Genomic DNA, 144,179 nt, shown 5'->3' with positions numbered 1-144,179 from the left:
TTCCTATCGCTGGTTTTCTTTAGAAATTTTTGCAAAATTTTGCCGTTATCACATGTTTTCTGTTTAATTGCCTTCGGTGTAGTTTTTGGAGACTCAGTTTGCACAGTAAAAGGATTTCCTGTGTCCTTTCAATTGGTGAAACAACAGATTTTGAGGTATTGGTCCGTTAATCTGTCAAACTCTGAAACAAGAAGGCTAATTTTTTGGGAGAATTGATTATCATCTTCACTTGGGTTCTTTCTTGTTAAAAGTGCAAAAAACCAAAAAAAAATAGAAATGGGATAATCAATAGGAAAACATTGGCCACTAATTTGTAAAAAAAAGTTAAAAAACCTGTTTTAGTGATCCATCGGAAAACTCAGTGGAGACTTGTTTTGAAGTCTACAAACAATAGAACAGTTTCTATGGCAAAAAGGTTCCACTCCGTACACTGATACACATTCACTGTTGCCGAAACTATGTGGCCTGTTTTGTGTTTATATTGTGCATTTTATAATTACCATGAATTATCATAATACAATGTACATGGATGATGATGATCTATTAAGATTTAAAAAGAAAATGTTTTATTTCTTTTTTTACTCTTCTGTTTGCATCAAACCAAAAGATCTGAAAGAAAAAACAATATCATTTCGTTTCAAATACTATTTCTACAAAAAAATCACTAATAAATTTAAGCGAGCAATGTCTACTTAAAATATCAATGATTTTCGAAAACTCAGCGTAATTTTTACCGTGACAAATCCACAAAGCGCCGGTTAGTTAAAAGCGATATATAGTGCATTTGAATTTCATCAATTTTTGCATCTTGATATTTTTTGGGGTGATTTTGTCACAAAAAAATGTTTGTGTGCAGATTCTGTTGTTGCAGGCACTATTCAACTGACTCAGTATTTATTTCCAAAATTGTTCGATGATATGTGAAAAGGCTTAAATCATAAAAGGGACTATTAAAACAGGAAAACAAATAAATTATTGCTTTCACGATGGAGCAGTTGGTCCCTTCTAAGTTTGATAGGTTTTCAGATATTGAATTTCATAATTAACTGAAGAGTTTTGACTCTATTTGATGGCATTCAGACGCAAAATTTGCAGTTCTGGTCCAGGTTTCGTTTACAAAACAAAAGAAAAAAGCAAACTAAATTTTGAGTTTTTGGAAAACAATCTGGAGAACGTTCTAACATTGCTTCAGCTTTTTTCTATTTTTCTATCTTGTAGACCAAGTTCTTTCTTTGTGCTAAAATTTTCTTAATTTCGAATAGAGGTTGACCATCATCTTAAAAAACTCCTATCGCTGGTTTTTTTGATGTGTTGCAAAATTTTACCGTTTTCATCTGTATTTTGTTTAATTGCCTTCGATGTAGTTTTTCGAGACTCAGGTTGTTCAGTTAAAGGAACTTTCAACTGATCGAATATCAGATTCTGTGGAATTGGTCCACTAATCATTTATATTTTGAAAAAAGGACGCGTTTTTGGGAGAATTGATGATCATCATCGCTTCGTTTGTTCCTTTTTATCAGCTTTATTGCAAAAAAACCACAAATTTCATATGTTTTTGTCGAGACCCTACCTTTTTTTTTACTTTCTGAGATATCAATACTTAACGTAATCACAGAATTCAATGTGTTTCTTGAAGGCTTCAATTTTTTTGTTTGAATGCACTCAGCTGAAACACCGCTTGTTATAAATGAAGAAAAAACCCTTGAAAAATATTACTGCGAAAGAGCAACATCTTACAATACAATGGATTTGCAATGTACGCTCACAATGCAATGGATTTTGTAACAAAAAATACAAGTTTGTCCTTGGTACACCGCATTTTTTAAGACAAGAGTCGGAACACTTTCTACGACTACGACTTGAAAAAGATTAGTTTTATAAGGAAATTAAAAAGGATTGTGGAGAGACCTCCAAAAGATTGAGGCCATCTAGAAAGTTTCCAAAATTGATAGTCCTATTCTGAAATAAATGACACCGAAAACAAGCAGAATAAATTCCTCCAACAGACCGCTACTACAATGGCGTTTTGATCGAAATAAGATCTCAACTGTTCGGACAACCAACTGACACCACCGTGCATCCCGATGTCTTGCTCCAAAAAGAAAGATACCTATCAATAATTCTCACTCTGATTCAGAGAAAAACTTGAGAACTCGGATGAAAAATTACACTGAAAAACAGAACAGGTTTTTGGAATTTAGTCAGGTTTACGAACACACTCACAAAAATTCCAAGAACACAATTTTTACACTTTCTTTTGAAAAACTTCTAATGTAAAAAACTGTGAAGAATAAAGAAAAAAATTAATTTTTTTGAGCGCATCATAAAAGTAGTAATGGGCACAGTGCTTAGTCACCTTTAAAAGGGCACAATTTAAAATAGAATAGATGTAAAAATGGAATGTATATCCTCTATCATAAAACCAAAATATGAGCTCAGTTGGAAAAAAACCTCAAACTTTAAAAATATTCTGAAGGCGCTTAATAGAAAATCTTATGAAAAGTTGGAGTTGAAACTAAAACATTCGGCCACAGTTGAATTGAAGTCAATATTTTTCTTTTCAAGAAAAGTGTTAAAAAACCTCACAGTGAAAAAATGCGTGAGAGACAATACGTTTCGTGTTATTTTTAAAATACATCGGTTCAACAGAAAGAAAATCTGAAACCATGTTCTTTTACATTTTATTAAAATATGACACATTTGCACCAAAACAACTCCAGATCTGCAATGCCCCTAACTTTTGGCGTGACCAGCCAAAAACAGCACTGAAAAGAAAACATTTTGACAACTTCATGAAATATGTAGATCCATGGTCCAAAAGATCTGAAAAAACAAATTTTGAGTTCGGCGAATTCGACAACAAGGCATAACCGCCGTTTTGGATCCTTTTTTTAAAACTATTTTGTTAATATGTTTCTGAAGTTTTGGAGCCCTAACTCTTTCATTTAAAACTACAAAACAAAAATGTGGAAAAAAATGAATTTGAAAGTTTACTTCATCTGTTCTCCCACATTTTATTGCAGTCCTAAACCTTAAGCACCACGTATCCCGAGCAAGTCTTCCAAAGAGAAAGTTTTCGTTTTTTTAAAGTAAAAAAGCAAGTATATCTAATAAACCCCACAAAAACTGAACTAATGTAAGAATGAGGTTTTCTATCTTAGCAAGTACAAAAACATAATATCGTTGGATTCTGGCAGACACAACACAAGAGGGAACAGGGTTTCTAGTTTTGTGATTTTATTGAGGTCATGAATATCCTGTCCTTAGTGAGGCCCAACAGAAGGTAGTATTTCTTTTTTTCCCGAATACGAGCATCAATACCCGCCCCTCCACATTTTTTATTGTATAGTGTGGCCTCATGGTATATTACCGTTATCTTTTTGATTGTTTGTTCTCTTGCTTTGTTGAAATTGGAACTGAAAGTAGACTTGAAAACTGTGGCTCGATAGCGGAAATTGAAAAATGAGCATGGGTGGTCTGTCGGTCGGAAGCTACGAATCTATGTTTATTACCCATGTTTAACAACTATAACCATATCAAAAGTTAAATTGAAACATAAAGATTGGTTCCAACCAGACTTGATACAGAAAAGAATTACCGCCGCCTTTCATTCTGTGTACCCAGCTGTTTGAAGACAAGTTTTGGCAAACCTTCTACGACTACGATTTGAAAAAATTAACTATATACGGTAGTCAACAAAGATTTTTGAGAGACCACGAAAAGATCAATGACTTCTTGAAAATTCCCAAAATTGATGGACAAAATCTGAAATAAACGATACTGAAAACAAGCAGAATAAATTCTTCCAGCAGACCTCTAGTACCACAGCGTTTTGATGAAAACATGACCTCACCTGTTTGGAAAACCAAGTGACACCACCATGCTCCCGTTTTCTTCCTCCAAAAAGAAAGGAAACCTTTCAGTAATTCTCATTCTTGATTCAGAGAAAAACTCGAGTAAAAACTCGAGTAAAAAGTTGTACTGAAAAAAAAGTACTAAGTTTTGGAGTTCAATCAGTATGAACTCAATAACCCGATGAAAATCCGAGAACAAAAATTTTTCACTTTCTTTTAAAAACATTTATTGTAATATTCTCTGAAGAATAGACGATAAACGAAATTTCTTGAATGCAACATAAAAGTAGTACTGGGCACAGTACTTAGTTACCTCTGAGAGGGCACAATATCAAACAGAAAACATATAGACATAGAAAATCTATATTATATCATAAAACCAACATGGGAGCTCGGTTCAAAAAATTAAAACTTCGAAATTTTTCTGGAAACCTGGAGCAGAAAATCTTGTGTTGTGTTGGCGGGTGAATGTAAATCATATGACAACTACTGTTGCTCGCTGTTGAAAAGAGATCAACATTTTGTTTTTTAAAAAATTGTTTAGAAATCTCACAGTGAAAAAATGCATGAGAGACAATGCGTTTCGTTTTATTATAAAAAGCATCAGTTCAACAGGAAAAATGCGTAAAACCATGTCTTTTAGATATTACTCATATATGACAAATTTTTACCAAAACAACTCCATATCTGCAATGCATTTACCTTTTGGAGTAACTAACCAAAAAGAGAGCACTGAAAAGAAAAAATTTCAAGAAATATGTAAATCCAGGGTCCAAAAGAGCTAAAAATACAATTTCTGATTTCGGCAGAGTCAAAAACAAGGCGTAATCAAATGAATATTCTGTTCTTAATAAAGTTCCACGAGGCAGTAATGCTCCTTTCCCCCAATTACGACAATCATTATTGGACCCTTCACTTTTTTCTTAGTGTAAAGGTTGGCCTCATTGTATATTATTGTTATCTTTTTGATTATTTTATTTCAGTTTGTTGAAATTGGGATTGAAAGTAGATTTGAAAACTGTTGCTTGTGAGCGGAATTTGGAGAGTGAGCTTGCGGGTTGGAATCTGCGGGTTGGAATCTACTAATCTATGTTCATTACCAATATTTAACACCTATAACCAAATTATAGATAAAAAATAAAACATAAGAAAAGGTTCCAGCTTGATTTGATACAGAAAAACTGTTGCTAACGCTGCTTTTGATTCATTGGAACATCAATGGTGTGGTAAGCGGAGTCTCGGGGTATGTGATCTCGTAGAACATGAGTTGTTGGTAGACTTGGTGAAAGCAATATTTGGCAAAAGAGTTAGCATCTGGAAGTGGAAACCTTTAAACTGAAAATTGACTTTGACGGAGGTGTGTCTGAGCTGCTGTTGCCTTGAGCGCCGAATCAACTACAAAACCTTCGAATTAGGTCCAAGAGACATCACAATTAGCTGAACACAGTCGGTAGCCAAATTATAAGGTTAAAATCAGGGAAAGCAAAAAAAATATGTAGAAAATAAGGTGTGACTGAAGTATACGTAAATTTTTCTCACACTACAAGACCATTCGGACTCAGCGAAACTAATTTAATTGATCATTCTGCTTGGTACTGTTAATCTTCTTGGAAGTCATTTACAAAATTTGTTTTCAAACGGAAAATCAACATCGACAAGTGTTGGCTTAGTGGAGCTTTTTGCTGAAAACGCTTTTTTAAAATTATTTTTCCCAATAGGCACTTTTTTTTTAAAAAAAAAGCATTCTTGTTTTTCTACGGTCCAAAAACAGAGCAATTTCTTTTTTTTGTTTTAGACTTAACGAGAAGAAAAATTTGAGACGATATCAGGTTTCCAAGAGGGGACGAACAATATGTGGTTGGCCTTCTGCTTCTAAGCAACAAGATATTTTTCCACCTCGTCTTGATCACTCAGTAGGTAAACTTGATACAGAAAGTTCATTTGAATACAATCCGCTCAAGATCTCAATATTGTCTAAATTGTTCCTATGTACATAGCAGCAACAAAAAAACGGACGGACACAAAAAGTTTTCGGCAACTATGAAGCATTAAAGTTCCACTGTAAATTTTAGAAATTCATACCAGGTTTTTTGCCCAAATTGATCTAAAGTCTTTTCTACTACCAGTTTAAAGTTATCTTTTGATCTAAAGTCTTTTCTATTACCAGTGTACACAGCTTTCAATAGCGCGAAAAATTCTGGTAACAACATTGAAAAGCAGGTTCCGTCGGGCTATTGTAAAACTGCAATTTAACAATCGTCACAAAAACAGCTAAACTTCAAATTGGTTAGCTGAACAATTGGTCTCTATATCTGATTTGTCATAATAATACAATCTGTAGCATACTGTTTTCACAACAGAAAACAACAATTTAACGTCGTTACTGTTCATCTCGTTAAAACTACAAGCAAGGTGAAAAGGTGCTTGGTCCTTTGTTTGGACTGAAATGCACTTCAGGTCAAAGTATTCGACTATTTTCACAATTCGTTAGAATTCCTGGGATGGGAATAAAACACAGGCAACTTGAATAAAACGTCTCTCAACGTCAACCAGGTGATTGCTTACAACTTTTCAAATTATGACTTGCATCATACATGACAAGCCATTCATTTTTGTACTTCAAATAGTAAACTGCGAGTTTTCTTGTAAACATATGAAATGTATATATGTCTAATAATCAGAATGAAAGTTTGCGAGTAGAACACCAGAAAAACAGAAATGGTTGAATTCTTCCAAAATATCCGCCTTTTTGAATCTTTCCGTTCCATGGGTATGACAATTGAGAAGTTGGTGTGCTTGCTGCCTAAAAAAGGATTTCAAATTACTATTAACTGCTTTGAAGACAAAAACATACAAAACAAAAAACTGATAAAAACGGTCGCATCAGAGAACTTTTAACCAATACGGTTATCTTGCAAGCTTAGAAAAATTCATTGAAAATTGTTTCTTTCACCAAAACATTGGGAAAAATGCGTTAGCTTGCGGTGAAATTTCATTATCCAACAAAAACCAGACGCATGCTTAAAATATTTTCTGTATTTTCAAATGCAAAGCATTTGGAGATTACCACAGTTTAACTCTGACAGTAAAGACACTGCTTCCAGCTTGTTTGTTTGAAAACCTTTTGTCATGTTTGCTATGAAACTTATGGCCTTGATCACACTCAGTAGTTCTCTAAAGCAAACCCAGCGGATGATGCCTATCTCAAAGTCTGTCACAGAACCTCAGGGTGCTTGAAGGTAGAAAGCGTTGTGAGATGACAGAAAATCTTTTGCGATGTGGCATGTCCTCAGTATATTCGAGTAGAATTTTCGTAGCTAAAAACTTTTGCAAGATTTTGATACTTCCGCAGAGATTTCCTCTGGCATCACAATCAATGTGGTGGAATTATTTTATGGGATAAAGCAAAATTGTTGTCTGCCAATTGGTGAATCCGAAAAGGTTGAGATGACACTGAGTGAGCGTTTGTAAACCCCAAAAGATTCACCATACATCTTTATTGTGGAAGCGGATCTCGACTGCTTCCAAAAACGACACGACACCAATTGTGATTAACCGTTCGTTGCAACCAGATAATCTGTTCAAATTATCTGTTGGAGTCAATAAGGAAAATCTGAGATAAAAATGAATGTACGGGTAGCTATAAAGAGCAAAACAATACTGCATTTTATATTTTCCGAGCCCTGCTTCACCTTACACCATTCGATGTTCCCTCGGTATGTGGAACTTGCCCTGAAAGTGACCAAATATCACCAAGCGCTCACAGTTTTACATTGACGTTGGTAAGCTTCATATACTGAGTTAATTAGTAAGAAGAGGCAGCAGACTACAGACAAAATGGGCCAGAACATCTTCAAATTAATGATCAATAGTGTTCACGGGAAAAAGTTTGATAAGCCATGAGACCGTAATAATGTGATATCAGTATTATCCGAGAAAGAGCTAATGGAATAAAGCGCATTTGTTAAATTTAAGTGGTTCAAAATGTTTAACTCAAACCTGGTTGCATCAACTCTTCGTCTCACTGATTTCATTGATCCGAGTCGTCGATCATTGGAGCCACAATACTGGATCTCTCCAAGATAAATGTGTCCACGAAAAAAACAATTAATTCAGACTTTGCTTGCAAACTTTTGTACAATGTTACAAACTGCCTAACTTATGACATTTAAAACAATCCTTTTCTCTCTAACTTTTCGAACTAACCAAAAGAATCCAGTTTCTACTACCCGACCAACAAAAAAATCCGCAAAATGCAAAGACGAATGCGCGGGATCAGTAATGTCAGAAATTGTTGGAAGCAAATCCAGGATGTACAACCTCACAACAAGGATGATTTTCCAATCGTTTTACATCTTCATAGATAAAAAGAATTCAAAAATATTTTCTTTATGTTTCCGAATGTTTTATTGATATTTAGTTCCAGCAAATCAAATTTTTTTAACAGACCGCTATTATGTATACAAAACTTCGGGAGGGAAAAAATATTTTTTCTCATTTAGATACAAAAAAAAGTGCTTGAAAGGAATATCCCTCTCCACACAACGCTTTTTTATTCACCAGTCGTTAAAAAGTCCTCGATCTACAATCAGCTGAAATGGCATCGAACTAACGCTTAGCGGCTGAAAAAAATCACATTTTTGCAGGACACACGATCAAAGGTTTCTGTCCGCCGATGATTATTGCTTTATGTTGGACAACAATACAGCAACCTTACCTTGCCTTTCGATCATTACAAATTTTTATAAGAAGTCTTGATGCGTGAAATTCTGGATTACTGGGACATAAAGGGACAAGAGACGAACAGCCGGAAATAGAAACTTTGAATTCAAGAACGCTGGGTATTAGGCCAGACAACAGTTTCAAGGATGCACTTTGGTGTTTCCTACAAAGATGGTAAAATAGTTGGAAGTAAATAGTTGTGAGGGGAGCGAGGATCAATGAACACCGAGCCACAGTTAATTCATTTTTTTGAGGCTGAAGAAAGCCACGAGGAAACTCCAGGTTTTCCACAAGAGCAAGCAGGCGTGCAATTTTTTTTTTATCTGAAACTGGTAATGAATTTAATTAGCAACGATCACAATTTTGCTCTCAAATTTTGCGTGTTGATAATTTAGTAAAAATAAAACAAAATTAATTTCACAAACTTTTTGAATGCCTGCTAATAATTTGGCGGGCAAAATTATTCCGAATGTCGTTTAATCCCAACTTTAATTCAATCGATGAAATATATTAGACTAGCGCACTGAGCTTTAATAATTACACCTATACATTTATCTTTAATAAGCGGAGAAAATCAAGCAGGACAAGAAAACAGAATTGTTCTTGCGAATACGAACTTTCCTGGTTAGAAAGGAGAAAGCAATATTAGCCTCATAGCGTGAAAGTGCGTGGCAGTAAATTAAGTTCAATTAAAATAGGTTCCGCTGTGATTTAAACTAAATTCTAAAAGGGCACCCAAGAAGGCCTTGTCAACATGGTCGCCGGGGTTCGCTACTAAAATGCTGGCAAGTTTACCTTGAAATGCTGGCAAGTATATGTTAAAATGCTAGCAAGTTTACTACTACTAAAACAGTTTCTGCCATTACTCTTACAAATGTTCTTTCACACTTTAGGCACATTTTTGTTTGGAAGTGGTAAACTGATATTGGGTAATTTTAAAACAGATTTTTTGAGCGGTTGACGAAAAACGAAGACTAGCCTCGGCAGAAAAACGAATAACGTAGAATTGAAAGGTTTAAGTCACCACGCTTAAGTGATAACTTTTATATCCTTTAAAAAATTTGTTTGAAAAGAAGAAGAAATATTTATATGTCTGGATACCAATTTTTCCACAGATCAAGGAATAAGTATCCATCAGCTCTGCTAGCATAATAATGCCAGCTAGGAAAGTGTATTTCCCTTACAGTTTGCATTCTCTTCAGATTTAAGTTTGACCGGAACCAAAAAAGGAAAGTCAGTGACATTTGAAAAGGCCAGTGCGTCAATCTTTGCCTTCAGTGAGTTAAAAGCACAATATTTCTGAAGTAGACTGCAGACACAATGCAGTGACTCTAATATGAAAAGTCCAAATTACATTTGTGAGTTTATAAGCAGTCTTCCCTGATTTCTCTCTGCTTGGACCTCTGTCACTTAATGCTGAATTTATGTGAAATTCCCCAATCCCCACATTGCGCTTTTTGCGTTCTCGCAACGTCTCTGGCATTTTGTGAACCACAAAAAATGTATTGAGAGTCTCTGTCCTGTTTTCACGCTACTGGAAATGATCCTCTTTTACTTAACAAAGAAGTAAGTAAAAAGAATTATATGTTCCATTCTGTTCACTTGTGTTAATATTTATGCCAACTTTATGTACCCGGGACTAACGCAAAATCAATTTCAAAACCTGGCAAGTCTAATTACAAGTCTGATTTCATTACTGATTCAGATCTATGATCATGTCACTTTTTCCACATGGCAAGTCTAAATCGAAGTCTGATATAAGACTTGGCAAGTCTAAATCCAAGGCTGATCTACGACTTAGCAAATTAAAAATAGGTTCACAATAAGGTCAAAATAGCCAAAAAATAGTCGAAAATAGGTCCAGAAATTGTCCAAAAATAGTCGGATAATTGTCAAAAAAAAGCTGGGAAATCGTTCAAAAACAGTGGCAAAATCGTCAAAAAAAGCCGGGAAGTTGTCCAAAAATAGTGAGAAAATTATCAAAAAAGGCGGGAAATTGTCCAAAAATGGTCTGAAAATCGTCAACAAAAAAGCCGGGATGTCTGCTTCTATTTTGTTTGCTTCGACATTAAAAGACTCAACTAAAACTAACCGAGGGTCGAATGAACTCCTGTACTAGTTGATCGGATGGCACCACCGTTGGCGAACTGTGCCCGTTTTAATCGCGACTCGTGATTCATTCCGGGGCTAATTCCGATTATAACCTGCCAATGGATCAACATTTTGATTTATGGGGCCCAGGACAGCATGGGTAACCTTACAGCGGTTTTCTTTACAATTTCTCCCCGATTAGAAATTCCAGACATAATCACAAGATCTAAAATATGCTTCAAATTAAATCCATTTTTGAGAAATTTGGCCTAAAAACGGGCTCAAACGGCTGACAAATGGCTGAAAACGGGTCATAGCTACCTGAAATGACCCATTGGGACCTCTCGGGTACTGTTTGGTATAATTTTTACCCTACAGTACTGTTTGGTATCATTTCGTACCAGTTTGGTATCAATTTTCAGGACCCCAGGAAAGTGGTTGAACACAAATCTGGAAATCGTGGCACGTTACAAAATTTTTCAAAATTTGCAACATTCACTCGGAAAATTTGGTTTTGAGTTGGGAATCACTTTCCAAGTGTTATCCAAGTCTGGGCTAAGAATTGACAGAGTTGTAAGACTTGTATTTAGACTTGCCCAATACTGGGAAACGAAATAAGACATGGATTTAGACTTTAACAGTACTGATATAGAATTGATATTTGATCCGAAGTGTTTGGTAGGATTTCTGTTAGACTTGTAGATTTTCGGTTAGAAATTTGTTGATATTTAAACCTAAAACGTCAAATTGGCTCATGATAGTTTCAATATAAAAGCCGTTTATTTCTGATTCGCTTGGGGAGCTGAAAATTTTAAAACTTAGGAATGATGTGCTTGACCCTGCGGTCTTTGAATTTAGTAAAGAGAGCCCTAAGAACACGAAATAATTACAAAAAACAGTGAAAAATTAAAAATGTTTACGTGTAATTTAACTTTACTAAAACCATTGAATTATGGAAACGTAGCTCAGTGGTTTTCTGAGATTAAAATCACATTTATGTAATTACGAAAGAACAGATCATAGTGTTTTCCCTATGTTCATGACTGCTTGGTTGATTAGAAAAAATAAAGTTCCTTCAACAACAAAATGAAAGACACCGCATCAATTTTGTATTCAACTATTTCAAAGAAATTTGCACAGGGGATATTTGACCAATCTTAAGAAGCGCAACAAATATTTAGTCTGTTGTTTTGTCCTCTAAAGACGCTTTTTCGTTATTTTCCCACGTAAATCATTGTAAACCAAAGTTGAAAAAACTAAGTTTATTTTTCTCCATAAAATTTTCTGCTTAAAGTTTCTCCCAGCATCACAACTCCAAAAACTCGGTAACATAATGAATTAATTGTTTTTTATCAAGAGAGGGTATTTGAACAAAATCCCGTTTTTCTCAAAGCAGGTATATCAAAACCTCTCAGCTGGTTTAGAAATTGGTCCCCTGATTTTTAGTTGTTATCGCTTGAAAAAAATCTAAGCACTGTTGGTCACAACAATAAACTTCAGCCCTCTATCTCCCTCTATCTCTCTCTCTCTCTCTCTCTCTCTCTCTCTCTCTCTCGCTCGCTCGCTTTCTCGCTCTCTTTTGATATAGTTTTGGTGGAGAAACAACCAAAAGCGTAAATTTGTAGGAGTAACATTTTGGAGAGTATTGTCTTGGGACCCTTACGAAATCATGTTTTCAATATTACTGCTTGAAACTTTCCAAATAGCTAAAGAAAAGTAAAAATCTCTTCTAGACAACTTTGTTTTTTTGAAAATTTTATCTCAGGGGATTAAAAATCCCATACAAAAAAACTAAAGCTGAAACTTATGATTATAGTTAAAGAAAATCTAAATTTTTGCAAAAGGGGCTGTTACTAACTACCACAAATAGTTAGACAGTAATAAAGAAAAACTATTGTCTCCGCATCTTTCCGCTCATATTTAAAAACTTGCAAAATCTTTTGACGCATTTCAAGCAATTACAATTTTTCAAGATCCAATCACGACATCATAGTTTGTTATGATTTGTAATGAAAACTTGACGCAATAAGATCATGAGGCACACGTTACTTTGTGTTGGTCAGTTGTTTTCGGTTTCCTTTCAATGGATCAACCACACATATTCCAAACAATTTTGATTTAACAGTTACGTTTCAAAGAGAACACGAAATAATTCGATACAGTACAAATTACAACATTTCATCAAAATCATAATTGATCTGTGAAATCTTACGGTAACAGATGGAATAAAAGTTATATGGCAAATTAATGAATTACAATAGGCATAAATTTCATTGACTTATCAAAAAATTAGACCTAAGCTGAGAACTGATTTGAAAAACAAAGAAGACAAAACAGCAAATTGCCGCCGGTGAACAAACATCCTTTATTAAGAATTTTTTCTCAACTTAGAAAATAGATCAGAAAAATTTCACAAACTACTCAGTTTTTCGCTCTACTTGAATGTTTGAATGTTCGGTGAGATCAAAATTGCCACTTCAATTTGCCAGCAACAAATTACAAATAAATTTTCATGAGTTTCTTAGAAGTTGTATTTTCTGTTATTCTTTTCATTGCCTTTTTTACTGACCAGTTGCAGAAGTTCTACCATAAAATAGTTAAAAAACAAAGTTAATATAGAAATTTTGGTGCGAGCTTCACATAACATGCATCTACTGAAATTTGAAGGGTGGCGCAAATGACCGAAATGAGAACTCTAACAACCTTTTTACCAAGCAAATGAGGTTCAATTGCAGTAACATCCGCAACTATCACGTTTCAACACGTATTTTTTCTCGTTTACCACATTCTTTTTATTGCCCTTGTGATCAAATTCCACTTGTAACTCAATTTAAGGAACTAAATGGAGAACGGGATGACTTGAAGCCTATGTTTAGGTCCAGACCCAAATTGAGCTATGATCAGACTATGCAGACTGAAATGACCTCTGATCAGACTTTCCAGACCGAAGTTACCTCTGATCAGACCTTCCAGACCAAAATGTCCTCTGATCAGACCGAACCCAGACCACTGTCCAGACTGTAGTGCGCTTATGATCAGACCCAAATTCAGACCATTGTACAGACTATAAACAGACTTTGATCAGACCATCGCCAGACCATGGTCCAGGCTCAATTTCAGACCATTGCCCAGACCTTAATCAGACTATGATCAGACTCAAGTTCGTTCAAAATAGTCTGATCAGAGAAAGATTTTAATTATGAACAAATCTCTTAATTTTGCTATAATATATTCATTTCACAAAAACTGGTGTTTGCAGTATTAAAATCATCTAAGGAAAAGCCTATTCTGAAAATATTGCTAATGAAAACGAAACCTAACTGTTGAGAAAAATTTTATTTACCATACCCCTTAGTTCATATTTCTGACTGAATGGATGAACTTAGACAGCTTTCCACAAGAAACTTCGTGGTCTTCAGTTAATCAAAATTTCCTCTTGAGGGGACCGGCATTTGCTATCAGCTGGACTCCTTGTTTCTGATCAGAGTCATCGGACTTTAAATGAGTCTCTGATCGGAACGCTGCTTTATTGTTGCCTCTTGGCAGAGCCAACATCCCTCAATAAAAAAACAAAAAAATTGAAAAAATAATGCACTAGAAATCAGACCTTCCAGACCGAATTGACCTCTGATCAGACCGAACCCAGGCCATGGTCCAGACTATAAAGACTATGATCAGACCGTCCAGATCGAATTGACCTCTGATCAGACCGAAATCAGACCATGGTCCAGACTATTGTGCGCTCGAACCGCTTTCCAGAACCTGTAATTTCGGTCTGGGAACACAGGGGTGTGCGCTCGATTGGGTCTGATCGTAGCTCAATTTGGGTCTGGACCAACACCTGGGAGTCGATTGAGCAAAAATACTTTGTGCTAGAAGAGAGATGACCAGAGCGACATAAAATCCTTGTCAAAATAATTCACAGAAACAACAGTTTGTTGTCTATTCTCTATAATTCTAAAGTTGAGTCTTTTTACTGAACTTCAAAATCAGTCGCATCACAAAAAATAGGTATAATATTTTCTCAATATTGCCCTATCTAAGACTGATGAAAAAAGCCTTGAGTTTGAGCTTTCTGAACATTATGATTAAAAAATCAGTTTTATGTAAGATCGATCTCTGAAGGCCAACCCAGTGAAACGAAAATGAAAACACACACGTGTACGTTGTAACATACCGAATACACTGCCAGAACTTCAAGTGCCAGAAATTTAAGTATAACTATCCTGAAGTTGACTTTCATTGATTTCCGTCTTTTAAACGGTGCAAGTTTTGTGTTTTAAGCAAAGTTACGTGACTCTACAAAAATCTCCTCGAAATTCTGACTTATGATCTTGCATTTCTACATGGTATTCGTTGAACGCCCAAAGTACTCAACGACTTCATTCAGAGTTAAGTATCCTATGCTTGATACACATTTAACGCTTTGTCAATTGCGCGTGTTGTGAAAAGATCAAGTGAAAGATCTATTCTTGATTTTTGACCTAACTAAATCAAAACTAAGTTGCAATTTCCCGCAACTTTCTCAAGCAAGGAAAAATTTGACTAACTTATACGCAAAGACTAGAACTATAGAGCTGACCCTTTATGTTCATCACATTTCTCAATACTATGGTTCATTAGACAAGAGTTTGATACGCTAATTTATCTTGCTATACAATAACACGTCTTGATTAGCTCCTAAAATGATGATTTTTCAGATTTCTCAGAAGTTTCATTAATTTCTATGTGTTTTCTATTATTATCAAAGTGTTTCACGTTTCAATTCATTGGGCTGATATTGTACTCATATAGTGTAGGTCGGGACAACTCCAAATGGTTATCTTGTGAGATCTTATAAGATTCGGATCGACTCTTACAAGATAAACATTGATCTGACAAGAATCTTATAAGATAAACGTTTTTTGCAAGAATTTTCTAAGATTATACAAGTTAACCATCCATTCTTGCCCCTGGTGATCAGTCCTGAAAATTCCTGTGGTACTATTACTTGCAAATTAGCTGCTTTGTTTGTTTTCTTCTGTACTTGTCTTCCTCAGGAACAGTTGCAATAAGAAATAAGTCTAAAATCACGATTTCATGGGGTTGTGTTATTAAGGCAGGTTGTGTTATTACAAGGTGGGCTCCTTTTACAGCCTTAAGGTATAAAGAGCTAGGCTACTTATTTATCCGCGCGAAGTAGGCTTACCTATATCTGTAAGACTAACCGACTCTGTAAAACACTGAAGTTATACTTCAATTATAACGATGTATAAAAGAGTTAACAACGGAGTCTGAGATACACACATTGTGCAACTACTCTAAAAGACTGACTAGAGCTAGTTAAGCATACGCTTTATATAAGAAAACAGTGTCTTCTCAGTATCTGATTGATTGGAGGAGCACATCCAGTATTTCTACTGCTATATTATTAATTAGTAAACGAAAACCTCATACAGGCGAGAAACTTTTAATTATCAATAATGTACGCACATGTTAACCCGCAGCTTGGCATCTGAGTCAGCAATTAGTAAAACGAAGAATTTTCATGCTATAACAACCCAATTATGTTTTCCTTCATTTTTGTTTTCTAGGCCGGTTGTTAAGATGGATACAAGAAAAATGCAACAAATGTGTAAATATACTCGGTAAAGTGAGCTCTTTTCCATAATGAGTTATATATGGAAAGATTTCTAACCACGGGAGGGAAAAAATCTTTCCTAATCGGAGAAAGTTCCACACGAAGCTTATGGACAAATCATGTACACAATAATGTGTATGGTATTATATATGAATCTTGTATGACTACGAAATATGGTCAATTAGATACATTGCATGAGTTCTCTGTTATTGAAAAAAATAGTGTCAATTTCAGAAAAAGTTGTGTCAATTTTTACAATATATATATATATATATATATATATATATATATATATATATATATATAAATATATATATATATGACCAAAATCTAATATTGAGTTCTCTATCTAATAGTGAAAAAGTAGTGTCATTTTCAGATGATTTAAACAAATCATTGCAAATTTGGAGATTAAATCATGGATTATTCTACTTCATCCACGTCATCCTATTCAAGGAACTCGACGAATTTCACGACTACTACATCGAAAACTACAACACTACCGGGGTAGTCCAATCACATGATAAGTGGCAAAATTAAACAAATTTACATCTATTATTAGAATAATATTAACAAAATTCTTTTTTAATTTGAAAACTGCGCGGCAACAGAAAACTGACCAAAACTTTAATAAATTCCTTTTTAGACATTATAACAGGGCGGTTTTGAATTTTTGTTTGCTTTCAATCAGTTCGTGGTCTCTGAAATAAAAAACATAGCAGGAAAAGTCCTGACGTACAATTCAAAGAATTTTCATTGACTTAACAAACAACTAGACCTAGAACGGACAATGGGTGAATTGGGAAAACCATTTCTAAAACAATCAGATGAAAAAAACAAAAAAAAAACAGAAAATCAATGTCAAAATGCTGCTAGGGAGAACAAAAAACCACTAGTGAGATATGTAATTTTGATTCTAACAAAAAACTAGGTTCAGAATGAGCTGTGAATGGATTGGGAAAACCATTCAGAAAAAACATCCGATCCAAAAAATCGAAAAAACAGTAAAAATCAGAGTGAAATTGCCGCATGTGAACAAAAAACCACTACCGAGAAACCGAACTTTTGTTCAAACACTGTTTTCTCACTCTACTTTAAAATTAGAGCGAAAAAAATTCACGCCGCAAAACCACTCGCTTTTTCGCTCCATTTCCTGTTTCGGCGTGACCAAAATCACCACTCCAATTTGACTTCAAAAATCATGAAAATGTGTGAACAGATCTTAAAAAAAAAACATAGCAGGACAAGTCCTGACGTACAATTCAAAGAATTTTCATTGACTAAACAGAAAAACCAGACCTATAATGGACTAAGAGTGAATTGAGAAAACCATTTTTAAAAAATTCTGATAAAAAAATAAGAAAAAAAAACAGAAAATCAATGTGAAAATGCCGCATGTGAACAAAAAAACCACTAACGAGAAATGAAAATTTAATTCACACAAAAAACTAGGCCTAGAATGAGCTTTGAACGGATTGGGAAAACCATTTAGAAAAAAATCCGATCCAAAAAATCGAAAAAACAGTAAAAATCAGAGTGAAATTGCCGCATGTGAACAAAAAACCACTACCGAGAAACCGAATTTTTGTTCAAACACCATTTTCTCACTCTACTTTAAAATTAGAGCGAAAAAAAATTCACGCAGCAAAACCACTCGCTTTTTCGCTCCATTTCCTGTTTCGGCGTGACCAAAATCACTACTCCAATTTGACTTCAAAAATCATGAAAATGTGCGAACAGATCTTAAAAAAAAAAACATAGCCGGAAGAATTCCGGAAACGACTCGAAGGAAAAACGAACGCCCCTAACAAACATAAAACCTAGTCTACTGATTGACCACAATAACTAACATAATGCTTATCCTACTGAATAACACTTATCACTTTAAAACAAAAAAAAAAAGAAGAACAATGAAAGAATAACTGACCAGAAAAGACGATAAAGCACGTGATAAAAATTTTACATTGAGTTGCAAGTTTAAAAACAACTTTTGGTGAAAACCCGTGAAATTGGTTTAGTTTAATTTTGTTGAATCACTGCCATTTGAAACAAAAACCAAACACAGATTTCAAGTAGAATAAACGAAGGTAAAAGTAAGGAAATGAAAAAAAAACAAAAAATATTTTCTGTAAAGAAACAAAAAAAAATTGGCCACAAATAATGAATCAAATACCATTAAGCTGAAATCAAATCATTATTTCAAAAAACTTTTAATACTACATCTGGTCAAGTGTCCACCAATCCAAATCAATGTTTATTTATATGAGTAAAAACGAAGAACGAAAAAAATAGAAAAAAAGTTAAGTGTTTAAGAAAAGTTAGTGATATTTGTCATTGAAAAGTGCACTAAATATATTACAACAAAACCTCTAGAAAAGCTCCTATCAAAAGCTAGACCGCTAAAAACAAGCAAAAAGCAGACAATCAGAAGAACTCAGCAAAAAATCCAAAAAAAAACACGAAAATTTGCGGAACTCTTCATAAAAGTTACTCAATTATCTTTAACAAAATGATTCCAAAATGAAATCAAAATCATCAACACGCATCAAGGACAACTAATTTGGACTATAGGCATCCCCAAATGCTATAAAAAATTGAACAACACAAAGGGCATTTAAAAAAAATTGAAGAAAAAATCATAGAAAAAATTGAGCTTTTTTTTAATTTCACGGGAGCACATAGACCCAAAAAACGTTAATTGGAGCGATTTAGTACTGGAAGACTTCGAAAACAATAGGAAAGTCGAATAGGCTGAAAAATTTTTCCAAGTTTAGAAAAAAACGAAAAACAGCAAAAAATTAAGAAAAATAAATCAAAATTTTTCAGTTTATTGTCATTTTTCTAAACAAAAAAAATCGTTTCCAACCTAAGAGAATGTAATCACTTGGTATCTAAAAACTCAGTCACTAACATGCGTCTATTCAAAGCCATTACAAAGCATTATAACAAAACAAAACGCAAAAAATTGCTAAAATTCGCCGAAAATTCAGGAAAATAGCTGAAACACCAGCAAAATGGTATAAAAATCTTATTAATGACCAAAAACTTGCGACCCACTATTAAAACAACCCTAAGCATCACACAATATCATAATCAGACCTCTAAACCAAAAAAAATAACAAAAAAACGGTTTTAAAAAGCCGCATGTGAACAAAAAAATTTCGCTCGCTTAGAGAAAATTTTTTCACACATCAATTTATCGCTCTCTCAAAAACAGCGGTATGAACAAAAACCACTCTCTTTTCGCTCCACTCTTCAAGTTTGTTCAGCACAAAAACCACTCCAAATTTTTTCACGCGTTTCATTTCCCGCTTTAAAAATCACTCCAATAAAATTGATTAAAAAAAAAAGGACTTCTCCAATACTCCTCTTCGAGTCGTAAAAAGACAGCGCCCCAATACAATTCAAATTCTTTGAATTGTAAAAAGGAAAATCATATATTAGTGATGGGAAGCTATTGTTTTAAAATGGTGTAATGGATTCTCAAGGATACTTGATAGAATCTTAAATATACACGGACCTGTAGGCGATTATACCCGTTGACTCTTTTTCACCAGCATGGACCGAAAATGAACCAAATTGAAACAAACCAATGCAGTTTCTGAAGAAGAGAAAAGGCAATTTCATCAAGTAAGCACATGACTATTCCATAAAAATTGAAAGAATGAGATTCTGAACTCTTTCTGTTTTTTGAAACATGTAAATTATTCAAATTATAACCCTAAGGTTAGATATTTACATGCTTACAAATGTTAAACAAATTAATCAGTGTTTTTATTAATATAATAGTCTTAAAATTGTGGCTGTTTGTTCTCATAGGTAAAAATAAAGTTTGAAGGCTCCTATTTGTCTATTTTCGGGTACTTTCATGTGCAAGTTTTACTGTTGAAAGTTCTTATTGAAAAGAGCAATTTTGTTCGACTTTTCAACAAAATATAAATTATAAATTACTCAAATTATAACCTTAAGGTTAGATATTTACATGTTTACAAATGTTAAACAAAATAATCAGTGTTTTTATTAATATAATAATCTTAAAATTGTGGCTGCTTGTTCTAATAGGTAAAAATAAGGTCTGAAGGCTCCTATTTGTCTATTTTCGGGTACTTTCTTGTGCAAGTTTTACTGTTGAAAGTTCCTACTGAAAAGAGCAATTTTGTTCGACTTTTCAACAAAATATAAATTATAAATTATTCAAATTATAACCTTAAGGTTAGATATTTACATATTTACAAATGTTAAACAAATTAATCAGTGTTTTTATTAATATAAAAATCTTAAAATTGTGGCTGCTTGTTCTAATAGGTAAAAATAAAGTTTGAAGGCTCCTATTTGTCTATTTTCGGGTACTTTCATGTGCAAGTTTTACTGTTGAAAGTTCTTATTGAAAAGAGAAATTTTGTTTGACTTTTGAACGCCTTTCAAGATCGCAGATTTTTTACTCCACTTAATTTTTGTTTCCTTATTTATAACAATTTGATTTGTTCTCTTTCTCTGTCTAGCGTTTTGGCGACTAGTAAATATTAATATTTTTTTATATTTCCAAGTGCCCTATATCTGTTTGTAGCTTCATTAAGCTATCTTTGAGACAAACAATTCAGCTGGCAGGATACGATCTTTAACGAGACGATCAGTGGAGTGGTCAAACTTTTGTCGAAAAAAACAAACTCTTATTCCCCAGTTGTTCTGTCTATTTATCGGATTTATGTTCTTTTTGCTGTAAGAATTTGAAGAAATATTCCACTTAAAGAAAGATAAGAGAGTACAACTGTGTTGAAAACATTAACTTTTATTTTTAAAGAAATTTGATTTCTTACCAGATACAAAGAACGAATTGCGTTAGCCATTTTGCTTAAAACTGAAAAACCGAGTTCAGGTGATTTTCATAGGTTAGGTTTCATTCAATTTTTACACCCAGATAACATCAAGCATGAGCTGGTCTGATAAAATCGCTTAAGACGTAAGCTCTGGATCCGAATTAATGTGAGTTGTAACAAATATTATCTCTGTCCTATCGGCAATTAAATTGAGTTGACTCTCTAGTCAAGTATTTGTCTATTTGTAAATTTGTAGTGGAATATTTTCTTTGCTTTTCAATTTTGAATAAAATACTAGTGTCATCCGCAAATTGAACATTATCATTTTCACCTTCCAGTTTTTCATAAAATTGTTTACATATAACAGAAAAAAAGAGGTTTGCATGTGGAACACCATGATTAATAGTTGTTTTATCTGATAAACCAAAACCCATTTTTACGCATGGTGTTCGATTTCTGAGAAAAGATTTGTGAAGTAAATTTGTTGACTGAGACAGATTGAAATTTTCAGCTTTCTTGAGAAAAGATCTCATGTGAAATTGATTTGAAATCTCTTGCAAGATCTAAGAACACAGCAACTATTTCGCTATTATTTTTCATCTTCCCTAATGTTTTTCCAACAATGTAAATCACAGCACAAGTGTACGACCTTCTAAATTTGAAACCGGATTGTTTTCTGCACAAGAGCGCATTTTTTTCAAGATATTCTACTAACTTATTAGGTAAAATTTTTCAAAAACTTTCGCAAAAGATGGTGTGACGGAAATCGGACGATAATTATTTAAGTTAGAATGATCTGCTTTTTTGAAAATTGGTGTGATTTTTTGCATCCTTTAGAATTCTTAGAAAAATTTTTTTCTTGAATACAATCGTTAAATATATTCTGAAGATGTGTTCAACGTGCAAACTTTTCAGAATTCAATGCCCAATCAAGGATGGATCCCGGACCAGGTGCTTTGTTGTTTTCTAGCTTGTAAAAAACTTTATGTATTTCTCTCAAAGTAAAATGTCTAAAGTTAAACTCTAATAAATTCTGCTATATTTTATTAACGATCAGTGGAAAAAACTGCCCGTTTTGCTAAAACTCTGTTAAAAGCGTTACAGTTCGACTTTTTTTCTTTTAATTTTTGACCTTGTTCTTCAATATCAGTGATGTTCAGACTGTTATTTTTCGTTCCAATTTTTTCTAAATGAAATTCCTTTTCTCTTTTGAGGTTTAAAAATCCTTTAAAAAATTCTTTAGAAATTGGTTTTGTGCTACTTTTAACTTTTGACCTACTTCTTGCTGTTCTTTTTTAATGACCCAAATGATTCAGCACTTTGTGTCAAATTATATTTGTCGGAGCAGCGATGTCTTTCAATAGCTAACTGTTTAATTTCTTCGATCACCCAAGTTTTATCCGAAGGTGTCTTTTGTTATTGGAAACTAATTTTGTCTGTTAGTGAGTTTATCTCGAGTTTTGTCAAACAAGTATAAGAAACTCTGCAAACGTTTCATTTCGGTTTCTTTAATGATAAATGGTTCTCCGACCTGCAAGAGACAATTCTCTATTAAATTTTTTATTGACAAAATTTTTTTTATCCTGCCTAATAAAATAGTTTTGTTTATCTTCTAATGAAAAAGTTTGCTCTGAAAAAAATTATGTGATGATCAATATCGAAAAGAGGTAAGCCAATTTTCCAACACGTGATTTGCACATTAGTCTAAAAACAGTAACCTATCAAACGTCCGCTATTGTTGCATATGCGTGTAGGAATACCAATCTTGGATAACTGTATTCCTTATCCCGCCGCAAAATCTTGAAGGTTTTTTGCCATTTACGCTCAACATCAAACTTATAATGAAAAAATACGAGAAATTTATCTGTAGTTGAGAACGCATTAGAAACCTTGGCACTTTAATTAAAAGAAGTCACGAAGGCTTTAATGTCGACAATGGGAGACGTTCTTGGGATATTTTTCTGCTAAAGGTTTGCCTTTTTACTGCCACAACGTTTCAATAGATCTCGGATGAGCTAACTAAAATTCTCTTCTGCCTTTGAAATTTTATTTCTTAGGCTTTCAAATTCCTACACCCCCACTCTTAGCTGCTCCCGTTTGATAAGACTGATCTTTCTGTCTTATATGAATTAAGTAAATTTGCTCAAGTTATACCTGGTTATTTACATTTCTAAAAAGATAAAATTTAAAAAAAAAAATGGTAAAAACATCATGTCAAAAAAGTTGCTCAACTCAAGCAAAGTTAAACTTTCTTGGTAATTGCCGAGGTTGAATGGTGTTCTGTGATGCTGCGAGATTATGTGTTATATTATAGTGACGTTTGTTTTCTACCATATTATTTATACCACCATCGTTTGGATGAACTCCAACAACACAAATATCATCAATTGATAGCGCGTTTTCCAAAACGTCAATCCGTGACCAAGGACAGGAACCATCAAGCTACAGGCTTATCAATTCCTGATGATCATTGAATTTAGATATTTCCTCGTTGTTCGGTTTTCTTCCATAGCAACCATCTCTTACTGGACCAATTTTGCTAATAGCAACACGACGAGGTTTGAACTTCAGCAAATATTTGTCGACTGTTTCTTTGAGTTGAGCCACTGCCTCCTGCTAAGAAACCTTTTCGTCAATTGAATTATGACCGAAATGTTGGAGTTAAAAAAAACAAAGTATTTAGATCTATTAGTTTAATTTAATGAAGCGATTAAATTTCTTCCAATATGGTTACGAGTCCTTTTAATTTTAATGCCATTAATTTGAAAAACACAAGTTATTTAACTGTCCGATACAAGAAAACTTATAATTGAACAGTAAAGGATATCATTTTTCAAACTCAAACTTCGAAAGTATTTGATAACCTACTTGAGAGACAGGAGACGTCAAAAAGCAACAATCATGTTAATCCCTTGCTGAAAATTTACCTACCGAAAATGATACCCGATTTGCCAAGTAGCTAGAGCTAGATATATCTGATAGTACTTTTCAGAAAGTAAATCAGCATGACATTTCACATATCACAGCAGACTGCAATCCAATCATATTCATCTGCAACGATAGGAGATTTTTCTAATGTGGTTGATTGCTTTATCCCTGGAACCAAAACGAAAACAATGGTTGCAGATGAATATGAGTGGATTGCAGTCTGCTGTGAAATGTGAAATGTCATGCTGATTTACTTTTTGAAAAGTACTATCAGATAAAACTAGCTTTAGCTATTTGGCAAATCGGGTATCATTTTCGGTAGGTAAATTTTCAGCAAAGGATTAACATGATTGTTGCTTTTTGACGTCTCCTGTCTCTCAGGTAGGTTATCAAATACTTTCGATGTTTGAGTTCAAAAAAATCATATAATTTTCCACGAAATCAACGTTTTTTTATATCCGACAACTTTTGCATTTCATAGTTAAGAAGATCTTCTTCAACTTTTATTATGATATTGTCCTTTTCTTGTATGTTTTCTCAAGTCTCCAAAAGCTTTGCAACTATTTCTTCTTTGTTGCATCTGTCGAGAACTTGTTTTTTGTTTTGAAAATATGTTGACAACGCGTATTTGCTCTAGTTGAAACTTGAAAAAAAAACTAAAGCCTTTTTCTTCGTTTGCAACTTGAAATTGAATTAAAAAATATTAGAAAAGATAAGACTGGAATGATCTCACCGGTGATGAAGCAGGCAGATAGCCCAATAGGAAAACTATGTCTTAAATGTTTTCGATGACTTGTTTTCGAAAATTGTTCGAGATGGATTCAAAAAGAAAAGATTTTTTGATCGTCGTATACTAGGATACCCAATAACTGCGAGACTTCAATGATGTGAAGGAAAATCCAATAAATTAACAGCTTCAGAGAGAAAAAATGTCGGAAAAGACTGGCTGCGCATGCGAATTCGAGAAAAAAGAAGCAAATAAAATGAAGCAAGCGAAATCAACTCAGTTCAACCAAAGAAATGAAATGACTAATGACTTGTAAAACAACACTTTTGCAGTAAAAGCATCTACTGATTGTCAACAACAAAATAACCCAAAACATGCAAAAACATGTGTTTATTTTAATTAATGGCATTAAAATTGAATGGACTCGTAACCATATCGGAATAAATTTAACCGCTTCATTAAAATAAACTAATAGAAATAAATACTTTGTTTTTTTTTAACTCAAATAGAAAACAAACGGACAAAAAGCTAAAAGCCATTTAAAAACAACAATTAGGAACAGGATTTGATAATCAGTGAATTTGTTCAATTGTAAGTAGTCTAATAGTAAAAAAAACCTTTGCTATTTTTGAAGACACTATTTGAAATAAAAGAGGCAAATTAAAAGGTCAAGGAGGTCTGCGCAATCTGTCAAACGGAAACCTTTTTCTTGAGACAACAAAAACGAACGATTGCGGGAAAAAATTAAAAATTCAATAGGCAACTTATATCATTCTTATTATCTCAAGCAGTAGACGATCAAAATTTATTAGACAGCAGTTGGAAAGTAATTCAATGATCACGTTCAATTAACACTCGAAAATTGGTACAACATCTCATCACAAACAATTTGACGGACACCATTTTTATTCTTGAAGTTAATTGTTAAGCCAATAGCTACTTTTTAGTCATTTTATACGACATTGATCAAAAATATTTTGCACCCAAACGACAACAAAATCGGCTAAAGTCCCCCCCCCCGTAACCAGAATAACAAGACTAGTTCCAACTTGTCTCACAGAAAATTTAGCTCTGCTCAATACACTGCCGACTCAAACACTGGGAGCGTTGAAATATAAATGCAGATATAACTCAATCAAAGAATAACTGAATAACAGAAAAGTCCTTAAGTTGAACCGGAAGGCTCAATTAACAGCAATCTAAAAACAAATAAAACAAAAGGGAGAACCAATGAACCCGGACTCAATGTCAAGTCTTAATCAGTACTGATTCAGTTAAATCGCAAGCCTTAGATCAGTACCGTATCAGAGCTCTGATCATATCACTTTTTATACTTGGCACGTTTTAAATCAAGTCTTGTGTCAAGTATTGAGCACAGATTTTATTGATGGTTTGCTTTCGTTTAGTAACAAAAGAGGAAGGCCACAAATTGCATTGGCATGCCTACAAAATTCTCCAAAATGAAAGAAAAGTAAATGAAAGAAAATGCAAGACAACACAAGCACTTCCACAAGGGTCACTTGATAGAGAATGAAAAAAAATTCTGACATCGTCCAAGGATACCAGTCATGGCTACTTTTTTTCTGCCCATTGAAAAAAAGGGTTTTGTGGTGAATTAATTTATGAGACATTTGGAGTTGGTACATGCTGAGTTCAGAAATAGCTGGGTCATATTAGCAAGTTTCTTCTAAAATTTTTTTACCAATCTTTGCTAATTTTGTACTGCATTAGGTTTAAACAATTTTTTCTTAAAACTCTTGTCATATGGAATGGATATTTGTCATTAGAATATCCATTACCGTATTCAGTTCGAACATTTCTTAAAATTCAAGGGCAGTTAATTTAGTTCAAATTTTCATTTGTCTTTTGCTTATCCTTTCACGTTGTTCTGTTAATAGATAGGAAACTGTCTGCTCATACTTATAAACAAATTCTGAATTCCTTTTTCATGTGTGAATAAATCTATAATTTTTTAAAACTTCCTCTTGATCTAATTTTGTTTCCTCTTTAGTTTCGTTCTTTTCAATTGCGCCTCAATAACTCAGTTGAAGTTTAATTTAGGCAATCTCTTTTCAAAAGTAAGCATCAGGACAGAATAGTCATTCAAGTCGCCAAAACTCAACTCTTAAATCAGAACTCAATCGTAATTTTTAAGTTTGGCAATCGCACCGCAATTGCCTCAATCAGTTGGTAGAAGTACAATTGCTACTCAATCGTCTAGTAACAGAAGCATTAGGCATAACAAGGCACAGTCAGCAGTTGATTCTCGCAAGACCCCTCTTCATATCGACGCTTTCTGGGTGAAGCCCACCATCACTCCACCCCTTTCGTGGGGCAAATGGACGCCACAATCGAAATTGGCATTGTTAGCTAAAGAGGGGATAGAATTGCAGACACTACTCAACGAACCATTTTCAACTGTCACGTACCCAACAGAACTTGTATATGAAGAACCTGTGGAGAATAATACCCAGGCAACTGAACGCAATAGAAAAATCCGCAATCAACAACCAAAGGTGAAGTGACAAAAAAAGGAAAAAAATTGACGAAATCGTTATTTTGTGTGGCGATATACGTTGGGTATATTGTGAACAGAAAACGGCATCTCTCATCTTTTTATGCATTGGAACAGGTGGCCGTCGAATCTTCAAAAGTAAATTTCCCTATTTCATCATTGGAAAAGAGTCTTTGAAAGAACTTTGGCGTGTTATGTAGGATATCTTCAAAACAACTGAAACGTAACCTACGACCGCTTCGTTTTCTTCTCTTCTAAACAACAAAAAGAAGAATCATTGGAAAGTTTCTATGGATGACTCATAGAACAAGCGGAGAATTGTAATTTGGGAGATGAAGAAACCAAATTAATTCGAGACACTTTCATTTTCAGCATGTTAGATCATGAGACTCAAAAAGAATGTCTTAAAGGGACAATGTTGCCAACTAAAGCTCTTTTCAATTTGCAATCCAGATGGAGATGGGGGCTCAAAACCAACAAAAGATCAACCAATACCTGAACACCAACGCTCAATCAGTAAATATTGGTAACAATTTCCATGTAAGCAAACGCAACACAAATTACCGGCAGCAACGAAAAAACTTAACTCGATACCCAACTGTTCCCCAAAAGTACCATATCACTAGCATTTATGCTAAATTTTGACAGCGTTGGAGCCATAACCATGATCCCAGCAAATGAGAAAAAATGCAATAACTGTAAAATTATGGGACATTTTGCTAAAACTGTCGCAAACCCTGAAAAATCCCAGGCTCAATCGTCCAAACCTCAACAAACAAACTTCAATCAGAGTGACACAACCACCACTAAAAGTGATGATGAGCAATCTGTTAACTAAATAACAAGTTATCAACAACCCTATTACCAAGTCAACTATTCAATTTATGATAGCGACTCTGATGACTATGTGGCAGCCATCTATAGTGATACTGCAAACCAACTCGAACACCTAAAAGCGAGAATTCAATACGGAAAATGGTAGCAAACTCAATGATTGATTCCGGCAGTGTATGCAGTATTATTACAAAAACTGCTAATAGAATCGTCAAAAGTACACCGTATGCATTATGGATCTTAACAAAACAAGATAAGGATCTCAAAACGTTCTCTAACGAACCCATAAAAAAGCAACAAACGTCATCTATAATGATTGGACTAGTGAGGACGGTTGTGGAGGATGCACAGTTGTGGAGGATGCACAGTTGTGGAGGATGCACAGCCAAATTTTTCGTTTTGGCTCAATGCAAATAGCAATCAGCCACATTCGAAATATCCCCTATTGTTGCAGATGAATATAAGTGGATTGCAGTCTGCTGTGGGATGTCATGCTTATTTACTCTCCAAAAAGTACTATCAGACTTAACTTAGTTGCTTGGCAAATCGAAATATCATTTTTGCTATTTACGTTTTCAGCGGAGGATCAACACTTATGTTGCTTTTTGACGTCTCCTGTCTCTCGGCTAAATTATAAAAAACTTTCGAATTTTGAGTTTTAAAAAATTCGATATCTTCTTCCGTCATATCAGTGGTTTCTTTTTGATGTTGGACAATAAATTTTTGCATTTCATAGTTAAGAAGATCTTTTTCAACATTTGTTATAAAATTGTCTTTTTCCTGTAGTTTTCATAGGTCTTCTAAAACTTTGCAATTAGTTCTTCTTTGTTGAATCTCTCTAGAATTTGTTTTGAAAACACGGTGAAAACGAGTATTTGCATTAGTTCATACTGTTTTTCGAAAGCTCTTTATTTTTTGTTTGCGACCTGAAAATGATTTAAAAGTTGTTAGTAGAGATAACACTGCAATGATCTCACCGGCGATGAAACAGCTAGAGTACCCAATAGGAAAATTAAGTCTTCATTGTTTTCGATGGCTTTAAAAAGTTCGAGATGGATTCAAAAACAAGAGATTTTATTGATCTTCGAGTAATAGGATACCCAATAACTGCGAGATTTCCACGATGAAAGAAAACCCAATAAAGTAACAGCTTCAGAGGAAAAAAGGTCAAAAAAACTTGCTGTGTATGCTAACTCAAAAAAGGCAAATAAAAGGAAAGAAAGCAAATTCAACTCAATGTGACCAAAGAAATGAAATGAATAACGACATAAAAAACAACACTTTTGCAGTAAAAGCAACCATTGATTGTAAACAACAAAATGACCTAAAACATGCAAAAACTTGGTTTCTTAAATTAATGGCATTAAAATTAAAAGGACGCGTAACCATATCGGAAAAAAATGAATCGCTTCATTGAAATAAATTAATAGATCTAATTTTTTTTTCTTTAACTCCACTAAAAAAACAAATGATCAAAAAATGCAAGCCATATAAAATCAACAAATAGGAACTGGATTTGATAATCAGTGAATTTGTTCACTTGTAAGTAGTCTAATAGTAAAAAAACGTTTGGTATTTTTGAAGCCACTATTTGAATTAGAAAAGGTAAATTAGAAGGTCAAGGAGGTCTCCGCAATCTGTCAAACATTTTGTTCAACCTTCACCATATCTTAAGTGAACGACCTTTGGACGCCTACGTAATCTATTCCATTCTAATTTATCACACAGAAGCACGTGTTGTTTCCCTTATTTTCAGCTTAGTGAACATTCAGTTTTGCCTTGAAACCTCTTATCACTCAATTTCCGCTCTCAAAATTAACTAGCTGTAATTAATGTCTGCCAAAACCATGATTAAATTTAGCGGAAAACTAAGAAAAACCGTCCTTATTAAATTTACAGCAATTTCATGCAATTCTCCAGTTAAAAGCCGCTAAAACCAATATTTCAGAAATCCTAAAACTTTTAGGAGTCATCCAGACTTTGAAATATTTAGGGGTCATCCAGACTCTGAAAAGTCTCCGTCATATGAACCTCAATTTTTTATATGTTTAATTTCCTAATATTCGGTGTTTTATTCGGTGTTATACTCGGTGAAGTATAACTCCCATAACCATCTTGATAATTCTTACTTAATCATATGAATTCGTGGTAAATTTTGTTTGAAGGTGCTTTTCAAAATGTTGCCATGTCATGGTTAATTCAATCTTGCCATGTCATGGTTAACCTTTCCTGGTTATCTTGCCAAGATCTTGTTTCTTGACAGCCATGCAAAGATCTTGCAAGTTCGTACAAATTTTGATATTTTCATGTTAAGTACCCTGTCAAGATCTTGGTAAGATTTAACAAGATTTAACATGTTTCTTATCAAGGTGTACCAAGTTTCAGCTCACTGGGTGCCCACACTGATGACGTCACGTTGCGAAGAAGAGAATAAACCAAATTCGACATTGGCGTGGAGCCGAAAACGACACTAAACATATACGCCAAGAAACAATGACCGCATGTGATTGAAATAGCAGCCGACATTGGTGACGTCAAAAGTGCTTTGCATAGGGAAAAATGTTTTCATGAAAATAGAAAAGAGAGAAAATGATGAAGAAGAAGGAAGCAGGCACAGTAAATGTGGTAGCTTCCTATCGTTCCAATGCAAATGCGCATATCAGCGAAGGCTATATCTATCGCACCACAAATTGAATCTCTTCTTGATAAGGCCGCTCATCGAATAATGCCATCCGTTCGGGCTGAAAGAAGTCTAACCCCACCAATTTCGGTTTTATCTACTCTTCAACAACTGCTTGTCGCTAAAGCTACTAATGACGCGCTCGGAAAAAACCTCGATTATTATAGGTTCAATCAATCCTCGTCCAAGCATTCCCCTTCCTCTGATAGTCCCAAGTTCAGAAGGCCACGTAATTTTCTGGTTCAAGTTTGCCGGGGCAAGTATAATTTTTGATTCCGCCTAGCGTTTTGTTCAGTTAATTTAGAAAACAGTTAGTTTAAAAAATTCACAATTCGTTCCGCTAGTAAAAGAGCTAAACTAATTTAAAAAGAATTAAGGGTAAATGTGTACCCAGGAAATCGAGTTCGAAACATTCCGTCACTTATAACTCTAGAATTCAACTACCCTTATTCCTTGCTTGTTTCAATTCCAATTAGGGTCAGAAAAACGCTGGCGGATTTTTTCTGGCATTCTACCCGCTATATTATCTAGATTGAGGAACTTTCAATTAAAGTTAACTGGAGGTAACCCAAACTTGATATTCATCTAGCAACGTTACCCGAAGATATCAGTGCTCGAAGTTTGTTTGAAAATAGAATCTCCAAATAAACACGTTGAGAAATTATAATCAGAACCCGGGGCGAGGTGTCCACCCCTAATACACCGTTATTAAGCGAGATTAGGGTGTAAAGCGTTTTCCACTCTTAAATAGCAGGGAAAAGAAAGTAAGAGTGTAATTTTTAGAAAATTACACTCTTTTTACACTCTTTACACTCTTCATTCCACTCTTTTTACACTCTTAAAAATTACACTCTTTTGTTCAATTTTTAGTGGGGAAAAGAGTGAAAAGTGTAATTTTGAAGTGATTACACTCTTAGAAATAGACCGCTATTTTTAATAAATTACACTCTTAGAAATACACTACAATTACACTGTTTTGTCCACTTATTTCCTTCTTTTCAACGGGTGTAAATCTTATCCAGGCTCCGCACGGAAAAAAATTACCGAAATTTGTGCTGCAAAAATAAAAATTTGATCTACGTCTTCAACCCAGAATGAAGAGGAGGAGGATACAGATGACAATGAAGCCTTTTTTTGTTAGTTTTTTTGGTTTGGCTTATTTTTGTTCTTCTTTCTGCAGTAGAAGAGACTTTTACAGGTTAATGGCATGTAGTTAGAACGGCTCTGTCAGTTGTTAGCCCATTTTGTTCCCGTGATAACGTACCCAATGAATTTGTGTAGAAGTAAATGCTCATATTTTGATTTGTTCACAAAATTTTAATGAACCGTCGAATTTGATGAAGAAAAGGTCGAACTTCATGAAAAACGTCTGTTAATAACTTTTTGAGGAAGACGATTTAGAAAGTCTATAATAGCTCATTTTGTTGCCGTGTTAACATACTCTATGAGTTTGTGTAGAAGTAAATGCCAATATTTTGATTTGTTCACAAAATTTTAAAGAACCGTCGAATTAGGTGAAGAAAAAGTCGAACTTCATGAAAAACGTCTGTTAATTACTTTTTGAAGAAGACGAGTTTGAAAGTCTATGTTAGCTTTTAGCCCATTTTGTTGCCGTGATAACGTACAAAATCAATTTGTGTAGAATTAAATACCCACATGTTGATTTGTTCACAAAATATTAATTAATCATCGAATTAGTTGGAGAAAACGTCGAACTTCATGAAAAACGTCTTCAAATAACGTTTTGAAAAAGACGAATTAGAAGATCTATGTTAGCAATTTTGTTGCACTGGTAACGTACTTCTTGAGTTTGTGTACAAGCAATTGCCTAAATTTTGATTTGTTCACAAAATTTTAATGAACCGTATAATTAACTGAAGAAATAGTCGAACTTCATGAAAAACGTCTGTTAAAAACTTGTTTAGGAAAACGAGTTAGAAGGTCTATGTTAGACTTTTTTGTTGCCGTGATAACGTATTTTATGAGTTTGTGTAGAAGTAAAAGCCCATATTTTGATTTGTTCACAAAATTCGAATGAACCGTCTAATTAGGTGAAGAAATAGTCGAACTTCATGAAAAACGTCTGTTAATAACTTTTTGAAGAAGACGAGTTAGAACGTCTCTGTCAGTTGTTAGCCCATTTTGTTCCCGTGATAACGTATCCAATGAATTTATGTAGAAGTAAATGCTCATATTTTGATTTGTTCACAAAATTTTAAAGAACCGTCGAATAAGGTGAAGAAGAAGTCGAACTTCATGAAAAACGTCTGTTAATAACTTTTTGAAGAGGACGATTTAGAAAGTCTATAATAGCTCATTTTGTTGCCGTGTTAACGTACTTTTTGAGTTTGTGTAGAAGTAAATGCCAATATTTTGATTTGTTCACAAAATTTTAAAGAACCGTCGAATAAGGTGAAGAAGAAGTCGAACTTCATGAAAAACGTCTGTTAATAACTTTTTGAAGAGGACGATTTAGAAAGTCTATAATAGCTCATTTTGTTGCCGTGTTAACGTACTTTTTGAGTTTGTGTAGAAGTAAATGCCAATATTTTGATTTGTTCACAAAATTTTAAAGAACCGTCGAATTAGGTGAAGAAAAAGTCGAACTTCATGAAAACCGTCTGTTATTAACTTTTTGAGGAAGACGATATAGAAAGTCTATAATAGCTCATTTTGTTGCCGTGTTAACGTACTCTATGAGTTTGTGTAGAAGTAAATGCCAATATTTTGATTTGTTCACAAAATTTTAAAGAACCGTCGAATTAGGTGAAGAAAAAGTCGAACTTCATGAAAAACGTCTGTTAATAACTTTTTGAGGAAGACGATTTAGAAAGTCTATAATAGCTCATTTTATTGCCGTGTTAACATACTTTATGAGTTTGTGTAGAAGTAAATGCCAATATTTTGATTTGTTCACAAAATTTTAAAGAACCGTCGAATTAGGTGAAGAAAAAGTCGAACTTCATGAAAACCGTCTGTTATTAACTTTTTGAGGAAGACGATTTAGAAAGTCTATAATAGCTCATTTTGTTGCCGTGTTAACGTACTCTATGAGTTTGTGTAGAAGTAAATGCCAATATTTTGATTTGTTCACAAAATTTTAAAGAACCGTCGAATTAGGTGAAGAAAAAGTCGAACTTCATGAAAAACGTCTGTTAATAACTTTTTGAAGAACACGAGTTAGAACGTCTCTGTCAGTTGTTAGCCCATTTTGTTCCCGTGATAACGTATCCAATGAATTTATGTAGAAGTAAATGCTCATATTTTGATTTGTTCACAAAATTTTAATGAACCGTCGAATTTGGTGAAGAAAATGTCGAACTTCATGAAAAACGTCTGTTAATAACTTTTTGAGGAAGACGATTTAGAAAGTCTGTAATAGCTCATTTTGTTGCCGTGTTAACGTACCTTATGAGTTTGTGTAGAACTAAATGCCAATATTTTGATTTGTTCACAAAATTTTAAAGAACCGTCGAATAAGGTGAAGAAGAAGTCGAACTTCATGAAAAACGTCTGTTAATAACTTTTTGAGGAAGACGATATAGAAAGTCTATAATAGCTCATTTTGTTGCCGTGTTAACGTACTCTATGAGTTTGTGTAGAAGTAAATGCCAATATTTTGATTTGTTCACAAAATTTTAAAGAACCGTCGAATTAGGTGAAGAAAAAGTCGAACTTCATGAAAACCGTCTGTTATTAACTTTTTGAGGAAGACGATTTAGAAAGTCTATAATAGCTAATTTTGTTGCCGTGTTAACGTACTCTATGAGTTTGTGTAGAAGTAAATGCCAATATTTTGATTTGTTCACAAAATTTTAAAGAACCGTCGAATTAGGTGAAGAAAAAGTCGAACTTCATGAAAAACGTCTGTTAATAACTTTTTGAACAAGACGAGTTTGAAAGTCTATGTTAGCTTTTAGCCCATTTTGTTGCCGTGATAACGTATCCAATGAATTTATGTAGAAGTAAATGCTCATATTTTGATTTGTTCACAAAATTTTAATGAACCGTCGAATTTGGTGAAGAAAATGTCGAACTTCATGAAAAACGTCTGTTAATAACTTTTTGAGGAAGACGATTTAGAAAGTCTATAATAGCTCATTTTGTTGCCGTGTTAACGTACTTTATGAGTTTGTGTAGAACTAAATGCCAATATTTTGATTTGTTCACAAAATTTTAAAGAACCGTCGAATAAGGTGAAGAAGAAGTCGAACTTCATGAAAAACGTCTGTTAATAACTTTTTGAGGAAGACGATTTAGAAAGTCTATAATAGCTCATTTTATTGCCGTGTTAACATACTTTTTGAGTTTGTGTAGAAGTAAATGCCAATATTTTGATTTGTTCACAAAATTTTAAAGAACCGTCGAATTAGGTGAAGAAAAAGTCGAACTTCATGAAAACCGTCTGTTATCAACTTTTTGAGGAAGACGATTTAGAAAGTCTATAATAGCTCATTTTGTTGCCGTGTTAACGTACTCTATGAGTTTGTGTAGAAGTAAATGCCAATATTTTGATTTGTTCACAAAATTTTAAAGAACCGTCGAATTAGGTGAAGAAAAAGTCGAACTTCATGAAAACCGTCTGTTATTAACTTTTTGAGGAAGACGATTTAGAAAGTCTATAATAGCTCATTTTATTGCCGTGTTAACATACTTTATGAGTTTGTGTAGAAGTAAATGCCAATATTTTGATTTGTTCACAAAATTTTAAAGAACCATCGAATTAGGTGAAGAAAAAGTCGAACTTCATGAAAACCGCCTGTTATTAACTTTTTGAGGAAGACGATTTAGAAAGTCTATAATACCTCATTTTGTTGCCGTGTTAACGTACTCTATGAGTTTGTGTAGAAGTAAATGCCAATATTTTGATTTGTTCACAAAATTTTAAAGAACCGTCGAATTAGTTGAAGAAAAAGTCGAACTTCATGAAAAACGTCTGTTAATAACTTTTTGAACAAGACGAGTTTGAAAGTCTATGTTAGCTTTTAGCCCATTTTGTTGCCGTGATAACGTACAAAATCAATTTGTGTAGAATTAAATACCCACATGTTGATTTGTTCACAAAATATTAATTAATCATCGAATTAGTTGGAGAAAACGTCGAACTTCATGAAAAACGTCTTCAAATAACGTTTTGAAAAAGACGAATTAGAAGATCTATGTTAGCCCATTTTGTTGCACTGGTAACGTACTTCATGAGTTTGTGTACAAGCAATTGCCTAAATTTTGATTTGTTCACAAAATTTTAATGAACCGTATAATTAACTGAAGAAATAGTCGAACTTCATGAAAAACGTCTGTTAAAAACTTGTTTAGGAAAACGAGTTAGAAGGTCTATGTTAGACTTTTTTGTTGCCGTGATAACGTATTTTATGAGTTTGTGTAGAAGTAATTGCCCATATTTTGATTTGTTCACAAAATTTGAATGAACCGTCTAATTAGGTGAAGAAATAGTCGAACTTCATGAAAAACGTCTGTTAATAACTTTTTGAAGAAGACGAGTTAGAACGTCTCTGTCAGTTGTTAGCCCATTTTGTTCCCGTGATAACGTATCCAATGAATTTATGTAGAAGTAAATGCTCATATTTTGATTTGTTCACAAAATTTTAATGAACCGTCGAATTTGGTGAAGAAAATGTCGAACTCCATGAAAAACGTCTGTTAATAACTTTTTGAGGAAGACGATTTAGAAAGTCTATATTAGCTCATTTTGTTGCCCTGTTAACGTACTTTATGAGTTTGTGTAGAACTAAATGCCAATATTTTGATTTCTTCACAAAATTTTAAAGAACCGTCGAATTTGGTGAAGAAGAAGTCGAACTTCATGAAAAACGTCTGTTAATAACTTTTTGAAGAGGACGATTTAGAAAATCTATAATAGCTCATTTTATTGCCGTGTTCACATACTTTATGAGTTTGTGTAGAACTAAATGCCAATATTTTGATTTCTTCACAAAATTTTAAAGAACCGTCGAATAAGGTGAAGAAGAAGTCGAACTTCATGAAAAACGTCTGTTAATAACTTTTTGAAGAAGACGAGTTAGAACGTCTCTGTCAGTTGTTAGCCCATTTTGTTCCCGTGATAACGTATCCAATGAATTTATGTAGAAGTAAATGCTCATATTTTGATTTGTTCACAAAATTTTAAAGAACCGTCGAATTTGGTGAAGAAAATGTCGAACTTCATGAAAAACGTCTGTTAATAACTTTTTGAGGAAGACGATTTAGAAAGTTTATAGTAGCTCATTTTGTTGCCCTGTTAACGTGCTTTATGAGTTTGTGTAGAACTAAATGCCAATACTTTGATTTGTTCACAAAATTTTAAAGAACCGTCGAATAAGGTGAAGAAAAAGTCGAACTTCATGAAAAACGTCTGTTAATAACTTTTTGAAGAAGACGATTTAGAAGGTCTATAATAGCTCATTTTGTTGCCCTGTTAGTGTACTTTCAGAATATATATAGATCTTTTTTCCACTTTGTTTATTTGATTTCAAAATTTTCAATAATTAGCGATTTAGGGGCCAAAAATTTGACAATTTTGAGTTACCTTGACTAAATTTCCCACTTTGTCAAGACAAAACATACAAGTTTTTGGTATCATGGTAAACTAGATTTCACGCTTCCAACAACCACGTTATTATCTTTTTAAAGTATTGCCAAACAAGAGAATGCGAGAGCAATGTAGAGACCGAAATCAGGGTCGATTTTCGCAAAATTTTCGAATTTTCAAAGTTGTTTAGTTTAATAACTTTTTTGTTACCCGACGTATTTGAAAGTATATTATATCATTTTCTTGCCCATTTAATCCTCTTTACGAATGTATATTGGTTGAAAAGCTTCGGTTTAATTTCATTGCCTTATTTTCCAATTTTCCAAACTTTGCTGAAAAAAGGCAAAATTTAGCCAAATTGTCAAAAATTGAGTTTTTATTCCTTTACTTTTTTAACGTTTTTAACGCCAGGTTGATGCCCCAGCTCATGCTGATTCCAAAACATATTCATTTTTTAAATTTGGTTCAGTAGTTTTCGAGATATAAGCCTTTTTCGGACGCATACCAGGCCCATGGGTCCCATAACCTCCAGACCCCCCCAAATGCAAACCTTTTTTTAAATGTGTTCCCGTTCGATTTTTGAAATCCCGTTTACTTAGTTAGATTCTATATGAATCCAGCTTTCCAATGATATACTTTTTAAATTTCAAGTTTTGAAATGCTCACTTCATAGTTGTTCACCATAAAGCAGGGTATGAAAATTTCGTTTGGTGTGTTGCCTCACAGGTAACGTGACATGCTAATTGTGAGTCAACACTGGTGGAGACGGCATCACCTGCATCCGCTCACTGAACTGCCATGAATAGAGCATTTGAAATTGCGCAATGTATACGAAAGTTCCAAAAGCTCAGACAGTAAGCCGGAATTAATTTCATTAGTTCCAATAGGTCGTTGTACGATTTCGGACACAGGATCGACACAGGGTCGCGATGGCGTGTTGCGATACATGGCGTGTTGGACGGATGTGTTGCGATGGCGGCACAGGGTCGCGATGGCGGCACGGTCGCGATGGCGGCACAGGGTCGCGATGGCGGCACAGGGGCCTGGCGCGGCCCATCGCTCCGTTTCGATGGGACCCATACAAAAGTTATATCGTTGGAAAGCTCTCGTCAAGGCGAACTCGATAGGCTATATGCCAGTACCCAATACGCGCTTAATACTATATCTGTACTATTATACTATTGGTGGTTTGCTGCTGCTGTGTTATTGAGCTTTGTAAATATTTGTTTCGCTTTCAGTTGAAATGGATCGCAGTCGACTGGGTAACCTCCATGGGAACAACAACTCAGCCCCGCCTAAGAAAAGGCTAAAACCGCTGTTTGCTAACCATCAACAGCACGGACGGCTTGTGAAGGACAACATCGACGGCACCACAACTGAATTTATTTATAATAATTTTGTTGATGAAGAAGAGGTCCATACCGCGATAGTCGGCGATTCTATCTTCGCCATCATATCAAAGTTAATCAGTTTTTTGTGTTGCTGGATACCTTGGCCGTCTACAGAAATGTTATCCTGGCTGTAGGTGGTAACAATCTGGCTGCGCGCAATGGACCGGGCGAAGATCCAACTGATGTATTGGAGAAAATACGGGCCTTATACAGTGCCATCAGAAATTTGGCGAACCGTCCAAGAGTGATCGTGTGCACTGTACTGAAGCGAAACTGCACTCACTTTAACATCCAACGTTTCAACGCGCAACTAAGCCAGTCAAACTTGCCTTTTTTCAAGCTGCACAAAGAAGTGCACAAAGCGAGGTCTTTTTTACCTGACGGCGTCCATCTAAACGAGAAGGGTAGAAAGGAGCTTGCTTGCGCAATCAACAAAGCCGAGCGAGAAAATCAATTGAATTAGCTTAAATTTGATTGCTTTCTTTGACTACCTGTCCCTTTGTTTTTTTTATTACTTTGATTTATTTGTACTATTGCAATTTGATTGCTTTCTTTGACTATTTGTACTTGCACTATTGCAATTTGATTCAATTTACATTTGACCGATTTTGACAAAATTGATTACATTAGTAGTAGTAGGTGCTAGGTGTATTAGGCGACACACAAGTTAGAAGACACGCCAATTAGCTGGCAGCTTTCATCAAGACGACGTGAAAATGACCAAAATCGGAACTGTATAATTAAAGTTGTGTTATTAGAAGCGTCGACTTAATTACGTTCAGCCGTCATAATTTGTTCGGTTGTGATAGATTCATATCAAGTCCCACGAGCCACGGAGGCATGGCTATGTTAGCTAGCAGTAATAGCCGATTAATGTTTGTTTCACAACTAAAGAGTGCTACATTTACCGCTTAATGCGCGGGTAATTATCGTGAATTGCGGTGTTCGAGTTGTTATATTTGCTCAAGTGTCGGCTAAAAGGTGTGTCGTCTAATTTGTATGTCGGCCAATTGACCGGCCACGGTAGTAGTAATAGTAGTAGTAGAAAATTAAAATTGACGAACGTTAGCGGGTGTTTCTGCCCGCTTCGAATTTCCACTAAGCGGATTTTTTCCGCTTCGACCTTTATTGTAAAATTTCAATAAAATTAAAACTTACGAACGTTAGCGGGTGTTTCTGCCCGCTTCGAATTTCCGCTAGGCGGATCTTCCGCTTCGACCGTTATTGTAAAATTTCAATAAAGTTGAAATTGACAAACGTTAGCGGGTGTTTCTGCCCGCTTCGAATTTCCACTGAGCGGATCTTTTCCGCTTCGACCGTTATTGTAAAATTTCAATAAAATTAAAATTGACGAAAGTTAGCGGGTGTTTCTGTCCGCTTCCAATTTTTAGACCTATAACTTAAGATGAAGTAGAAATTAGCAGTTATAATTAGTTGAAATTAGAATACCCATAACTTCTTGAAGATTGATGGCGATGGTGGATTTAGGCGTGAATGTACTGCGGTAGGACACGAGGTGAAAGTTTTTTTGAGCTGTCATCTTTTATTACATGTTGTGTTTTTTAAGAAACCTTTTAGAAATTTTTATAATTTTTTTTCTATTCGATATAAACTTTTTTGGAACTCAAAAATGTTTTCAGTTGAACGGCTGATATGCTGCAACAAACAAAAATTGTGTTCAGACAGAATTTTCTGGGTTTGGAAAGTGGTACTGCGATTGAAACCAGGTTTCTTGAAAGTCCTTTGTCTGAAATTGAGCAACTGTGGCAAGAAATAAAACAGCTACGTGAAAAAATAGATGGCTTAAGGCAACGAGTAGAAGACCTAGAAGTTGAGTATATTGAGTTCTCGGAAAGCAATGAGGAGTCCAGCTACACGACAACTGCTTCCATATCAAGTGCTGAAAATATGGAGCCGATGAATGGATTTTATTAATTTTTGTTTCCTCAAAGGTGCAGTGTGAAACTTTCGTAGTGTTACTTTGTTTGACTTTGTTTTTCTTATTCTCAGAGCTTGATCTTTTTGATAATGATAGTCGCAAAGCAATTCATGAAGCAATTCATGAGTTTGATTGAAATTGTTAGTAATTGTGCATGAAGTTGATGTTTTTTGTCTTTTCGCTTTCTTCGTTGGATTGCAATTGACTCTCAATTAAATGAATGTTGACTCGAACGTCTTTGACAATTTTCTCCGTTATTTTTTAAATTTCTGGATTGATTTGTTTTTACTGACCTAAAGATTTCAGAAATGCCAATGAAAATCGAGTTTGTTTTCCTGACAGCAGGTTGTCAGGTGTTAATAATTGGGTTGTTTGATGGGCGTTGGCTCAAGAGCTTTCAAATAAATGATCGATTGAAATTAGAGATTGATGGAAAAACTAATCTGTTGATCGATGGTGTTGAAATTGAATGCGTGTTGTTAAAACACGGGCCTCCTGCGGCAATGCAAGTTGAATTCGAGCGATACCAAGAAATTTATGGGGCTTTCGCACAACAGTTTGAAAACCCAGTAAGTGGTACCCCACCTACAGGTGCAAAGTGGACCCTCGGCCAAGGTGGGACACCGACTACAAGGCTAGCAACTGCAAGTCCAAGGGTTTTGGTTAGAGCTCCTCTTTTTTCTCTCTGTGAAAGAGTTATCGCAATAAATATAAAACATTTGCTGTCTAAGAAGTCAATAAAAGATAAACATTGTAATTTTTTGCGAGAAATTTAAGCAGATAAAATATCATAGCGAGTGACTACTGCAATCGTTAAGCTACGATCCGAAAATTTGGTTGATTCGTTATCAGTTCTTTGGTTTTGTCAGTTAAAAACATTCTTGTTTAGAAATGCGCTAATCATGAAAGATTGCTGGAAGTTCTTAATGAGGACAAAAAACTCATCGCAGAGGTTATACAAGCATATGAGAAGACGGTTTTGTCCTGCAACAGAAAGCTGGAGAGCGAGCTCCAGAATTGAAAACCATTGTAAGATCTTGCCTCAGTAATACAAAAGTTTTGATCAGTTTTTTGGTAGAAGTGGTTTCTAGCAAGTTTTTATAAAGTTTGCTCAATTTTTGCGCTCACACTTCTCTGTCAAGAAATGTTTATTTTGCCAAATTTTGGATAGATTCCAAACTATCTGTATTTAGAAAGATCTCAAGAAAGTTGATGCAGACAATGACACAGAAGAGGCAGGTATAGCTATACCAAGTATTTATGAGGAAGTTGATTTGGATAATTTCCCAACAACTTCAAATCCGGAAGAACTGGGAAGAAATCTGCGAACAGCATTATGGGGCGAGAAGGGTCTACAGAGGGATATCATATCCCCAACCCGAGAAAGCGAAGTGCGGAAGCCTGCTTCTCCCAAGAGAACAAAAATCTTTAAAGGTATAATGATCAAAAACTAAGTTGTCAAAAACTGGGTTTCAAGAATAAGTTGTCGGAAGTTCAAACTGATTTTCTCAAATGATTTTTTTCTGTTTTCGTTTTTGAAGTTTTTTGTAACCATTTTTTATGATTGATTTTCCTAAAAAGCTTAGCTTAGGTGTGTTTTCCTCTGCCTAAGGCCTTGTACAGAGACAGTTTCCACCTCGTCTTTGGCCAGATGCGTACAATGAAGCTCGTTTGGCTGCCAACAGAGCTGGCATGGATTCACTTCGATACAAGAAACGAAAATCTGATCCTTTTTGGGTGAATCAAATGAGGGAAAAGGCAGAGGCCAAGAAAAAGCGACAGGGAAAGAAACTCCCCGAGACTTCTCAAAGTTGTGTAGATTTGAGCGAATCTGAGACCGAAAGCAATGAGTTTCCATCCAATAATCAGGAGTAGCAATTGTTGCGAGTGATTTTTGAAATTTGAAAAATTGTAATTGAATCAGACGTTAAACACGGTAAATTTGAGTTCCTATATGTAAGTGTTGTCTTTTGCGGAAGCACGCAAAAGTGTTACAGATGAGAATTTGTGCTACTTTAGTTTTAATTTGTCTTCTTAAAGGTGCTATTTCTCGAATTGGAAGCTTTGGATGAAGTCAACTCATTTAAGTTGTTGAAAATCAAATCACTTTTTTTTCAAATGATTTAACACAAGAACAATTTTATGCAAGAAATACTAATTGCAGATTCGCAGAAAAAACATAGAAGTAATTTCGCTCTAGCTAGTTTGAAAGTTTTAAGATAGTTAAGAATGAAGAAAATTGAATTGTAATCAAGATTAGGAACCGTTTGTAGTGATTTTAGAATCGGCTGTTTTTCTTTAGTTCTGTTTTGAAATAAATTGTAATTGAGTCAGACGTTTAACACGAGGTTGATTTGGGTTCCTATATCCTATACGTAAGTGTTGTCTTTTGCAGAAGTACGCCTAAGTGTTACAGATGAGAATTTATGCTAGTTAGTTTCAGTTTGTCTTCTTAAAGGTGCTATTTTTTGTATTGGAAATTTTGGATGAAATCAACTCATTTAGGTTGTTGAAAATCAAGTCTTTTTTTTCAAATAATTTAACACAAGAACAATTTAATGTAAGAAATACTAATTGCAGATTCGCACACAACATAGAAATAGTTTCGCTCTACTTTGTCTGCAAATTTTTAGATCGTTGAAAATGAAAAAAGAAAACTTGAGATCTGAACCAGCGAAAAGCCATAACCTATTCGACTCTGAGGCTGAAAGAGAGGATAGTATAAAGGATAGCATTTTGAGGGACAACTTAGCATGGCTTTTTGTGAAAGACAATTTGATTCTTATTACTTACAGCAGCACCAAGTGGCCTAAGAAAATAAAACCCTCAGAAATGTTGAGTTTAATTGAAGGAGAGAGTTACAACCTGCAATTTAAAGACCAATCTGTTTCTTGTCGTTTGTTGTCTAAAGGCAATCATAAAAAAGTAGAGGAAGCGATGAAGAGTTTTCAAGCAGAACTAGACGGTGGCAAAAGTCCTTCAGAATTGCGCAAAAAAGTTCTAGCTGCGCCGAAGGCTCCTGTAGTTGATGATGTCAACTTTTTGAGTCGTTCCCGCGCTCCAGTTATGAGCAGCAGAGAAGTCTGCCTAGGACAATCAACTGAGCGGAAGAAATCAAAAAAGGCTAAAGTCGAAAAGTTAACGCAGCCAGCCGTTCTCCAGGGCAGCCAGAACAAGAACATGGTAAAAATTAAAGGTTTTCAATAATTTTAATCACAAACCAGATCATATGGTTCCAGTTGTTTCTAAATCAAAATCAGTCGCCAAATTAAATAAACATTTATGCATACATACATACTTCCATACATAAATACATACATACAAACATACATATATAATAATTTTAATCATCGCAGACGTCAGTGGGTGTTTCTGCTCGCTTCGAGTTTCGAATTTTGGTGTGATTGGAAAATTTGCTCTTTGCGTTTTTAGCAGCCCTCTGATAATCTGAGTTTCTCACAACCTTGCTCCAGTTCTTTACCTGAGATCAGCGCCAACATGGTTTCAAACAGTGGAACCAACAAAGACGATTGCGGCCCCAATTGCTCTTTTTTAAAAGAGTATCTCGATAATCACGTTCTGGAGATGAACGAGTTGATGAAAAGCTTTGAAGAGAAACGAAAGATCGACGACAAGAAGCGCGCAAACCTGTGTGCAAGAATTGACGAGAAAGTTAGATTATTGTTTGCTTAACAATTTGGTATCACTCAGCCTTAATTGCTAGACCTTTTTGGCCTTACCCATGACAACTGGTAGTGACAAGTGGTAGTAGACAAATGAGTTTCTGCAAGAAATAGGCGCAGTTGGTTACATGAAAACTTGTTTCAGACTGCAGAGTTGAAAGAAATTCGCTTTGTTGACCATCACGGCTACCAGAGCATAGACGATCATCCTTCCCGCGGCACATCTATAGTTGCTGTTATACACAACGATGAAGATCTGATGACAATGCATGCCGGATCTGAAGTCGGGAAATTTGCGCGGGACCTCTTTGAGAAATTGTTGCCAGAAAACGAGCGTGCAGGTGTTATCCTTGAGCCGAGAAGACGTGAAGCTGACGGCCGCAAAGAAGCGCCAAGTGAAATTCTCGAAAAGTTCAGGAGTAGGTTTTTTTAGTAAAACTTATTCGTCAGCTTCACCGTAGGAGTCATCATTGCATAACAGCCTTAAATAGCATGAATTAAGAGATCGATCTTTCCTTGACCTGAAAACCCAAAAACCTAAGTTAATTGATGAGCAAAAAATGACCAGGTTTTACTGCCTGTTTTAGAAGTTGTAGAGCAAAAGTACCCAGATACACCAAAACTGGCTTTCGAGACTGCAAGAAAAGCTGCCAACCAATACGGCAAGGATTGTCGGAAACGACATTCTAGTTTAGAAGCGAATGAGTAGTTGTTTAGAAGATCATTGTTTGTAATGTGAAGGCCATCTCCTTGTTTATTGTACTGATACGTTGCTTCCTATTTGTAGAAATACAGTTCATTAGAAAATACTCGCCTTTCTGCCTTTACTTCTACTCTAGTGTTTAACCTAATTCCCTGTTTAAATCATTTGATATTATATTGTTTAGTTGATGAGTGTGCCGTTTTCTGAAGCTCGGTTTTCGTGTTGTGATCATAAATTCAAAGTTTACTTGATAGTTTTTCATACATACAAATTTAATTTCGTACTTACTTAAATACATACATACATTCAAAACTTTAATAATGTTGAAATACGCAATAAACGTTAGCGGGTGTTTCTGCCCGCTTCGACCGCGGATTTAAAATTTTAAATTTGAAATTCCGGGACTTTAGCGGGTGTTTCTGCACGCTTCGAAGTTTTATTATTTGTTCTGCTTTTAACTTTGTTACTTGTTTAAGTTAATTTTAATAATACTTAAAAACTTTAATAATGTTGAAGTACGCAATACACGTTAGCGGGTGTTTCTGCCCGCTTCGACCGCGGATTTAAAACTTTAAATTTGAAGTTCCGGGACTTTAGCGGGTGTTTCTGCACGCTTCGAAGTTTTATTACTTGTTCTGCTTTTAACTTTGTTACTTGTTTAAGTTAATTTTAATAATACTTAAAAACTTTAATAATGTTTAAGTACGCAATACACGTTAGCGGGTGTTTCTGCCCGCTTCGACCGCGGATTTAAAACTTTAAATTTGAAATTCGGGGACGTTAGCGGATGTTTCTGTCCGCTTTTAATTTTTATTACTAGTTCTGCTTTTAACTTTGTTACTTGTTTAAGTTAATTTTAATATTACTTAAAAATTTTAATAATGTTAAAGTACGCAATAAACGTTAGCGGGTGTTTCTGCCCGCTTCGATCGCGGATTTAAATCTTTAAATTTGAAATTCCGAGACTTAAGCGGGTGTTTCTGTCCGCTTCGAATTTTTATTACTAGTTCTGCTTTTAACTTTGTTACTTGTTTAAGTTAATTTTAATATTACTTAAAAACTTTTACAATGTTGAAGTACGCAATAAACGTTAGCGGGTGTTTCTGCCCGCTTCGACCGCGGATTTAAATCTTTAAATTTGAAATTCCGGGACTTTAGCGGGTGTTTCTGCACGCTTCGAAGCTTAATTAGATAATAGATAATTTTATGTTAGGTTTGGAGAGTGCTCTTTTGCATACATACGTTAATCCCTTCATGCATTCATTCGTTTATTCATTCATTCACCTTGATTAAATTCTAATTAAGTTTTTCAAGTCATATGATGATAACTTGCGAAGAATTGGTAATTGTGGACGGACAAGTAGTGCGTCAAATCTTAAGCAAATTCGATGTAGTTCCTCAAACAATGCTTCCGTTGATCAGTTTTGAAGAGTATGAGAAACGTTTGAAAGCAGACAGACGACTTTTTAAAGCATACTCGTCTTTAAAAGAACTCTATGAGGCCTCTATTGAGAGGGGTTTCAAAATCTTGCCAGACAGTTTCGGGGGCTTTGGCCTCTTCAATCATACAGAAAAGACCTTGAAGCCTTCGCTGGAACCCCTAAGACCTTTTCCTGTTGGGCCTATTGAAAGTGTTCCTCAGGAATTACAAAACGAAATGTCTGATTTGTCAGTCATGCGCGGTGAGTTGGAAAGGGATGAACTAGTGCTATTGGGTCCAATTCGTTTTGCCAACCACTCCTGCTCCCCGAACACCAAATTTTTTATGGGATACACAAGCTCTTTCCTCCCCCACAATAGATGCATTTTTCTCCAAGTTATCAAGTCTATAGAAGTTGGAGAAGAAATCACAGTGAGCTACGGTAACAACTATTTTAAAGATGGCCGATTGAAATGTAGATGTCCGCACAAAGAGAAGCATGAATCATATAATGAAATCTTGCCACCCACGACACCCCGAGAACAACGCCTGGGTGATATTTCGACCCAATCTTTACATGCTTCAGGAAATTCAAGTGAAATTTTTCATTCCAGAGAAAGTTTCGGTTCAAATTATGGAGCAAGTCAATCGAGTGTTGGTACGCCTACCGATTTTGGAAGTGCCATAAAAAGAAAATTCCAGAATCAACGGAAGAGGCGCGTGAAAAGAATGTTGGTGGACAGTTCAAGTAGACACATTCAAACGTACATACACCAAGTTGATTCTGTGCGTTCCTCAGATGTTGAAACTGAGGAGAATAGTACCCATGGGAGTATGCCTGTTTCTGCTGATGACATAATGTCCGATCCATCTTGTGAAGTTGCTTCTATAGGTGAATCGTCATCGAATCGGCTAGATATCATCTCAGACCACGACAGTGAAGACGTAGTCGACACGGAAAAAGACTTTTACGACCATAGCAAAGATGGCTTTCAATTTTCTTCTCAGCCTCTATTGTGTAATTCAAACGTCACTGTCCATAATGCTGCACTTGGTTTATTTGCAATTTCTGCCCGTTATTGTTTACCCGACGAAGAGCTGTATGACCTTTTAAAATTTCAAAAGATTATTCATCCAAATGACCGTCTACCTGCTCCAAATTTTTTGAAACAAGAGACAAAGAAACTGACAGAGCAATACATAAAGCACAGAGAGAACAATGGCAATGGGGAAGTTATTTATCTCAATTTTTTCGACAAATTGGTGCAGAATGTTCAAAAGTACATTAATGAAATAGTGAAATACGCAGACCCAGAAACAAAAACAGATCTAAAACTCTCGAGACTTTTTGAGGAAGGTACAATCCATTTGAAACTTATAATTAACGTTGACGGAGTTCAGGTTCGAGAATCTAGTGATTGCTCCGCTTACCCTCTCTGGGTTGCTTTAGCTGACCTGCCACCAAAACTCAGATCATCATTCGATAATATTTTTCTCTGTTCTTTGTGGTACGGCAAAGGAGAAATTTCGTGGGATCCCATTTTTGATCACTATGCTTCTGAGATTTCAAAAGTAGAGAATATTAAATACAATGAACGTTCGTACCAAATCCGCTTCACTACAATTTTCTTGATTGTCGACCTCGTCTGCAAACATGATGTTCTGAAAATGAAAAAATTCAACGGTTATTATGGCTGTGGGCTTTGTACTATGAGGGGAATTCAGAGATTTCCAGGTAGTCATTCGTACCCGAATGATCGCACCTTCACAATGAGGAATCCTGCAGAGCACGAGCACTTGGTTAGACTATTTGAGAGCGGAGTCGTTGACGAAAGAAAGGGAAGAAAAGAGAAGGATCCAGAAGTTGACACCTTGGGTGTCAAAGGACGCTCGAAAATTTTCGACATTGTTCCGAACCTGCCATTGACCTGCCCTATAGACACCATGCACCAATGCCTTAAGGGTGTTGCTCACGATGTCATCAAATTTTTCGCTGAACAACTCAGCTCGATTGAAATAGCCGAAATTGACAATGCAACTGAAAAAGTACGTTTACCAAGCGAGTTCAAGCGGTCGATCAGATCACTGCGCTCACTTGATCATTTCAAAGCAAATGAATTGAAAAATTTTCTTCTTTATTTTTCACCCATAGTTTTTCGTAAGTTTTTCGAAAGTTCTGTCGCCCATGACACTAACATTCAAAATCTTGATTACCTAGCATTTTCACTACGATCCATGTACGAGAGTGTATCACAAGCAAGCCTATGCGGACATATTTTAGAAGCCTTTTGCTATAATATGTCATTTCGCTATCCGCTGAAAAAATTTGATTCTATCAATTATCATTTATTAAGACATCTAGCATGGCAGTGCGCCACCTTTGGGCCATTGTGGACTACTTCGGCTACGATGTTTTAGAACGCAAACAACCACCTTATAAGAACTCTGACTGGAACGGTAAATACTTGCAGTCTGATTGTCAGTCGCTATATTCGTAATTGACAACTTGGCAGCTTTCAAACGAAAGAAGACAATCTGACATGTTTTATTAAAAAACTGAAAAACAAACCAAGCGATTTCAAAGAGGACTTGTGCGTAGAAAGGAATGACGTTTTCAATGAGACCCAAGCTAAGTTTCCAGAAGCTCGTTTATTCGGCAGATTTCGAGGGCTGTTCCATCTTGACAGCCAGAGTTATACGAGATCAAACGCTAACAGTTTTGTCGCAATTCTTGAGGATGGTGAGTTTAAGGTGGGTCAGATTCTACTGTTCGTAGATCGAAGTTCAGCGATCTTCTGTTTAGTACAGCTGTACGAGATAATTGAAACAGTCGTTATTGATCTCAGGTCGACAGACTTTGAAAAGGAATCAGGTGTCCTTGAGCCTCTTGCATATCGTGTTACAGAATTGCCTGACATTCAGCTTCTGAGAGTGGATTCAGTTCAAAATAAGCTTATCAAGTTTTTCTTCCTGGGCGATCTTTACTTTATCAACGTGCTAAAACATTTCGAGCACGATTAGATTTGAAGGACCGTTTAGTTCTTAAAATTTAATTTTTACTTGTTCTGATAGTTTAGTCGAGATTTGCCTACTTGCGTAGGTTTCTGATAGCAAGGGAACTAAATCAATACTTTGTTTAAGTGGAGCTTCTGAGTGAATTTACTGGTTTCTGAAATTTATTTTCTCAAGAGTACATATATACATTCATTACACATACATACATACTAATTTTAATATTACTTAAAAACTTTAATAATGTTGAAATACTCAATAAACGTTAGCGGGTGTTTCTGCCCGCTTCGACCGCGGATTTAAAACTTTAAATTTGAAATTCCGGGACTTTAGCGGGTGTTTCTGTCCGCTTCGAATTTTTATTACTAGTGCTGCTTTTAACTTTGTTACTTGTTTAAGTTAATTTTAATATTACTTAAAAACTTTAATAATGTTGAAGTACGGAATAAACGTTAGCGGGTGTTTCTGCCCGCTTCGACCGCGGATTTAAAACTTTAAATTTGAAATTCCGGGACGTTAGCGGGTGTTTTTGTCCGCTTCGAATTTTTATTACTAGTTCTGCTTTTAACTTTGTTACTTGTTTAAGTTAATTTTAATATTACTTAAAAATTTTAATAATGTTGAAGTACGCAATAAACGTTAGCGGGTGTTTCTGCCCGCTTCGACCGCGGATTTAAATCTTTAAATTTGAAATTCCGGGACTTTAGCGGGTGTTTCTGAACGCTTCGAAGTTTAATTAGATAATAGATAATTTTATGTTAGGTTTGGAGTGTGCTCTTTGAGCCCTGATTTGTATCTAGTGCTCTCCTCATTTCTCCTATAACCTCTAAACAAAAAAATAGTATCTATTTGTTTAGATTTGGAGAGTTTTGGAGCTTGGTTTTGTATCTAGTGCTATGCTTATCTCTCCTATAACCTTCAAACAAAAGAAATATCTGTTTGTTTGTTTACATTTGGAGAGAGTTCCTTGAGCCTGGTTGTGTACCTGGTGCTGTGCTCAATTCTCCTAAATCTTTTTGTAACTCCACCACTGCCGGTCCCAAGTCCGGAATGAAAAAGGAGGAGGGTAAAATGAACAGAGCATGCTGGAAAGAATTCGAAAAGTTGATTATAAATTCAACTATAGAGACTTTTTCCGAAAATTTTTATATTGATTCAATATAATATTGCTTCAAACTTATTTTCATAAATCAAATATGTTCATATTGCTTGATATATATTGCTTCATACGTAAATTTCCGATTAATTCGAATAATTAATTTTAAATAATTTTTAAAAATAGGTCATTTTTATCGGGTCAAGGAGTTGTCCAAATCGAACCAAACTTGGTATGGAGAATCCCATAGGTATCTAGAGTGTAAAACAAAAAGAATTTCTGCTATAGCTTGCCTAGGAAAAAAGTTAGTTTTTCATACGGAAATTTTGACTTATTCGCTTATTCTATTTTCAAAAATATAGAAATTTCATCGGGTCAAGGAGTTGTTCAAAGTGAACCAAATTGATATCCCAGACTACCAGTACTTTTTAGGTTGTTATGCAAAAAGAATGGTCCACCTAACTTTCCTAGAAAAAAAGTTAGTTTTTCATACGGAAAATTGCTATTATTTCAAATAAATAATTTTAAAAACAGGTCAATTTCGTCGGGTCGAGGAGTTGTCCAAATCAAACCAAACTCGGTAAGGAGAATCCCATAGGTATCTAGAGTGTAAAACAAAAAGAATTTCTGCTATAGCTTGCCTAGGAAAAAAGTTAGTTTTTCATACGGAAATTTTGACTTATTCGCTTATTCTATTTTCAAAAATATAGAAATTTCATCGGGTCAAGGAGTTGTTCAAAGTGAACCAAATTGATATCCCAGACTACCAGTAATATTTAGGTTGTAATGCAAAAAGAATGGTCCGCCTAACCTTCCTAGAAAAAAAGTTAGTTTTTCATACGGAAATTTGCTATTATTTCGTTTAAATTGCAATTATTGAATTTTAAAAATAGGTCTATTTCGTCGGGTCAAGGAGTTGTCCAAATCGAACCAATTTTGGTATGGAGTATCCCCTGTATATATAGAGTCTAAAACAAAAAGAAATTTTGCTATAGCTTGCCTAGGAAAAAAGTTAGTTTTTCATACGGAAATTTTGACTTATTCGCTTATTCTATTTTCAAAAATATAGAAATTTCATCGGGTCAAGGAGTTGTTCAAATCGATTTAAACTCAGTATGGAGAATCCCATAGGTACCTAGAGTGTAAAACAAAAAGAATTTCTGCTATAGCTTGCCTAGAAAAAAAGTTGGGTTTTCATACGGAAATTTGCTATTATTTCGAATTATTTTGCGAGTATTATTTTAAAAATAGGTCTATTTCGTCGGGTCAAGGAGTTGTCCAAACCGAACCAATTTTGGTATGGAGTATTCCCTGTATATATAGAGTCTAAAACAAAAAGGAATTTTGCTATATCTTGCCTAGGAAAAAAGTTAGTTTTTCATACGGAAATTTGCTATTATTTCAAATAAATAATTTTAAAAATAGGTCTGTTTCGTGGAGTCGAGGAGTTGTCCAAATCGAACCAAACTCGATATGGAGAATCCCATATGTATCTAGAGTGTAAAACAAAAAGAATTTCTGCTATAGCTTGCCTAGAAAAAAAGTTGGTTTTTCATACGGAAATTTGCTATTATTTCGAATAATTTTGCGAGTATTATTTTAAAAATAAGTCTATTTCGTCGGGTCAAGGAGTTGTCCAAACCGAACCAATTTTGGTATGGAGTATCCCCTGTATATATAGAGTCTGAAACAAAAAAGAATTTTGCTATATCTTGCCTAGGAAAAAAGTTACTTTTTCATACGGAAATTTTGACTTATTTGCTTATTCTATTTTCAAAAATATAGAATTTTCATCGGGTCAAGGAGTTGTTCGAAGTGAACCAAATTGATATCCCAGACTACCAGTACTATTTAGGTTGTTATGAAAAAAGAATGGTTCGCCTAACTTTCCTAGAAAAAAAATTAGTTTTCCATACGGAAATTTGCTATTATTTCAAATAAATAATTTTAAAAATAGGTCTTTTTCATCGGGTCAAGGAGTTGTTCAAAGTGAACCAAATCGATATCCCACACTACCAGTAATATTTAGGTTGTAATACAAAAAGAATGGTCCGCCTAACCTTCCTAGAAAAAAAGTTAGTTTTTCATACGGAAATTTGCTATTATTTCAAATAAATAATTTTAAAAATAGGTCTATTTCGTGGAGTCGAGGAGTTGTCCAAATCGAACCAAACTCGATATGGAGAATCCCATAGGTATCTAGAGTGTAAAACAAAAAGAATTTCTGCTATAGCTTGCCTAGAAAAAAGTTAGTTTTTCATACGGAAATTTTGACTTATTCGCTTATTCTATTTTCAAAAATATAGAAATTTCATCGGGTCAAGGAGTTGTTCAAAGTGAACCAAATTGATATCCCAGACTACCAGTAATATTTAGGTTGTAATGCAAAAAGAATGGTCCGCCTAACCTTCCTAGAAAAAAAGTTAGTTTTTCATACGGAAATTTGCTATTATTTCGAATAATTTTGCGAGTATTATTTTAAAAATAAGTCTATTTCGTCGGGTCAAGGAGTTGTCCAAACCAAACCAATTTTGGTATGGAGTATCCCCTGTATATATAGAGTCTAAAATAAAAAAGAATTTTGCTATCTCTTGCCTAGGAAAAAGTTACTTTTTCATACGGAAATTTTGACTTATTTGCTTATTCTATTTTCAAAAATATAGAATTTTCATCGGGTCAAGGAGTTGTTCAAAGTGAACCAAATTGATATCCCAGACTACCAGTACTATTTAGGTTGTTATGAAAAAAGAATGGTTCGCCTAACTTTCCTAGAAAAAAATTAGTTTTTCATACGGAAATTTGCTATTATTTCAAATAAATAATTTTAAAAATAGGTCTTTTTCATCGGGTCAAGGAGTTGTTCAAAGTGAACCAAATCAATATCCCACACTACCAGTAATATTTAGGTTGTAATGCAAAAAGAATGGTCCGCCTAACCTTCCTAGAAAAAAAGTTAGTTTTTCATACGGAAATTTGCTATTATTTCAAATAAATAATTTTAAAAATAGGTCTATTTTGTGGAGTCGAGGAGTTGTCCAAATCGAACCAAACTCGATATGGAGAATTCCATAGGTATCTAGAGTGTAAAACAAAAAGAGTTTCTGCTATAGCTTGCCTAGAAAAAAAGTTGGTTTTTCATACGGAAATTTGCTATTATTTCGAATAATTTTGCGAGTATTATTTTAAAAATAAGTCTATTTCGTCGGGTCAAGGAGTTGTCCAAACCGAACCAATTTTGGTATGGAGTATCCCCTGTATATATAGAGTCTAAAACAAAAAAGAATTTTGCTATATCTTGCCTAGGAAAAAAGTTACTTTTTCATACGGAAATTTTGACTTATTTGCTTATTCTATTTTCAAAAATATAGAATTTTCATCGGGTCAAGGAGTTGTTCAAAGTGAACCAAATTGATATCCCAGACTACCAGTACTATTTAAGTTGTTATGCAAAAAGAATGGTTTGCCTAACTTTCCTAGAAAAAAAATTAGTTTTTCATACGGAAATTTGCTATTATTTCAAATAAATAATTTTAAAAATAGGTCTTTTTCATCGGGTCAAGGACTTGTTCAAAGTGAACCAATTTTGGTATGGAGTATCCCCTGTATATATAGAGTCTAAAACAAAAAGAAATTTTGCTATAGCTTGGCTAGGAAAAAAGTTAGTTTTTCATACGGAAATTTTGACTTATTCGCTTATTCTATTTTCAAAAATATAGAATTTTCATCGGGTCAAGGAGTTGTTCAAAGTGAACCAAATTGATATCCCAGACTACCAGTAATATTTAGGTTGTAATGCAAAAAGAATGGTCGGCCTAACCTTCCTAGAAAAAAAGTTAGTTTTTCATACGGAAATTTGCTATTATTTCGTTTAAATTGCAATTATTGAATTTTAAAAATAGGTCTATTTCGTCGGGTCAAGGAGTTGTCCAAATCGAACCAATTTTGGTATGGAGTATCCCCTGTATATATAGAGTCTAAAACAAAAAGAAATTTTGCTATAGCTTGCCTAGGAAAAAAGTTAGTTTTTCATACGGAAATTTTGACTTATTCGCTTATTCTATTTTCAAAAATATAGAATTTTCATCGGGTCAAGGAGTTGTTCAAAGTGAACCAAATTGATATCCCAGACTACCAGTACTATTTAGGTTGTTATGCAAAAAGAATGGTTCGCCTAACTTTCCCAGAAAAAAATTAGTTTTTCATACGGAAATTTGCTATTATTTCAAATAAATAATTTTAAAAATAGGTCTTTTTCATCGGGTCAAGGAGTTGTTCAAAGTGAACGAAATTGATATCCCAGACTACCAGTACTATTTAGGTTGTAATGCAAAACGAATGGTCCGCCTAACCTTCCTAGAAAAAAGTTAGTTTTTCATACGGAAATTTGCTATTATTTCGTTTAAATTGCAATTATTGAATTTTAAAAATAGGTCTATTTCGTCGGGTCAAGGAGTTGTCCAAATCGAACCAAATTGATATCCCAGACTACCAGTACTATTTAGGTTGTTATGCAAAAAGAATGGTTCGCCTAACTTTCCTAGAAAAAAAATTAGTTTTTCATACGGAAATTTGCTATTATTTCAAATAAATAATTTTAAAAATAGGTCTTTTTCATCGGGTCAAGGAGTTGTTCAAAGTGAACCAAATTGATATTCCAGACTACCAGTACTATTTAGGTTGTAATGCAAAAAGAATGGTCCGCCTAACCTTCCTAGAAAAAAAGTTAGTTTTTCATACGGAAATTTGCTATTATTTCAAATAAATAATTTTAAAAATAGGTCTTTTTTATCGGGTCAAGGAGTTGTTCAAAGTGAATCAAATTGATATCCCAGACTACCAGTAATGTATAGGTTGTAAGGCAAAAAGAATGGTCCGCCTAACCTTCCTAGAAAAAAGTTAGTTTTTCATACGGAAATTTGCTATTATTTCGTTTAAATTGCAATTATTGATTTTTAAAAATAGGTCTATTTCGTCGGGTCAAGGAGTTGTCCAAATCGAATCAAATTGATATCCCAGACTACCAGTACTATTTAGGTTGTTATGCAAAAAGAATGGTTCGCCTAACTTTCCTAGAAAAAAATTAGTTTTTCATACGGAAATTTGCTATTATTTCAAATAAATAATTTTAAAAATAGGTCTTTTTCATCGGGTCAAGGAGTTGTTCAAAGTGAACCAAATTGATATCTCAGACTACCAGTACTACTTAGGTTGTAATGCAAAAAGAATGGTCCAACTAACCTTCCTAGAAAAAAAGTTAGTTTTTCATACGGAAATTTGCTATTATTTCAAATAAATAATTTTAAAAATAGGTCTTTTTCATCGGGTCAAGGAGTTGTTCAAAGTGAACCAAATTGATATCCCAGACTACCAGTAATATTTAGGTTGTTATGCAAAAAGAATGGTTCGCCTAACTTTCCTAGAAAAAAATTAGTTTTTCATACGGAAATTTGCTATTATTTCAAATAAATAATTTTAAAAATAGGTCTTTTTCATCGGGTCAAGGAGTTGTTCAAAGTGAACCAAATTGATATCCCAGACTACCAGTAATATTTAGGTTGTAATGCAAAAAAAATGGTCCGCCTAACCTTCCTAGAAAAAAAGTTAGTTTTTCATACGGAAATTTGCTATTATTTCAAATAAATAATTTTAAAAATAGGTCTTTTTCATCGGGTCAAGGAGTTGTTCAAAGTGAACCAAATTGATATCCCAGACTACCAGTACTATTTAGGTTGTAATGCAAAAAGAATGGTCCGCCTAACCTTCCTAGAAAAAAGTTAGTGTTTCATACGGAAATTTGCTATTATTTCAAATAAATAATTTTAAAAATAGGTCTTTTTCATCGGGTCAAGGAGTTGTTCAAAGTGAACCAAATTGATATCCCAGACTACCAGTACTATTTAGGTTGTAATGCAAAAAGAATGGTCCGCCTAACCTTCCTAGAAAAAAAGTTAGTTTTTCATACGGAAATTTGCTATTATTTCAAATAAATAATTTTAAAAATAGGTCTTTTTCATCGGGTCAAGGAGTTGTTCAAAGTGAACCAAATTGATATCCCAGACTACCAGTACTATTTAGGTTGTAATGCAAAAAGAATGGTCCGCCTAACCTTCCTAGAAAAAAGTTAGTGTTTCATACGGAAATTTGCTATTATTTCAAATAAATAATTTTAAAAATAGGTCTTTTTCATCGGGTCAAGGAGTTGTTCAAAGTGAACCAAATTGATATCCCAGACTACCAGTACTATTTAGGTTGTAATGCAAAAAGAATGGTCCGCCTAACCTTCCTAGAAAAAAAGTTAGTTTTTCATACGGAAATTTGCTATTATTTCAAATAAATAATTTTAAAAATAGGTCTTTTTCATCGGGTCAAGGAGTTGTTCAAAGTGAACCAAATTGATATCCCAGACTACCAGTACTATTTAGGTTGTAATGCAAAAAGAATGGTCCGCCTAACCTTCCTAGAAAAAAGTTAGTGTTTCATACGGAAATTTGCTATTATTTCAAATAAATAATTTTAAAAATAGGTCTTTTTCATCGGGTCAAGGAGTTGTTCAAAGTGAACCAAATTGATATCCCAGACTACCAGTACTATTTAGGTTGTAATGCAAAAAGAATGGTCCGCCTAACCTTCCTAGAAAAAAGTTAGTTTTTCATACGGAAATTTGCTATTATTTCGTTTAAATTGCAATTATTGAATTTTAAAAATAGGTCTATTTCGTCGGGTCAAGGAGTTGTCCAAATCGAACCAAATTGATATCCCAGACTACCAGTACTATTTAGGTTGTTATGCAAAAAGAATGGTTCGCCTAACTTTCCTAGAAAAAAAATTAGTTTTTCATACGGAAATTTGCTATTATTTCAAATAAATAATTTTAAAAATAGGTCTTTTTCATCGGGTCAAGGAGTTGTTCAAAGTGAACCAAATTGCTATCCCAGACTACCAGTACTATTTAGGTTGTAATGCAAAAAGAATGGTCCGCCTAACCTTCCTAGAAAAAAGTTAGTTTTTCATACGGAAATTTGCTATTATTTCGTTTAAATTGCAATTATTGAATTTTAAAAATAGGTCTATTTCGTCGGGTCAAGGAGTTGTCCAAATCGAACCAAATTGATATCCCAGACTACCAGTACTATTTAGGTTGTTATGCAAAAAGAATGGTTCGCCTAACTTTCCTAGAAAAAAAATTAGTTTTTCATACGGAAATTTGCTATTATTTCAAATAAATAATTTTAAAAATAGGTCTTTTTCATCGGGTCAAGGAGTTGTTCAAAGTGAACCAAATTGATATTCCAGACTACCAGTACTATTTAGGTTGTAATGCAAAAAGAATGGTCCGCCTAACCTTCCTAGAAAAAAAGTTAGTTTTTCATACGGAAATTTGCTATTATTTCAAATAAATAATTTTAAAAATAGGTCTTTTTTATCGGGTCAAGGAGTTGTTCAAAGTGAATCAAATTGATATCCCAGACTACCAGTAATATATAGGTTGTAATGCAAAAAGAATGGTCCGCCTAACCTTCCTAGAAAAAAGTTAGTTTTTCATACGGAAATTTGCTATTATTTCGTTTAAATTGCAATTATTGATTTTTAAAAATAGGTCTATTTCGTCGGGTCAAGGAGTTGTCCAAATCGAATCAAATTGATATCCCAGACTACCAGTACTATTTAGCTTGTTATGCAAAAAGAATGGTTCGCCTAACTTTCCTAGAAAAAAATTAGTTTTTCATACGGAAATTTGCTATTATTTCAAATAAATAATTTTAAAAATAGGTCTTTTTCATCGGGTCAAGGAGTTGTTCAAAGTGAACCAAATTGATATCTCAGACTACCAGTACTACTTAGGTTGTAATGCAAAAAGAATGGTCCGCCTAACCTTCCTAGAAAAAAAAGTTAGTTTTTCATACGGAAATTTGCTATTATTTCAAATAAATAATTTTAAAAATAGGTCTTTTTCATCGGGTCAAGGAGTTGTTCAAAGTGAACCAAATTGATATCCCAGACTACCAGTAATATTTAGGTTGTTATGCAAAAAGAATGGTTCGCCTAACTTTCCTAGAAAAAAAATTAGTTTTTCATACGGAAATTTGCTATTATTTCAAATAAATAATTTTAAAAATAGGTCTTTTTCATCGGGTCAAGGAGTTGTTCAAAGTGAACCAAATTGATATGCCAGACTACCAGTAATATTTAGGTTGTAATGCAAAAAGAATGGTCCGCCTAACCTTCCTAGAAAAAAAGTTAGTTTTTCATACGGAAATTTGCTATTATTTCGTTTAAATTGCAATTATTGAATTTTAAAAATAGGTCTATTTCGTCGGGTCAAGGAGTTGTCCAAATCGAACCAAATTGATATCCCAGACTACCAGTAATATTTAGGTTGTTATGCAAAAAGAATGGTTCGCCTAACTTTCCTAGAAAAAAAATTAGTTTTTCATACGGAAATTTGCTATTATTTCAAATAAATAATTTTAAAAATAGGTCTTTTTCATCGGGTCAAGGAGTTGTTCAAAGTGAGCCAAATCGATATCCCACACTACCAGTAATATTTAGGTTGTAATGCAAAAAGAATGGTCCGCCTAACCTTCCTAGAAAAAAAGTTAGTTTTTCATACGGAAATTTGCTATTATTTCGTTTAAATTGCAATTATTGAATTTTATATAATGGTTTATATAATTGTTTTATTTATTGTTTGCTTTTATTTTCTTTGGAGATAGAGTTTAGACCTGGTTTTTTGGCCAGTGCTTTGCTCAAAAATCTCCTATAGTTGAATGTTCATAACTCCGCCGTAGCCGGTCCCCAGCCCGGTTGAGATAAGGAGGAGGGAAACACACCCAAACCATAATGGAAAAATCTCATAAGTTGATTTTTTAAAATCAAATTGAGATATTTCCGACACTACTGTAGCTAAATTTATAGACTCATTTAGTGCATCTGATCAGACTACCGCGTGCTTTCGAGACGGTTTAAGGGCCGAGGATTTTGCCCAAAAATAACGGGGAAAAGAGTGTAAAGAGTGTAAAAATAATATTTTTACACCGTTAGTGCCCTTCTAACTAAGGGTTTAATAACGGGGAAAAGAGTGTAAAGAGTGTAAAAATAATATTTTTACACCGTTAGTGCCCCCCTTATTAAGGGTGGAATTACATATTAAAGTGTAATTTACGGGTGTAAATTATAGAAAAAGAGTGTAAAAAAGAGTGTAACAATAAGTTTTAACGGTGTAACAAAGAGTGTAACAATAAGTTTTAACGGTGTAATAAAGTGTGTAAAAATAAGTTTTAACGGTGTAATAAAGAGTGTAAATTTAAGTTTCAACAGTGTAATCAAAAGAGTGTAAAAATAAGTTATTCCACTCTTTTTCCACCGTTAAATCTTAAAATTACACCGCTAAAATTACACTCTAACAGGGAATTCCACCCTTAATAAGGGGGGCACTAACGGTGTAAAAATATTATTTTTACACTCTTTACACTCTTTTCCCCGTTATTTTTGGGCAAAATCCTCGGCCCGGGAATTCATTCTGGCTTCTCAAAAATAGGCGATGAAGGTTGTTTTCTGCGTTAGACGCTTTAGCTGGATTTCATTTTGTTTTCAAATAAAAGAATTTGCTCAGTTCCGTTTTTGCCGGTTCTAGTGAAATGTGAAAAAAATACCAAAACAAAACCCGAAATAAGATCCAAAGATTAGAATTAAATAAAGAATTGATTATTAAAGTTTAAAAAACAATATCAAAGAAAGGGGGCATAATGCTCATGACCCTATGAGCGCAAAAATGAACAAAGAATCTAAAAGCAGTTAGAAAATTTTTTTCAAAGGCTTAGTATTTTAGAAATCACTAACAACAAAAGCACGTTAGCAAAACATAGTAGTAATCATTAGAGAAGAAACACATTACAACAAAGCGTGAAAATCATTGATAGACAAATAAAAACATAGCAGGACAAGTCCTGACGTACAATTCAAAGAATTTTCATTGACTCAACAAACAACTAGACCTAGAACGGACAATGAGTGAATGGGGAAAACCATTTCTAAAAAATCAGATGAAAAAAAAACAAAAAAAAAACAGAAAATCAATGTCAAAATGCTGCTAGGGAGAACAAAAAACCACTAGTGAGATATGTAATTTTGATTCTAACAAAAAACTAGGTCCAGAATGAGCTGTGAATGGATTGGGAAAACTATTTAGAAAAAAATCCGATCCAAAAAAATCGAAAAAAACAGTAAAAATCAGAGTGAAATTGCCGCATGTGAACAAAAAACCACTATCGAGAAAGCGAATTTTGGTTCAAACACCGTTTTCTCTCTACTTTAAAATTAGAGCGAAAAAAATTCACGCCGCAACTACTCGCTTTTTCGCTCCATTTCCTGTTTCGGCGTGACCAAAATCACCACTCCAATTTGACTTCAAAAATCATGAAAATGTGTGAACAGATCTTAAAAAAAAAGACAGCGCCCCAATAAAATTCAAATTCTTTGAATTGTAAAAAGCAAAACTAAGGAAATTGGCAAAAATCACTGGAAATCAGTTGATTCAGTGTAAGAGAGCCTCATAGCTACAAGCCATATCCTTTATATCGGCATAGTATTAAACTTTAGTCGTCATAAAGTATCTTTTAGGAGTTCAAAGGGCTGAAAAAAGGCAATAGAACTACAAATTCACTTAAAATTCAAAGTTGCAAAGTAAAAAAAAGCATTAGTTGACTGTTGATATATTCGAACAACTGCAAAATGACGAAATTAGAGCAAACGGGTATCACACAAATTGCACTCAAGGGAAGAAACAGTAAGAATAAACGACTAACGTCGGAGGAATTGCTCTCAAACAACCGGCGAGCGCTTGGCTTCGTCAGTAGCTAGCCCCGTTTTAGTGAGGCTAGTTTTAGCTTAATTAAAGCGGCGTAAGGTGAGCGCAGCGGAGATGGGGTGCACCTGGGGGGTTGGGGTTAATGAGGGTGGCAACTGTGGGGGAAGTAATTGGCTGTGCGAGGTGACGTCATTACGGCAAAAAATACCGAACTGAAAGACTTTCAGAGAAATTAATGCTCTCTGGATGCTAACTGATGTCCTATTTTTGAGGACGGAAAGTCAAATAGATCAGACGAAAAATTGGTCACGCAAAAAATTGCATAGAAATTACCACAGGACTAACATAATTGTTACAAACTTTGTTTGAGAGCAACTAAAAATATATATAAAATTGGCGCATTGAAAAAAGTTTAATTTTGATAACCGAATACTTGTCCAAATACTAATTTCTTATCCACTTTTAAATAAATTTGCAAAGAAAATCAGAATCTTTTCCGTTTGTGCCCCCAGTATGTTATGCACCTCTCGTTACACGTTTCGATACATAATAAATCTTTATATAAAAATATGGCACGTGAGTCTGGGGTTTGTAAATAATATACATCCACTAAGCTTCGGGGGGGGGGGGCACAAGCCGAAAAGATCTGAAAATCAAACATCAGACCAATTCGCTTTTTCGCTCCCTTTACAAATCCAGCGCAATCAAAATTACCATTTCAATTTGACTTCTCACTGTCATGAGAAAGCGGAATGCGAACAGGTTGAAAAAGAGAGAGGGCACTAATACAATCCAAATACTTTGGATCGTAATAACCTCACTGGCAAACTGGCGCGTATATACGCCTGTATTGATACGAGAATCCGTCTATTATTAAATTGCAAAGCACGACCAAAATTATTTTTCTGAAAGTCTCCCGATGCTGCATACTTTGGTAGACAAATAAGCCAAAAATGTGGATGAGCGGGGTCTGTTGTTGTACCGTCCTAAGAAAGGGGGAGAAATTTGGTGATAAGAGTGAACTCTTGAACAACCGCTTTTTGCTATTGCAAACATTTTTGGTACAATTTAAATTCTTTCGTAGATTTCATTAAACCACAACCAAAGATTGCAATAATTTACGAAATAGAGTTTTTAATTACGTTCCCAGAGTCTTAATTGGATTAGTAAGTGTATTATGTTTTGCTATCTTAATACGTGGAGTAAGTGTACCAATTCGACCCACCCACGTATTATTACATTATGTATTCACAAGTTATGATTGTTCATATTTGCATTGTCTCGAATAGAGGTTGTACACTGTACCGTTGCCTAACTTTGTCCTTGTTCAATTCCACACAGTGAAAAGCCACCTGGCGCTTCCGATTCCATATGGAGGGTTTAAGTCCGACGAACTCAATGTGCTTGCTACTTGAGCAGATCCCGAGTCCGGCAGCTCAAGATGAGCTTCTGAAAAGAAATATTGAATATCAGAAATGCGTTGCAGAACCAGGCACTCGGCTCCAGATTGCAACGAAAAAGTAATCCAGTGTGAATTGAGCGTCTAGAGGAGTAACTATGTAGATCATTACGTCATCGACATCTTAGTGAGTTGGAACCCTTGTTTAAAGCTACCATAAAAATCAATAGGTTTCCGAATTTTGACAAAATTCTATCACCAGGTCGCAGGTCGAGTTCTCCAGACCTAAGTAACCTCCGATAAGACCATCTTCAAGCGTAAATCTGCTCATCGCGCTCTCTCGCTACATGGCATGGAAAAATTGTCGAACACACGGAAGTCTGGAAAATGGCCTGCAACTTGTGATAGCATGGGGATATTTTGGTCTGGGGGGGGGGGGGTCTGATGAGAGGCTGTTTTGGCCAGGAATGATGTCTTCAGCAAATCTCGTAAATTATAATACGCTTTTGATCAATAAGTGCGCATTTTTCTCTAGAAATGTTTTTTTGCTCGCAATACGATCTCTTCAGACCTATTTTCGATGCTTTGAAGATATTTTAGACGATCACTTTTCAATTTTTGAGAATGTTAGCATAGATTGTAGATTTTTCTTTTAAGAATTGAAAATTCAAAAATGCGGTATTTGTTTTTAATCAATTTGCTTTGGTAACTTACTGTTGCATGGTGAATTCACCCCAGCGCGAGCATATTGACCAGTTGCAGCGTCTTGGCCATTCGGGAAGCTCCAGTAGTCGTAGAGTATCGTGATTTTATCATTTCCTTGGTTCGCGTAGTTAGAGTCTTTCAACAACACAACCCGGAACATATTGCCAGTTCCAGAACCAGGCACTCGACTCCAGATTGCAACGAAAAAGTAATCAAGTGTTTCGAGTGTGAACTGAGGGTCTTGAGGAGTAACCATGTAGTGCATGACGTCAACGACATCATTAGTGGCCTGGAACCCTTGTTTGAAGCGACCATAAAAATCAATAGGCTCGCCCCTCAAGAGCGGGGCTAAAACTGTGCTCGACTTCAAGCTCAAAAGATCGTCAGGTTCTGTCAAAATTTCAGGCGCAGAGCTGCCTAAAGTTATATAACCATTGTTGCAAACATAAACGGAAGATACGTTCAATGAAAACATAGATAGTGGTTCTAGAAGAGTCAGTTCAGAAGAGCACTTGTCTTTTCCATAGGAAACGGCGTCGGCAGGAATCGGGAAAAGAGTCGTGGTCGTTGTTGATGTAGTTGTTGTTGTGGTCGTTGTTCCCTCCACTGGTCTGACAGATTCGTCGGGTGATTTACCACCAACACTGAAAAGCCATCTTGCATTTCCCACTCCATATGGTGGATTTTCGGGGGTGGCAAATAAGGTGCTTGCCACTTGAGACGTTGCGGAATCTTTCAACTCAAAATACGTTGCTGAAATAAAACCTCGTTTACTTAAAATAAATCTTTGATGCTTATTGTTGGAAAAGTTGTAAATCATAACGTATCTTTGAGCCTAGAAAAATTCCTTCCTGAGTAGAAAAAAATTGTTTTATATTCAAACTGCTCTTTTCTTTTTATTTTTGTTCGATCGTTTTTAAAAGTTGCGGAAATATGTAGTTTAATTTTTTTTTAAGTGGAGAATAATTAAACTGATGATATCTTAGTTCAAAACCGACCATTGTTTTTACTATCAGTTTGGTTCGAATCAACAATGAAATCACGCTCGCTACCTTCTTGGAAAAATCTTTTGAGGTATTTCTCCAGCTCTCGCTCCCAATTTTTTTCATTAGTCATTTACGCCTCCCTACAATTTGACGAAAAATTTCGAGCTCGTGACTGTTGATTGCCCCGCTCATTGGGTGACACAACTAGTTTAGAGAGGTAACCAACCGTTGCATTCGGAGTTTACTCCAGCGCGAGCATATTGCCCCGTTGCGTCATCCTGGCCGTTCGGTAAGCTCCAGTAGTCGAAGAGTATCGTAATTTTCTCATTTCCTTGGTTTGCGTAGTTGGTGTCTTTGAGTAACACTACCCGGAACATATTGCCAGTTCCAGAACCAGGCACTCGACTCCAAATTGCAACGAAAAAGTAATCCAGTGTGAATTGAGGGTCTTCAGGAGTAACCATGTAGGCCATGACGTCATCAACATCATTAGTCGCCTGGAACCCTTGTTTGAAGCGGCCATAAAAATTCGTAGGCTCTCTTCTCAACAGTGGCGCCAGAATTGTAGATGATTCCAGGTTAAAGAAGTCATCTGGCTTAGTCAAAATATCTGGAGCTTCGCTTCCCAATGAGATATAGCCATTGTTGCAGACGTACAGAGATGAAACATTGAGGGAAAACATTTCGAGAGATTCTAGCAGGTCAATTTTTGAAGAACAAGTGTCGGTTCCGGACGACACCGCGTCGGAAGGGACCGGAAACGTTGTGGTCGCATATGTGATATCAACATGGCTGAAGACAACCAAAGTCAAAATGATCCAATTGCTGTTTTGGTGAGAAGAATACATCTAAAAATGAAAGCCTAATTTCACTTTCTGAACTCCTCGCCACCTATTGTTTTTGTGTTTCACCTTTTGTCACCTAAAAATTGAATCTACATTGCAGTTAAACCATTAAGCTAAAGTTTATAGGTAAAATAAGTATAGTGTTATCATTTTTTATTACCGAGGATCACTCTAAAACTATCACGCGAAAGCCAACAATTTTTTCTCGTGTGTTGACTAATGAGTATATGAGAAACATATAATGTATGAGTTTATGAGGATTTTTTCTCGTTTAAATGAGTGTACGAGGAAAGCGTTTGTTTTTTATAGAAGTTTTGGACTATAAGCTGTTAATATATATTAATCTGTTATATATGGTTTTTATATTGTGACTAATAGATTGTTGATATAAACTTCATTCAATTTTTCGTGCGAATTCAGGAAAATATTCACATGATATATTGTGTGCTTCACACAAAAAAATATACCGTTGAGCCCAAGAAAATTGTGTAAATTTACTCGATTTCTCGAGTAAACGAGCCTAAAAGTGTGCATCCATTTTGTCATGAGAAATTGGTAAGAATACAATCTTGTGATTCCCACGAGAAAAAATTTTAAGTGATTGGGTCAGGAACCTCAGGTATTAGCCAGCCAAACTTGAGTCGTAGAGAGTGTGGTCCAGATCAAACAAACCAAAAGTGAGTTATGACCAGACCTTGGTCACCCTTATAAAAGCGTTCGATAAAAAATAAATTATTTGTTTGTCTAAGAAATGAAAATGGAAGTAAAATATGTCAAAAAACTTATAAGAATTTTCAAAAATCAGAATTTTTTCTATTCAAGTGGGTATTTCAAATACGCATCCATTTCAAATACGTATTTCAAATACGCAACAAAAAATACATGTAAAAGAATTCTAGCTTGCGCAAGGCCTCTACTAACTTTGAGCAGCGCCAATTGTCGACCACTTTTTAAAAAAACCTTCAAAGAACGACAAACAAAAACGTTAAAATTTGCACAACTATCAATTCAAAAACTTTCACACTTGAAATTTTCACAATGAAATTATGTTTCCAGCAATTTCAGTACGTCTCCCTAGGGCCTTGTTCACCTAGCTGTCATCAGTTACTGATGACAGAGGTTCTGTACTTTTAGTTAAGCTTAAACTCGTCCTAAGATTAAAAAAGCAAAAGAAGAAGAAAACTTACCTCTATTTGCTCGAACTGCTCGTGAATTGTGACAAATTTTATGGAGCAGAGCTTATATATAGGCAAGTAATTAACATCCAGCATCTTGCTAGGCGTTAACACGGAGAAGTAAAATCTGGGGAGCTAATTAACTGCAACGCCTTTTTAATTATCAGGTCAATGGCCGTCATCAGCCCCTCCCGATGTTGATATGATCAACAATCGCTTGCCAAGTGTCAAGTTTCATTAGCAGATATTAATATGCAACGCCCTTATCTTTGAGATGTAATTGATAATAAATTAATATCAAGACGATCCTGGTAGTAACGGAAGCATTGAGAAAGCGTTGCAGTTTATACTCAATTGTTGCTTATTCTCTTCTTGCAGTTTATTATCAGACTAAAGTGCGCTCGAAATTGTCTCTGATCAGACCTTCGCAGACCGAAGAGCCCTCTAATCAGACAAGTTGCAGACCATTATCCAGACTAAAGTGCGCTCGAAGCCTTTTCTTTTACAGACCATGTAATTCGAGCGCACCGGTAACATGTGTGCGCTCGAAGATCCTCTGATCAGAGGTCACTTCGGTCTGGCCACCTGGACCTGGGCAACAGTTCCATAAATTATTGATGGAGTAACGTGGGGGTGACCTGTAAACGACTGCCCCATTAAGGCAGAAAACCACTTATAGTGACATAAAATGTTTACCGATAAGACAACAAGTTTTTTAACTGATTTAGAGCGTAAGCGCCAATTCGGCAAATATTGACGAAACGCGCCACAAAATTTAGAGTGTGGATTATTCAAATTCAGCTGCAAAAATATTTTCAGCGCGTTTAAAGACCCTTCGAAAAACACTCAGCGTTAATTCAGCCACTCCAACCAACAACTCGGCATTTTATTCGGCAAAATTTAAGCGCTTCACCCCAAGCGTTTTTCAGAGCTTTTAGGCCCTTCCCATGTAAATTTCAGCGCTGTTTCACCCTTTATGATAATTTCAGCCCAATTAACCCGGTCTACTAAAGTGACCCGAGGTGAGGTGTTCGAAATATGATTTCGAACACCTCACCTCGGGTCCCCCTCCGAGGTGAGGTCTGAGGGTGCCCCCTCCCTGACGATAAATACACGGTTTGGGCCCAACTTTTGCGTCGCGCTATTTCATATAATGATCTGACAATTCATCCATTAAAAAAGCAAAGTTGAATAAGTTTATACATTATTTTGTCAGATTTTGTTCTGATCATGGTCGCACAATTTAGAATAGTCGCACCTTCGAATCATAGTCGAGAGGTTTTGCGTGATCCCGCTAAGTTGAGACATGAACGCGTTCTTTCGAATTACTTCGCAATAATTCGCACTAATTAACAGAAGTTCGAATCATGGCCAAATTTTTGTCCAGACCGTCTGATCATGGCCAATTTTTGTCTGGATCATCCAGTTCATCCCTCCACCATCTCACCCCGAGGAGGATAAATGATCGGATTCGAATAAAGGTACCGAGTAAATAGCAAAAAGAGCAATGCACCATTTCTGAGATATATCTAGCGAGAAAGTTTCTTAACCATGTAAGCCTCATATCCGTTCTAATATACGTAGAAAGTTTTTAAAAAAACTCTGAACATTTTCGTTGAGCCTGCTATTAAACTAAATCGATTAAGCTTGTTTAAGGCCCTAAGTAGTAATAGCTAAGCAAGACAGGGGGGTGTAAATGGATGTACCTATGTATTAACATTAGGTATAGCCTTTTTTCATCTAATTACCCAAAGATGTACCTAAAAGAGAGTGAGAGAACAATAGACCTGTCATCTTATCGTAATTATCCAGGGGTGATTATCCTAATTACGCAAGGGAAAAGCATCCAGTTGGATTTTTTGCTCTAATGCACTTCAGCTAATCTTATCTACTTAATAACATACATCTGCAAAATTTTTTCTTTCTTACACTTCATTTACGCATAACTTTTTCAATTATCAATTTTTTAAAAAAATTTTTGATTATTAATGAAGTTTTGTTTCGAATAATTTCAAATTATCGGAAATTTTTCACAAAAACTTCTTGATAAAAATTTTTTGAAAATTTCATTTTTTTACTCCTGATGATGTGAAAGTATGCAAGACTTTTTGGCAGTTTCTTTTCGTAGTTTCTGGTTTATTTCTCAGTAGTTTCAGTTTCAAAAACCCGAAACCATGAACAAATTTTTTCAGATAATGCTGTTCAAATAATCGATTAAAATTTTTTAACTCAGATTTCAATGGAAAAAACTAAAGCACAGAAAACCATCACTGAAAATTTTTCGTTTTTTCACAGTTTCAGATTCTGAAACCTCAAGCTAAAATTTTTTTGGTCGACAATGCATGTTACAGTACAACTTTAGAGAGTATTTTTCGAAGTGGAATTCAATAGTGGTAATTTCACGGTCAATTATAGATTATAGGTTTGCATTTTTTGTAGTTTTGGTCTCTCAAAACTCAAACTACAAACTATTGTATTCGAGAATGGTATGCTAGATCAACTCTCTATATGTTGTTTTTAAACAAAGCATTTGATAGTGATTTCTTTGACCCTATGAAAGTACAATTTTTGGGTTTTTGCGAAGTTTCAGCTTCTGAAACCCGAAACCTCAAACTATTTTTTGGAACTGTGTGTTACAGTACATCTTTATAGCGTAATTTTCAACAAGGAATTCAAAGGATACAGTTTAAAAGTCATGAAAAGAGGACAAATTGGTATTTTTCGAAGTTTTAGATTCTGAAACCTGAAACCTCAAATTTTTGTGGAATTTTGTGTTATAGTACATCTTTATATTGTAATTTTTAACGCAGAATTCGGTGGGCATAAGTTATAAGTCATCAAGAGAGGACAAGTTTATATATTTTATCGAAGTTGTAGAGTCTGAAACCTGAAACCTCAATTTTTGTTGGAATTTTGTGTTATACTACATCTTTACATTGTAATTTTTAACGCAGAATGCAGTGGGCATAAATTATAAGACATGAATAGAGGACAAGTTTATATTTTTTTTTCGAAGTTTTAGATTCCGAAACATGAAACTGAACAAAAACATATTTTGTCAAAAAATACCCAACTCTTGAAAAAAATACCCGTTTCTTGCAAAACAAAACCCAGTTCTTGGCAAAAAATACCCAATTCTTGCAAAGAATACCCAATTCTTGTAAAAAAAAAATCCAATTATTGCCAAAAATTACGCAATTATTGCCAAAAAAATCCCCATTCTTGGCAAGAAATACTCAACTCTTGTCAAAAAATAACTAATTGTTGCCGAAAATTAGCCAATTCCTGGCAGAAAATACCCACATCTTACCAAGAACACCCAATTCTTCTCAAAAATACCCAATTCGTCACAAAAACATCCAATTCTTGCCAAAAATACCAAATTGTTGACAAAATGTACCTAACTTTTGCTGAAAAAAACCTCAATTGCGAGGCAGCTTCTGGTCTTTATTGTTGCAATCGAGAATTTGCCTGAAGTCTCTATTCCCTACAAACAGACAACTGTAGACTTCTACAAGAACCTCAACGAAAACACAACATTACACGTCTCAGAGAACATTGAACTAAGCGGATCAGTCCCTGCGCAATTCTGCGATTAATAGTTGTCCTATAGACCAATGTATGAAAATCAAGTTGAATTTTTTGAGGAGGAGAGGCAACTTAAATTCCTGTGGTGTGTGTCTGACGGGTTTGAAAATTTGCAGGAGCAAAAACCTGATAGGGATTGTGACGAGTGGGAAAATGGGTCATTGACAGAGAGTATTATCTCAAGTATAGAAGAAGAGGACACACTTGATACCAAGTGAGTTCTTGATCCCACTTGATTACAGGAGAAACTCCAAGCTTCAGAATTTTGTGGTTTATATGCTATTTATTTTGCACATGTGTTATTTTCTAATGTCTCGTCTATATATTTAAATGATTTTCATCTATTGAAGTTCTTTGCTGATGTATTGTAAGTTTTGAAAACCAAAATCTTTAAATGTTTAAACAGTAATCCGTAAAATGATGCAAATGGTTTTCAAAACTTTAAAAATATGTAAATTGTGTATTTAATTATTTGTATGTGTATTTGTATTTAATTCTTTTTTTTTCAAAAAAGGTCTTTTGTTGAAAAGAGATTTTGGTAGAAAAACTGTGAATTAAAAACATAAGTAAAGAAGCGATTTAAATATAAGACTAAGGAAAACGAGTTATAAATTTAAAGAAGTAGTGAGAATACCATCTTCACAGACTTTACGCCAGAAGACATCTGTTAAGATTAATCCTTTTTCAAGGTAAAACAGTAACAGCGGAGTAGTAATTGGCCCTCTGTCAAGCTCGAAGTTAGAGATGAGCATTTTTTGTGGTTTTGGTAATAACTTGTTTCGCTCCGCAAAATCTTTCATATGGTCCCCAATGTCGTCTCGTCCAACTTCACAATTCTTAAAAATAGGAGGAAAATCTTCATAATAAGGGTACAAGTGCTCGGGGAATTCGAGGCTGCAATAAACCAGTCCAAACAATTCTCCTCGTTTTATTTTTTCAATTAAAGCATTTTTGGAAAGGGATTGCTGAAATGGATTTTTCTTGTCGACGAACGCTTTAACTCCATTTATGTTTTCTCTAATTCACCTTTTCCACTGACATTCCCAAATTTCAACAACTGTGTACCCTAATCCCTGCAGATACTCTTTCCGATCACTATCTCGTTCCTGTGTCTTTAATCCGTTCTCTATATCTTCAGATAACAGCGGCTTTTCTTCCTGACATGGACAAGAGAGAATGTAGCATCCCATTGCCTCAAACACTGTGTTGCAATGAGAGCAGAAACCATCGACAAAATATGCTCCAATTTATTTCTGTTTTTGTGATTGAACTGTGACTGGATCAAACATTCTGGACGAGTGCTCTGCAAGTAATCGTTAACCTGCTGCTCAAACAAACTCCAATTCTTTTTTGGGTGAAACTTTGCAGTGTCGTTGTTGGACTCCCATTTTGTGTAGAGTCCCGTTGGCATTTCTTTGGTCATTGACAATGGGTACAGTTGACTCGCATCAATGCCCACAATAGACTTGCACACATTTTCGGACTCTTTTATCTTCGTTTTGCATATCGTGTGAAGATAATCGAGGGACCTCCCGTCAGCCAATTTCTGATATAGTTATCATGTTCCTTGTCTCGCTCGCAGAATGGAGAAAATGCAGCATCTGTCGATGAATTGAGAATTCTGTTTCCAAGTGGGGGAAGCGTATAGCCCAGTTTCAACATATCAATTTGTTTTGAGTGGTAGAATTGAATCATCTTTGTCATCGCATCAAGAGTGGGCACGACGTCTTTGTAAGTATACCACTTGAGAAAGTCATGGAAGGTGTTCATGTTCTCCCTTTCCCAAATGTTTTGAAGTTCCCGGTAGTTTTCCTCTACATTTTTGGGAACTGTTTTTAATTTCAGCTCCTTTAAAGCTTCCTTTTCTTCAATTCTTTTTCTTTGCAATCCATGAACTTATCGTAATCGACTGACAATACTTTATGGTTTTTCAACTTACTCCAGAAACTTTCAATTGGTGGCAGTTGGGTTTCATTCAATTTTTCGGTAGAATCAAACCACTCATAAGGGAAAAACCCTTCTCCTCACTGGCTCCATACGCTTTCAGAGAATTATCCAAAGAAGTTGCTCAACCCAGAAAATTTAAAATATCCAGGAACTGTAGACCAAGAAAGTTTATTCCAATATATTTGTTCCCCGTGCGAATCACCTTGGAAACAACATTTCTCTCGGCGAGTAAATGTCGCAAAAGATATTCTTTAATCAAGTTTAAGTCATATCGCGAGCTGTTGAAAACCTAACACGGGGACTGCAGCGTAGTAATTCTCCAATTCTTTTCTCAATAAAATTTTGAGCTCTCGTCGGTCTCTAGTAGAATTGGAATCCACTCCATCCTCCTCAACAATTTCTGCTTGATCATTGACGAGACTTTCATTTTCTCGCGCAGGATCTTTGTCTCGAGCAAGCCAATAATTTTCTTCAAGTCAAGAAATGAAGTTTTGCAATTTTTTCTTCATAAGGATTGCACTTTTCTGCGATATCAGCTTAAGTTTAGACACAAAATCTCAAATTAACTGGTTGAGATCTGAGTTACAAAGGAAAATTGTCTCTACAAGTAGGTTAGAAGATATCGACACGCTAATGGGAACATGTTTCTCAATCCAATAAGTCAATTCTGTGTGTGTTGAGTGTCATGTCAGTAACTGTTATAGACTCAAAATCGAACACAATTAAGTGACAAAATAATCTCAGTTCTGCTGAAACCACAATATTATTGTCTTCCAGTCGATCGAAAACAGTCTCTGACAGCTGATAAGCTCCTGAGGGATACAAATTTTGTGTGTTTTCGGAACAATTCTTTAGGTGGACCAACAAATTGTTTGATCTGGCGAAAAAGTGATCACATATGTAGCGACGGAACTTTTTTACGAGTTTATTGACATCTGCTGTACAACAGCTATGATTCTAATATCTCAGTAACAAAGCTGTCATTGTGCTTTTCATCGACGAGCGGCGAGAGAGTTCAGCAAACAATTCAGATTGTTCGTCGAAAAAAATGGATTAATTATGAATATTTCTGTCAATTAACTCTTCAAGAACAGGAATATAATCTTCATGTATGCCTGAAAAGTTTTTGTCCACTCTCTCTGTCGCTGAGAGGAAATTTTGCATCAATTTCAACGTATTTTGCTGTAGTTCATCACTGCCATGTATTTCGTAGGACAGTGCACGGAACATACACAAAATTTCTTGGTAGGGATTTTTGTCGCAGTCAGATACAAAACCTTTAACTAAAGGATTCTTGACGAAGGTTGATGGAATTGATTGTTCTATACATCTTAGCGGAGCACCACTGAGGAGAAATACAAAGAAAGTGACATTTCTAACGCAATAAAACTTCCATTTCGTGTCTGGACTTTGATTAATTAGATTTGGTAAAAACTCATCTTCTCTCATGACATTTCTAACGCAATAAAACTTCCATTTCGTGTCTGGACTTTGATTAATTAGATTTGGTAAAAACTCATCTTCTCTCAGCATTGATTTGATGAAATTGAGATCTGAGTCATCAGAGAAAACCATAGGATTTTAAAATATGGGGTTGTTATCTGCTGCGTAGTAGTAGCGAAACTCTTCAGGATTTTGAACAATCTGCAGCACGAATCCAAACGAAATTTTGATTTGAACTGGGTAATTCGTTGTAAACACAATCCAATTTTTCTATCGCTGTTTCATGATTGATCTCCATTATTTTGAAGTCATGAACTTTCTTTCTGGAAAATTCAAGAACCGAGTCTCGCAGAAAGTGTTGAACCGATTGAAATTCACTGTGAAGAGCGGGAGAGTCTCCATAGATAGATAAGTCAACTTCATCGTAGGTGTTAGGAATTGAACGTTGGTGACTGTTTCATTTGTGATGTAGAAGTTGATAATACATAGAGAAGGATAAGGGACAGCTGCTGCAAGAAAACTTCTTCTTGACAATCAGAGACGGTGCATGTACAGAAGCAATGTGTTTCTGCAATTTACTTCGTCCGGAAATGACTGTGAGCCTTGTGAACATCTTTTTGCGTGTAGCTTCCGATATCTGCTCATAATGGTTTTCAAAATTAGTTTTTTGCATGAAGAACACTGTTTCTTTGGATTAGAATTTCTTGGCATTTTCGCTGAAAATCAAAATAAAAAGAAAGATATGAAGTGAGAAACGAGGAGTACAAAAAAATCGTTAATATGAAAGTTGCGATGGAATAAAATATTTGTCAGAAGTTGGAATGATTATTGTACTCAACTGCATTCAATTCAGTTAACCAGGAAAATGAAAATAAACGAAATGAGAAGTCCTTTATCAAATATGGCGTAATTATGACGACATAATGACGTAATTTTGACATTATTATGACCTAATTATGACAACACTATGACGTCATTATGACGACTGAATGACGTAATTGTGACGTTTTTGTGACGTAATTATGAGGACACTGTGTCGAGTTTTAACGTTATTATGACGTAACTATGAAAACACTGTGACGTCATTGTGACGACAAGATGACGTAATTGTGACGTTATTATGACGTAATTATGACAATACTATGACAATATGTATAATAGATTATGTTTAATAGATAAGGACGGTAATTTCTGATCAATTTTTTTTTTAACTAAGAAGATCTTTTATTGAAAAACAACACAAATAAATAAAATAATTTGCTTTTAAAAACTTCAAAAACAAAAAAGAGGAAAAATTGAAAACTAGAAATACCAAAGTGTACATATTTTGTTGAAAACATTATGTAAAAAACAGCATTTTTGAATCAAATACTATTTATTTAAATTGAACTTTTTTCGTATTTAAAATAATTTAAAAATAATAATTGCTTTAAAGAACCTTCAAATACTAAAAGGTGGAAAAATCGAAAAAAAAGAAAGTATCAAATAATGCATTTCTCATCAAAAACGTTATGTAAAAAACGACATTTTTCAATCAAAAATATTTTAAATAAATTAAAAATATTATCAAAAAAAAATCTCTTTAATTAAACATGAATATTCAAAAAAATGAAAACTGTTTCTTTTCGAAAACTAACAAATGGAAAGAAAAGAAAATGTCATATTATACATTTTTATTCAAAAAGCTCGTGCACCTGCTGGATCTATCCGATAAAAAATTATTTTCTTGAAAAAAAAGGTTAGGTAGATAAGATTAGCTGAAGTGCATTAAAGTGGAAAACTGGATGCATTTCCCCTGGGGGTAATTAAGATAATTACCCCTGGGTAATTATGATAAGATGACAGGTCTATTGTTCTCACTCTCTTTTTAGGTACATCTTTGGGTAATTAGATGAAAAATGGCTGTACTTAATGTTAATACATAGGTACATCCTTTTACCCCCCCCCCCCCCCCCCTGTATTGCTTAGCTATTACTACTGGCTTATTATTTTTACGTTTCAAAAAAGTCTCGGTGATCGATCTTAGACTGAGACCTGCCAAAAAAATGTTGCTAGATTCGCCGGCTTTGAAGCAGTTTGTTGAACCTGAGTCTTGCTTATAGTTGCCTTAATGTTATAGCATACTAAAAACGTTTGAATTTACAGTCGAAAGAGTCGTTGTCACCTTTACTTTGATACCGCTATATATTAGCGACCAACGAGGGGCTCGACTCTGCTTCTAAACGAGATAAACTCGCAGCAACTCAGCTGGCTATTCAAATTCCTGTTTACATTTTTGTACTATCCTGATCGAATTATCAATACGGTTTTTCCACTGTGTGAACAGGTTCATGGTTCACAAGAAAGTTCTGAGAATACGTTTACTTTACTATGGGCAACATTGATAACTTGCCGTTTTATGAATAGACGTGTGCTGATAATTTCTGTTTACTGTATCAATTCCAAAAACGACACCTGCGCCTAGAGGGCGCACCAAAACACAGGGTTCAAGAATTGGGATAAAGGAATTCGACACTTGTGGAATGTGGGGTTTCTGATCAATGTGAACAAGATACAAGATCTCATGGTCACTCTGTCGTTAGCGCGAGACGAGAACAGAGTCCAGGTGTCCAGAGAAACGCCAGGATAACCCGGCTTTCGCAGGAAATTCGAATAACAAAATAAGCGCTATTACCGGCACCAAAAACTTTTTGCAAGGTTGGACAAACTATAACGCAAACGACCTTGTGATATTGGATCCGATAAGTTTGAACTCTAAGAGTCATCCAGAAGAAACCTTTCCTTGCTGATAAAACTTCAAATTGTTATAAATTGACTACTTTAAGCGGCAAATCTAGCTAACCCCTCTTAACTTACAGGGGCCCGTGGGTAGTTTTCTCAGGTCACCGATAACCCACTCATTGCAATTTTTTGAAAAACAACCATTTTGACACTTTTTGGTCAAAGTCTAGAATTAATCAAGTTGCCTTGTTTTTTGCTGTTCTTGACAGAAAAACGTAGCAAAAAAAATTGAAAAAATTTGAACAATTTTGAAAAAAATTTTTGTCCCAAACAATTTATGGGAAAAATGATTAATTGCGGATGTAACAATTGCATAAGGTGGTCGATTTGAAAAAAAAGGTAAAATTGGTCAAGTTTTTCAAACTTTGCAAAAAGTCAGAAAACTGGTTTTTCCAATTTTCGCTCATTCCTGGATTTACCTACATTATCTTGGATTTATCTACATAAGATCGGCATAATTGGGAAAAAAAGTCTGAAAGTCGAACTCTGATTAAGAACTTTCGAATTTCGAGCAAATTTCATTCACTGATGTACTGAAAAAAAAAATTAATGGTATTTATCCACGCTGAAAGTTCACTTCATAGCGCCGTAAATACTGCGCCATAAATAACACAAAATCGCTACCAACATAATGCTTACGCATTACCAGGATTCACTCTCAACCCTAACGCTGCTAAAGTTTGAAAAACAGCGCAGTTCCAGTTGATTCATTTTTTTAAGAGAAAAAGCTACTAGATATATGGCATTAAGTAGTGAATAACGCGCTTTCACGTCATCGCCGCAACAATAATGAGCCTTTAACACCTTTGCAACTTATTACAGTGCTTGAAAAGTATCAGGAGCGCAGCGGAGCTATAGTGTATTGCCCCAGAGAGGAACTCTTGACATTTACGATCCGCTCAAGCGTGGTACTCTAGTTACTATCCATATAGCGAAAGACACTGTGTCTAAACATAAACAGAAAGAACCTAGTTTACATAAAAAGTACAGAGTATTACATCAAAAGCCTGCGCTTGAGCTGAAAACGCTCACTATAGTGTTAGCACATAAGAACAATCTCCGGTGTCTAAACTCGCGCTCATGACCGAAAAAACTCTCTAAGCGTCGTCAGAAAACGCTTCGGAACCGCTGTGCTTTTGAGGAAGCGGAATTTACTGAAGCCATTGGTAATCCCAATGTAAACTAGTTCTGAGTTGTTGTTGGAGTGCACCCATTCGCTGGCCGTGTGACTCCGTTTACTCACGAATTACGGGTTAATTTCAGTAGCGCTCTAATAAAAACTTGCTCTCCCCATTTTCCTTGTCGTTACACACAACTCAATTCTTTCGATGATCTGTTTGTCTCCAATGCTAAACGTCTGAGCATGGCGCCTCTCCCTAGTTGTGTCAAACGGCTCATCGTGTCCCTCTGTAAGCCAAAAGTTCTATAGACACTAATCAATTGAATGCAACGTGTGCATCTGTAGAGGACTCATTCAAGCGAGTCTTCTAGAATCCTTTAGAAACTCAAATTGTGGTCTTGCGGCAAAATCTGGTGTTATTTATTGCATAAACCTCTTCAAGGAAGCGTAGTTTTTGCCATCTCCATTGTGTAGCTGGTCAGTCATTCAGTTCTTTCATCAAATAACCTTAATCCTCTTGCTCTTCGCTGTCACTAGCATCTTTGCCTTTGCGCTCCCCAATCTCTTTGGTTGCCTTTGGTTGCCAAAGGCAGGCATTCTTGAGGCAAGATCTGGTGTGTTACTTCCTGAATGCACAACTTCAGTGAAGCGACGTTTTCTCCATCTCCATTGTGTAGGTAGTCATTCTGTTCTTTCATCAGATAACCTCCATATTCTTCATCTTCATCTTCTGTCACTAGCACCTCTGCCTTCACCATGTTGCGCTCCCCATTTTCTTCGGTTGATTTAGCAGTAGAGACGTGCGTTCTTATTCTTTCAAGTAATCAAGATTATTATTAAAAAGTTCAATCATAACGTTTCTCGCTCTTGCCGTGTCTTCCTTGTCCCCGTATATCTATTTTACGCTGTAGTATATTGTCATATGTGAGGAAACAAGTTTTTGATAATTTTCCAGTATGTTGTTGATGCTAGTACGCTGGTTTTGTTGTTTTGGACTTGTAGCTTTCTAGGGTGTAACTTAGTTGGTTCACGAGTTACGGCTGGATTGTCTTTGGAATTTTTCAACTTTATTAAATTACTGGCTCTTCTGTTGTTTTATATTAAATTTTCTGCTGTATATTTCCGTGTTTATGTATGATTATTGATTGGTTTGGTCTTGTTGCCTTCTAGGATGTGACTTAAGTTTATTTTGGAGTTACGGCTAGATTGTTTTTTGACTTTTTAGCTGCCATAAAATACGAACACACTGTTGTAGTTTATTTCACTTTTGCTGTAGTTTGTTTAAAGTTGTTAGTGTGCTGATTGGTTGTTTAGGTTTGGGTATTGCTAGGGTGTGACCTAACTTTATTCTGGAGTAACGGCTAGTAAATTTCGTTCTCCTTCTGTCCTTTTAGTACACTAATGCATTACTGTAGTTTAGTTTTGTGATATATTCAGCCCATATAAATTGTGCGTTTGTCTTGCAGTAGCTTCTCTCTTCCTTCCTACGGTGTGGCTTAAGTTTGTTCAGGAGTTACGGCTAGTTTGTTTGGTTGAGTTTGTCGCTGTGGCCTGTTATTCTTCTCCGCGTCTCAGAGTACTTCTCCGCCTCCTTGATAATTGCTTTCTCCTTTCCTGCCCGTTCTCTCCCGCCCTCCCTTTACGTTGCGCGCAACTTGCTCGACGTTCCCGTTCAGTCCGTCTGCTTTTCAAGCCACGTTGTGCGACCACCGCCAAAATTTTCCGTGCTATCCGTCTCGTTTTCCGTCCCGTCCAGCGTCGTTTGCCCGGCGTTTCCGTCTCGATCATATCGGGTTTTATCGTGCACTGTGAACTCTTCCATTTCGTTTTGCCGCGGTGTCGTTTGTCTTTCATTCGGCTTTCGTGCGCTTAATGCCTTTTCTCTTGTTTGGCCGGATACCTGTGCTCGACGAACGCCTTTGCTCTTTGGCGGTTTGTTTAGGCAAACCATCATACTAAGGTTGACTTTAAACCACTTGTGTTGTGTGTTGTATGCATATCTGTGTGCTTTTGTACTAACAAGAAAGTAAACTTTTGCTTGCTGTTTCGGTCAGATCACGGCAGCATTACAGAAAAAGTTCAGGAAAGTTCTTACTGCGAGGGTAGAAATAGAGGGTGATATTAGTAGCATCTATAGAGACATCAACATTTCTATTGATAAACAGGACTGAAATGTAAAGATCGAAAGCAAAGATTCCTTCAATAGTGTTATTGAAAACAATGGGGAGCTCTTTGATCTTGCGAATATGACTGAAGATCTGGACGCCGCTTGTAAAAACCTGAAGCAATGGTTAGGAATTTTAACTAAGAAAAATTACGAAATAGCCGCTGCTGCTCGAGGGGATATTGGTTCGCTCCTAGACAAAGAAACAGGGGAGCAAAATATATCTCACCATTCAAAGTCAGAATCGGATATGATTTCCTCAAAAAGATCTAGCCAGCGTCAACGAGAATCAAAAATCAAAACATAAATGGGAGGAAATTGAAAAACAATTTGAGAGAGGGCGCTGCGCATTGCCAGTTAACGCCTTGAAATTGAAAGAAAATGAAATTGAGAGAATAGGAAATTCAGCAGATTGAGAATGAACATCATAAATAGGTACATGCAGCTGTGTAATAACTTCGGTTGTCTGGGATTGGTGGTTTGCTAGGGTGTTACTCAAGTTTATTCTGGTGTAAAAGCTTGTCTGTTTGGTTAAGTTTGTGGCTGTATTCTACCGGAAAAGTCCCTCCCGCCTACTTGCTCGTTTCTGCTTCGTTACACGCCTGTTCTATCTCTGCTTCACGTCTTTTCGTGCGGCATCCTCTCGACGCTTTCATCACGTCCATATCGTTTATTCCCGCTTTATTCCCGTTTCGTCGTGCGCCGTTCGCCTCCGGCGTCCAGTTCCGTTCGTATCCTGTTTTGTCGTGAGCTGTGCGCCCGGCGTTTCCAAACCGTATGTCTCGTGTTGCCGCAGCGTTATGCACCCTTTGCTCGGAGTTTCCGTTGCGCCAGTTCCAATTTCCGCCTCCTCGTACATAGTTTACCCGGCGTTTCCCTTCCTTCCGTCGCGTTTCTTGTTGCGCCTCGCGTCCCTCATTTGGCCTTTTTCCCGTTCAAACCGCTCGCCATTCCATTGCGCCTGGAGCTTTCGTGCACCTAACGCCTTTTCTTTTTTGCCGTGTCTTTCTGTACTAGACGAACATCTTTGCTTTTTGGAGGTTTGCTGAGCGAACCGTCATGCTAGGTTTCAATTTAACCCATTTGTGTTGAGTGTACTTTTGTAGTAGCCCCAAAAAACTTTTGCTTCCTGTTTGTTTTTAGAAGCAACATTGCAGGAAAAGTTCCAGAACGTTTTTGCAGAGAGGAAAAGATAAGAGGCTGAGCTTAGTAACATCTATAGCAAGAGCAACATTGCTATTGATAAGCAGGACTGGAAAATTAAGATCGAACGCAAAGACGCCTTCACTAGTGTTATTGAAAAGAATGAGGAGCTCTTTGATCTTGCGCATGTGACTGAAGATCTGGACGCCGCTTGTATAAACCTGGAGCAATGGTTAGAAATTTTAACTAAGAAAAATGACGAAATAGCCGCTGCTGCTCGAGGGGATATTGGTTCGCTCCTAGACAAAGAAACAGGGGAGCAAAATATATCTCACCATTCAAAGTCAGAATCGGATATGATTTCCTCAAAAAGATCTAGCCAGCGTCAACTAGAATGAAAATCCAAAACATAAATGGGAGGAAATTGAAAAACAATTTGAGAGAGGGCGCTGCGCATTGGCAGGTAACGCCTTGATACTAAAAAAAAGCAATTGAGAGAACAGGCAACTCAGCAGCTTGACAATTGACATCATAAACAGGTAGCTGCTGCTGCTGTGTAATAACTTAGGTTTTATGGGTTTGGTGGTTTGCTAGGGTGTTACTCATGTTTGTTCTGGAGTAAAGGCTTGTCTGTTTGGTTGTTTGTGGCTGTATTTTGTAGGGAAAGTCCCTCCCGCCTCCTTGCTCGTTTCTTCTTCGTTACACGCCTGTTCTATCTCAGCTTCACGTCTCTTGGTGCTCAATACGCTCGACGCTTGCATCCCGTCCATATCGTTTATTCCCGCTTTATTCCCGTTTCGTCGTGCGCCGATCGCCCCCGGCGTACAGTCCCGTTCGTATCCTGTTTTCTCGTGAGCTGTGCGCCCGGCGTTTCCAGCCCGTCTGTCTCGTGTTGCCGCGGCGTTGTGCACCCTTTTTTCCGCGTTTCCGTTGCGCCAGTTCCAATTTCCGCCTCGTCGTGCATATTTTGCCCAGCGTTTCCCTTCCTTTCCGTCGCGTTTCCTGTTACGCCTCCCGTACCTCGTTCGGCCTTTTTCCCGTTCAAACCGCTCCCAATTGCTTTGCGCCTGGCGCTTCTGTGCGCTTAACGCCTTTCCTTTTTTCGCCGTGTAGTTCTCTACTAGACGAACACCTATGCTTTTTGGCGGTTTGCTGAGCAAACCGTCATACTAGGTTTCAATTTAATCCATTTGTGTTGTGTGCAAATGAGTGTTATTTTGTAGTAGTACCAAAAAAACTTTAGTTCCTGTTTGTTTTTAGAAGCAGCATTCCATGAATAGTTCCAGAACGTTTATGCAGAGAGGGTAATGTAAGAGGCTGAGCTTAGTAACATCTATAGCGACAGGAACATTTCTATTGATAAGCAGGACAGGAAAGTTAAGATCGAAGGTCTGATTGTAAAGTGCAAAAATGCCTTAACTAGTGTAAATGAAGAGAATGAAGAGCTCTCTGATCTTGCGCGAAATACTGAAGATCCGAACGCCGCCTGTAGCATCCCGGAGCAATGATTAGAGACTGACTAAAAAATGTAACGAAATAATTGCCGCTGCTCGAGGGTTATTTGATTCGGCCCGAGACAAAGAGACAGCGGCGGAATATACATCTCACAATATAAAATCAAGGTCGCACTTGGCCTCCTCAAAGAGATCAAGCCAGCGTCAACGTGAAATAGAAATGTCAAAACTGGTAGGACATGGCAGGAACTGGAAAAACAACACGAGGCAGAGCTGCGCATCGCCAAAAAGCGCCTTTAAATTGAAACAAAAAAACAATTGAGAGAAACGAAAATTCAGCAGCTTAAAAGGAAGAGAATCGTAAACAGTTAGCTGCAGCAACTCTTGAGGAAATTGAGCTGATGAAAAAGTCATCAGCAGACGGTTCCGACACTGGTAAACTGAGCGAGCTCTGTACTGAACGAAACACAATAAAGAGCAAGAAACTTGTTCAAGATTGAGTCAATTTATCACCAGTCAGGAACCTGGCAGATGTCGCAAATGACCGATGTTTGCACTTTTCGTGTTCCATCACACAACCAAATCAGGCCATTGCTAATCGTGCTTCTTCAGCTCAACCGTTTAACTCAAATCCTTTGGGTCTCAATATACATGGTCAAGTTGAGGCTAATATCAACCTCACTGTCAAAGGGCCGAAAGAGACAAGTAACAGGAATTTTGTAAATGATAATGCACATCTTGAAACTAACACCAATCACAAACAGCAACAGCCTCGATATGCCAATTTATCACCAACAAAAAAAAACTTTGGCATGCAAGCACAATTAAATGACCCGAACACAGCCCGACAGCTCTCTCAGCCTACCCTGCATTTCGATGGTCTGCATTTGGACAAACAAATAGGCCGCAGGTCAAGCATACAGTGACAGTTCAACCTGGTCAGCCCTCCTCGTTTACCAACATTAAACGCGCTTGCTAATGATCAGCTAGCCCTTAATCAATCACAAGCACAAATAAATGCGCCCGCCGTTCAATCCCTGGTCTCTAACCCAAGAGTCCCGCAACTCCCGTTAATTCCACCGTCCCTTCGTTTTGCTCCAGCACCATCAGCAGCTCCAGCACCTCCATTAAATATCAATAACCAAGTGGCAAACAATGCCAATCAGTTTTTGCCCTCTCCACCCACACAGAACATTTCTTTCTTCTGCAAATGTTTTTAAACCACACCTGAATTATCCACCGGCCCCACAGCATAGGTACACGCCCCTAATTTCATTCCCCTTAATCGATGCAGCTTTCCCTCTGCCGGATCCAAACGTCTGGCGCTTCCCGACATCCGTTCTAGTTTAGTCGATCACTTTTGTTGGAACATCAAAAAACATAGGCAGCGTACCACTGCCCCTGTTTTACAACCTTAATGTTCCTACATCGCTTAGCTCCACTACTCATACACAGGCAGCAGCTAGGTCTCAAACTTACGTAACATCAGATTTCATGTAATTGAATCTTTTTAGTTCTTGTAACGGTACTGTCCCAACTTTTGTCACTTAGATCGTTCCTCCAACGAATGGAGCTATCGTTCCAAACCCGTTGTTTTGGGGTGCCTCACGAGGCGTCCCACGTCTTCGGCTCTTTCTTTGGACTCCGGGTATTCGATAAAACCGTTGGCGGACGCAATTACTCGTTAAAAATAACAACCCACTGTCCGAGTGGAAATTATCACTGTACAATGGTGACCCCCTACAGGGGCATGAATGTTGTGTGCAGTTCAAAAGCGACATAGACTCAAAGTCAATGACTGAATATGTCAAGCTGACTTACTTAAAAACTCTAACTGGAAAAGCAAATACCGCTTTCACAAAAAATTAATATTGCGGAATATTGTATAAAGATGCACTTAGAACATTTGAACGTAAATTTCGCCCGGCCACAGGCAGTTGTCGGTGGACATTTAGACAAACTCAGCACTTTTTTACCACTAAAGATGCACAATAGTGATAACAACAAACTTTTCTGAAATCATCTTAGGTCATTTCGGGGTCCTTAAGTCTCTCGTATACGACACTGACTTGAGGAGCGCCTCAATTCTAAAAAAAGCAGCGCCAAAATTGCTGCCCATTGTGAAAGAGTCATGGTCAACCATTACGGTCCAGAAACATTGGGTAGAGCCATCACTCGACACGTTCAACGATTGGTTGAAAAAAGGGCCGAGGCACATTACTTGACGAAACAAAGATCAATAAAGGCAAGAACTGACAACATCAACTCTGTAACCAATACCAAAGCTGTCCCAAGGACAATCGGTGCCAACACACAGCAACAAAGCACATACAAGGAAACCACAGAATCTGGGAGTGTCGTGTATTTATAGAAATGTCTCCCACTCAACTTGCCAAGGTAGAGGCCTAAGCAAAACTGTGCTTCCGTTCCGAAGCAAATCTCTGCAAAACTGTGGCCGGAGCAAAACCTTTGAGGAAAAAACACATGTTCCGGCTGTATGCAAATTCCAGAAAATGTAGTAGAGATGTTTGCAACAGCTCCCAGAGCGCACTTCTTCATAGAGCTGAGAGGGTTTATCCACCAAGATCCCATTCAAACAACAACAACAATAGTTATAATGCTGCCGCAAGTCCAATTAAACCTTCTAGTGGGCGATAATCGGGTATGAGCACTACAATGTCATCTGTCAGTAAAAGACCTCTTCAGGCGACCGGATTGCAGTTGAAAAAATCTTTGGGTAAAGATACCACGGCTTTAGTTTCGTGCGATACCGCTTGCAGTAACTCTTGGGCGTCCAGTAGTCTCGCAAATAAAGTTGGCTTGCACGGTACAGCATTGAAAGTAACAGTCGAGGGTATAAATACCGAGGAGGTTGTTGACACCAAGTTGGTAGAATTAACTGTAAAATTACGCCAAAAACAAGCAGTCGAACTTTTTTAGTGAGTCTCTACCTGAAGGAAAATTTGCGCCGACTTAATCAGCATTAATGCACTTCAAGAAACATATCCGCAATAACTAGTTGTAGACCCGGTTACATATTGCTGTGCAAAGATCGAGATGACAGTTGGACAGGATGTGTATCACGCCATCCGCCCGTAGGAATACTTCGCAGCCGACGACAATTGCTCGCCATTTCCTGTTCGCTTGCCCATAGACTGGGTTTTAAGCGGTTCTTAACTATCATCTTCAAAATCAGTCTCGAATTGTTTCAAAACTAATATGGAGCAGGAGTTTGAACTAACCAGTCAGTTGAAGTCTTTGCACAACATGGAGTCGTATGACGCACTTAAACAAGTAGACCCACGATCCGCCGCGGATGCACGTGTGCAAGAAAATCTCGAACAAACCACAAAGCATGGGTTAAAAATAACATCGAATTAACCAACAAGTACTTCTCAGCGCTGGTTCAATTTAGAACTTTGGGAAAGCAGCTTACAAAAGATCAGCATTTCAGGGAGAATAATTCAATTGCGTAGGGTACTATCTGCCCAGATATTGTTGACTGAATTAATGGGTCTCCTCAATTAATTGAGCCGAAAGTCATCGTCTCATCAAAGGAGGAACCAATGCACGTGCGCTCAAGAGCGATCACAACAACGATACTCTGGTTTTGAACAGGGGTACTTACAGCTCCATTACAAGAAGTTTAACACAGCGTTTGTTCTTAAGTCCTGTGTCAAAGGTCTACGACCCAATTGGCCTCGTAGCACCGTTCACTGTAGGTGCTCGTTTAATCTTGAAAGGTATTTGGCGAGTCAATGGACAAAGTTCGGATGACGAGTTACCCAAAGACACAACTGAGAAATTCTTTGCATGTCGTGTCAAACTGCAGCATTTGGCTAAAATCAGTTTAGCATGAAATTAATTTTCCGGGCCGTTCAAACATCTTGAACTCCACATGTTTGGTGATAGCTCGCAAGACGTTTCAGTGGTGTAGGTTTTCTTCGAGCCCAAGTAATTTGCACCTCCGAAGAGATAAAAACAGAGCTGGCGTTCTTCCTGGGCAAAAACCGCGTTGCACCTATGACGGTGAAAACCCTTCCGAAATTGGAAATATAAGCCGCTCTCCTCGCACAATGTTTAAAAGGGGAAATCTGTCGAGCACTGACCGTTACTGTGGATATTGTTTATAAGGACAGATAATACCATCGTCTTGCAGTGGTTAAATACAAATAACTAACACCCCATCCTTATTTCAAATCTTGTAAGCGAAATCTTGGAGTACACTAACGTCAAACAATGGAATCGTGTCGTCACCTGTAAAAATCCGGCAGATGTCGGCACGCGTGGTATGTCCGCGGAAGTTTGACAACCAAGTAACTGGGTGAGGGGTCCTGACTTCTTGAGAACTAAGCAATTCCCCTATGTACCAAATAATGATGTCGTCGATAACATCAAACTTAGCGTTGTAATCAAGGAAGAAAATGATGACTCCATCTCAACTTTAGCATCATAAGCAACCAAATTCGCTAAGGAACAGATTTATTCGAATGTTGTTTGATAAGTTCAGTTCTTATCAGAAACTACTTCGTGTTACGGCATACATGCTCCATCTTTTACCATCTCACGAAGTCGAGCGTCATCACCAGTACTTGCTTCAAGCAGAATCCTTTAGTGCTGAACGAAAGACCTTCTTGTCAACAAGTTCGTCAGGAAGAACGGCCGCATTGCTCAGTTTACACCGTTTATTGGGCCTTAGCAGCTCCGACGGCTAGTGAAATTAACTTTGTCAGTAAGCATCCCATCGTGCTCGATGAGCGTCGTAGGTTTGTCAAAATGTTTTTGAGGCTCATTTAAATTAAATTTCATGATGGCAATGCTTAATTATGATCAAAGGTAAAGGAACGTTATAAAATCCTTAAAATACGTTCTTCGTTGCGTTCCATCAAGTGGAACTGCGTCTTGTGCAGAAATTTGCGCGCGGCAACCAATCAACCGATCATGGCAGATCTCCCAAAGGAGAGACTCGCATACCAGTCTCTTCCACTCACCAACACTGGGGTCGATTACTTCGCTCCATTCTACGTTACCGTTCATCAGACTATCGGAAAGAGTTGGAAAGACAACAAACAAAAATTAAGTAAGATAATGGTACAAACATTAGCGGAGCGGAAAACGAGCTGCGTGAAAACATTGAAAAATAGAACACGCTCAATATCGTCGCTGAACTTGCGCATAAGGGCATTAAGTGGAGGTTCAATTCACCCAGTGCGCTACACCAAGGTGGCATCTGGGAAAGGTTGGTCCGTAATTTCAAGATAGTATTGCATAAAATCCTCGGTACACATCGCCCTACAGTTGAAGTTTTGAATATGTCTAGTTGAACATGCACTGAACGCAAGTCCTCTATAGCCCGTAAGCGCTGACCCATCTGACCTAGGCGCAATAATACCCAATCATTCTCTATTTGGTAACCAAGAAACAGGAATTCTGTCAATCGTTGGAGTTGATGAGTTTGATCATCGTAAGCGGTACGCTCACGCGCAGTACTACGCCAATTCAATTAATGCACGTTGAATTACGGAGTACGTATCTACCTTGAACCGTAGATCTAAGTGGCAGACAACTGCCGAGCATCATCTCAAGGTCGGTGGTTTAGTTCGGGCAGTGGAAGAAAACAAGCCGGGGGTTTTATCCCTCTGCTCAGATTGAAGTGCTCCGGTACGGTTCCAACAGCTTCGCCAGCTCCACAGTCGTTCGCACATCGTCCAGATCTCTCGTCCGCACGCTTGGTAAGCTTGTACCTATCCTCCCAACATCTTCCGGGCCCGAGGATGTTACCGCGTAAATGAGCAATGCGCTATTTAAATAAAAGAGCAGCGAGAAAGTATGACGTCATTTTGTAACCACATGAAAAAAATTTAAATCCACATAGAATCTGTTCTATTGTACGTAGAGAGCTCGGAAAAAGTGCAAATAACATAATTTTCGTTGGACCCACTAAGATAATAAATCGACTGCGCTTGTTTCAGGCTTAATGTTTTCAGGTTTCAAAAAACTTCTCGGAGATTGATCTCAGACTAAGTCCAGGCAAAAAATGTTGCAATATATGCCATGCTGATGCAGTTTTGCTTTTGCCTTGATTTTACGTTACTTACAGTTGCCTACTCACCTTGCTTATCGAATTCAAAAACGTTCCGATAGTTTTTTTCTCCTAGAAATTTCATTTAAAACATAATTTAACCAATTTCTGACCCTTTTGGCACGCAACATGCGTCCGTTATAGCAACAGTCCGAAACACTCGGCCAAAGAACCACAGCACCAATAATAAAGGAAAATTTTGAATTTGACTCGGGAACACTAAAGGAACAAAATAAGTTGAGCAACCTCAAAAATCCGCCAAATAACAAACTGAAGGTGCATCCAGTTTCGGTTAAAAGTAAAGTATTATGGTTGAGTAAATCGTAAAAAGGAATCTAGATCGTACATCTAATTAAATTTTTAAAAAAATAAATCAAAAATTATTTTCAAAAAAACCAAAATCAGAAAAGAGCCACGATAAAATCAGGCAATGCAAGATAGCATAAACTCGAAAAAAGAGTGAAAAAAGGCGAGAAAATCGAACGGTGATGCCACCATGAAGGCATTCGTGCCAAACAAGAAAAATACGGAATTCATTCAAAGTCAGAAATGACGAGCCACACCCGACACAACATAACTCCAACCACTCCGATACCTCCAAAACTAATTCTGACTCGATCGTCTTCAATTGAGCAAAATTGATCAACCAAAACATTGGCGGAGACGAAGTAACTCTTTAGATTCTGCGCCGTTGTGCCGAAACCGTGTAAACACCACACACGGATATTGTGAATATAATGACGAACCAGGAATAAAGATCCCAACCCCAAACACAAAACAACCCAAACGCAAGCTCCGACAAATTTTTCTTACATTCCAATCACGAAAAACAAGTTCGATGCGATACAACAAGTAGCTGTGGGAAATCAACCTACATAAGAGCCCACGCAAGTAGACTCACCACAACCGACACCTAAATGAAATCCGAGCAAAAAAAAACAAAAAGAATTATTGAATATTTAGCATTGTTGTGTTTAAATTGTTCAAAAATTGTTTGAAAGGATTGTCTATCATATGATTCTCATCTGTTAACAACACTCGCTAAATGATCCGATTTAGCTATGCATAGTGACAGGAGCTTTTCCGTTTGTGACCCCCCCCCCCCCCCAGCTCAGTGGGTGCATATTATTTGCATCCCCCCTCTCAGACGCACGTGCCATATTTTTATATAGTGATTTACTATGTAATGACACCACGTGATCTGTAACTGGGGGCGCATAACGTACTGGGGGGGGGGGGGGGGGCACAAACGGGAAAGATCCTAGTGACATTGACTTGTACTCTTGCGTAATAAGGTCATCGGTGGTAGCATAGTGTTAACAGACATCCAAGACTATGGGGGACTGTTCTCCAAAAATACTCTTTAATAGAGACAAAAGCAAGAAAATTGATTGCCGTATTTTTGTGATCCTGCGTCAGTTAGTTCCCGTTCTAGCACGCTCATTTTGACTGATCTTTCGTGACTAAATATCTGAGTTGTACTACCTTTCCACGTTACACCCCTCCCCCATTAGAGATGAAAAGGCGGACACTTGAACGTGCCTATGCATGATTCTATGCAATTGAAAGATCGGTAACTTCAAGCCAAGCCGTAACCTACTGTTAGGTAGAAACGTCACAGTTCATGAACTTTTATTTTTCTTAAGCGCTAGCAGCGTTTATTTGAGTCAGTAGCTGTCGGTCACTACTTTTTCCGACCCGGCAGATTATGAACCCCCCCCCCCCCCAAAAAATGCTCTTATATCACTTTGATAACAGTATATAAGAATACGGATCTTTTCCGTTTGTCCCCCCCCCCCCCCCCCCGTTACAGAGCACGTGCCATTACATAGTGAATCATCGTGTAAAAATATGGCACGTGCATCTGGGGAGGGTGCAAATAATATGCAACCACTAAGCTGGGGGCGGGGGGGGGGGGGGCACAAACGGAAAAGATCCAAGAATAATAATAGATCACCCACCTCATCTTGGGCTAAGCAAAGCATAACAGCGCAAACCATTTTGTTTACACAGTTTACGCTGAACTCTCAAATTTGTTGATTTTGGGCTAAGACAAGAAAAACAGGATCTATTCTGTTTCGTCCCTCCCCCCGCCCCCCTCAGCTTAGAAAGCATAAATCTTTTATGACCCCCAGACGCACGTGATATTTTCTTCATAACATATAATTTGTAACTGGTGGTCAAAAAAAACACTGGGGGGGGGGACAGAATAGATCCGAAAAACAAAAGGATTCAAGTGCTTGAACGCAAGAATCCACTATGGTGTCAGATTTTACCTCATCCTATTTGAGTCTATCTGTTAAACAACGCCATTTAAACACACGCTCAAAATATTGTTCAGGGGAGAACCCCCTCCCCTGGTTCGAACCAGGGTGTCCACTGTTTCATGCTACAAAGGAGTTTTTTCTTCTAACATCACTTCGGCTTAGAATTGGTGATGGTAAAATTTCTGAAGATTTCAACTGTCTAAAAGGGGATATAGCTCAGTGGTAGAGCATTCGACTGCAGATCGAGAGGTCCCTGGTTCGAACCCGGGTGTCCCCTAGTTTTTATTCTGAATGAGAATTTTTTTCGATAGGAGCAACCTAGTTTAAACTGAAGTTTAATTCCTCGACTTATTTCGATCTGTTCCTCACACGCACCCATCTTTAGGGGATGTTAGCGCGGTACTGGGATCTTTTCCGTTTGTGCCCCCCCCCCCCAGCTTAGTGGGTGCATATTATTTGCAACCCCCAGACGCACGTGCAATATTTTTACAATGATTTACTATGTAATGACACGTGCTCTGTCACTGGGGGAGCATAACGTACTGGGGGGGGGGGGGGGGGGGGCACAAACGGAAAAGATCCCGGTACTGTTTTACTGATGTAACAGAACGAGGGCCTTCTCAAATGGTCGACGTTTCAATTGGACAATGTTTCAAATGTACGACAGCAAAATTTTGTATCAAGTGGACGACAAAAGTAATTAATACATGCAAAATCTCTATGCGCTGATAATTTAGTCCTAGTTAAATTGCTGGTGTACGCGCTTCGCCGCAATAAGCGGCCCGTTGTGTCCGGATTATATCCCACAGAGCGTGAAAGGAATGGCCACGGAGAGCGATCCGCAACTTTTCCGCATGATGTTGCTTTTGATATTACTAATTTCTTCCCATCAATGTTGATACTTGTAACTACATAATCGTTAAAAAAAAGTAGAAATGCTTAGTAAGTAACTTACAAAAAAAACAGGCAATCGTTGTCCAGTTGGAAAATACGGGTCATTCCCACTACAGCCCCCTCACCCCAACCCCCCCCCCCCCCCCGGGCTTAGTGGGCAGATAACTTATAGCCCCCCCCCCATCATCATAATTATACCATAATGGGGGGGGGGGGGCTATAATTTCATGGGGGCTATAATGGGAAAGACCCCAAAATACATTGTAGTCCATTTGATTTGTCGTCCCGTTTATTGCCCCCCAGCAGAACAGATTTCAATTATTTGATCGAAATACATCTCATAGATTATCGATAAAAGGTAAATGATATTGCGGCATGCCGAAAACCTCGTTCCAAAGATGACGCATTCTATGCAAGTCTTTCGCTCGAGTACACCACGATCCATTGCTCAAGAAACTGAGCACTCCGGGCGTTGGTGGATATATTCTCGAAATGCTCTATGATTTGAAAACCAGTTTGTTAGACTCGGTAACTACCATTCGGAAAATATTAAAGCCTCAAGAGCTGTCCCACATATTAGTTCCTCTACTGTTTTGCATCTTTGCAAATCAAGAATACATTGGAAATGCAGTTCCAACGACACATCGCGTCTATAATTGACAACTGCGTCTGTAACAACAATACGGATGTTGCGATTCATGGATCTAGTCTTTAGAGGAAAAGAACATTGAACATTGCTAAATGGCACTCTATTTGACGAATGCGAAGTGACGAATGATTTGGGTGTGTTTGTGAGACACGACCTAAGTGGGTCCCTTCACTTGAACGAACGGCTCAAAAAAACCACTGGACTCCTTTAACCTGTGAGACGACACATCGCCTATCAAACTGGGACTTTTTGTCAAACTCGGCGTGTACAAGCCTTTGAAATTGCCGATACTCCTCTAGAATCTCTGTCTCAACATCAGCCACTCTGATATCAAAGTTATGGAAGTCATGGAATTGCTCAAATGCGTTAGCGGCCAAAAAATTGAGCTAGTTCGAATAAATTCTCCCACTAAATGCGTTGTTCATGCGGATCTATTCTGTTTTGCCCCCCCCCCCCCAGCTTAGTGAGCATAAATCTTTTATGACCCCCACGCGCACGTGCCATTTTCTTGCATAGTAACGTGCTATATAACAACGTATAATTTGTAACTGAGGGTCATAAAAACACGGGGGGGGGGGACAGAATGACCCCCAGTTACAAATTATGTGTAATTATGTTTTTTTTTTGGGGGGGGGGACATAATAGATCCCAATATCGAAATCCCCCAGAAGCCTCCAGGCTACACGACAGTTGCCGAGTGTTTTGTTCAGAAGAAAACATGAACTGAGAAGTCAAGAACCAAGTTTTCTTCATAATTTGTCGTATTGACAGTTACATTGAGTTTAAAACTACTGAAGGCCGGAAACAGCAGTATTAGACTGCTTTGAAAATTCCGCGTACAAGGGTAGTAGACAACAAATATGTGTTCTTGGCAGATATGCTGCGATTGTGCTGAGTGCGGAAATTGCTGTGGGTACGTTATTCTAAAACTGGAACGCAGATATCCCGCCAACAGCAACAATGATGATGATAATTTTGCACCATTTAATATCGGGTCTGTTCCATTATAGCCCACCTCCCCATTTTGTATGTTTACCATGGTTGGTGGGGTATATATTATCTGACCTGTAAGCTGGGGGGGGGGACATAATGGGAAAGCAGCTGGATATCTTTCTACCTGTTCAATATGTTTACATGTTATTTTTTAGTCACGTTAATTACAATTACACTGCGGTACCCCTTTAGCACTAGCATAATCAAGCGTAAACATAAACCGACTAACGTCGGGATAATTGCTCTCGAGCGAAAGAGGGGGACAATCTATTTTAAGCAGCTAAAAATGCTTAGACTTCCGTTCCCTCACAATCTATTTAAGCTGCGAGTTTATTTCAGAACGAGATCAACTTAGATCACTCAAAAATGAAGAGCTGAATTGTAAAAAAAGGCATTCAAGTCAAAGAATGTTCTAGAACAAGAGCACAAAAAGGTTAAGCAAAAATTTTGGTTGAAAAAGACCCATGTTCGAGAGCAATTAAAAAGATTTTTTTGAAACTGATTTCTATTTCGAGTCTGAAGAATAGCCTGACCTCGCTCTCGACTATCGCAGACAATTATTTCGACTCCAACTCACATAACTTACAGAAGAACAGTAAGCGTAATTTTAGAAGCTGTTAAATTACTGAAGACCTCATTACACAAACACTTCGTATCAAAACTTTCAATCAGCAGAGTTATATTCTCTAAAACTTGTCCTTATGTCATGATACAGAATTTGAGGCGGCATCTTCTGTTCCGCTTTTATTTTCCACTGACTGATCAGAGGTCGTCTGCTGGTCCATTTTGCTGTTCTCTCTCGCCTGCAATCTTCGTTTGATCCGTTGGAATCGAGGCGTTTTCTTTATCTTCTTCATCTTCCGCATGTTTCTGTACACCTGAACAAAACACATGCTTTACAACATAGTGCAAGTGATGTTAAAAAGCAACGTTGAAAGTAAACACTCGGTAATATGCTGAAATGGCCACAATTCTCCTCATATTACAAAGAATGTTATTACAGATGATGTTCCGCCTTGGTTGAAAAATGGTCGTTAAGTTATTAGTAGAATTAAATCGTATTAAATATAGAGAGTCAATTCAAATCCTTCATCTTGCACGATATTGTTGTAATACTAAAATATAGAGACTCGCACTAGCGTTTTAAGACGTGAAAAGGACGTTGCTGATTTTATCCTAAATAAAGAATTAATGTCCAATGTAATATCTTGAGTAGCAAGTAAAATTGCAAAATTTGATCAGAAAATTGCAAGAATACAATCATAACAAAGCATCACAAGATACCTGCTCGAAATCGTACACGGAAAATTGAAATAAATCTAGTAACATAGCCGCCAGATTCCCGGAAAATAGCCGCGATAGACGCCGCCTGTGGCCTTCCATTAATTGAAAGAACTGAGAAGTCAAAAACCAAGTTTTCTTCATAATTTGTCGCATTGACAGTTACATTGAGTTTAAAACTAAAGAAGGCCGGAAACAGCAGTATAAGACTGCTTTGAAAATTCCGCGTACAAGGGTATTAGACAACAAATATGTGTTCTTGGCAGATATGCTGCGATTGTGCTGAGTGCGGAAATTGCTGTGGGTACGTTATTCTAAAACTGGAACGCAGATATCCCGCCAACAGCAACAATGGTGATGATAATTTTGCCCCATTTAATATCGGGTCTGTTCCATTATAGCCCACCTCCCCATTTTGTATGTTTACCGTGATTGGTGGGGTATATATTATCTGACCTGTAAGCTGGGGGGCGGACATAATGGGAAAGCAGCTGGATATCTTTCTACCTGTTCAATATGTTTACATGTTATTTTTTAGTCACGTTAATTACAATTACACTGCGGTACCCTTTAGCACTAGCATAATCAAGCGTAAACATAAACCGAATAACGTCAGGATAATTGCTCTCGAGCGAAAGACGGGGACAATCTATTTTAAGCAGCTAAAAATGCTTAGACTTCCGTTCCCTCACAATCTATTTAAGCTGCGAACTTATTTCAGAACGAGATCAACTTAGATCACTCAAAAATGAAGAGCTGAATTGTAAAAAAAGGCATTCAAGTCAAAGAATGTTCTAGAACAAGAGCACAAAAAGGTCAAGCAAAAATTTTCGTTGAAAAAGACCCATGTTCGAGAGCAATTAAAAAGATTTTTTTGAAACTGATTTCTATTTCGAGTCTGGAGAATAGCCTGACCTCACTCTCGACTATCGCAGACAATTATTTCGACTCCAACTCACATAACTTACAGAAGAACAGTAAGCGTAATTTTAGAAGCTGTTAAATTACTGAAGACCTCATTACACAAACACTTCGTATCAAAACTTTCAATCAGCAGAGTTATATTCTCTAAAACTTGTCCTTATGTCATGATACAGAATTTGAGGCGGCATCTTCTGTTCCGCTTTTATTTTCCACTGACTGATCAGAGGTCGTCTGCTGGTCCATTTTGCTGTTCTCTCTCGCCTGCAATCTTCGTTTGATCCGTTGGAATCGAGGCGTCTTCTTTTTCTTCATCTTCCGCATGTTTCTGTACACCTGAACAAAACACATGCTTTACAACATAGTGCAAGTGATGTTAAAAAGCAACGTTGAAAGTAAACACTCGGTAATATGCTGAAATGGCCACAATTCTCCTCATATTACAAAGAATGTTATTACAGATGATGTTCCGCCTTGGTTGAAAAATGGTCGTTAAGTTATTAGGAGAATTAAATCGTATTAAATATAGAGAGTCAATTCAAATCCTTCATCTTGCACGATATTGTTGTAATACTAAAATATAGAGACTCGCACTAGCGTTTTAAGACGTGAAAAGGACGTTGCTGATTTTATCCTAAATAAAGAATTAATGTCCAATGTAATATCTTGTTGAGTAGCAAGTAAAATTGCAAAATTTGATCAGAAAATTGCAAGAATACAATCATAACAAAGCATCACAAGATACCTGCTCGAAATCGTACACGCAAAATTGAAATAAATCTAGTAACATAGCCGCCAGATTCCCGGAAAATAACCGCGATAGACGCCGCCTGTGGCCTTCCATTAATTGAAACAACTAAAGAAATAAGATAGACAGATCGACCACCAATCCTTTAATAAACCACTAGACTTTTTCGGTTAATCGGACTGTCAAATTTATGAAAAATACGGTCTATAATGAAAAAAATCTTTTTCAAAATTGATATTCGAAATTAAAAACTCAAGACTAATACTCAAGAATTAGGGCATATAAGTTTGGCACTACTTAGATGCACACTATTGATTTAACTAGTAAATTTTCATAAAATTTGAAGTTCCATAAATGAGTTCAGAAGTCATTTTTTGAGTGAGGTAAGTCACACAATTGACCTAAAACAGAAATGACTTCACGTACACAAATTTTAACTGAAAAGCAGTAGAAGTCACTGCAGTCACTGAAAAAGTCAATTTCCAGAAGTCAGGTCGTAAGAATCATCGATAAAGAAGACGAATTAAAAAAACATAGCAGGACAACTCCTGCCGTACAATCCAAAGAATTTTCATTGACTAAACCAAAAACTAGACCTAGAACGGACTATGAGTGAATTGGGAAAACCATTTCTAAAAAATCAGATCAGAAATAAAAAAAAACAGAAAATCAATATCAAAACGCCGCATGTGGACAAAAACCACGAGCGAGAAATGGAAATTTGGTTGAGACAAAAAAACTAGGACAAGAATGAACTATGAATAGATTGGGAAATTCATTTAGAAAAAAATCCAATCCAAAAAATCGAAAAAACAGTAAAAATCAAAGTGAAATTGCCGCATGTGAACAAAAAACCAGTCGCGAGAAAGCGAATTTTTGTTCAAACACCGTTTTCTCACTCTACTTTAAAATTGGAACGAAAAAATTTCACGCCGCAAAACCACTCGCTTTTTCGCTCCACTTTCTGTTTCGGTGTGACCAAAATCACTACTCCAATTTGACTTCAAAAATCATGAAAATGTGTGAAAAGATCTTAAAAAAAGACAGCGCTCCAATACAATTCAAATTCTTTGAATTGTAAAAAAACCACGATGCCCCCAATAATAGCCGCTATCGCTTCACAGCTATTAAAAAGACAACACACATGAGACAATCAAAGACAAATGGGCTGAAAAGTCCCGGGTCATAGAAAATTCAAAGAAACCATGCACTAGTCATGCATGATACACAAATTCTTGTTTCGCAGCGCGATATTGATATGAGAACCTTAAAATTATATAATCCGGACCAGTAAATGAAAAATGATTATTTTATAATCAGTGAACTAGCAGACAGTCATGCAAATCACATGACCTTGTATTATTATAAATACGATTTTGGTATGATCTTCAACTCGGGTAAAGTGTGCACCTTTCTTTTGTCCTTCCTGGACAGCCAGTCTGGCATGGAACTGGCTGATTGAAGTTTGGAGAGGAGCTGCTTTTCTATGTTGCGGAGGGAGTACTTGCTACTGTGGGAGGTGAGAGAACTGTTGTCGTCCTTCGAGTGAACAGACCCTGTCTCTTCTTCATTCACACTTCGGGGAGTACCGGGAGATCTTAGATCTGAAAGCAAATATGCATTATTTAATGAGCGCCAGAAATTACATATGCTTGGCTCAGTCACTCTCAAAAACATTTCGCATGCGATTACTTTAGAACAAATTAAAAAGAAAAAATAATTTAAAAAGACATTCAAAATCGAGGTCCACTTTCCTCATACAATTTAATCCACTATTATGTTGGCGCAAACGAAAAAGAGTTTTAAAAAAATGACGCACAATTGGGGTCAATCTTAAAATGTTTCGGGTTATTATAATTGGTTATAATTTTGAGAATTGACAACTTGCCGACATCGCAAAATATAATTCAGGCTTGTAAAGTTTAAAATTGCTTTAGGTGACAGATATGAGTTTCGTGTTGTCCGTTTTTAGCTAATCAGGAAAAAACTCTTCTTCTATTGTCAACTAAAAACAACTCAATCAGAAGTTTTACTCAAATAAAATGAAGTCAGTCCAGTCTGGTATATATGTTTAAAGAAAAGTGAATTTGACTTCAGTGGCTGTTCATAATGATCTTTTAATTATCAGTACAAAAATACGTCTTTCTGGAGGCGTCAAAAAATATTATAGATCAGGTACTGGCGCAATCCTGAAAATCGTTAAAAATGTTAAATAGTGCTCGTTAAAAATTTCAAATAGTGTTTTTAGCATTCGAAACGAATTAAAAGACTTCATAAATCTGCTCCAGCAACTAGATAAGGAGGCAATTCTTATAAAGACAAACATGGATCACACAGCAACGAAAAACCTTTCGCCAATATAAGTACTGACTTTTTTACAATACAAGATTATAGAAAACTGGAGTCCAACGCGGCTGACATTTAGTTATTTGCACTTCTCGGCATTTTGAAGTCAAACGTAAAACAGCAAATGAATCATATATTTACCGAGATAAAAAAACACTTTTGGGATCGATGTATATTGAAGTGGACAAGCCGTTAAAATAGAGATGCTTGATAAATAATTTGTGCAATCCTATTTAAACTTAGCACACCCTATATCAAAAGATTCAGCTCTATCGTTTCCAGAGCATATTCGTCAATACAAAAACTCTATTGTTTGGTTAATACAATATGGCGGAACATCAGGAAAAACACAAAAGCAACAATAGCTCCGGGAGTTTATCTCTGAATTGGGTTTGAACTTTAAAAAAAATTAACATGAACACCTGCATAAATAAGAACAATGAAACACACAAGGGTGCTTGTGTGACTCACTGTTCTTATTTATTTAGGTGTTCATGTTACTTTTTTAAGTTCAGACCCAGATCAGAGATAAACTCCCGGAGCTTTTGTTGCTCTTGTGTTCTTCCTTATGTTGCGCCATATTGACAAAAATTATGACAAAAAGAGATTTTGGACTAAAACATTTGCTGTTGCGTTTAAAAATTCATCAATATATTGCTTTTCAAAAAGTTTTAGGAAAGTAGGGCGACCTCATTGCAAGCAGAGCAAAACTTTCTTCTGGAAACAAAATTAAAAAAGAGAAATTTTCAACAGAGTCAGCCACTGTCTGTGGAGAAAGATCTGCTATCGAGATCCCCAAAAACGTACAGTTAGAAAAAAAAAGATTGTGCAATCGTTGTAAAATATCTCACCAAATATTATTCTCGAGGCGTACAAAAATCCAATAGAGCAGGGAAGGGCGCATTCCCCAAAAGGCGTTAAAATAATTAAATAGTTCACAGAAAATTTAAAATAGTATCATTAAAAACGAATAGAATGACTTTACAAAATACAATTCTAGAAAACTCGAGCTCAACGTGGCTGACGTTTAGGTATTTGGACATCTCGGCATTTTGAAGTGAAATGCAAAGGAACTAATTACTTAACGAGTTCAAAGCAAACTTTTGAATCAATATTGCTTGAAGTGGACGAGCCGTTAAAATACAGTTGGTTGATAAATAATTCGTACAATCTTTGTAAAACTTAGCAGACCCTATCTCAACAAAATGAGAGCTAATGTTTCCAGGGCTTATTCATCAAAAGAAAAATTCTATTGTTTGTTGATTGCAAAATGGAGGAACATAACGAAGAACAAATTAGCAACAAGGCTCCGAGACTTTACCTCTGAGCTGGTTCTGAACAAGTTTTAACATGAACACCCGAATAAAACACATTGAGTCAAACAAACAACAAACCATTGCATTATGACAAAACCAATTGCGGATGGAACAACTTGCTGTCACCTTTGACAATACAACTTGCTGTCGCCTTTGCTTTTCAAAAAGTTTTAGGAAACTGAGGGAAGGGACTCAAAACACGTTCCTAATAACCAGCAGAGCAAAATTTTCTTTTGGAGACAAAATTAATGTAGATAAATATGGAACAGAGTCAGCCACTGTCTATTTAGAACAAAACTGCGTCGATTTCCACAAAAACAGAAGACTAATTGAAACAATATTGTTCTCTCAATCTTTGTAAAATATATCACCCAAAATCATTCTCGAGGTGTCGAAAAATCCTATAGATCAGGTACTAACGCATTCCCGAAAAGCTTTGAAAATCTTAAATAATGATCGTTAAAAATTTTAAATAGTGCTGGTAGCGCTGAAAACGAAAAAAAAAGACTTCATAAATTTGCTCCAGCAACTAGATAAATGGAAAATTCTTACAAAGACTCAGAACACTGACCTCTAGGCATTTGGACTTCTCGGCATTTCCAGAGAAGCCCCAGAGTGAAACGTAAAACATCAAATGTTTGCCGAGTTAAAAATAATACTTTTCGGAATCAATGTTGCTTGAAGTGGGCGAACCGTTAAGATAGAGTTGCTCGACAAAAAATTTGCAAAAATCTTAGTACAACTTATCAGACCCTATCTGAAAAACTCAGCTCTTAAGGTTCCAGAGCACATTCTTCAAAAGACAAAACTTTATTGTTTGTTGAGACCAACAACCAACCATTGCATTATGACAAAAATTTATTAAACTGAGTCGAGAGACTCGAGACAAGCCTGTTATTGTAAGCAGAGCAAAATTTCCTTCGGGAGACAAATTAATGTCGATAAACACTGAACAGAGCCCGCCATTGTCTATGGAGAACAAAACTACTTTCAGATCCACAAAAACATGATTAACAGAAAAAAATCATTCAAACCACCAATCAACGGCAATTTATATAGACCAAATTGACAAAAAAAACTTTCAGCACTATGTCGGAGAAAGAATATAAGGTGAATGCAGCATAACTGACAACATATCTGACAACTATTTTCAGCGCTTTCAACAAAAACTGCTCAAATGCGCAACTGCGACGGAAAAACCTTTTTTATTGACATTGATAAAACAACAATTTGAACTGCTTAGTTTTACGAGCTTTTAATTGAAAGCTATTCTCATACCATTAATAAATTAGACAAAAAATACCAGGTCCGGGATTTGGAAATGACTGGAGTGCCATAACTGAAAGTACTCAAAAGGATAGCATTCGCATACCCTGCCTAAAGATTGCATTGCAAACGATGTTTTCCATACTGTCCTGAACAAGCTTATATCACGCTTATTCACCAGAAAGGATCAACACAAAGCTTCGACCAAATCATCACCCCAACTTCAGTTTTAAATTAAAAAAATTTTTGAGAGAGTTCACCTAAACAAAATGAGAGACCGAAATACACTTCAAAACAGGAAGCGATTTGGTTTCAAAACAAATTGATTACAAATATTACACATTTCAAAACCAGGAACAATTTTCTTTTTAAAAGAAAAATGTACAAAAGATGCTATCATTAGAAAATACAATGAGAAATTAGAAAACAAAAAATACAAGTAGTCCTGGAAAATATTTCCACTAAATTTCGCACAAGAATTTTCCCAAAAAGCGGGTGCAACGAACAGCTATATTCTAATTTCGTGACGCCAACTATTGCTCTTTTAAGTTTCCTTGTGACTGACAGATGACGGAGCGTTAAAATTTCGTTACAAATATGATTGAAAAATGGCTTAGAACGCTTCCAAATTTTGTATTCCGGCAAATATCAATTTCAACAATGGCGTTTCTAGGTAAATAGTTTTAAGAATTTTAGACTCTCCTTTACATGTTAACGACATCTCCAAAAGAGTAAAAGATTACTGCGAGGCTAGCCAAATTGCTGACAAATTATTTTGAGAAAATGGTTCCAATCCTTTTAAAAAAGGAGAAAAAAAACATCGACAAAAACAGATCGTTACAGGAAAAACAAATTGCAATAAACGTAGACATGATAGAACCTCTTTACTTTTTGGAAGCCGGATATTTTTTTAAAGTGTTAAGACAAAGATCAAAGCTTTGAAACAAGTTTAAACTTGTCCTGAAAAGGCTATAGATATTCTCTCCATGTCGGATGTCACATTCCACCGGAAAGTAGGTCTTATGTTTTCAAATTGATTGCGCTCGCGCATCCTTCATTCAGTCGTACTCGTTAAAAAGTTTATCAGGAACAATTTACAGCTTAAAAAATTGCTGCACAAGTTCGTCATATGCCTCAAAAATTTGATCAGACTCAAATTAATCTGCTGAAAGTTGAATTTTGTCAGTGGAATTATTCATTTTAAAGATTAGTTAACTAAAACTCCAGAGAGTTACCGAGAACTCCCGAGAAGCGTCCGGAAATTGTATAAGCTACCGTGTAGGACAAGGTCAACCAGATCAAAATTAAATTAATTTAGATCACAGACTCCAAGATAAAATCTGCTATAGATTTGTAGACATTCAGTCTCAAAAAGAATATGAAAAAAGACTGCAAACTGAAATTTGAGCTTTTTGCTGCCAAAAGAATATGAAAAACAGATCACTATTCAGTTTTATTGCTTAAGTGCTTATGTCACTTAGAATAAATTGTATAACTTGTTTTTCTTTTACCTGCCCTCGTATATCTTTCAAGCAGAGTAACATACTCAGCTGACCTTAATCTATTTCGGTTGAATTAAGCAAAATCTTCGGGGTTAAAAAATTCATCTTTGAAAATTAAGCAAAGAACCTGTGACAAAAATTTCAATACCCAAATGAACAAAAAAGCTCGCTGCAACACAAGATACAATGAAGTGGCAAACCCAATTCGGTCAAAATTGGAAAGAAAGAATGAACTTACCGCTGATTTGAAGCAAACGTGACGTCACTTGTCAACAAAAATCTTGACGACGAAGTAAAAAATACATAGGGGGACAATTCCTGATACAATTCAAAGAATTTCTTTGACTAAGCAAACAACTAGACCTAGAATCGACAATAAATGGATTGGGAAAAATACTTAGAAAAAAAATCAGATAAAAAAATTGAAAAAGAAAAAATGAAAATCAAATTGCCACATGTAAACAAAAAACTACAAAGGAGAGTCACTCTATTTTGAAATTGGAGTGAAAAAAATTACGCCGCAAAACCCCTCGCTTTTTCGCTCCACTTCCTGTTTCGGCGTGACCAAAATAATCGCTTCAATTTGACATCAAAAATCATGAACATAGCTGGCAGATTGCCAGAAAATAGCCGCAATAGATTCGTAGACCGGCAGTCTAAAAAAAACAGTAAAAAACACAGACCAAAAAAATTCGTCTTTTCATTGAAGGCTGATGTTATATTTTGATTAAAAATCTGTATAAGTTATTGCTACCTCTATTAGCTGATCTCGAATAACCTTCATTTAGAGTGACACACACCCATTTGACCTTATCTCTTTGAATTTAAGTAAATAAAAGTCAATTTCAAATTGAGGAAGACATTTTTGAGAGTGAGGTAAGTCAAGTGTGACCAAAAATTTAATCACGCGCATGAACAAAAAAAACTCGCTCCACTAAGAGCGAAAAATGACGTCACACATGCAATTCAGTTGAAATTGCATGAACGAATGAACAAAAAGTGGCTGTGACGTCATAAGGTCGTAACAAAAATCATGACGACGAAAAAAAAAACATAGCAGGACAAGTCCTAAAAAAATAATACAAAGAATTGAATGAAAAACTAAAGTACTCTGACTGACCAGCAGATCAATTGGAAAAAAGACAGCCAAAACACAAACAAAATCATCGCAAAAAATTGAGAAACTAAAACAATCAAACAAAAACATACTCATTACTAAAACTCCTGAAGCTTTTTTCCCTTTGGCAAAATTTCATCCCTTTAAAAATACATGTTTCAAAAATATGTTCAAGGCCATTTTTTGTTTTTGAAATCGGTCCAGTATTATATCTGCATGACCTGAAAAAATTCATTGGCCCTTGAAGATCGATTAACTCAAAAATGACCTAAAAATATAAAAAATGAAATCGATTGCAAAATTTATTAAAATTTTACTGACAAATGTGCTATTAATATTTCCAGAATCATTTCTGTGTCTCCAGAGGCTATCCATTGACCCAATTCCAAGCATTAAAAATTCCATTGGCTCAAACATCGATAGGCAATACTTTTTAGAAAAAATCTCAAATTTCAAAAAATAGAAACTCTATATATTAAAATGTTGAAAATCGTTCAATTGCCCTCTAGCAGCTATCTAATAACCTATAATCAAACCCTGGATGAGGTTAGCTACTGAGGCAAGAAAAACTGAATATAAAACAAACGTTTTGAAAAAACTTGAAAAAAAATAGAAAATTTTATCAAAAAACTTCTAAAAATCGAAAAGCTAAATTGTTGATAACAAATCTATTGAAGCCAACAACCATTCAGTAACTTTTAATCAGACAGTGGAATAGGTTTTCTGGCACTTTAAAATGGACAAATATCAAAAATTAACAAAAACTTTAGGAAACCTTGAAAAAATTGCAAATTTTATATGAAAAATGCCAAATTTCGAGACATTAAAATGTTGAAAACCAATTCGTTATTACTAGAAACCATGCAGTGCTCTAGTCTCAAACCACAAAGGAAAATTCCTGGCCCCTGAAGCTGAAAAACTCAAAAATGACAAAAATGTTCAAAAAACTTGAAACAAAAAATTTAAAAATTAGTATCATTTTGCATGTTTGTATTTGTAGTACCAAAACATATAGCTCATTAAAAGATCATAACAAGTTATTTTGGCTCACAAAAGGCCTTCATCCTTTTTCAAAAACTTCAAAGTAAGACTAAAACAAAAAAAATTTAAAAAAATTACAAAAAAAATGAAAAATTGCAACATTTTGGAGCCCAAAAACACCTAAAAATGACCTTTTAACCTTTAATTAAGGCCATTTCAGCAGCTGCGCCACTCTAAGCACTTGAAGGGCTACTGAAGCTCACTTTGGGCCTCTAATGAAACTTAATGCCCGCTGGGCTTTAACTGTTTATCCCGTTTTGAAAGATCAAAGTCATTGAAAAATGTGTGAACACATCTTAAAAAAAACACAGCGCCCCAATACAATTCAATTTTCAAATTCTTTGAATTGTAAAAAACCAAGAGAAGGCCAATAATAGCCCCAGCTATCGCTGTGCGGCTATTAAAAATGAGTGGAGAGACAGCACTTTGAATTGTAAAGAACAACAGAAGGCCAATAATAGCTCCACTCAGCTAACGCAAACGCAGCTGTTAATAAACAAAGTTTAACCAAATTTTTAAGAAAACAGCAGAATATTCAATTGAGCAAAAAATCGAGATCATCTATGCCCAAATTTTACGTTGAAAACACGAACAACCAAATATGAATAACCCTTGCTATTTAAACTTTCAAATGATACCTTGTGATGTGATTCGCATGTACGTGACAGTAAGGTGTTTCTCTTTTGATTATATAAGTGAAATTTACAGTTTGATTTAAAAATTTTATCAGAAGTTAAAAGACCGGGAGTAATATGGTTAGTGAAAAAGTAAAACCAATTTCGGCCAATTTTTGCTTCGACTTTATGTAGAATTCAAGAACTCAAGGGCGTATCAGTCGATAGAACCGTCAAATTTGCATACGACTACAATAACTGTTTCAAATTTAGTTCGAAACCACCCCCCCCCCCCGACTCTACCACCCCCACTTACAAAGTTCTTACCGAGATCCATGATAGAATCACCGTCACTTCCAGCCGTGCTCTGTCCATCGCCATTCTGGTGTTCCGCATCTGCAGCCTTCTGTGTCTTGTGACTCTTGATTGCAAACGAGTATAACTCCTGGATCAGAGGTCTGTTTTCCCAGGGTTTCGGAATGTAGGTACCGTCATCTTTGGCTTTCTGTACAGCTTCCAGTTTAGCCAATCGGTTTTTCACTCGTTCACGCTTCGTCCTCTTGAGAGATTTCTGTTGAATGCCTCGGCCCATAGTTGTTGTGATAACACGGTTAGCAAAGAATATTGCGAATATGCCAGCCGACTATTAAAAGTGACAAAATAACCTGAAAAATTTCATTTCAGATTCAGATGTGCGTTCATCTGAATGAGCCCTTTTAATATCACGTGCCGTTAAAATGTGACCATTTATAGACATTTATAAACTTTCTCGTCGAGCAATTACTGATCCCGCCCTTGTTAAATGGCAAGCTACTTTCGGTTGTTGTGTTAAAATTACTATTCAAAAGAAATAGACTTCCACTTACGTGTACTCAAAAAAAAGAATTAACGAAACTAGAAGTTTTGATGAATTTATTTGGTCTGGGGTCATTAACTCGACGGAGGTTAAGAACACGTGTCATACCAATAAATTAATTCTGTACAATTAAGTTGACCAAATAGACAATTTTACAATTCAGAAAATATAAATAAAGTATACACACTTCAATACGAAATACGAGAACAAACCGCTCCATGTAAATCGACACGTGTATACACATTACCACACCGGCATCAGTGATATGTTTTTTTACAACCAAACAAGCCCTCAATTACTCTGATGACTATTTATATGATAAAACTGCTTCCTTGTTGTTCTTCAACTTATTATATACCAACAGGAAAAAGCTGTCACAAAATTAAAAGTCGTAAAATACGCGCGAAAATGTCAAATACAATCAAAATGTTTGAAAAAGTGTCAAATATTGTCAAGGCATGCAACATTTATGACATGCCTGTGAAATTATTTATTACGAGCAAAAAGGTGATTCGTACTAGAGGCAGCGAAATTTTTCAAATAAGTCACAAGACGATTGCTGCATGCTTTTTATCAAATATTACCCATACGCAAATACTCTAAATCAAGTTTAAGTAAAATTTTCTCAAAAATTGACAGGGGTAAGCATTCATTCTCCAAGGATTGAGTGCGGAGCAATATAAAACATTTTCAATTTAGGTAAAATTTGCAGCGGACAATACTGGGTGTTCATTTTTTGGAGAAAAATAAGGAAACAATTCTCATAGCACTAAATTTAGTACATTTTCACCCTCCCTCATTTACACATCCGGCAACTCAGAAACTGGTTCCGAGTCATGACTTCCGCCATTCTTCCTCTGCTCTCTCACCATCCATTTCTTGACAGTCGGAACCAAAGCCCCTCCCAGTAGTATCTGCGTAGGATGATAGACCAGCAATGGAATCGAATATAAAGGCAAGTTCGGATCCTGGCTAAAGATAATCTTCAACATCGGAATTCCTAACGTGAGGGATTTGTGCGTTGAACAGAAAATAATTGCCACCGTATCTGCAGCTTGGAAGCCCAACCTCTTGCCCAAATTTGGATGTGTGCTTAGATAAAAGGATAAACTCAAAACAAACAGCTGAAATGACAAAACAATGAAAGCGATTTGGGCTAAACTTATTCTGTCCATTTCGAAGTTTGAACTGCTGAATGTGTCACAGAAAGTAGTGAAGATTATTAAAAGTAGAACTAAGTTCCCGATCAGGCTGTAGGGTATTTTCTGTTTGTCCAGAACCTCTCTGAAGTTTCTTCTGATTGAATTACCCAGAATAATTGGAAGCACAACAGTCAAGAACAGCTGGTTGAAAATTTTGCTAAGAGGCACAGAGCTAGACGTTCCTGTAAAAAAAACATTAAATTAACCTTCGAAACTACATGAAATTTTCATAGTAAGCGCCACCTTCATTACTTTAAAGCAGAGATTTTATCTGTTAGTGATTTAAACCTGAAGTCTAACAACGATCTATATAAAGATTAGGAAGGTCCATGTGGGTTTTTAAGTTGAAAATTGGTGATGAGCGATTTCATCGCTGGAGACGACTCTTCTCATCACTGAAAACAACTCTACCAAAATTAGAAAAGCTTTTCGAGCATATTAAAGCACCATTTCAATCGAAAACGCTTTATTCTTCAATTTGGATTTTTGCCGCATTTCTTGAAGAAACTCCACATTGTTTGCGCATTCGTCTAACTGTACTTCCAGAAAATTTCATCGTAAAATGCTTTGCGCAAACCTACTGCGTTATTGTGGTTTTCGGTGCTTTTATGACAACGTTTACTAACTTTTTCAATTTTGTGACAATTATGGCGAGTTTTGACTTTTTCTGGCTAAAAACTATTATTTTAGGTCGTGTTTATATGCATACACAAAGGTAATATAAAACACAGTTTTGTAGCAAAAAAATAGAAAAATCTCGATAATGTACGAAAAAAGCCGAAAAAGTTAGTGAACAAAATTTCAAAAGAACCCGCACTATGCATGACTTGATCTTAGGTTGAGCTCTTCTTGTATAGTTGTCCATGAACATCCGATATCGCGCACGGTAAAACTTGGCAAACAGTAAAAGCGCCAAGCGGTTTAGTCATCGTTTCTGCTTGAGAGACAATGCGAACGAGATCACTTAAAATTCAACAAAAAAACGAGCAAAAATCATGCTTACTAGGCACTGATCATACTTAAAGAGAAAAAAATTATACTGTATGAAGCTTTCTGTTACCATAGCATATATCAATCATCCACATCTGACTGAAATTCCGTCAAATGACCGTATTATGACCATCGACCATGAGTTTCATGACAAAGTAAATTGCCATCTAGAAAATAAAATTCTCAGTCCCTCCCCCAACTTAAATTGGACCAGAACAACAGTCTCAAAATGAAGCAAAGCATATAAATAACAACATTAACAAATAGAACATTATAATCGATAGATCGAAACTTACATTGCTGAAACAAGACACGAGTTTGAAGTTAAGGTTATAATTTAAGGAAAATGAGGAGCAATTTTTTTAGAAAATTGAATCCAGCAATTTAAGCCACTTCGGGCCGAATGGATAATAGTAACAATGATGGGCTGTGAACCAAGATTTCATTAATTTACATTTTGATATTAACCAGGTGTTAAGTTGAAACTGTTACTGATAAATTTAGTTTGGAGTCAAAGATGACAAAATAAAAGAATCAGTTGCGATCAAATCTTTCAAAACGTTTAAGCATCCACAATGTTACCGAAAATGACAATTTTTATGCTGTTAATAAAATTTAATCGCATTGAAAACTTACCGACAAGCTGTAAAAGCAACATCGGCGTGACAAAAATTCCAAGAAAACTTCCGAAAGCCGAGTTGAAAATCGCCACCGCTTCGTTCCCTTCGGCCGCTTTGGTCAAAATCACTGCCGAAGACACCGGAGGTGGCATACACGCTACGACCTGAAACCCCGTCAAAAGTTGCTCCAAAATCCCAAGCTTTGTCAAAAATGGAATCAAGAATTTCACAAATAGTGGTATAAAACACAGAGTGAACAACTGAATGAATGCATGGGTTTCGAGTTGATAAAATGCTCTTGAAAATTCTTCAGTTTTGATTGAGAGTCCACTGTTGAAGAAAATAATGAACACTGCTAGATATTTGACAGTGATCTCTGGCATCAAAGGTCCGTCTTTGGCTCCAATCCATGGTTCGTATCTGGCTAACAAGATGACAACTACAATGCTGACAAGAAACCAGTTCTTTTTAAGTCTATCTTGCAAATTGATAAGCATCATGGATAGATTAAGATTCCACTCAATTCAATAACAAGTTCATTATTTTTCATCAAAACCTGAAAACATAATCTAATGGTTCATTGGGCTGTTTCTCTGCTGATGAAAACATTAACCCTCGCTGGTATAATTTAAAAGTGGCTTGAGAGTGGCCATGATAATTTACAGGCCATTCAATATAATATATAGCCTCCAAGCGACATTTCGTTCATCAATGCCGGCTTAAAAATGCTGCCATTTTTGAGAAAACCTGTCATCTTCGTGGAAAATTATCAAAACGGCAACTTTGTTCACTGTAGGATTCGTTTTTTAAAACCTGCTCTTGAAATAGTAACCCACTTCAGAAAATAGGCCCCACTCGACTGCTCTGCAGGACTAGGAACTAAAACTCTCCGCAAGCGTTGCACAAAGTTTGACAAAACATGCACCAACTTTGTAATTATTTTCTAAAACGTAATCATCAACTACATTCACATACAAAACGGATTGTCAGAATTTTCACACAGAATGTGTTTCTAATTCAAACGATAAAAACTGTTTTAGCTTCAGCACAAGTAAATGTAACTGCTTGAGACGGTATGCACCTGGATCACGGTATGCACCGGGTTACGGACTCCTGGATCACTAACTTTTGAGGGTTATTTTGTGGGTGTTTTGGAGTTAAAATTCACAGTAATTAATAAGAAATATCGCCATCTTACAAGGACTTATTATAATTGTGCAATTTAATAGTGCAATTTAAGCGGATATAATTTCAATTCAATTAGCTAGTAATAGCCTTTATTTGAGCGGTTCGAATTCGTGATACATCCACTAGTTGCCGTGTAATTTGATAGCTTTTCACTGCTATATATGAGCTCCCTTAATGTCTATTACAACTTAGAAATTGGACAACGATTTTCAAGGTAAATCATTCTTTTATTTTATAAAATAATATTTCAAGAAAGAATAAATTTTACAAGATATTATGAGAGTTTCAAGACAAAGCTTTCAACTGACCATCAGGCTGGTTCTCCGGTGTTCTGGTGATTGTCGATTCCGCAGTGTTATACCTCGAGCTGTATTGGTTCTTCGTAAATAATAACTGATCTCCAAGTTGAGCAATTTTAGGCTTTATTACGTTTCCTAATGTTGGTCAGGTATATATACAATTTTCGTATTAGTACACACATTATCAGTATAATTATTTCATATCAAGTAGATGACTTTTCTTAACTATAATTACCAAAGATACAAAATTCATCTTCAACGAATTTAAAAAGTAACTATTTAGGCTTTTGGGTACATAATATTTTTTATTAGTTATCTGTCAATCTGCGGTTGTTTTCAATAGACAGAAACAAATTAGAGGACACACTTCTAGATGGAAATACGGACTAAATATGGCATTGAGAAATTTATAAGGAAACTTAAGGAAAAATATACGTAACTATGATGCACGAAGTAAGGGCAGGACAGTAGATAACGATAGAAACACAAAATAAAAAAAACAAAGTGACGCACAAAAAGTGTCAAGATTGTTCATCAAATTATCATTAAACATCTACAGAATCAAAAATTTCTCGGGACAAAGTTAGGTTGTGACAATCCTTTAATCAAGCTCAAAACCTCAGACCTGGGAATATTGTACTCAAAATAGGGAGCAATTCTTTCATACGAAGAAAAAAAGATGCAAAAAGTCTATCAATTCATTCTTTGAAGAACAAAAATACAAACGCGATAAAAACGAGATGAACAGAAAAGATTCTGAAACGTTTACAATCTGCAGAAAAAATGCCATGTCCAAACGTTATAACTTTGCTGAACTGTCGTCTGATAAATTTACGTTAAAACACTGACCAAATTGCAAATGATATTAGAACAATTAAAAATTGTTGTGATGTCATTTGCAATCACGACACAATCAGAGTTCACAACACAAACAGAGTTCTCCGTTCGGAAAAAAAGTATTGCTTAAAAAACTATGGACTCAGATATAAAAAACACAATATTCCTTAGTTCCTAAAAAGTTAGACTCTTTTACTTATGTCTCTTTTCATCAGGCTACAGAATTTCACGCCAGAAAAAATTGTAAAAACTATCAGAACAAATAGTAGATACTAAAAGAAGAAACATGGATATTTAGGGGAAAACATTACGTAAATATAAGTCACGCAATAGGGACATGACAGTCAATTACGATAAAGTGAAAACTTCCCAAAGAAACATGCACAAAATTTACACACAAAAAGTGTCATGAACGTTTATAAAGTTATCATTAAACAACATCTTCACAATAAAAACTTTTTCTTGAATAAAAGTAATTTGTGACCAGCTTTCAATCAAGCTCAATACCTCAAGCCTGGGAACATTAATGAGCAATTTGTTCATACGAAGCAAAAAAGATGCAAAAATGCAATCAATTTATGAAATATACACAAAAGTTACGCACAAAAAAGTGTCATGAACGTTTATAAAGTTATCATTAAACAACATCTTCACAATAAAAACTTTTTTTGAATAAATGTAATTTGTGACCAGCTTTCAATCAAGCTCAATACCTCAAGCCTGGGAACATTAATGAGCAATTTTTTCATACGAAGCAAAAAGGCAATCAATTTATTCTTTGAAGAACTAAAATACAGATGCGATCCAACGAGATGAACCGAAAAGATTATGAACTTTTTTGGAATCTGCTGAAAATACGCCATGTCAAAACAGTTGGATTTTGCTAAACATTTACGTTAACACACTGACCCCCTTGCAAATGACATCAGAACAATTCAAGTTTACGACACAATCAGAGTTTTCCGTTCGGAAAAAAAGTATTGCATAAGAAAACAATGTAATCAGATAAAAAACAATATTGCTTAGTTCCTAAAAAGTTCAATTAAGTCTGTTTAAGACATTCAAGTCTCTTTCATTCAGGTCAATTTTGATCTTGTTACAAAATTTCACGCCAGAAGAAACTGTAAAAACTATCAGAACAAATAGTAGATACAACATATCAGCTCAACTGAAGATAGACAGCCGCCTTGTCTGTAACAAATTTTGGGTCAAAAGTGTCAACGCAGCTTCTACCTGATTTATTTACAGCGTTTATTTCGTAGTGAAAACTTTGCAATAAATAGACAAGACCGAAAGTAAAAAGCCGAAAGTGATTAAAAACCGCATTTCCTTAGCAACTTATTAATTTTTTTTTCAAAATTCCGCAGTCTTCAAATTTCCAGTTTTTGCATTGTTTCTTTGTAAACAGAAAAAATAGAACCAAAGTTTTCAAGCACAACAAAATCAGCCAACTTCATAAAAGCACCTTTCACGCAAGAACATCATTTTTACCTAAACGTCACATTTTTGTAGTCTTTGCATAGCGCAACGTTGTATCCATGTACATTTTGCTTAACTAAACTTAAGATTGCGAGAAATGATTCCAAATTGCCCAAAAATTGATAAAAATCAAAACAAATATCAAAATCGAAAAACAAAAACATACCGATCTTGTTGCATTCTAAAGACCACAGTTAATTCGCCCTTCCCTGACCAAAACAAAGCAGATCTGGACCGCAATTACCATAATAGTTGGCTGATTGCCAGAAAATAGCCGCAATAGCTTGGTAAATCTGCAGTCTCAGAACCTTAGTAAAAGAAACAGACCAAAAAAATTTTTTAAAAAAATTAAAAGCTGCGATGTTATATTTTCATTAAAAATCTGTTTAACTCATTGCTGCATTAGTCGTCCTCAAATACCCTTCAGTTGAGTGACAGGCACTCAATTGACCTTATATTTTGCAATTAAAGCAAAGATGTCAATTTCAGAGCTAGGAAGTCATTTTTGAGAGTGAGGTAAGTCACGTGTGACCAAAATAATAATAAACGAGAATGAACCAAAAATACTCGCCAAGAGTGAAAAATGACTTCGCGCACAGAAATCAAGTGAAATTGCTTGAACGAATGAACAGAAAGGAGATTTGCGACGCCATATGTACGTAACAAAAATCCTGTTGACGAAATAAAAAAAACCGAGAGAAGGCCAATAATAGGCTCAGCCATCGCTTTATGGCTTAAAAAAATTAATTTAGACTATGATAATGATGTTGCAGCTGCTGCACTTATTTCCAATTCATTGTGAACGTCAGCAAGCCTTTAGCGCTCATTTGATGTTTTTCCACTGGTCACTATCAATTCATTACACTTATAATAAGATAAATGGTAGTGTGACCACCGATGCGCAAGTTGCTTTCATTGCAGCGCCCTTTCGTCATTTACGCCTCGATCTGGAACAGCTATCCCCAGGTTAAGAGGCTAGAAGGGAATAATAACTCTCTGGGAAAAGGGACAAGAGCAGCGGATGTCTCTATGCAGTACGGTTGAGTTGGACTCCTGCCGTTAAATCCAGCTTGTTGGTTACCAATACTGTCCGTTCCGCAGGCCAGTTATACTTAGATAAAGATAGAATCAAATATCAGCATTCGCAATAACACAATTTTGGTCAAAAAAATTGCGTAGATTGTACGTGGTTTATTTACAGCGTTTTCGTATGTTTTTCTTTTTGAGAACCTTGAGTTGCAATAAATAGGCAACAGAGAGAACAATGATCTGAGAACAGTTCTTCAGCAAGCTAGCATTTTTCAAGTTTTGCATTTTTATAGTTTGGGCATGGTTTTCCCGTGAACAGAAAATAGATCCGAGCTTCTAAACTCAAAAAAATCAAAAAAGAACCTGCAAAATTCGTAAAAAGCACATTTCAAACAAGTCTATTTTTTGCAAAAATTAGAACCTTTATTAGGAGGGCGTCAGATGCAGCGCATACAGTCAAACTTATCGTTTCATTTATCTTTGAATGTTCCTTTTGGGTGTACCCATTCAAAGCAGCCACACCACATACCATACTGATACCAGCTCTTGCGACCGATTGCGCATCGATTGCACGGAGGACGGAGAAGCAAGACAGTTGTGATTTCCAATCAAAAGCACACAAGGGACCGAAGACTGACTTGCTTGTTTTGCTTTCGGAAACATATATTTTAAAGAAGTTTGCGAGCAGTGTGCATAGATCCTGGGAATGGTTGCCCACTTGTAGATTTTCCTTTATAGGCATTTAACTTATTGCTCACTTTCAAAAATACGAGAAAACAAAACCTAACAGTGCCCTAGAAAAATAAACCTCGTTGAAAGACACTTTTACAACTGGAGAAAAAAGTTGCCATTAGAAACAAACATCAGTATAAACAAATTCATCAACAGTGCCTGTCACGTCACCTGGTTATGAAAACAAATTTTGAAAACTGCCGGAAATTCCTGGATCCATGTGAAGAAACATAAAAAAGCGCTTCTGCATTTTTCGTTTTTTCAAGTTCGTTATCTCAATGAAGTAAAAAAAATTACCGACAAAAACTACAGCTGCATATATTGCTTTTCTGTTTGCTCGTATGGCAAGAATATGGCGAGACCATACATCAGTCACTTTAATAATATAGAGCCATAATTGATGCGGGTACGATAAAAATTGTTTTCAGCGGAAACCATCATTTAAACTTTTTGAAAGAAGTGTAATAATTCTTAGGCTTGAAAAAAGCGTGAGCTTGCCAGTCTAGCATGAAAACGACAGCTTGAAATGAGAACATTAATTCTACAATAATTCGTTTGCATCTTCTCAATCAACTCCTGAATTATAAAGAACTTTCTTTTCTTCTATTCTTGAGGACACACTTAGCTGTTTTCATATCTGATTCGATTATCGTCAGTAATTGATGACAAAATTTTATTAGTTTTTACGACAATTTCCTCTACATTGAACAAAGATCAGAATACAAATTTTATTTACAATTTACACTATTTACAATTGGTACAATTTACGCTGAGACATCAATTATTTGCACATTTTTCGGAAGTAGTTTTCTAGACCAGTCATGGAAGGCATCGAAATGTTTCATAATCATCCACTCTTTAGAAGATACCGTGTTAGTCTTGAAAGTCAAAAGAAGTTTACCAATTAACAAATACTGAAAATTCTCATGCGCTTCGAAGAAAAGCGTTCTTTCATTGAACCAGCCGCGAATTCGTTCAAAATCATCAGTTGAGATAAATCTTTGCTTGCGAGCTGAAAATTCAGAGACATCAAAAGCTATACATTTCAATTGTACTCTGATCTTCAGTAACTCAAATATTAAACCGAGGACTTCGAAAACATCGTTGCAATATACCGTGTCAATTACCAAACAACTCAAAGAAACTAAACAATCCTTTGTCGATAACAGTTCGTTGTCCACATCGGCAGAGAGCAAACTTAAATTTCTAATTTTAGCTTTTCCGAAATAGCTCAGAACATTTTGCGAGTGAACGTGCAAAGATTCGCAAGAATCGGGTAGGCAAATGGCAACCGAGTTTTCAACTTCAAAGTTGAAAGTTGTCGGAATACACGACGAGAGTCTGAAATATCTCAGATTTGGAAAATGTTTTGGTATAAAATCCATGGATAAATTGGGAACATCCTTTCGCCTGAAAGCATGTAAATCCATTTCCAACTTTTGAACACTTTCTAAACTCACGCCATAAGATGATATTTCATCTATGATGACAGATATTTTGAATGTCAAGCATTGTAGATATTTGAGAGAGCTGAGAACTGTTAATGATAAAATTAGAGGGCAGGTCAAGGTAACAACCCTAACATTCGCAAAAGTTTGAATCAACGAAGGAATACAGATACTTGACTGTGCACGTCTGGCGATGATAACATCTCGAACATAGTCGCGATAAGGTTGAATATCTGACGATTCAGAATCGGTTGTCCCCAGAGAATAACGAATTGTAACAACAGTTCTGTTTGTAAATGCAAATTTGTTGAGAAAACTGAGAAGTTCGTCTGCAAAACAGACACTTTGTGCGTAATTCAATGTCACACTTTTCAAGGAGGCCTCAAAAATTTGACCGAAGTTTCCCAGGAACCCAATCAACTGTTTGGAACTATTAAGGTTCGGACTGGAATCGTTGAGAATTAAGGTCGCTACTCGCCACATCGTTTCCGAAGCCATGAACTCGATAAGAGAATACAGACCCGAACTTTGACTTGGAATAGAGGAACTTGATAGTTGGAATTTTAGATTTAGTGGGATATTTAATACAACATTGTTCATATAAGCACACGTTGTTCTCAGATTTAGCAGATGACTCAAACCCCGTCCAAAAAATCTGGACGCAATTTCAGAATCTATCAAATTTTGGGAAATAATTTGGATAATTTCAAGAGGCAATGAGAACAATGAAACTTCACTACTTGTTCCAAAACATGACTCAATTGATTTCATTTGATTAATATTATGGACGAAGTCGCAACCCATCACTATTACTTATGAGGTGTAAGATGATTAAGATCAAACGTGTTCGAATTAAGTTTTGGCTATACTTAACTTTAGCGTGGCCTACTTAAATTTGCGATGATAAAGATCTCGTTCTAAAACGTGCTATTTGAGCTGTGCATATATACTTTTCTCAAGTAGGCGCTCTATATATTCTTTACCACACCATATACACAAAAGTTCAAACTCAATTTCTATCAAAAGTTCATAATGTTCATCTGATGCAAAACTGATTATTAGTCAAAAATTAACTATAAAAGCTGTACTAAGAGTGTATTATCAAGGAATGTATAAATATTGATTTCAAAGGTATAAATATTAGATATTATTAAGCTTAAATAAATATCTAAAGACCTAGGCAAACGAAGCATTAAATATACGTCATGTTGTTTAGAAAAATCCGCCTGATATCTGATCAGTATTGGTGGCATTGGTGGAGTTTAAAACTTCATTGGCGGATTCGTCGGGACGAAAGAGATCCTCTTCAAAACTTCCACTTAGGTCTAAATCAGGCGGCATCTCCATATCAACCAAGGGACTGTTCTGATTGGCTAAGGGACTCTGACCAATAGGAATCGCATTAACATCCGAAACTGTCCAATCAATATGTCTCGAACCATGTCCACTTGATGAAGTTGATTGGCTATAAGGCGACTGCGAATTATGATCAGGCCCAGGTGAAATATAATCGAACAAGTCGTTGACACTCGCTAACACCTGATTTTGATTACCTGACGACTGAGGCAAGTTCCCGATGGCTCCATGGTCATTGGAGAAAACTAAGTTGTTAGACTGAGGTACTGAGGGGAAGAAGTTATTACTGTTCTCTTGAAGAGGTTGATTTGTACTAACATTTGATATTGGCGAATAGTTTACTGCGCTTTGCTCTTGCGCTCCGATAGCCGAGTTGGTTATATTTCGGTTCTGTGCCGATGACAGGCCACTCAACGACGAACTGGCCTCACTTCTGGTCGAGTTAGCACTTGGAGATAAATGCGCAGGCGGTGTCGAAGAGTACGATGCATTCATTGAACAAGGACTCCCACCGTTTGACACATTTGAAACTGAGGAGAAACTTTGGTTGACTGGCGTACACGTTGAGGCAGGCGATAAGTTTTGTTGATGACTTGGAGTTCCAAAGTTTGATCCAACAAACGAAGACGGAATGTGGCTATTTGGATAGGAATCGTAAGAAAAGCTCTGTTGGTGGACGTTGGGAACCATAGCACCATTGTAGGGAGTCTGAGGAACCATACTTGCCGCAGTTGGACTCGTGGGTTCCCGGGTTGTCTGCAAATTGGATCCAAGAAGAGATCTGGGAATCGAGTGATGACTTTGATGCAGGAACGCTTGTTGACATTGTTGCTGTTGTTGATGAACATTACCCATGTGTGATACAATGTACTTCATGTGAGCTCGTTCTTCATAAATCATTTTGTGGATCTTTTTATTCAAATGTCCAGATCTTGCTTTGTTCTTAGCTTCGTACATTTCCCAGTTCACCGCTTTGGCATCTCTTCCGGAATTCTGAAAACCGGATATAGTCTGATGTGCCGGGCCTTGTCCCAATTGCTGCATCAATTGAGAATTGGAACCAACATTTTGAGGGTAAACTGTCGAAGAGGGGCGGTTGTTCACGTACATTTGGTGGTGAGTTTGATAGCCTGATGGTAGCGCATGTGAAGATTGCATGTTGGGAATATTGGCAGAAGTAAACATGTTATCGGAGATAATTACAAGTCACAATGAAAGATGTTTCGTCATTTGAACAAGCAGAGAGCACTAAATATAAACTTGTACATAATAATCAGCTGTATGCTCGTATTGAATTGTATTTAGTGTCGTCAGTACTTTTGATATTAGACCTTCTGTTATTCATAATAGCGTCATTGTTCATCTGAAAGTCAAAAATTGATAGTAGGCATCAATTTCAGCTGGTGTGAGTTTAAATCTTTGCAATAATAAAGCATCTCAACGACCGACACAAACTGATTCTGATGTTGTTTTCTCTAAAGATTAAAACATGAAACTACCCAAAATCTATTCATCAAATACATATAAAACTAAGTTAAGTTTTGTGAATACTATGAAATTTATTGAAATACAGAAATTGATTGAAAGTTCAATATTTCAACAATTACAAAATCATCTATCACTTGAAAAAATCTAATTAGATAAATTTTATTAACTCTCCCACTATAGATGAAACGGTTATTTCTCTATAGATGACCCACCCACCCCCATCCCACCCAAAAAAAGAGAAAAAACTATACCAGAACAGCACAATTTTTTGGCGAGTGAGAGGGGACTGCATAGGGAAAATTTTATTAAAAGTATTCTATTAATCTATCTAGTTGACTTTGCAAGTGACTTTATCGGCGTGGGAGGGACTAGTGGCCTCCAGATACATAACAGTGGCTTTAATCAAGTAGGTCAAGGTTCCGAATCTCCCACTGGGAGCTGAATCGTAGAAGTAATAGGATAGATCTTTGATACCACTGGACAGGGTCTCGTAGGGGATATCTGGGTTCTTCTTGGACATGTCAATGAGGAACAGGTGGTTTGCATGTTTGGCAAGGTTCTCAATGTGCATCACAGAGGTCAATCTCTGTCCGTAGTGGTGGTCAACAAGACTTGCCAACACCATCATCGCTTCAATCAGTACCTACAAAGCAAAATTTTGGTCCCACAATTTCTTTATTAATTGACTTATTCTGCTCCTACTCCCCAGTGCTGTTGAAGACCGCAGTTACAAATTTTAAGAAGGTTGAGAGAGAACAACCTAATGTAAATTGTACTGGTCCATTTTCACAGTAGCTCCACATGCATAGACCCCAACACAAACCAAGCGTTGTGAAAGAAAGTAGCGTGTGCTCGGGGACGTAATAACAGTTCCGACCCCTATTGAGGGGGGGGGGGGGGGGAACTATATGCTCAAATGGGTTTTTTTTGTTCAGACAACTTTGGCCGATCGATATATTCATCGTTGAGAGTTGAGACTGGATCAATAGACAGCTGGTCCAGCGTAGAATACGGAATTAAAAAGATTTTTATTTTCGTTTTTTATAGGGAGCTATCGAGGTTTAAACTTTTGAGAAAACTTAGAGTGAATTATGTTGTTTTTATTCACATTTTCCGTAATTTTTGACCAATTTTTCGTCAATTTCGCTAAAATATGTAAAAAAAAAGTACCGTTGATTTATTTTCAATGACAAAAAGAATTCTTGACAATTTTGATTTAATTTGTTTTTGGCTTAAATTTTGGCTAAATATTTCAAAAATTGCCGAAATAAGCTTCCTTAGTCCACTTTGATTAACTTTGCCGGAAGTACACACCCAAAAACCGTTAACACAATCTTTGTAAACTACAAAGGGAGCCATTCTTACTTCCACTGAGAGTAGTCTGCAATTCAAATTTTACCGTTTTTTGTTAACTTTACTCTAAGAATATCAAAAACGAAACATTTATTGATCTTTTCACTAACAAATTTTCTAGATATATAACATTCGAAAGAATTGAGCGTTCTTAATGCACGAACAGCAATAGCAAGGCTAATTTTGATTAAATCTTGGATGTTAAAATCGAAAAATAATTCGGATTGTAATCAGTCGTTCTTTTTTTAAAAATTTCATTCTTTTTAATATTAATAAAGAACGAACAATTCAAATCAAAGCTCACCGTTGATAGGTCCATTTTGCTTCCTATGCAGTTCCAAATCCCCATTTGGGTAACTTCAATTGATATCTAATGGTTTTCATTACTTTGAAAGTGTTTTTTTTTTAAAATAAGCGAATTTATTAACTTTGCTGTTTTCATTTGTTCCTTTTTGTCTAAATGTTACAGAGCCTAATAATGGATTGATCCGTATCTTTTCTAGTGAAGTAAAAAATTATTTTGTTTAGTTTCAGTTTAATCTGACACTATTTTTTGACTTTGTTCGTAAGTTTTGGATGTAATTAAAGTTTGTTATTGTTGTTTGATTTTGCTGTTCGTTTCGGTTTGCTTTTTTAATAATGGCTGATCTCATCAATCTAATGCGCCAATTTTAACTGCACTGAGTTTTTTGCGTTGGATGCCATCTTGTTTTTCATACACATTTTTTTTTGAAAAATATTTGAATCTTTGGGGGGTTTCTATCTGTTCCTCATTTGGTAGACATTTATGCCAAAAATGCGGATGAGCGGGATCGGAACTTTATGTGCGAACGCACATAACCGAGCCTCCTTGTTTTAGTTTTATACGCACACAGCTTGAAAGGGGATAGATCATCCTCATAATGTTTAACGTTGATAATAGCGCACATTATTATAAAAATATCAGTGATTAATAACATCCAACGAGACCGGTGGTTTTTAATAATTTAAATTCTGCAATAACCTTAGCTTTTGAATCCAGATGAAATAACATATCGCATTCGAAATGTTCTAGACTGTTCCTAATATTGTAATTTTGTATTAAAATTTTTTGCGTCTTTCCATTATAGCTCCCATAATGGTATATTTGATGCCATGGGGTAAACACTACGTCCACTAAGCTGGGGCTATGATGAGAAAACCCTGTAATTATATTCAATACCTGTCTGTATTCTGGCTCTGTGATTTTGCTGAACACTTCCTCCACCTTCAGGTCAAACTTGAGCTCGTCCTGTGTCATCTCTTGAGTCCTAAAAAAGTAATCAACACGAAATTGTCAAAAGATAATCAATTTCGACCTCTAAATCGAACCTCGTATTTAGCAAAATTTCGGTTTTTTTTTCATAATTTGGTTTAAACTTGTGTAAAAACATTCCGAGAGCTTGAATAAGAACCTAACATTTTGCCTTTTAAAAATGTCACGGTGAATAATTAAATGAACGATATTTATTGACTAGCCGAAAGCCCTCAGATCGTGGTTCGATTTAGTTTTGAATATTTTCGACCAGTCATCTCTCTACTTCAACCACTTCTTTTTTATTTCGCTGTCTTAGTGACATTTATATATTTGTTAATGTTTTTCAGGCATAGTATAGATATCTTTCAGATAGGATAGGGTCCTTCACTGACCTTGAAAGGGGTTAGAGCATCCTCAAATGACCTTGATATTAGTGTTAACGCAAGTGAGTGAGGTTAATTCATTTGTCACGAACAAACTAATCGAGCACTTCAAATTCAAAAGCAGGTCGTCTAGAGAATATAACGAATTACGTCACGCACATAAAAACATACATGAATTAAAACGAAAAACAAAACGCGTTCCTGTTACGTTGAGCGAGTTCAAACCCAGCGAAGCTCGAGTTCGGCCTGAGAAAAATTATCAGTTCACTTAAGCATAAAACAAGGGGACCTCTCGACCTGCAATCGAATGCTCTATCACTGAGCTATATCCCCTGAGGTTTACAAAAATTTTCAACCCAAACGTTAAAAACGTCGAAAAAACTCAAACTTGATAACATCTGCTGCATAATAAATAGAGATTCTGACAGAGATTCTAGCATTGACAGTGCTGACCACTTCGACTCCGCTCACTCCACTTTTCTCCCATTTGCTACAAAGCCTTTTATTTCTAGAAATGATCTTACCTCCGCTCAGTCCAAATGGCGACTTCGAAACGAGGAAAAATGGGACTCCATAAAAAAGAGAAAACAGCGATAGGTTTAGCAAATAAGAAAAAAGCAGATAAACTGAATAAGAAAGCAAAAAATGTTCGTAGAAAAAGCCAAAAACATTAAACTACCCAGGAAAAAACTTTGAACATAGCCATCAAATTGCCGGAAAATAACCGCTGTTCAGCCCACTGACCAGCACCGGAATTTAAACAGAAAATTAAAACGAAGAAATGAACCCAGTCTATTTTTTACTAACTGCCAAGAAATGTTCTAATTCCTTCGTTCAATGTCGTTAGTTTAAACAACTATAGTGAAATCACCTATTAAATAGGAGAGCAATAAGCTTAGTACTAATTTCTAAAACATACCCGGCAGATTGCCGGAAAACAGCCGCCGTTGATTCCAATAAGCATGATTGGGATTGAAAGAATAGAAGATATTGAAAAAACAAGATTTTTGTACAAAAACATTTTTTAAGTCCGATTTATTTTGATGGCATTTCGTAGCTAAACATAACGTACTTCTGTTTCTTAGAGAGAGGCTACAGGGGCTACTATCAATACCAATAAGCATTAGAGATGGTAACTAAGACTTATAGGAACGACGTTCAAATAGCGGGCATCTAAAATTGGGCTTTATGGGTTTATCCCGTTTCTACTTCTGACTTCAATTTTTTATACTGACTCTGTTCATTTTGAATTGCTTTGCTGAGCAACTGATGTTCAAAATCACTTTTAGCAGAATGAGAGAAGAGAGAAACTAGCCTAGAGAAGTCAAAAAGATATCACGCAAAATGTTGAAAAAGCGGCAAAATGAGGTAAAGCGAAACATTTTTTTTATTCGACGAAGTAAACAAAATAGGAGCGCTATAATAGCCGGCTGAGAAGATGAGGGCGGCTATTAATAAACCAACAAACGTCGGACAAATTTCTCTCAAATGACAGGTGGGGCAATTTAATAGAAAGAAGGCTGATTCCTAGAAAAATTTTTATGGGTGCAATAAATTCCGATCACGGAGGGTCTCGAAACCCCCAACCTCCGTCTTAATAAACTTACGCATTGATCACTCGGCTATCAGAGCCTTGTGTCAGCTTACCCTACGATTGCTTTTCTCTTAGGACCATACTTAATTTCTGGTATAAATTCTGTTTCGGCCCCCAGAGTTTTTTATGCACCCAATTACAAATTGTATTGTTATATAGCAGGTTACTATATAAAACCAGCACGCGCGCCGGGGGTGTAAAAGATATATGCCCACCAAGCTGGGGGAGGGTAAAAAATAAAAGATCTGAAATCTGAACACAAGCAAATTAGGTTACACAAATTCAAGCAAAAAGCGTGAAAAGGTCACTCGAGAAGTGAAATCGAAAGAATTGTCCAGAACAAAACGGTCGAGCAAAAATTTTGCATGAAAACAAAGACGTTTACAATGATTACGTCAAAATTCGTTCGAGAGCAATTAACAATTTACAGGGCACCAAATTGCACGAACTTTGGAAGTAGACTGCTGATAAGCTAGCTCGGCTGCTTTAAGAGGTCAATAAGAAAATCTGCAATCAAACAACAATAACCCTGAAACTAAAGAACACCACTAAAAAATCTAATTCAGAACGGCAGACAGACTATATGAAAGACTGTGAGTGTCGGCCAATCACAATTTAAAATATTTAACCCGGAGATAAAAGGAACTGACGTTTACACGATAAGCACAATCAAATAAATTGAGATCACAAAAAATGCGAGCTCTGTGACTCTTTCACCAAAATGACACTTCACTGAAATTGAAACTTCTGGATTTGGAATGTATCAGCCTATGTTTACAAGAGTACGTTATTATTCTTAAGGAAAACCTCAAAATTAAGATTGAATTGTAAGGGAAGCGCAGACCTCTAACCCTCAGACGAGGCAAACAATTTAGAGGGGGATATAGGCTAGAGAAACGATTATATTGCGAAAACTTGGACGCGGAGGGTTTGGAGCAAGCGACCTTTCGGATGCAGTTGTCGACATTAACCTCGACGCTCTATAGGCTATGTACGTTGAGCGTTCACAACCGGCTTTGGGAAGAGACGTATTTTCTGGATGCTCGCAATTCAAATCACTCAAAAATTTTTTTTTTAAATTCAAGCTTGATGAAGTCACTCAAGAAGTGAAAGAAGGTTCTAAAAGAAAACGGTCAAGCAAAAAATTTTGCCAAAAAAACACGTTTCATTAATTGCTTCAAACTTTGTTAAAGAGCAATGAATTATACTAAATTGTAGCTGCATCATACAAAGCATCGTAGCTGCATCTATAATTGCAAAAACGAGGCTGATAAAAACAACGGAATTACCTTGAGTCAAGAAACATCTATAGTAGGTTAAGACGACGATTGTTTTCGATTTTAAAGTTAATGAAAAGAGGCACAAAATCAAAGAGGCACAAAAGCAAAGAGGCACAAATGATGTTCCAATTCAGAACACATAGTTTCGTGCATACCAAATTTCAGTTCTTCAGCTGCTTCAAATGTTCAAGCTGAGCAGCCTTTGCAATTGAGTTTATGCCAATTCAAACGATGTCATAAAGGATCAAGCAAAATTTAGCATAAAGAAGAAGACACGCACGACTACAATAATTGCGTCAGACGTCATCCGAGGGCAATTGATCAGACAATAATAGTACCTATAATTATTGTTGCGTTTATACTAGCGAAATAACGACTAACCATCCAGCGTATAGCATGTTATTTTCAACGTAAATGCCTTCTTCACATTTATCAAGTAACCGCCAAACAGACTGATAGAACCCACAGGGCACTCTAGTCAAGGATCCGTCAATTCTGCGCCTTCGCAACCAAGTGCCTCGACTGTATCCACTGTTGTCATCGTTGTTACTGTCATCGGAATCATCGTCCTCCAATTCATGTTTGACTGAAAGCTTAATGCGACTCATATCTTTCTTGCTGAAGCGAACCAGCGTTAGCTCCGATTGTCCCTCTGCCGGTTTTTTATTACTAAATGTGAGTTTGATCTCGTGACCAGAGAATAGGTTGCAAACCAACTCGTAAATACAGTAGGGTTCCAGTTTGAGCAAGTGGTCCATACCTGTGTCCAGGTCGACGTTCAAAGATCTTGCAATTTCCTGAGTCAATACTTGGATAATCAGACCCATCCTGATTCGCATCATACCTGCGAACAGGTCAAGTTGGGTCTCAACGAGCAGGGCAGTGAACTTGATGATTTCTTGAGTCAAAGCTGCCAAAGGACTGCTACTGCCGCACGCATCGTACAACATATCATTAAAGACCTCAAGCGTAACTGGTTTGATAATGGTCTTCTCGCGAGGTTCCGGAGGCATTCCGATTGTCACCGCTTTACGTCTGATGAGAATCTGCAGAATTGATGACGTAATATTATCCAGCGTCTTTTGTAGCAAACTGGCACTGTACCTCAAAACGCTCCACGCCAGAACTTCTGAGCTTTTCCTGTACAGTTCCTTCAACAGCATACGAACTGTCGGTGTTTGCTCACCAATCTTAACTTTATGATTACTGCCATATTTATTGTACATAAAAACCAGAACGTCGAGTTGTTCACTCAATGATGAAGTGCTATGTAGTAACTTCACGAGGTCACTTTCACTGGCCGAGTCAATTGCTGACTTCTTCACACTCGAAGACTCTTCGTCCGGCATCGAATCTGTTGACATTATTCTGAGAAAAGAAGTTACGGTCGAGTTCTTAGGCAACCGATTTGAGTCTTCTGCAAATTCTCCTGGACTTCCAATAGCCATGTCTCGATTTGTGCAGAGAGATCTGAAAACTGATATTCTTCTTGATAAATCTGTGGGCGCTTTAAAGGATCCCATTCTGAAGAGCAAAGGTGTGATATGACCTTGACTGCTGATGCTCTGATGGTGGTCAAGTGGATTAGAAGCGTCTTCGTCAATGATTCGTTCCAAGAATCCTAATCGCCTGATACTTGATGTTGCGTAGAATGTAGACACGCTTCCGAAACCGACTCGTAAACCATCTAGTAACCCAGATCTCAACTTATGCAATGTGTCCAGGTACAACTGGGATAACTTTCCCGTATTCGGATCCAAGAACTCTTTGGTAATTAATAAAATCACAGTTGGTCTGCCCAAACTGCGCCAGTTTAGTTTGAAATATTGAACCATTAATTTCAACTGAGTTAGAATTAAGGAATGATCCAAGGCAAGATAGAATTTTTGTTTGTTCAAAAAGAACGGAACAAAAGCAACGAGGTTTTCCTTCACAACATAGAACTTACTCGTTCCCTCGTATCCTATGATGTCATGAGGAAAACGCCCAGTCAGCCCCATTTTAGGGCATTCGCCCAATTTTGTCAACAATGTGCTCAAAACGTGCGAATGGAACAAACGAAGTTTCATCTCCGAGTTGGCGAGTTCTTCAGCCGTTTCAACTTGAATATTCTCATTCTCCAATGCCAATTTGACGTCATCGTTTTCGGCAACCGGAGCTATTTGAACAATAACATCCAAACGTTCTTGAGTCGCCAGCCTTCGATTTAAAGGATCAATCTCTCCAATGGTCAAAAGCCCATCGCAGATCAGAGACGTCACAATCCATAAACAGTGACCCCATAAATGGGGAATTTTGCCACCGGGAAGACGGTCTTGGGTTTTTGGGTTCTTTTTCTCCTGGTTTATATTATCATAGGGCACAAAGTACAGTTCAGGCATTACGTGGAACCCAAGTTCAGGACACGGAACCATCAAGGTGTCTAACTTCTTTCGGTATTTTTCGACCAAATCTTTATCGTCTTTATAGAGGGCGTCTAATAAGAGGAAACAAAACCCAATCGGCCATTCGCATTCAATATTTTCGAAGAGTTTCAACTCGTGCGATTCGTAATATAGCCTGTCCGGGTCTTCAATTACAGTTTTGAACCCGTCTCGTAAAAACCGTTTGCATCCGTAATGACCTTCTAACTTTTCACAAACTGAATTTCGGACTTGATCTCTTAAAGCTGCATCGTCAACTGCGAAAGCTGGGTAGGTTATCAAACAAAGTAAAGATAGATCACATTCTTTCGAGTTTGATTCTCTCGGTAGCAACGAATGAAGTACAATATTGCATTGCGTTACTTCATCAGGCATGCACGTTATAACAGATTGTGAAGACCCTCTCGCACCAAAAAGATCCACCGATTGGATAGCTTCCAGGGCAGCTTTTGCCATTCCTACAGAACTCGCGTTCAGTTCAACATGACCTCGATTCGTCTTGTCACCTCTTTCCCAAATTCCAAAGTCGGGCGTTTTGTAAGCGTTTTCTAGATAGAACACCAAATTCTGGATGAATGCAACTTCATCGTGGGTGTAGATAATTTCAAGCCCAGAAACTGTCATTTGAGCCAGCAAAAGCACATAGAAGGCAACTGCGTCCATTTGTAAGTGCCCCCATTCATAGTCACCGACTACTGTTCTGAAGTTGGAGGCGTCAAATTTCGCGTGGATTGAGTCGTACTTATTTTGGCTTCTGAAATCACAAACGAGTAATTATTTAGTCTCACATTACATGTCATACTATGATTACTGCCTTTTACTTGAACAATGGGAATTGATATAATCGTAAAACCCGTAAACCATGTGTAATGCTACTATAAATACAATCTCATGACCAATTTTCCATCATGCCAATTGCTCTGAAGTGTACGGCTGTGGTATGCGTGTGAATGTATGTATATAATTGTACCGATGCGGACGTGAATGATACGAGTGAGGTGGGGGGCGGGGGGGGGTTGTTATTTACTTTTTGAAAGCTTCGATCTTCTCTGACTGCATCATCATACACGTCATCAGTCCCCTCATCAGTTTGATTACACTTTTCTCCAGATAACTGAAACAAAGAATAATCAAATTATCATCAAACTCCGGGCATGATTGCAAAAAAGAACAAATTACAACATGACGAGGGCAGATTACCATTTGGACAACGTTTTTAAGCAGCAGCGTTTGATTATTACCGTGAGGTATTGCAGATAGAAACACATTATGAAAATAAACACACGATATCGAGAGGTTATAACGCTCCAAGCCAAAGCCAAATTGTTGAATGACTTCTAGAGGGCCATAACAACCATGTGGTAGTGTGTTCAATCAACTCTCCTAGCGATTAGTCGGGTACCTTGCCCCACTTTTTAACTGATTAGACTACTTTGGAATAGCAACAGACGCCAGAAAAGACTGGCAGAAAAATAGTATAATAGCAGAGCCGAGTTTCACAAGTTTTAAATTTTCGAAGTATGCATTAGGTGCTAACAAGTTATTTCACCAAAGTTATGTAATTGTTGTTTCGCAACAAGAGTTGTTTCACAAGGAAAATTTATGTATTCGGAAATTTAGAAAATTGAGGCGGAAAAACCAATACGATGAACTCTGTTAAGTGATCGAGCAAAATAGACCATTGAGAATTAAGAATGACGACATGTTACAAAATTCTACTACAGCCAAATAATTTATATCTCCAAAAATTAACATTGAAGACGTTTCATTGGACTCGAATCACTGTTTTCACCTCAAGAATTTATTTTCACCTCGAAAGCTTAATTACGCAAATTAGAAAAAATTCGCTCCACTATTAGTAAAAAATGACAAATAACGTCCACACATGCTATTCAATCGAAATTGCATGAATAAACGAACCAAAAAAGAATTGAAATGATCATGACATCGTATGGTTGTGACAAAACTTGACGAGAAAAAAAACAAGTGGAGGCCAATAAAAGCTCTGCCCATTGCTTTGCAGCTATTAATAAACAAAAAAAGGCTGTACCAAAAAAGCTTTCGAAGCCTCAACCATCCGCACTCTTTAAAAAGAATTTCACAAAAATAGGCTTTTTCGTTGTAAACCCCAGCTGGGATAAGGCAATGGTCCTAATACAATTACATCGAAAAAAACGAACTATTCAAAAACATCAAAACTTAATAAAACAAAAAGGCTAAGGATTTATGCTGAAAGCATGCAGGAAACATTCTTTCCTCTGTCACGAACCGTTTACGTTGAGGAAAGTTGTAAAAGCATTACAAAAAGCATAGTTGACCACAAGGTTAAGAAAATGGGGGTTGAAATACAACGTGATCTACGCCGCCCAAAGATCTTTGAAAAAGTTTTCGGAACATCTTTAATGCGGGCCGAACAAAATTTTTTTCTGATAATAAAAACTCCTGAACTTGCACAGTACTCTGTTAAAATGGCACATGGAATGGCAGAACTCCCAATGTATTAGGCGCATTCAATTTTTTTCTTTGTTTCAGTACGTACAACTATTGAAATGTACTTCACCGAGAAAATGACTTCAAAGTCTCATAGAGATCAGATCAGAAAAGCCAGCATTGGTAAAATTACCACAGGAGAACATTATGTTCTGAAAGAATGCGGGAATAGTATGTTATCTAGGCAAAAATAAAATAAAAAGTCGACCTACGGTCATTTTTTTCAAATAGCAAATTTAGAAGTAATTATCTTGCAACTCACGAGTAATCAAGAGTGCTTGCCAGCTGACTTCCTAAAATCAATGATCATTGCAACATATGACCATAAAATCCTCACACAACGCCGAAGTACCGAATTAGTGTACCTTAGAAAATTTAATTAAAAACTAGCAAAGTTCCAAGCAACAAAAAAATCTTTCAAAACGTGCAGAAGAACTTGAATAAATCACAACTATTAGTAAATTTTACCCAAAAACCAACATATTATTGCCGTTAAGTTAGGGCACAACTTGTACTAAATGCAAAAGGTTTAAGCAACTGGAAAACCACCAAATTTGAAATCATTATAGCTAGTAAAAATTTGAGGCATAAAATGTTCAAACTCTGCACTTTTGTGGCTACTTATCCCTTATAAGCCACGGGGTGAGAGTTACCGGTTACAAAATTCATAAAATTGTATTAGGACGGTGTATGATTAAAAAACGTCTTCAGCTAATAAAATATTTGCTAGCCAATATTTTTTGACTTTTAGGTAAGAAGCATAAAAAGTGCCAACAAAAGCCTAGCCATTAGATTATCAAAAAATAGTCTTTACGGCTGTATTGAGATACCTTCCCTATAATTGAAAAATTGACTGGAATGGAAGTCAAGTTACAATACGGTCATTTAAAGTGCGATGGAGCAACAAAATGGTGAAAAAGTACTCCCACGTGCTTTTGTATGAAGATCGATGTTACCAAATTATGCCGACAGAGCAAATGGAGAAAAATGGCATAAATAAAATTGGTTCGTTTTCGCGAGTGAAAAATGCAAAACGAGAACTAGGCGTAATAGAAAGAAACACAAGCGTCAAAACAAATGCATTTAACCTCACTCAGCTACCGCTTCTCAGCTATAGAAATGAAGAGGAAAAATCTTAGTACTTCACATCAATTTTGAAAAAGGCGTCCCAACCTTCTCAACTTTGCTTCGAAGCAATGTAGAAATGCTAACTTTGAAATGTAAAGAGGTGGAGAGCAAATCGCAGCTGATGTTTTTATTAACTGTTTACCTATTGACAGTTCACAATTCAAATACTCAAACTGCTCTCAGAATCAAATTAATTTAATTCAAATTTAACATTCTGTAAAATATTTTTGAAAGCTCTTCAAAATCCACTTTAAGGCTATGTTACAAATAACATCGTGCCTTTAAAACTCCCACAAAATTCATAATGACAAAAAGTGAAAAACACACGTGATAGTAACAACGGTAGCTTTGATTCGGTAGCTAAGCTATGATTTAATAAAGCCCTTTCAATAGTTACTCAATTTTCTCCAACCGACTACTGGGTTTCACGACAGGCTCTAACATAATTGATACCATAGCTAAGTGCTATATCACCTTTAAACTTCCACGTAAACTAATAAAATCAAACCGAAGACATTCAAAAACGCGTGAACTAACTTGACTCTGGATTCGCTATCTCGGTCTGTTGTGCACTTCCTATAGGCCAGACTCAGTCCCCACGCTGACAGACAACAATATACGTTATCTCTTATCCAAGCATGGTTGAAATACCCAGACTCTGTATCCCTGGGCGACACCAGGCCAGTGAGAGGGTGCTGCAACTCCAAGAGGACTTTGGTGAGTTGGTGGTGGTACACGTCCAACATTGCACCCGAGTTGCTGCGACTCCGCATCTGAAACGGTCATTCTAATGATAATAACTGCAGTTTCTGTGTAATCGCAGCGGAACAGCATTAGGTCACAGTGGCTTGTTCTCAGCTGCCCTTTTTCTCATTCTTATTATTCCCGACACTTCAGACTGTATATTTCATTATCTATTCATACAACACTGATAAGGATTCGTTTTCTAGTGGAGAAAAAAACCCTTCAGGAATTTTAGTTGTGTGGTATGTGTGTAGCCAAATCATCAAAGTCTTAATGAATACAGCTGAGAATCGATTTCTCAAAAACCTTTACACCAATTCCCTTGATTTTTTGCTGGAGGAAGTGTTTAAGTAAATGCTGTATTTGCTTAACATGTTAGACGGTATTTTTATTGATGCTGAAAACGGTGACTTTAGTTCGCATCATTTGTAGCCAATTTCTTGAATGCTTAAATTAACCACCCTTTGGACCACCCTCGTTCACACGTATAAACAAAAAATGCCAGATGGTGGGGTAGGGGCATAACTCCATATTGACTGTGTATAATTCGAAATATAAAACGACTCCAAATGTGAAGGTGTTGTGACAATAGATTAAAGACAGAAAATTAGAAGCAACATTGTGACAAACACAAGATCCAAAAAGAAATTCATTAAGTTCAATTGAAGCAGATTCATTTGTGATAGATTGATATAAAATCCCGCTATTCTCTTGTAAGCTCGCCTAAAAATTTCATTCAATGAGAATAGATAAATTTTCTATCTACTATGCCAACTTTACTGTTTCCGATCTTTTGTCCTTTCGCTCTATTGCCCGGTCCCAGGGAATACCATCAAATGGACCACTCATGATCCGTTTAGCGATATTCTGCTATATAGCCTGTTGCATTTTATGCCACAAAGACGTAGTCATGTTTGACTTTTCTAATTTCGGTTGTTTGTTGTACCCACGCGTATGATAAAGAGTGTAACCTTACACATTTTATTTCAGATGAAAATGATTAAAAAAGTGTTAATTTAATGCATGCAAACAAGAATATTTACATGAATATTGACAGAGGAATAATTAAATTTCAAGCCGACGCAACACAAATTATGAGAATTATCATCCGAAGTAAGTTTACCATTGGGAATTAAAGATCTAAAAAAATCAAGCTGATAACTATCAGTTCAAATAGAGAATCTTGGTTTAAGAGAATGAAGTTCCAGCTGTTTTTAGAAGAAAATCGAGTCAGATTTTATATTAATATAAGGCTGAAATAAAAGCCTAAATTGATAAAAATCCCAAGCGTAATTAATATTTACCAGTACTTTCCGAAATAGTTGATAGTATCCAGTGCTGGAACAAAAACATTAAGACTATGCTAAACTTTGATCGGTTGAATAAGATGCACCTCATGTGGCCGATATGTTGACTACGTAAATGTCCAGCTAAGCCCACGTCAATCAAAATGGCAAAAAAACGCCAAAGTAAAATTTTTTAAGCAGAATGACAAAAATTAAAAACCAATAAACATAGATGGCAGATTACCAGAAAAAAGCCCCGGTAACTTCGTATACATGTAGTTTCAAACCACAAGTAAAAAATGAGTCAAACAATTTTGAAAAAAGTTTTCATACGGATTGTTGTGATGTCTTGAATTGATTTAGACTTATATACTTCAAAGACTTATTTACTTCAAATCGTATAACTACATAGTAAATTGCCTGCTTTTGAAGAGCACTTTCATTAACATTCCTATTTCCGTTTTCCCTTAAATATAAATAACCCAATTGAAATTAGACAGCAATTTGGTTCCTCCAAATTCTAGAGAAATGACAAAAAGCATATAAGCAAAAAAAATCCGGATAGAACTTCCAGTTTTACGTATTAAAAAGTCAGTTCAGTTCCGCGTACGATCTCTTCATCTTAACCATGCATCCATTGTTTCAAGCAGTTTTATGCATTGTATATTCAAGAGATGTATGATGAGGAACCGATTTCGCATGGAACTCAACTAACTGCGTTATACGGTAAAATCGCAAAAATCAATATAAATTTTTCCGCAAGAAATTCTGTCATTTTGCTAGAAGTTAGAGCATTTAAAATTCTATCCATTTTCAATGGAATCACCTAGAAATCAAGGAAAACGGAAATTGGAATATTACTAAACATGCTCCACAAGGCAGGTTTTTTAGAACAAGATATCCTCAATTGACCTCGACTCTATAATTCAACGATCGACTTTAGAGTATGTGAACTAAAAAATATCGCGCCGATGAACAAAACATTTGCTCCAGTAAGGGTGAAAACATCATAAAGCTAGCATTTCCATTTTTTTTAAAAAGCAAGAATGAACAAAAGCTGATTCAAAATCAGCGAGACTAAATAAAAAACATACAATCACAAGTCATGAACAATAATTAAAAGAAATTTTGATAATTTAACAAAAACTAAGTCCCAAAAGTAACCTAGGAACTTCGCAAACCATTTGGAAAAAGCAGTTAAAGCACTAGAAAAAATAGGTAACAGAAGTCAGATTGCTACACACAAAAAATGAAAGATTGCTACACGAAAAAAGAGAAAGCGGAATGCTGGTTCAACCACCGTTTTCTCTCACTGTTCTGGAAATTGGAGTGATAAATTTCATGCCACAATTTCATACCACCCATTTTATTTCCCCATTTTTCTTGGCGTAACAAAGATCACTCTTCCAATGTGGCAGCAAAAATCGTAAAAATGCGTGAACAGATTTTAAATGAAGGATATACATTTCAAATTGTTTGATATGTAAGAAAATAAAAGAAGGCCAATAAAAGCTCCGCTCCGTTATCACTATCGCAGCTAGAGATCTTAGCTTTTAGCAATAACGCGTAAGAGTATGTAATTAACTGCAAACCAAAGAATGGTCTATTTGCCCGTGTGATCAAGAAAACTTTCTATCTATTACACAAGAACTATAAAAAAATGACAAAAATTGAGATGAAATTTTATGAAACTGTAACTAATCTCTTCCTTTTCCATTAAAAACCACTTTCAATGTTTGATTTTGTAATTGGTTTTGGTAATGATGATTATTTGATTCAAACATCGATTTTGCTCTCGCTAACGTTCTTACTGCCATTGTGAACAAGAAATAAAAAGACGAAAGTTGAAATCATTTTTTCAAATAAAATCAGCAGAACTATCAAAATATAATCAAAATCAAAATATAATCTCATAAATCTCAACAGTTTCAGTGATAGACGAGCGAAAAATACATTAAACTTGGGAAAAGTATAAGCAAAGCCACTTAAAATGAAAGTAACTGCTTAAAAATGTCTGCAACATTTTCGTTACGTAATGAATAACAGCATAAGATTATAGAATATTACAGAAAATAAATTTGTATTTTACTTAGGTCTCGTATTCGTGAAAAACGCCATTAAAACATACTTTTAATGCATTTCTAAATTTGTTGGTGCAATCTTGCTGCATTGTTTTTATGCTAATAAGTGCATACGAATACATTGCACAACTCACGGTAAAATCTAACATCGTACGGGTAGTCTGCGATTACAAAGACCTCTGTACGAACACCAGATTGAAAAATTCAGATTTTTTCGCAATTGGTGATCGTTGATATTTGGTCAACTAACGGTTCCATTTCTTGTCCATAACTAACCATTGATAACAATTAGCTGAGCCTCAAATTTGAGAAACCAGATGCATTTCAGTAATATGATCTGTGTTTTTATGAAGTGATATAATGTTTTGTCTCCTATTATAAAAGAATCGAAACAAAATCTGGAGCAGGAAGTTAGCCTTCCTGGGTGAAAAAACTTACCGATTTATATTTGAATTCATTTGATTTATACACGAACTTAATATGGAACAATAAAAATTTCACTCTAAGAAAGTTGTTTATAATGTCCACAAACTGTTTTTAAAGATATTATGCATTAAAAACATAAAACAACTCTACCGTCGGAAAAATTGCTCTCGAATGACAGGGGAAATTAGAGAGAATGGAAGTGGCGGCCGAGGTAAAAGGCAAAAACACATTTGGCACAATCTAGAGAATTTATATGGGTAGTTCCAACAAGAGTCTTCGAACTCCAAGCAATGATCCTAGCCACTGAATTATACCGACTTTGAATGGAACTATCTACGCGCACGGACAGCTAATTATCCTCACTTTCAATCAAGACACCTACGTTAACAATAATTGCTTAAACCTCGTTCGGGAGCAATTGAAGATTGATAAACCGTCGGTCCATCACTTCACTGAATATTTTTTTTGAAATATCTTCCAATTGTATCACTTACAAAAGGATAGATATATATATTTTTTTTACTTTTTAACGAAAAAATTGTCATTTCAGCTTGATTTGGTCGTTGAGGAATAAAACAATAGGAGTCGCATACAAAATACGTGATAGAATTGTCGGCATACTTTTGTTAACTACAAAAAAAAATCATTTTCGCAGTTTTCGAGTACTTGATATAGTTCGGTATTTTTGTTTCACAAGACAGAAGCATCAAACAACCGGGTAAAAATCCCATTGACCCGTTTCCTATACCAAAGTCTAAATACTAAACGCTGGCTCTAGTAAAACGAAATTTTCAAAATTGTTACGAATTCGAAAATATTTTTTGGTGTCAGTGAATCAAGTTAGTTGACTTCAATTTTCGAGCATAAGGAAGAAAACACTGTTATTGTAATTGTAACGCTATATTTGCCTTCAACAATTTAAGGATATGAATAGAAGGTGTATTTACCTCGATCCGGATACTTGTTCACGAAATTGTGGAAGATATTCGCATGTGTCTTTTGTTGGAGCAGCTTGTCAGCCTATTGAAGTAGCGCAGTTTCGTCAACACCAACCGCGTGTTCCAAATCAGGTCATTATTTACATCTGAAAAATGTGACCTCAAGGTTAGCACAGTACTATTAACTGATCACACAGAAGGGTTGCAAAAAGCCTGTATTAATAATTAATCTGCCAGCCACAGCCAATAAAATTGATAGAACCGGTGGGCTCCATTCTATTTTTGGCAAGCAGACGCCCTCCCCAAGCAAGCAGACCCTCACCACTCCCCCCCCCCACTGTAATTCCAGGACTCTCATAGAAAATCATTTCTAAAGACATCTTAAAATGATCGGGTTATATATCCTAAATTGTAAAAGAATGCATTAAAATTACATAACACCAGTCGCTATAATATAAGTTCTCTGTCTGTTATTCATTAATTCCTTGACATCAGTGGCATTCAAAGTCGAATTTCAGAGTCGAATAGCAGTGATGAAATCTGTTACATCTTTCAATTTCCTATGACGTCATTAAGGAGGTTACGAGTCACAAATTGAAGTCTAAAACTGTTTCCACGTTCCGTGTTCTTCGCCGTACTTCCTGCCGTAGAATGGGATATTTTGTTGGATCATTTTGATGTCACAAATCCAGATGAAAGCTACAACCCCGACCCCTCCCCAGACCATTCCCCTTTTGCCCCATATTTTCATCATGCGGGCTGTTTTTGCACCAGGCATCATTTTGGAAACTGCAGAAGCATTGACCATTGTTGCACGTTTAGAAAACCGTAACTAATCTAAAATCGGAAAGTTTTAATTTAATGAACGACTGATCTGTCCATGCAAATGAGGTGCTAATCAACGCCGATGTACCTTCAAACGCGTATTAAAAGGTCGCCCCTTTCATGAGACTTAGTGATTTTTCAGGCGTCCTAATTGGAAAATTCGGTTCTGTAAAAATAACTCAAGTTGTTCGTAACTTCTGGCTGAATTCAATCATTCATTCAAAACAAAAAAAAGGAAAAGTTTAAAATATTCCAGCAAGAGTGATTTGCGCAAAGTTATAATGGAGAACCGTCTCATGAACGCCATTCCAATCGGGAAAATAACTCTTTCAAATGAACACCCGAAGTAAAATAATCAGAAAGTCAATAAAATTGTCATTGACAAAATCATTTCTTTGATCATTTCTTGGATCAGTTGAATCGAAGTATTCTGGACAGAGAAAATTTCATTAAATCTTTATTTTTTGAACAAGTTTATAAGGTAATCAAACACATAATTATTATTCTGAACATCTAATACAGAATCACTATCAATTGATCGAGTTCTACTCTTATACGCAGATTTGCTTTTACCCGCAGACGATGCCGCTATTTCTTCATCACTTAATTTTCTTTTCATAACCTGTCCTGAAATCGCAATTTTCTTATCCTCCTCCGACATGGGAGAAAACTTGATTGCATCTTTAGGCACGCTTTTGGTATCACTCATCCCAGACAAGAAATCTTCAAACTTAGAATTAGCTGAGTTTGATCGTTCCGTTTTGTTTTTCCTTCGTAACTCTTTGGATTTTAAAAAGAAGAAAGCAGTCCACCCAGCAAATACCAAGGCAGATGACGGAAGTAACCAGTTGGAGTTGTTGTCAAAAAATACGGATAATCGACTTCTGTACAGAAGAAGTTTATACCTCCAATTGTTCATAGAGCTCATAACTAGCTTCTCATAATATAACTGAAACATTGAAATTGTTCTTCATTAAATCGAAAGATTGTTCATGATTGTTTTTGGTACGTATGAGGATACGCTCTTAGATTTATCAACTATTCAATATTTTATATTTGCAGATAAGTTCTCCAAAAACATAACGACCCAGATCCCCTAGCAAATAAAAAGGCTATTTGGTCAATTTTACCTTTTCAATTCCACAAAACATATCTTAATTGTTCCGACCCACTTGTGGAGGAGGAACTATATACTCAAATGGGTTTTTTTTTGTTCCGTGAATTTTGGCCGATCGATATATTCATCGTAGAAAAACGTTAGTAGTATCATTGAAAAGCTCGTCCAGCGTAGAATGCGAAATTAAAAAGATTTTTTTGAAATTCGTTTTTTTTCGACGAGTTATCAAGGTTTAAAGTTTTGTGTGAACACGCGATGTTTGGCGTGATTTTGTTCAATTTTAGAGGAATTTTCGTTCAAAATAAGACCTTTTCTGTAAAAAAATATTAAGTCAAAATTACATTTCACGACACAAAATTAATCAATTTTTTGTTCCTAATATGACAAAAAGCGATAAGAAGACTAGTTCTGGTCTCATAGGAAAGTTTATTATGAAAAATCCGAATTCTAAGAGAGCTCCTTTTTTAGAAAACGTTTCAAATTTTTTTTTGTTTTTTTAAGTCACCTAGAGGCTAGTCACTTTTCACATCGATGTTTCGTTAATGACGAACCTCATTTACAGTCAAATGAAGCCCAATGAACAAAAAAGTCGCTTTCAAGGAATCGCTCATGTTCTTTTTGGCTTCGACTCTGAGTTTTCGTAACATTAATTGAAATTTCATTTTCTTTTTTAGGTTTCACAAAATTTTTGGAGTCCTGTGGTATGGACTTGCAGACTAAAAGTGCAACAGGTTTCGTAATGTGCATTAACTGAACCTATCTAGTGCTTCAAATGGACAGCTAATGGCTGTTATGACTTTGAAGATATATTTTCGGAAACTTTTTTCAACACTAACCAATCATAAACTTATTTTCGTGAAATATAAGTCAGTCTCATTAATTACAAGACGTTTCTCTTTCCTACCTCAACCAAAATTAATCTGGTTAGCGTTGTTGTCTTTCTAACTGTTCGTCATTTGACTTCAATGTCACAAGATTTCAAAAAAATTTACAAAATTTTTAGATATTTTTGTACTATTGGCCCTTCTTGAAATCTGAACTTATTATATTTATATTGATAGCTCCCATTGGCTTAAAGATGACGTTATGATGATCATCATACAAAGTTTTCCAGAGAAAGACGTATGGTTTAAATGATTTCAACACTTTCTTTTCCCACTTTTCTACTGAATTTTTGGTTTTTGCCTATACTTATGGTTGTTTTCATAGTCATAAAACTTATTGTGATCTCTTATTGATAAACTACGTTGACAATTATCCTTGTCTTTCTATTGGGGCATAAGTGAGCGTATTTATTGACATCCGTTGAAAGCTATTGAATTTAATGTCTGTCAAAACTTTTAAAATACTTTTTCAAAATTTTTTTAACATTAACCAACCGTAAACTTATTTTCGTGAACTCTAACTCTGTCTCAGCAATGTAAGGACTCTTTTTCTTTTTACTTCAACCAAAATTTATCTAGTTAGTGATTTTATCTTCCAACTATAGGTTTTGACTTCGATGCATGAATTTCATTATTTTTTTTAGTTTCAAGATTTTTTTCGTAATTCTGGTTCCTTTTAAAATCTTATCAAATTATCTGAATATTGATAGTTCCCCTTGGCTTAGAGAACACGCTAAATGGACCATATATAAAGTTTTCAGAGAAATATTTATCGTTTAAATGGCCCCGACACTTTCTTCTTGCACTTTTCTAATGAACTTTTGGATTTTTGCTGTATTTGTTGCTGTTTTCATAGTCAGTGACTTGTTTCAATGTCTTTTTGATGACTTATGAATTACCAACATCGTTTATCGTTTTAGTCCCACTGAGGCATAACTTAGCGTATTCATTGGCTTCCGTTGAAACCTATTAAATTTAATGAGTGGTATTTCAAATGAGTGGTATATTTGTTTCTTTTTCTCTTCTTTTAGGACATTCGGGTAGTAACAGATCACAATGATTTTCAAATGTGGCCCAAACAAACTTATTTAATTTTTCAGTATAATTTTAGCTGAATTAATATAAATGAAAACTGAAATAAAAATACATAAAATTCAGATAATAGCTGTTGATTTTAATGGCTCCAATAATTTGTGTTTTGGCATATTGTTTGTAATTTTTGAATTTTTTGGTATCTTTAGTCCGTTCCCATGGTTTTTCTAACCCAAGACAGGTCCCATTGGTTTCATAATGACTTTTTACTAAATTTGAGAAGTATTTTGTTACAAGCTTGTGATTTTTAAGACTTTTAAAATTATTTGGTTTAAAAAAGGTTGATTGATTCTTGAAGTTCGCCTCATTATATTTTCTCTTTGTGCACTTGTCACTTAGTCTCTGCTGTGTAAATAGGAAAAAGTTAGTTTGTATAGTTAAGGTTTTATCTGATTGCATTTTGACGTTGTTACTAGGTGCTTTTAAATTCAGAGTTTTTGCCTTGAATTTTTTGTTTTTGTTTATATTGTTGTTCGTTTTTTTTCTCGTAGTCTTTTTATGGCAGATCTCTTGAGTGTTGTAATGAGGCATGGCATTATGTAATTCAATTAGTAGTTAGGTTGTGTAACAAGTTTTTAAACTCAAACATCTATTTTTGTTATCTCTTATTTGGTTGACAATTAAGTCAAAAATGTAGATGAGCTCGGGTCGGAACATCATGTGCGAACGCACATTAACGAGCCGCCTTGTTCTTAATCATCTCTTATTGTGATATCTACAATATCAACTTATTGATAAAATGTTTTATTAACGCCGGACGGACACTAGGGGAAACTGCTCTGCTTTCGGGTTAGATTAGCTTTTCTATCACGTTCTTGCCATAATTGGTATATCATGAGTGACGTTACTTTTTAGACTAGTGAAATTGGCTCAAGCTAGAGGTATGCTATTCCCCTGTTGTAATCGCAAAGAGAGCGGAATTAAAACGTTACAACAACGCGATGGCAATAACCAACATAACCGACTAACGTCAGAAGAATTAACCTCGGACTAGTGGGATCTCAAATCTATTTCAGCCTGCTTTGGGGGGGGGGGGGGGGGGGGGGGTAGACTGCAGGAGTCGGTGGGGCTAAAAAGTTCACAAAGGAGCTTCAAATGAGGTGATTATATAATAATATTAGGGGATTGGTGAGTTTAAACAAATGACACAAATTTCAGTGCACTTTTCACTTAACTAATAGTAGAAAGCGGCCCTGAGTTCTCAGTTGCATAAAATTGTTAAGATGAGAGAATTTTAGATGAAGTAAAATGCCAAAAAGTCGGAAGCATAAAAGCAACTCGAAAAGAGAATTCAAAGCTGTCAAGCAAAACTTTTGCAAAAAAAAAACACGTTTACGATAACTGCTTCAAACTTCGTTTGGGCGCAATTAACAGTGTAATAAAATCCAATAAGTTCGTTCAAATTTGATTGAAAACAACAGTTGTTCTATACTGCCAGAAAACAGGTCACCTAGTTGTTCAGCTGCCTGAAATTATGAAAACATGACGAAAAGCAGATAACAGTCAGAAGTCATCAGATATAGAAGGCTCCGTTATAACTAATTCAACGTACAGCAGTACCTAGGCAGGACTTGGTTTTAGAAATGCCAACAAGTACATCTAAAGTTTTTTTTCGAATACTGCCAGGTTAAGCTGTTTATATGCTCGGTGGTGATAGATTCACATGAAGTCTCACAAGTCGATCACGCATACAATTACTCTTGTCTACTTTATGCTTCTATGTTGGTTTAACGTTATTTTATTAATGAACAATAGAACCTATAAGAGTTACCAAAATCTCCGTTGTGATTGGCAGAGAATATTCACAGTCACTTTTGTAAAGCAAAGTCAAAAGCAAAGTCAGCAGCGTAAATTTATGTGAAAGAACACGCTGATAGATTTTTTTTCTGCTTCCAATCATTGAGAACGTTATCTGACAAAGACCTTTTTGTTTTTGCGATAAAGCAAACAAGTTTTTTTTTCTTCAACAAGCAAACCGAATTATTGGGTATTCTATATCTGGACTTCAAACTGGTGAGACCAAACCAATTTAACTTTTAATTTAATATAGTGTCATTTTCAGGGCGAGTCTTTTTTTTCTGGTTTATGCACGAATAACGAAAACCAAATCACCCTAAAGCATAGATATCAAGATGACAGATACTATTTCGGGTTTGTCGAAATGGACAAAAGAGAAACTAATAAGCGAGGTGATGCAACTAAGAAATCAAAGAAGGGAGTCACTTAACTTAGCAAACAAGAATCAAGACAATAACCAAGAATTGGACAGACTTAAGCTTAAATTGGAACATCAGAAAGAACTTTATAATCAAGCTCAATCTGAGATTCAATTTTTGAGGAGTCAGAATGATAAATTAATATCAAATTTAATTAGCGAAAAAACAGCAGAAAAAGATGTCGTAAAATCTACTGTCAACCGTCATTTTTATCCAAAGTTTGTTCCTCGTTTCACAAAACAGTTAATAATTTCTGACAGCTCGTATAAACTGGTTCGCCAAAATGACATCAGTAATGATGCTGCCATTCACTCTTATCCATCTTCGACAATAAAAGACCTCAATAATATCATTGACAATTATGCGCCATCAACAAAAGCAGAATGTCTGATTATTCATACAGGGCATAATTCCATTGATCAAGGTACGACAGGAGAAGATGCCGCTAAAGAGTTGGGAGTCGTTTTATCGAAGTGCGTTAATAAAATAAAGCCTTACAAAGTAGCGATTTGTAAATTACCCAAGGTCAAAAACGGCAGTTTTGGACGCGAAACTAACAACAATGAAATAAACAAATTTAACCGGGCTTTAGACGATATAGCAGATGGTTTACGTGGAGAGTTTCAAAATACCGACATAAAAGTTCTGGATTATAATTTGGAAAATGTAGATATTCGAATGGATGGCATTCATCCTAATCACAATGGAATCCAGAAAATGGTTTTTAGCTTAAGAAATTACATATCAAGTGTGGGGTATCAACCTTCTGTCAGCAACGTATCTATGAGACAAATCAAAAAGCAGCCAATAGATAATGACAATAACTGGAACAGAAATGGTCATATGGGATATAATGCGTTTGGGTGACTTTGAAAAATATGTTTTCCTATTGGAAATTTCTCGTGTTTTTTAGCCTGTTTTTTCTTGCAGAAAATAAAAAATGTAAGTGTTCAATCAATTGTCACCCAAGCACTTCAATTTATTTGATTTTCAAAAACAAAACAATAGTTGATAATGTATGTCTTGGATTTTGGTCTTTAAACATAATATATCAGTTCCTAACTATAACCTACTTAATTTTACTTTGCGGTGATGTCGAATCTAATCCAGGGCCCAATTTACATAATTTACAAACATTCGAAAGCTACGATAAACATAAGGCAAATGCAAACTTGCATCCATGTTTTGTATACACAAATATTAGAAGCGTTAACAACAAACACGAAGAGATTTTGGATTTTTTGCAGCAGCAGAACAGACAAACATGCTTCATTGTTACTGAAACACGGATAAACGATAATCAGAAGATACCCTTAAACTTTTTAAGCAACAATAACCACTTTGTCCATCAAAGTAGATCAAAATTGACGCAGTTAACGAGAGGTGGTGGAGTGGGGATATGGGTACCAAATACGTTCAAACATAAAATACGGAATGATCTCAACTCTATTAACAGAAGTTTTTTTGAATCACTATGGCTTGAAATACAAGCACCGTTTAAGGAAAAACTTCTAGTTAACGTTTCTTATTGTTCCAATAAAAACTTGGGCGAATTTTTTCTAGAAGAGTTGACATCAGAAATTTCAGGCGCATATTCAATAACTGATAATGTAATACTATTCGGAGACTATAACATCAATTTTTTCAATCAAAGAGAAAAAGAGTTATTGACAGAATTTGCTTCCAACAATGGGCTTGAGATAGTAAATAAAAATACTCCAACCTGGACAAATGGAAATCAGGAAACACTAATTGATCACTGTTTAACAACGAAACATCAAATTTTTGATACAACTGTTATCGAGCAATTATTTGGAAGTGATCACTTTACACAAGTTTTCTTTTCGTCACTGGACATTGATTATGAAAACAACAAAACGCAATTTTTTTACCGGGATACTAGCAAATTTACTAGAGCTAATCTTAACAAAAAAATTGCATCC

At 36.0% G+C, this 144,179-nt stretch overlaps 5 protein-coding genes and 1 non-coding gene across 8 annotated transcripts; 1 reads left to right on the top strand and 5 right to left on the bottom strand.

Moving 5' to 3' along the window:
- Positions 1 to 62,444: 62,444 nt before the first annotated feature.
- LOC142353640 (uncharacterized) lies at positions 62,445 to 66,561 on the bottom strand. Its single transcript, XM_075405937.1, has 4 exons — positions 66,512 to 66,561; positions 64,706 to 65,327; positions 63,503 to 64,246; positions 62,445 to 62,838 (listed from the first exon to the last, which is right to left on the bottom strand). Exons 2-4 carry the CDS (start codon positions 65,325 to 65,327, stop codon positions 62,717 to 62,719), a joined length of 1,488 nt encoding a protein of 495 aa, XP_075262052.1. The 5' UTR covers positions 66,512 to 66,561; the 3' UTR covers positions 62,445 to 62,716.
- Positions 66,562 to 90,693: 24,132 nt separating this feature from the next.
- Positions 90,694 to 90,765, top strand: Trnac-gca (transfer RNA cysteine (anticodon GCA)). Its single transcript has one exon. It is a non-coding gene; the product is annotated as a tRNA-Cys (tRNA).
- Positions 90,766 to 93,626: 2,861 nt separating this feature from the next.
- LOC142353652 (uncharacterized) lies at positions 93,627 to 105,844 on the bottom strand. Of its 2 annotated transcripts, none has more exons than XM_075405948.1 (3): positions 105,504 to 105,844; positions 97,385 to 97,578; positions 93,627 to 93,902 (listed from the first exon to the last, which is right to left on the bottom strand). In XM_075405948.1, exons 1-3 carry the CDS (start codon positions 105,766 to 105,768, stop codon positions 93,729 to 93,731), a joined length of 633 nt encoding a protein of 210 aa, XP_075262063.1. In that variant the 5' UTR covers positions 105,769 to 105,844; the 3' UTR covers positions 93,627 to 93,728. The 2 variants fall into 2 exon arrangements, with proteins under 2 accessions (XP_075262063.1, XP_075262064.1); XM_075405949.1 differs by lacking the exon at positions 93,627 to 93,902 and adding an exon at positions 95,290 to 95,562.
- Positions 105,845 to 106,132: 288 nt separating this feature from the next.
- Positions 106,133 to 109,421, bottom strand: LOC142353651 (sodium/bile acid cotransporter 7-like). Its single transcript, XM_075405947.1, has 2 exons — positions 108,861 to 109,421; positions 106,133 to 107,416 (listed from the first exon to the last, which is right to left on the bottom strand). Exons 1-2 carry the CDS (start codon positions 109,342 to 109,344, stop codon positions 106,833 to 106,835), a joined length of 1,068 nt encoding a protein of 355 aa, XP_075262062.1. The 5' UTR covers positions 109,345 to 109,421; the 3' UTR covers positions 106,133 to 106,832.
- Positions 109,422 to 115,067: 5,646 nt separating this feature from the next.
- On the bottom strand, positions 115,068 to 118,660 carry LOC142353182 (uncharacterized). Its single transcript, XM_075405402.1, has one exon. The coding sequence runs from the start codon at positions 118,395 to 118,397 to the stop codon at positions 117,069 to 117,071; it is 1,329 nt and encodes a 442-aa protein (XP_075261517.1). The 5' UTR covers positions 118,398 to 118,660; the 3' UTR covers positions 115,068 to 117,068.
- Positions 118,661 to 118,928: 268 nt separating this feature from the next.
- On the bottom strand, positions 118,929 to 136,251 carry LOC142353181 (phosphorylase b kinase regulatory subunit alpha, liver isoform-like). Of its 2 annotated transcripts, XM_075405401.1 has the most exons (7): positions 136,112 to 136,244; positions 132,676 to 132,709; positions 131,165 to 131,400; positions 128,037 to 128,123; positions 124,968 to 127,763; positions 121,255 to 121,342; positions 118,929 to 119,343 (listed from the first exon to the last, which is right to left on the bottom strand). In XM_075405401.1, the coding sequence occupies exons 3-7, from the start codon at positions 131,398 to 131,400 to the stop codon at positions 119,029 to 119,031; spliced, it is 3,522 nt and encodes a 1,173-aa protein (XP_075261516.1). In that variant the 5' UTR covers positions 132,676 to 132,709; positions 136,112 to 136,244; the 3' UTR covers positions 118,929 to 119,028. The 2 variants fall into 2 exon arrangements, with proteins under 2 accessions (XP_075261516.1, XP_075261515.1); XM_075405400.1 differs by lacking the exon at positions 132,676 to 132,709 and having other exon boundaries at positions 136,112 to 136,251.
- Between the last annotated feature and the right edge of the window lie 7,928 nt (positions 136,252 to 144,179).

Source organism: Convolutriloba macropyga, chromosome 14, assembly GCF_964194025.1.
Source record: "Convolutriloba macropyga chromosome 14, txConMacr16.3, whole genome shotgun sequence".
In the NCBI taxonomy this organism is placed as follows: domain Eukaryota; kingdom Metazoa; phylum Xenacoelomorpha; order Acoela; family Convolutidae; genus Convolutriloba; species Convolutriloba macropyga.
This window is presented reverse-complemented; position numbering and strand designations above follow the sequence as displayed.

What these genes read in the sequence shown, in the direction of transcription:
- LOC142353640 (XM_075405937.1), bottom strand. Translation starts at nt 65,327, where the DNA reads ATGTATTCTTCTCACCAAAACAGCAATTGGATCATTTTGACTTTGGTT. An exon ending in AGTAAACTCCGAATGCAACG is followed by an intron (nt 64,247 to 64,705) that starts GTTGGTTACCTC and finishes GTTTTATTTCAG; the next exon opens with CAACGTATTTTGAGTTGAAA. An exon ending in GGTGAATTCACCATGCAACA is followed by an intron (nt 62,839 to 63,502) that starts GTAAGTTACCAA and finishes ATTTCTTTTCAG; the next exon opens with AAGCTCATCTTGAGCTGCCG.
- LOC142353652 (XM_075405948.1), bottom strand. Translation starts at nt 105,768, where the DNA reads ATGGGCCGAGGCATTCAACAGAAATCTCTCAAGAGGACGAAGCGTGAA. An exon ending in TGATTCTATCATGGATCTCG is followed by an intron (nt 97,579 to 105,503) that starts GTAAGAACTTTG and finishes ATTTGCTTTCAG; the next exon opens with ATCTAAGATCTCCCGGTACT. An exon ending in CCAGGAAGGACAAAAGAAAG is followed by an intron (nt 93,903 to 97,384) that starts GTGCACACTTTA and finishes TGTTTTGTTCAG; the next exon opens with GTGTACAGAAACATGCGGAA.
- LOC142353651 (XM_075405947.1), bottom strand. Translation starts at nt 109,344, where the DNA reads ATGATGCTTATCAATTTGCAAGATAGACTTAAAAAGAACTGGTTTCTT. An exon ending in GTTGCTTTTACAGCTTGTCG is followed by an intron (nt 107,417 to 108,860) that starts GTAAGTTTTCAA and finishes TTTTTTTTACAG; the next exon opens with GAACGTCTAGCTCTGTGCCT.
- LOC142353182 (XM_075405402.1), bottom strand. Translation starts at nt 118,397, where the DNA reads ATGTTTACTTCTGCCAATATTCCCAACATGCAATCTTCACATGCGCTA.
- LOC142353181 (XM_075405400.1), bottom strand. Translation starts at nt 131,400, where the DNA reads ATGCGGAGTCGCAGCAACTCGGGTGCAATGTTGGACGTGTACCACCAC. An exon ending in AAGATCGAAGCTTTCAAAAA is followed by an intron (nt 127,764 to 128,036) that starts GTAAATAACAAC and finishes TTGTGATTTCAG; the next exon opens with AAGCCAAAATAAGTACGACT. An exon ending in CAGAGCCAGAATACAGACAG is followed by an intron (nt 119,344 to 121,254) that starts GTATTGAATATA and finishes TTTGCTTTGTAG; the next exon opens with GTACTGATTGAAGCGATGAT.